The sequence below is a fragment of the Spea bombifrons genome, chromosome 3, assembly GCF_027358695.1.
Source record: "Spea bombifrons isolate aSpeBom1 chromosome 3, aSpeBom1.2.pri, whole genome shotgun sequence".
NCBI classification, from domain to species: Eukaryota; Metazoa; Chordata; class Amphibia; order Anura; family Pelobatidae; genus Spea; species Spea bombifrons.
Genome location: NC_071089.1, coordinates 23,648,280 through 23,792,458, shown reverse-complemented (window position 1 = coordinate 23,792,458; position 144,179 = coordinate 23,648,280). Strand labels below are relative to the sequence as shown.

The 144,179-nt window shown below is 37.6% G+C and overlaps 3 protein-coding genes and 1 long non-coding RNA gene across 4 annotated transcripts; 2 read left to right on the top strand and 2 right to left on the bottom strand.

Moving 5' to 3' along the window:
- Positions 1-32,443: 32,443 nt before the first annotated feature.
- Positions 32,444-33,160, bottom strand: LOC128484660 (uncharacterized). The gene is made up of 2 exons (XR_008351185.1): positions 32,888-33,160; positions 32,444-32,792 (listed from the first exon to the last, which is right to left on the bottom strand). It is a non-coding gene; the product is annotated as an uncharacterized LOC128484660 (long non-coding RNA).
- A 7,627-nt stretch (positions 33,161-40,787) lies between these two features.
- KIZ (kizuna centrosomal protein) lies at positions 40,788-89,937 on the top strand. Its single transcript, XM_053461127.1, has 13 exons — positions 40,788-40,969; positions 41,847-41,903; positions 43,022-43,184; positions 50,187-50,829; positions 51,688-51,973; positions 58,538-58,672; positions 60,145-60,303; positions 62,255-62,387; positions 64,996-65,143; positions 71,085-71,207; positions 74,989-75,085; positions 86,903-86,973; positions 89,677-89,937. Exons 1-13 carry the CDS (start codon positions 40,887-40,889, stop codon positions 89,778-89,780), a joined length of 2,202 nt encoding a protein of 733 aa, XP_053317102.1. The 5' UTR covers positions 40,788-40,886; the 3' UTR covers positions 89,781-89,937.
- Positions 89,938-96,254: 6,317 nt separating this feature from the next.
- On the top strand, positions 96,255-115,961 carry XRN2 (5'-3' exoribonuclease 2). Its single transcript, XM_053461126.1, has 30 exons — positions 96,255-96,391; positions 98,437-98,564; positions 98,654-98,765; positions 99,623-99,734; positions 99,927-99,985; positions 100,076-100,165; positions 100,682-100,754; positions 100,851-100,901; positions 101,241-101,398; positions 101,485-101,559; positions 101,646-101,779; positions 101,975-102,032; positions 102,209-102,316; positions 102,430-102,474; positions 102,709-102,843; positions 103,268-103,356; positions 104,749-104,884; positions 106,021-106,128; positions 106,315-106,404; positions 106,771-106,843; positions 107,851-107,934; positions 108,458-108,555; positions 109,211-109,290; positions 109,742-109,798; positions 110,168-110,236; positions 110,333-110,467; positions 111,068-111,189; positions 113,098-113,176; positions 114,997-115,105; positions 115,843-115,961. The coding sequence occupies exons 1-30, from the start codon at positions 96,317-96,319 to the stop codon at positions 115,903-115,905; spliced, it is 2,805 nt and encodes a 934-aa protein (XP_053317101.1). The 5' UTR covers positions 96,255-96,316; the 3' UTR covers positions 115,906-115,961.
- A 4,104-nt stretch (positions 115,962-120,065) lies between these two features.
- On the bottom strand, positions 120,066-122,763 carry NKX2-4 (NK2 homeobox 4). The gene is made up of 2 exons (XM_053461128.1): positions 122,392-122,763; positions 120,066-122,165 (listed from the first exon to the last, which is right to left on the bottom strand). The coding sequence occupies exons 1-2, from the start codon at positions 122,759-122,761 to the stop codon at positions 121,501-121,503; spliced, it is 1,035 nt and encodes a 344-aa protein (XP_053317103.1). The 5' UTR covers positions 122,762-122,763; the 3' UTR covers positions 120,066-121,500.
- Positions 122,764-144,179: the final 21,416 nt, after the last annotated feature.

Sequence of the window (144,179 nt, the reverse complement as noted above, 5' to 3'; positions counted from 1 at the left end):
AGCCAGATTACTGCACACTGGGTCCTTGAGTATTCTTTTGTATGTGCGTGAGGACCAAAAGGCGGACAAGGACGAGGCATTTGAGCCAGTGTGATTTGCAGTCCTCCATCCTGATGATTTGTGAAGCATTGGTCTCAAGCCCACACTTGTTGACCCAGTGCAACAACTCAGCGCTTCTTGCAGGAGAAATGCACCAGTTAAAGCAGTAATACAAGAGAATTCATCTCATCACCTTCTTAGTGAGTAAACTCTACTGGAAAATTCTCTATGGACCAGAGTGGCTCCAAGCACTCTTGACAAACAACATAAAATAGAAACTAACTTTTTGTGAAAAAAGTCACTAGTAAGCACTACCAGGGACTGAGTAGCATATAACCTGTCATCAACTTGTAAAAGACATCTAATACTCTGTCTAGTGCTTATTAAAGATGAGCACAGAAGGAAACAATTATTTCATTCTTCTTAGTCTATTCACTTAGGTATTTTTTAACCAATACAGTTGTTTTATGCAACAGCAAAGAGACAAGGTTCAAAATGTGGCTAATTTGAACTTGGTAACCTTATCCAAAAGAGAGGAATTCTAAGAGCAGTGGGCAAAATTCAATTAACTGAGATGATAGGAAATAATTTACTCAGCCAATGCATCAGCGAATTTGGTCTTTTATACCTTTCAAAGACGGAAATAACCTATTCCTGTTAGTCTTATCTTATGCCACAGGAGTTTTTACTCAGCGGTAGTTTCACAATCTACCTAATGATGTCTAAATGTTGTTGCCAAGCAATTAGAGGCTTATTGTGTGGCTAACGTCTTAATTTCCTCTTTTAAGAATTCCTCTTCCAAAGGTTATGTACTTTTGGGTAAGATTTTGGCCTGTGTTCTGGCAGAAAGGACAATAGGGCTGTGAGAAGCCATGTACACAAGAAAGAGGCCACATACCGCCTGAGAAAAAAGGGTACAAGTCACAGGGAGAAGTCCGTGATTTATGTACAAATGAAGTAATAGGCATACATATATGTTTTTTATCTTGATAAATTATGTTTTTGTTGTGCCAAGTTACAGAAATGGCAATAGATGATGAATGGAGATAATAATTTATATTCAGGTAGCAGGTGGCAGCATCCCCGTGCCTCATTACTGGGGGCTAATTGTCAAATCGGACAAACTGACTCTTGTCTGATCAATGGACCAGTTGGGAGGGTCATAGACCTCCCTTGTAATCAGCTAATTTACACTTTGGAGGTCCATGACTAGACGGTACAGCCTCTATAGTATTTCCTCCACATCTGTTCTTCTATGGAGGAGCTACAGGGTAGGAAATAACATCCCAGGGCTCAACATAGGGCCACTGATGCAATGAAGAAATGCTGTTTGAGGTGGTTGCTGAGGGCCCTTGTTCAAGCTTTAGGGAGTGCTCCACATAAAACACCACCGCACACAGCCTATAGTGAATAAATCTCAAGATAAGATAATACGACCATGAAGGAAAGTATAGGATAAACTGCATGTAGTGAATTTTTTCCCTTAATGGTGAACATTGTTTGACCTATGTGCTGATGAAATCGACGTCGGGCACTAATAGTTTGATTTTAGCTTCCTTAATGAAAAAGTGGCTTTCACTATTAATCTAGTAGAGATTTTATAGTTACGTTTCTTTTTTTTAGGGATAATGTGAGTACTATGTGGAAACATTTAGCCTTCGAATTTATGGAGACATAAAACATAGACAGGTTGAGATCAGAAACCATAGAATTGGTCAGTGCAGGCACAGGGGGGGAACAATTCACATGAGCACTAAAGCCCATGGGAATTAAGGCTGTCAAGTGTGAGCCCAACATTGGGTCTGAGCCCTAATAAGCCTGAGCATCAAGATACTCTACGTGGTATCTATGTGGTATCTACGTGGTATCTACATGGTAAAATTCTAACTTTTTTGAGGGCCAGTGAGCTTGAGAAAATGGTTAGTTAAACCAAGAGCCCTGATACTGGCAACATTCACCCAGCTATATGAATCTTGTGAACTTAGTCTAACACACTATCTGGAATAAAATATCTAACACCTTCTTTTGTCTATTTAAGAGTTTTTTTTAGTTTTTCTGCTACATTGCATATGTAGGGCATTATTAAAGCCTTTTCTCGTGAATCTGGAGCATCCTTATGAAACAAAATCACTCCTAGAAATAAATCTCCCATTGCTTCCATTTTGAGGTTGACGTATTTACATAGATCAAAGCTGACGTTCAATTGAGATAGCTACAGCTGATGCGCAAATAATCTATATCACTCCATGTAACAGATAATGCTTTTGCCTCGCCTTAAATAAGTTACAATAAAAACCACAGAGATAAGTGTGGACTTGAACAATTTTAGAGAATTATTTAAAAAATACGTAAATATTACAGCAAACAGCTATATTTAGTCTGGAGCGATACGTTTAGGAATCCAAATGTAAAACATGATGATGGTGAAACCTGATTGTTATGTGAAAGGATCAGCCAAGAGGACATGACTCTCTGTTTGTATGGGATCAGTGCCACTGTGCCAAGACCCCCCAGCCAGTAGCCGAGCTTCGATCCATGCGTATGGAAGTCAGCATATATGTGTGTGTATCTATTCATATACATATCTGAATACACATGATTGTGCCTCTATAAGTGGCTACATATGTGAATGTGTATGAGTGTATTGCATTATGTCTGTGTGTGTTTATGTGTATCAATGCAGCAGCATTTTCAGCAATGTCAACATTTTGCCTTGCTTGGCTGTCCTTCTAACTTTGTGCCTTTTTCGGCCCAAATAGACAGCTGTCTCCATAGACAAACATTGGCAGCAGAATGGTTTGTTAAACAGGGCACTGTCGCGGGAAACGAAAAGGTAGTTTGTGAGACTGGTCCGCTGTACGTGTTATTACTGTGAAGCGGAAGCATATAGGAGTAAAACATCCCAGCCACAAAGCGGTATACCACGCACACTCACAGAGTGGGGCTACCAAGTGCTGAAGTACATAAAAATCATCTGTCCTATGTAGCATTGCTCTCTACAAAGTTCTACCATGCCTCTGGGAGCAACATCAGCACAAGCAATGGACAACAGGAGCTTCATGACATGGGTTTCCATGGCAGCTGCACATGAGCCACAAGCTGTTATAGCCACAGAGGAAAAGCCAACTCCATGGCAATTTGTATGGTTCTAGAATAGGATGTTCAACAAGCGCATATAGGCGTGATAGTAAGGCGTCCACATACTTTTGGTCATATAGTGTACTAGAGGGAGCTAGAATAGTCATTCTTCAATAGCTATTTGATTTTATTCCATGTATTAGCAACAAAACCTCTGTACATTTTGGGGTTCGCTGGAACCCCTGCACAAAGATGCAGATCGGAGGTTTACTAGTTCGTCACACAGAAAAAATCTGTCAGGGATTTTGTATGCGAGCTGAGAGGTTCCAAAGTGAGTATTATTTCATGGAACACACTATTGACGACCTTATTTAACATGCTTTTTCCTTTTGCCAGTTCCTGAGTACCAGACAGCAAGCTATCTGTTTCTTTTTTTGTGCCTGTATGCGTATTAATGCCAATAAGTAATTACCTATGCTCATTTTTTTTGGTACTGGAACTGAAGGCCAGACATTTAATGTTTCCATTTTCCTATTAATGCCATTATCTTCCTTCTCATTTTGGAGATTATTCAATAGCACACAATAGCCCATTCTCAATGGACTGCAGTATTTCCTATGCTTTTTGTTATTTTTCTTAGAGTTTTATACACAAATTAAAACATTGAGTATTCAAATGTATCTAATGCTCCTTGAACAGTAGCTGTGATACCGTATGATGTAGTTGGGTAGGATTATTCTTATGAGAATGAGGCCTCATGTTTGGTAAGGTTGTGGACAGATGTTTTGAAAAATGTTTCAAAACATGCATTTTTTAACAGTTGTAGTTTTTGTACAATGTTTTTAGGCAGCTCTGTATTAGTGGTTTTATGAGTTCCAGTTTATATTAACCCACAAAAGAATGGCTTAGTCTTAATCACCCAGTTTGACACTGTGACTGATGAAAGTAAGGAACTCTGATAGTATTTAGCCCTAAAAAAACAAAAACACCCGGGCTAAATCTACCGGCTCTGCCAGACCATGGTTACTATAGAACATTTCATTTTTTGGTATGCATTTTGGCAGAACATTCCGCATTCTTGTTGGGGGTGTTGGGCTTCCTAAATTATTTTATTCCAGTTCTTATATTAAAATACCCTAGTTGACAACATGCCTCTCTCTTCAGCAGACAAAGGATGATTTTTTTTCTACATACTTGTAACCCAATTTCAGATCTGCTCTTGAAGGGAGCTAACAATCAGACTCTGGATTATTTTAAGATTATTGGATTTGGGGGGATTTTAAGATTAGGATTTATTTTAATTCATCCTAGAATGAGCATAAGTGTCCAATTTAAATTGTTTAATTCAGTTTATAGATGTTAGATTTTTCATTAAGATTGGAATGAGAGACAATGGAAATAATAATAATAATAATAATAATAATAATAATAAATACTTAAATTCACATTATACACATTTTATTTTAACAGTTGTTGTTGTTGATTTGAATGTGTTAATATTTGTTCATTTTTTTGAATGTCACTGAGAAAAATGACTATGCACAGGATGTGATAGCAGCCAAATTAAACATTTTTTATCATGTTATCATGTTATTGATATCCAGTGTTTGCCCCTTCCCTTGCAGAGTAACCGGGGCCAGATCCCCCATTGGACAGAATGGGCATATACTCATTCTTTCTTTTTTTGTTCCTCTAAGGGACATTGTGGAATGTCATTCCTTCACTCATTGCTAAATTATTTGCCTTATCACTGAACTGTGCCATGCATTTTACTTAATTTGACATTGACCACTATACAAGGGAAGATTTTGCAATAACATCATACAGTTTTGATTAGATTTAGTAAGTTTGAGTTTTAAGTGTTTCTGTCCAACAGCAACAAAATTGTGATTCTAGTCAGTAGAGTTCCTTTATAAGGCTGGTTTGTGAATCAGTAATTTTAGGGGGTCACAGGTTTAGATGTGATATAAGGAAGTTTTATATTACTAAGATGGTGGTATATTCATGGAACAATCTCCCATCAGAAGTGGTAGAGGCTAATGCAGTTAGGGAATGTAAACATGCATGGGATAGGCATAAAGCGATTCCAAATCTTAGACAAAATCAAAATCTGATTAAGACCTCAGTTTTACATCAGAAAAAATAGGCTGTCGAATTCTATGTTTCTTTTGAAAATGCATTTCAAAAAAATGTAATTGTTACTTGTTAATAATAATAGATTGTGAACATTTTTGGATTAAAAAAACAGACCCACTCAGAGGTCACCTTATAAGGAAATAATTTACAATACTTTAGTTAAAAAAAAATGATAAAAATATTACGTTATAAAATTAGAAATTATATTTTGTATAGCACCATTTTTTCAAGATGTATATTTACTTTTCATAATAGTTATTGTTTATACTGTTTGACGTGTTTAATACAGTATAGTAAACTTCATTGGCAATAACCACAATATCAGATACAATATATGCACATTGTTAAAAATGTATTGAAGCCTAGTACATCCATGTGCATTTTATAATGTGTAAGCCTATTGTATGGTGATATATTTTCTCTTGTATTTACTTCGACCCATCAGCCAGCTGGGGGCATGATCAGACAAAGTAAGAATCATCCTGCCTGGAATTTCTGCGTTTCAGTAGATGAACAGCAGTGATTATGTTGAAGGCAATAGAACAACCAACCACCCCCCTCAAATTCATTTACCTTGAGCCCCAGAGACCATACCTGTGGAAGCAAACATTATATGCACTGCTTTTTCACTAAAGATAGTATAATATAACATATCAATGTCGGTAAGCAGAAAACACATTCATAATCACTTACATTGTGTATTCTGACAATGCAAAATTATTATGGCAGATGATCCAAATGTATACATTTGTGAATTCAATTTAAAGGAGCTGGCATATTATTGAATTTCATTAAAAAAAAAACCCAACCTTATCAATTAATATAATTATATAAATTATGAATATTGTATTAATGAGCAGTACATGTTTTTATGTACTGATAATTTAGGACTGAAGTAGGAGATTTGCAGTGTATGGAGCTATATTGGGTAGCGGCACACCAGGCATTTGCCTGGTATGCCAGATGCCAGTCCGGCCTGAATGTTTGTAATCGTAAGAGCCCTTTGCAATCCATAGTGTTTAAGGGACAGTCATGTTTTTTCCCCCCCACACAGCAACAATGTAGGCCAAAGGGAGGCAGCAGGGAATTACATCTTGAATGATGAAGGAAGCAAAAATGACATCATTGTTCCTTAAATGAGCATTATACAAGCAAATGCTTTGTGTAAAATGTCCTGCATCATAAATCATAATAATTTGTCTATATGAAATTATGATTTCCAAGTGTTTTTATTTGATAGGAAGTAATATGGATATTAATTCTGGAATTATACAGATTTTTATTATATATTCTGTTTTAGCATTACAGAGACTTTGGGGTAATACTCTTAAATAATTGAAAGAAATAGAAATGACATCTTTAAATGGCTGAATATTCAAATGGAGGCAAAGGGGTTAATATTTATGTAAAACCATTGTATTAGACTTTGTCTTTGGTTATTACAAAGATGAAGCTTTCCTGTGCATACATAGATAGCAAACTGTAAAACAAGTTATCGGGCTATCATAACATTAGTATTGAAATGCCTGCCTTCCTTACCCAAATAGACAGCTACAAGCCGTCAGATTCAGATGTCCATTGATTTTAGAGCTTCTTGGGCCAGTCACGAGAGATCAAAGGACCCATTAAATGCCACTAACCAATATGCTGTACATGTCTGTCAGTGTATTTTCTGTGTATGTATGAGATACACATACTAGTATGAGAGACTAGTGGCAGTGGGAATTGTGTATTACACCCTTTTGGGGATGGCGACCCTGGGGCCTGTTGTAGTATACCTGCTTCCCCAGGTCTCCGGGTCAGTTTTTTCTTTCCCTTGGACAGATAAGCAGTGTTTGGCCACACCCACTTCTCGCCCCTCCCACTAAAGGTTGTCTGAGGCTAGCCCTACCTCTTCAGAGACATACTTCCACAGAAGCGAGAGCGCTCTGGGTAGCTTACCCTGGGAAAATCCCAGTTATGTGCGCACATAGTTACATAATACATACATACATGTGTATCGAGTGATGTATTTATATTCAGCACTGCCCTAGGCATACCCCAGGGCAGTGCCACCAGCTGCCCCCTCTGCACCCCTGTCTTTACCGCTGAATGTGGGATACAATGTCATAGCCCTGCCACGGGTTAAAGGAAATTATGGAGGACTGTGCGAACTTGGCTCCTTTTTTGCGGCCTGTTCATTTTATCACAATATGGATACCTGTCACCGTACAACGTATCAATTACAGTAAAAGTGGACCCTTTTTGGCTTTAAACATTCTAAATTATGTATTTAAATGTACTTTTCAAAAGGAGAAACCATTGAAAGCCTTCATCCTTTCCTCAACTTTCATAAAGGTTACTCGTGCTTTTGTCCAGCGTCTGTGGTTTTAATTAGAATATTAAGCATTAAATGCATTTGGAAAGGAGTAATCATTCTCATTCACTAATTCACCAGGAACTATCTCTTATGGAAGGCAGACAATAGTGACAGTTGCAGGAGCCTGCCTGTTACATAATCGCTAATTATATTCCGCACAATTAGTGTGATCTCATCAATGTGAATTGCTAATGGCTGATTTGTGTCATCAGCGTGTTCTGGCTATAAAGAAAGATAACAGTCTGCATAATTTTCCGATCAGATTAACATAAAGTATGGAGTTATTTGCAGGGTATCAGCTATGAAGAGGTTTGATGTATGTAACAGGCACAGAAACTAAACAGTGTCACGTAGGTGTCACTTATTGAGTGCATGCACTCCATTATAAACTTCAAAGCTTCAGGTTTGTACTGAGGAGAGCTGCAGTGTTCTCATGGAACAAAATAAACAATTCATATTATTGAAATCAACCCTTAACATTGCCTATTACCTGCTGATGTATTTTTATTTGTCTTGATACTTTATATATATATACTGTATTTGCTCCATCATAAGACAAGGTTTTTTCCAGAAAATACCCCTCGTCTTATATTTGGGGTCGTCTTATAATCAGACCTCAACTAGACCTCAATCCAGGGGACCTGGATCCTCCTGTTTCTCCCCCCCCCCAACCTAGCACCGGGCAGCGTGTAGAGCTCTACGCGATTCACGTACACAACTTCCGCTGCAGCCGGGAGTAGAACTTTTTTCCTATAGGGTCGTCTTATATTCAGGCTTTTTCTTTTTTTTCATAAATTAATATTCAGATTTTGGGGGGTCGTCTTATAATCAAGCAAATACAGTATACACACTATATGGACAAAAGTATTGGGACACCAGACCATTACACCCACAGGGACTTTTATGACATTGCATTCTAAATACATTAACTAATGTATTTTAATTAATATGTAGTTCGTACCCCCTTTGTAGCTATAACAACTTCCACTCTTCTGGCAAGGCTTTCCACAGGACTTTCAAGGGTTTCTGTGGGAATTTTTGCCCATTCATCCATTTGTGAGGTCAGACACTGATGTTGGATGAGAAAGCCCAGCTCGCAATCTTCATTCCGGTTCATCCCAAAGATGTTCGATGGGGTTGAGGTCAGGGCTCTGTGTGGCCGGTCAAGTTCTTCCACACCAAACTCATCCAACCATGTCTTTATGGACCTTGCTTTGTGCGCTGGGACAGTTATGCTGGAATAGAAAAGGGCCTTCCCCAAACTGTTCCTACAAAGTAGCAGGCATAGCATTGTCCAAAATATCTTGGTGTGTCCCCTTCAGGATACAAAAGAGGGTGTACTTTAATTAAAAATACATTTTCAAAAGTATTGCACTATTACATGTTTTGTAATTACAATTCTATTTTGCGTTATATAATGTTTTCAGGCAGCTGCATATTAGTAATTTTTGTGTCCTCTATTGTCTAGCACAATCTATTAGACAAAGTCTTCTCCTCAGTCCTAAACTCACAGACACCAACATTATAATTTATAACAGAAAGGATGTCAGTGGACAAGCAGGAACTCTTTAGCATTGCCATAAAGAGTTAGCTAACTGTGGGGAAAGGTCACCCAAAATATCACACGATTGACGCCAAAGGGCAGCCTCCAGGTCTGCAGGTAAAGGAAGTTTTTTGGAACAAAATAACTCCCATCTTATTAAATTCTAAACTCATTTGGGCAGGGCCCTCCTCACCAGTTTCTGTCATCTTGTTATGTTATGTTATGTACTAATTGGTATGTCCTGCCTCTCCATTTTACACTGCTGCGGAATCTGATGGCACTATATAATAATAATAATAATAATAATAATAATTATAGTATACAGCACTGTATTTTATGCTCAAACTAAATATTTATTTCCATTGGACTTCCCCTTTATTCAATTAATCACTCCAAAAAAGTATACTGACTTTTATGTATGTTGACACATATATGAACTGCCTATGGGCTCTAAAAGATACAGGGCTATATTGGGGTTTATATAAGTGATACAAATTAATTAATGTCATTAATTAGAAAGACAACAAAGGTTTATGTGGTTAGATTAGTTATCAATAGGTGAATGTCAAGGTGAGGAAGGAGCTTTTGTTTTGCTAACTTTCTGAGGTTGTTCCGACGCTGTACTTATCCTGTAAAACCTAGAAAAACATAGTTTTATAATAATAGTGTTTGATTATCTAGGGGCCAGTCATCTTGCACTGTTGGTAATTACCTGTAATTAACTTTAACTACAAACCACCGGTTATCTTATGACCCTTGGCCATGAACATGTCTATATTATCTGTAGTTTGGTGATGCCATAAATGCTGTAGGCATAAGTTCAGATATCACTGGCTTTGGGGCCAAAGGTTTCCCATCACTCCTACAGATACTTGTGTATGTTTTGATAATAGTCAGAGGTTTGGTACACTTATAGTAAACCTATGAGATCCTGGTCCTCCTCGATTGCTGAAAATCTAGCTAGCTTATGATTTTTGTTTGCTTAATTTTTGCTTTATTTAAAAGATGGGCAGAAAAGTGGTCATCGACCTGGTATAATAAGGACACTGACTTCACCCGCTTGTGAATTACCCATCTGCTGTGAAAGAGGAATGTAGTGTACTATGTTTTGAGTCTTTGATTGAACTATTGATTATTATCATCCACCAGGAGCACAGAACATATCACACAGTATGTACACGCTTACCTGTTAGTGACTCTTAGGAATGGATTGGAGGTCATCCTGCAGGTCCTAAGTGCTGTCACAAGTGTTAGAACATCTTACATATGAGTTAGATGGTAACATTCTACACCCAATTAATGAATTCAATGTAAGTGTTGTCCTCGTTATTAGTAATTGGTCTGTTATAACTGCACTAAAAATCTGATGCTTACCTTTTATCTTATGTGATAATACATGCTTGCTTATCAATGCCATTAAATTCCTTTTAATAACTCCTATCAAACCATGACATTTTTCAATTCACATGGACAAATTCTGTTATAAATCCCTGAAAAATGTAAATAATAATTTTATAAGGAATTTAATCATCACTACTTGTCTATTTGTGATAAAATGTAATTATTTAAAGGATGTATGTATATATATATATATATATATATATATATATATATATATATATATATATATAGTGAGAGAGAGAGGTATAGATATATACAGTATATATTTAGAACTAGGAACATCTAATAAACTGTGCAGAACCCTCAAACCCCCAGGCCTCTAGCAGAGGACCAAAGGTTGAGGAAGACACACACCACCCACAGGGCAGAGAATTGAATTTTGTTTATACATATATTACTGATAGATATTATTTCCTAAAAAGAAATTGTTCAAAACTATTGTATTGTTGGAATAACTTTTTAATGTATGTGATAACATTGTTGCCTGTAAGTGCTTCATTTATTGTTTGCAGAGACATAAATAAAGATAATTTTTCTGTTACTACGTTACTATACTTAGCACTGTAGTTGATGCTCAATATATTTATTTTTCCCTCTAAACCGACTGATTAAGAATCATTGGTGCCTACTTACAGTGTATGCCTCTAACCAAAGGCTTCCCCTCGCTATTACAATTTTTATGGGTCTGACATAGGTGTATCCAGAATATAAACATTCAGAAAAATCTTAATCAGAATTTCAGGGGAATTCACGTTCGCTATTCATATATATACCGGTATATATATATATATATATATAGATATATATATATATATATAACTACATTGTATTGGTCTTTAGAGATTTATCATGTTGAACTTAGGAAATGTTCGATCTTGATACATTTCAACTTTGATTCGTGGAACCAGAGATGGCAACATCAGCAAGAAGTTGACAAATTAACATCAACACATGAAGACTATGTCTTAGAATTTCAATGATGGTGAGCCTTTCTGCAGTCCACACTAGTGTTTACTAAATGTGGTCAACCAATTTCAAGTGTATTATTGCACGGAGAGCCAGGAAAGCCAATGGACAGAAAGGACTGACAACCTCTGGTCTCCAAATTGCTGCAGAATATGATTTCTATTTCCAGGTTGTTTATGGTTGCTTGATGGAGTGACAGAGAGACGGCCGATGCACCTCTTTGGTGCTTAGAAGTTTATGGGTTATACCAAGCAGGTGTTAAGGGATTCTATTTGCATTTTGAGAAAATTTTAGTCAGATTCGTGTAAAAAAATATTATCTTCAACCCATACATTTTGAATTGAATATTTGCATGTGATCTCTGAAACATGAAAGCTTTACTACTGCCAACAAGTAAGAAAAGATAAGAAGAAATAAAAAGTTTATTGCAAATATTAACAGCTCTGCAAACTTTAGGCATTGCGATCCTTATTTTTCAAGCAAAATATTTTCTGTTTTTATAATAATCCCTTTAAATGTGTTAGAGATCATAAACCCGAATAGTCAGTCAATCTATATTTTTATGAATTGGATTGAGAACATAATGGTTCAACAGCAGCATATCATGACAATAGATTTCAGGGTGTCCTGATTGCTTTCCGTCTTATTTTGATGTACAGACTGTGGCAGCTTTCACAGAGCCTGCATGCATAATAATAGGACAGCTTCCTCTATCTTCTTATGAATATTTTGCCGACTTGAATTGTTTTCAGATACATCTTTCAAAAACTGTTATCATTCCTTTTTAGTTGTGGGGGGGGCACGAGTGTGAAGGTTGGTGGGGGAGTGCGGACTAAATATAGAGATCTGGGTTGAAGACAATTTACATAATTGCTGTCTGTGAAAAGCAGAAGCTATTCCTTACATTATCAGCAGAACATTTAAATCTTAATGACTGCCATTGTTGTCTAAAAGACAGTGTTTTTCCTGCTGAGAAACTGCATTAGATTCAAGAAATGGAGCTTATTTCCATTCACTCAGCAGTCTCTCTAGAAATGACATGCAGTGCTTGAAACTGTTTATTTCCAAATTCTGGCCTCCTCCGCATCAGTCATCAGCTTCAATTACCAGTTTTCCGGAGCCAAGCCATCAGGCAGTCTGACACCAGGGTCCAACCTAATTCCCACCTTCTCCAAAGTCAAGAGCATAATGTGTAGATGAAAAGGTGGAAAATAGCCCTGACTTCATTAGCATGCAGAGCTTGGCTGTTCATTTGCTTGCTGCGAATGAAAGTTGTGACACTCAGAGCTATCTGCAATATGAGAAAAGTCCTCTTCAGAGTATATGATGTCCTTACTGGAAAGGAAACAGGTCATCACAAAAGGCAGAAGCTGACCTTGCTCTGTGCTCCACAGGACTAGTTTATTGATTCCAGGAACACCTCATTATATGCTGGATCAACATATTATTGCCATGTTCACAGACTGAATTGTTTACAAGTGTTTGTATCACAAGCTGTAGCCCACCAGATGGGGTATGACTAGACTCATTTGGAAGTGACCTTCCAATTAAATGTTATCCGATATGTTGCTGGATTGCTTGATCTCTGACCAGGTCTCTTGCCCTCACATGAGCTCAGTCCCATTTACTATATCTCCCTAACCTTTCTTTCTGCAAGTATCCATTAACCTGACAGAATGAAAATTGCACCCCCCCCCATCTCTTTTCCCTGCAGAAAATCTGAGCAGTATTGTTTGGTGATTTGCAATGCATGAGACCCATCGGATGTAGTGGGAATTGGTAAGAGGTGAATTAATTATTTTCTTTCTGGTATCCATTTATGATAGCCCCATAAGTGACAATCAGTATGTGTGGAAACAGGGTGCAGGTTCCAATTTCATACCTTGCCTTATATGAAATAGCTCTTTCGCTTCATTGTTTTAATCCGAACATGTGCATGTGTGAATAGAGATAGATAGATAGATAGATAGATAGATAGAAATAGAACATCCACATCAGGCCCGGACTGGCCATCGGGCACACCGGGCATTTGCCCGGTGGGCCGGGCCACGGCAGGGCCGCATTGAAAGGGCCGCTGCAGCTCCAGGCCCCTACCCTACCTACCGGGTCCGCCACTCTAAGGGGCCGGGAAGTCCCCACCAAGGCCGGCCTTACGGGTCTGCGGCCGCACAGGGTATAAATTAAAACATCGGGGTTTTTTTTTGTTACTTTATTTAACATCCTCCATGTTAAATAAAGTTTTTTTTAAACTTTATTTAACATGGAGGATGTTAAATAAAGTTGAAAAAAAAACCCGATGTTTTAATTTAAACCCTGTGCGGCCGCAGACCCCTAAGGCCGGCCCTGGTGGGGGCTTCCCGGCCCCTTAGAGCAGGACCGGCCTTTGGGGTGTGCGACCACACAGGGCGTCACACTCTAGGGGGCGGGGGGCGGTCCGCACCGGGTGCCAACTTGCGGCACCCGGCACCCCTCCAGAGACGGACAGTAATGTCCGCCGCTGGAGGAGCAGGTTCGCAAGGGAGCGGTATCGGAGGTCTTTAACAGACCTCCGGTTCCCTTGAGTGATTTTAAGCCAGGTTCAACCCGGCTTAAAATCACTCAAGGGAGCCGGAGGTCTGTTAAAGACCTCCGATACCGCTCCCTTGTGATCTGCACGGCAACAGCTGCTGTGCGCCGGGATCTGACAACAAACCCCGGCGCACAGCAGCTGTTGCCCTCTGAACCGGAAGAAGACAGAGAAGAACTGAAGAAGAGGAGCGAAGAGGAGGAAAAGGAGCTGTAAGGAGAAGAGAGGAAAGGTAGGAAAATATTCAGTGAGAGTGGATTGGTATATGTGTGGATTGGTGAATGTGTGGATTGGTATATATGTGGGGATTGGTATATATGTGTGAATTGGTATACGTGTGGATTGGCATACGTGTGGATTGGCATACGTGTGAATTGGTATACGTGTGGATTGGTATGTGTGTGGATTGGTATGTGTGTGGATTGGTATGTGTGTGTGGATTGGTATGTGTGTGTGGATTGGTATGTGTGTGTGGATTGGTAAACGTGTGGATTGGTATATATGTGTGGATTGGTGCATGTGTGGATTGGTATATATGTGTGGATTGGTATATATGTGTGGATTGGTATATACGTGTGGATTGGCATACGTGTGGATTGGTATACGTGTGGATTGGTATACGTGTGGATTGGTATACGTGTGGATTGGTATACGTGTGGATTAGTATACGTGTGGATTGGCATACGTGTGGATTGGTATACGTGTGGATTGGTATGTACGTGTGGATTGGTATATATGTGTGGATTGGTATAGGTGTGGATTGGTATACGTGTGGATTGGTGTATATGTGTGGATTAGTGTATGTGTGGATTGGTATATGTGTGGATTGGTAAGTGTGTGAGAGTGATGGGTGTTATGCTGTACCATTTCCAATGTATTTTTCATGATCTAATTATGCTCTAAAAGTACATCATAACTCCCATCACTCTATACTGTTCCATACAGTGGCAGAGCTGGGAGGCAGAGGCCTTGCACCCCCACCGCAGGACTCCTGAAAGGTAAGTGAACTTCAAAGAGGGAGAGGGTAGATAGTTAGGAGGGGGTAGATAGGGAAAAGGGCGTGAGACGGGGGAAAGAGGGTAGCTAGGGAGAAGGGAGTGAGAAGGGGTAGATAGGGGAGAAGGGAGTGAGAAGGGGTAGATGGGGCAGAAGGGAGTGAGAAGGGGTAGATAGGGCAGAAGGGAGTGAGAAGGGGTAGATAGGGCAATCATACTCCTATCATGCCAAGTCTGCGAGTACATCCTGGAATCTGGGTATGCCTGGGCATGATAGGAATGTGATTGCTGTTAACAATCATATATATATACATATAATATTGTTTTTTAATTGTTTTGTCCTATTTTGGTGTGTTACTTACTTTAAATAAAAGTGTTAGATTTTTTTATGGTGTGGGGAGGTCATATTCGGTTTTGGACAGGTAAATGCTGCATTTTCGGTTTCAGTCCAGAATTCGTTTTGGTGCATCCCTACTACTAAGCCAGACAATGAAGTGGTAGGCCTACACCACATCAATGTTTGGCGTAGTATATAGTGATTGGTGTTATGCTGCACTATTGTCAATGTCTGGCTCAATGTATAGTGATAGGGATTACGCTGTACCACTGTCAATGTGTGCCTCAGTATATAGTGATAGGTGTTATGCTGTACCACCGTCATTGTCTGCCTCAGTATATAGTGGTAGGTGTTATGCTGTACCACCGTCAATTTCTGCCTCAGTATATAGTGATAAGTATTATGCTGTACCACCGTCAATGTCTGCCTCAGTATATAATGATAACAGTGAGAAGAGGCAGAGGTGGTAGATAGTGATACAGGGGGATAGATAGTGAGAAAGGGGAGTTTTGTTACAAGTTTTTATTCCTTTCTTTTTTTGGGATGGGAGGGCATCAGAGGAGTAGTCCGCACAGGGCGCCAGAACACCTAAGGCCGGCTCTGCCTTAGAGTGGCGGACCCGGTTGCAGTTGCGGCGGGCTTAAGGGGCTCTGCCTTAATGCGGCCATATTTTAAGGTACTAGCCTGGAGCTGCAGCTCCATCAGCCCCTAAGTCAATCCTGCCCTGCCACAGGCGCGGTCGCAGTTGCTGCTTGCTCTGGCAACAAGGTAAGTAGGGTGAGGGAGGGGGCTGCAGTGAGAAGGGGCAGAGGGGGGTTAGGTAGTGAGAAAGGGGGAGAGGGGATAGATAGAGGCCGTACATATTGATAAGTGGGGAAGGGGGTTACATAGTGAAAAGGGGGAACATAGTGAGAAGGGGCAGATAAGATGATGAGAGGGGGTAGTGTGAATGCGTATGAGAATGAATGAATAAATGTGTGGATGAATTGTGTGAATGCGTATGACAATTAATGAATTCATGTGAGGATGAATTGCTTGAATGATTTGTGAGACTGCATTAATGAATGTGTTAATGATTTGTGTGAATGATTAAATGCAAAGATGGTACATGAAGGGTGGGCTTTAACAATAAATAAATAAATAAATAAATATGGGCTGCTCAGGCTTAAATGCCCGGGCCTATTTTTTGTCCCAGTCCGGGCCTGATCCACATAATAGCATTTCAGGTGGTAATTACAGTTTATATTGGTTAACTGGTAGTCTCATATTTGTTGTAGATTTATGGGATAAAGCACATATTCTACTTCAAGTACCCACAATTAGTGCTATAACATGCCCCCAGCATTTGAAGTGTCCAAAATGGGATATCTTTGTTAGGGTGTGTGGCTGGAGGCCGAAAAGGGTCAGGATTAGTAGTTGGAGGGGCAGAGCTGGCGAAAGGGCCTGGGTGAGGCCTCCTGTCCAAAGAGCCACCCCATACCACTCAACTACAGAGTGTTGTGAGGAAGCCATTTTGGAGATGCAATGGTCATCTATGCTGAGAAATTACAGACCTCCATACATGCAATCAGCCACTTTCATTTTGCCTTCTTTAATTTTTTCTTAAAAAAAAGGAAGCTGTGGTGGGTTGGCTTAGGGGGAAGCACGGCTACTGGCCTACTTAGACCAGCCAATTCTCAGAGCAAGAGGGGGCCACCTAATGCAATGTTATGTAAATTTGCTGTAAAAGCTGGGCTGCTAGTGTAGTATGAGAGCGGCCATGGGCGAAGGCTGTGAACAAGGTAGAGGTGTGAAGGTGTTAGGTGAGTGGTATGATACTGTGAGGTGTGAGGGAGGGATTGAGGCGCGGTACAGTAAGGTGAAGTGTGATAGTATGTGTAATTGAGTGTGTTACAGTTTGTGTGTTTTAGTGTGAGAGTGTGTGTGCTAGTCCACATGTTAGTTACCAGTTGGTGGCAAAGATTACCTGCACCCCCAGGCTTGAAGGTACCAACCATCTCTTGAAGGTAATTCATGAAATAAAAAAAACTATTTTCTTTCAGTGCTAATCTACATTATGTTGGACACCATTGTCTAAATGTCCAAACAAAATAAAATTTTCATGTAACATCTCAATTAAGAGAAAACTAAATGTTGAACGTGTCCACCTTGGTGTAAGATAGAAGAAGGGTGTCAACACCTGCATCAGTAAACTGAGCTGGAGCATTTCTGTGATCTGTAAAGTGATTGTCAGAAGAAGCTAAAGTTTTCAACCAAGCAACAAGAAGAATTAAAATGTTAAGGAAGTTGGGCACTCACTCATTAAGCACTGAACTGGTGCATTCATCCCCCCCCCCATATTTTCCTTTCTCTCTGGGGCAGACCTGTGCTATTAATAGAGTTGAATTTATATCCTTGATCCTATCTATCCTGATAGATATGTTTTCCCACTAATCTAGTTTTCTTATCCTGTAATATTTGTGGGAATAACACATTTTGCATAGTTTTTTTCCAGGTATTACCTTAACTCTACTTGTCTCCTGTTTTTCCACCAACACACTGAGCTGTGGCCCACTGCGATGACACCTGATTCACTCTTTCTTCCGATTACTCAGATTTTATCATTTTGCACAAGGATTGTTCATTATACATAATCTCCCTTGTTTGGAACCAGCCACCCTCCTTCCTTTTGGCTGACTGTGCCCACAGACACAAACCAAGCGCTTCGCCTTCAGACCAGAGGAGTTATAAGCTTAATGGCAAACTAGATAAATAGGTTTGATAGACTGAGAAAACACGAGAGGATGTTTAATTGCCCTATTAAACAGGCCTGGGTACAGTTCTGAGGGACAGCCTTATATATTTGCACAGCCATCCTATTCAAATAGGCGAAATGAGTTCAGACCCCAGAGGCAGGGAAAGGAGAAGGAGGAGGACTTGTCCATGGGCAGTGAAGGAGGTTGAGTAAGTCATCTTGTGGTGACAGATAAATATAATTATGAGATTTTGGGGGGGGATTTGTGCTTTGAATACAAATTAACTCCTTTCCTGCCTTGTTAATAGTTGGTTGATATTAGTTAGCACAGAGTAAAATCACTTATTCTGCATGTTGGGTATTTATTTAGAAATAAACTCATCATGCTGCAGTCTGGCATTGAATATATATATGAATTAGAGAGTGTTATATCCTAATTCAAAGCAAGTACCTGGAAAAAAGTAAACAAATGCACACTCATAAGCTGATCGCTGTGCAGACTACCACCTAAAATTATGGAGGAAGCTCAAATACTACTACTGATAATAATATAGTTATACTGGTAATCACGATTCCTCACAATTTACTTGTTAAGGTGTGTGGGTCATCTTGGCATGTGTACACTATCCCTAAAATACCAAATTCATATTTCATTTATCCATTCACAAAATAATTTTTAGCCTCTTTATACGACATACATACAGGAATACTTGTTTTTCATCCAACCCAATAAAAAAGGAAGAATTTTAAAATTGGCAGTCCATAAGTACTCAACTCACTCATAAAAATTAAAAGTTTGATTAGAACATCCACCATTTTAATCACTATAACATCAGTTGAATATGTAAGTATTAATGTAAGTAAAGGCAATCCACCTTCACTGACACAGGATGGAGCTGTGGGACAGCAGGCCAATATACAGACATAAGTACAATCTACAACATTCATACAATTCACACGAAGTGTCAGGGGCAGGTGCCACTTGTCAGTCTGGATAATATATTTGGTAACTTTCTAGTATTTTCCTCTCGCCACCCCTATCTAGATACCCTATCTCACTAACAGAACTTTGAGATGTCACCCATGAGTAGGAAGCAGTATTGGGTAGGATAATGCTTTTGCAAAGCTGACCATTGTAACATCTTGGTGTTTTAAGTCCGTCTCGTTCTCACTCAACCTTCTAATAGATTGTAAGCTGACAAAAGCAGGATACTCCTCTACATCGGTACCAATAGTTCTCGACCCATGTCAACGTTATTATCAATTTTGTATATTGCTATTTTTAATGTTATAGATAACTTTCAGTGTTCCCTATTGTAATAGTGCTACTGAATGTTCTGGCACTATAAATAAACGTAAAAGAAAATATGTTATACAGAAAATGAGAATAAAGAAATTGTAGGAGGGTACATCAACATCTTGTTCAAAATAGCAGTACAAAGCTCAGAGGAGCAATACTCTTAGAGATAAAAGAAGTTGTGACAATTGTGTACATAAAGGTTCTGTGGCTGGAGAACCTTTAGATACATCTGCAGAATTTGTATTAAAAAAAACAGGGACACCCCACCCCTCATTGAAGTTTCTAGCTAAGTGGATGACAGACACATTGCTTTGAATGCTGAAATGGTCATGAGCTTCATCAATTTAAACAAGATCTCCATACAGTCTGTGACTAGGATCAAGTCTCATCCATGTTCTATCTCTTCTCTTTAAGAGGGAGGTTGAGGGTATTTCCAAATAAAATTAAGGGTACTTTTGTAAGAGTATATTGTGCCAATGTGTTTCTTTCAGGGCAGTTAGTATCGTCAATATTACAATTACAAGATGGAGGTGACATTATGAATAATGATGCAAAATGTATGTAGAATAAAGACAAAGCAAGAAACCACTCCTGGACCTTTCTTTTAATAATGTTCAAGTTTATTGACATTTTTCTTCTTATAATACTTCCTGCAGCAGGATATCGAATTGAATGAAGGATACCATCAACACAAAGCTCTGAGGAAGACCTCCAAGTAGTGTCTCATATCGCATAATTCTTAAATTATGGACCTAGGTGACATCGAGGAATGATATTAAACATTATACCTCTTTGAAAACGTTCCACATTTGTTTGTTTCAAAAGCAACTATCCCATTTTTCAGCCCAGAAGAACTAGGTTCTGTTTTGTATAGAGATCAAAAATACAAAATTATTGGCAATGGTTAGAACTAAGGAAGGACAACTAAGTGACCACTACACAGGACAGAATAAGACACATACGACGTTAGTACTCTAGCGCTGTAATTTCAGCATAGGACATTTATTAGATCTGGCAATTTTGTCACTCTTTGTCACAGATCCCATCTACCTTAACACCAATTTATATAAGTAACCAGATGATGTAGCAAAAAAGCATAAATATATATGTTTTTCTTATATATAAATAAAAGATTTAAGAAAACTACAATACTACCTGAATATTGAAATATACATTATATGTATAAGAATATTGAACTAGCTTTGCACTTTACAGAATACAGTAGCCTGACATTATCTTATTTTGATCTGTATATTTTTTTGTGCAATGACCCTTATTTGACTATAGCAATGTTCTCATTGGCTCTTAACCAAAATAATCCGGATATAGCTAATTCAAATGTGTCATATTTAATGTTTATGATGTATGCATATGTGAGATTCCACTTAAATTCACATTGGAATATTTCAAACAATTTAATTATTTCATATTAAACAACTGGCTGGTAAAGGTACCAATTATCCACAGTATTGGTCTATGTTTTAAGAATTTGTGCCACCAGCCTTTTCTATTCCCTGCAACAATACATGGCCGCAGTGGATGACCAAAACAAGATATAGTCATATAGTTAAATTCGAATAGCATAAAAGCTCTATGTATAATCACTTTTTTTTGTATAAAAAAGATATAAATTATGTTAGAAGATTTTATTTATGATCATTGTAAAATAAGAAATTTGGGAGTCCATGTGTGTCATATATTAATTTGATTCTAATGGAAAGTTTTTAAAGTGGTCTTTTCAGCATAGAAACCAATATAATGTTGGAGCACTCGATTGATTATTATAGACCATTCCATTGTTCCATTCCATTGCGATGGTTCCAAGACTGCTTTTCCATATGTTTCCCAGATTTGCTTTTTATACATAACCCCCAAATTAAGTGTTGTGCACTAGCTCTCCATAATGGGGAGGAAAAATGAAGCAGAATGATTATGGCTAGGTTAGGACATAGTCCCTTCAAGGCTAAGACAAGGGGATAAACTCAAATGCAGGATAATCATAAGATTTGGGGTTAATAAAATGTTAAAAAAACATGCATATTTTATTAAATGTCAGATACAGAAAAGAAAGTTGGAGAATATAAAATACAAGATATATTTATGTCTCTTTATGAAGTCAACATAAATATGTAAAACATTTACTCTTGTATAGTGAGAATGTGAAATTAGAATTTAAAATGAAAGAAATATGTGGTAGTTCTATATTATAGTTTGTATGCAACCTTGGTTTGCCGACGGAAATATGTGAAGTATGCATGGTGATATTCATTTAAACTGAAAAAATATTTAACCCTGTTCTCTGGATCAATATAATGCTATTTAAAAACTCCAGTTACATGAATAATTCCAGTTCACTGTGCCAAAGTAGAGTAGTTTATGAAACATCAATTAAACTCCTTATAAATACTGATACGGTTGTTTTGTTTGTGTCACTAGAAAGTTGAAAGTAGTAGCATAACAATATAGAACTCTTTTTTCAGATCAAGACCATTTGAAAAGAATAACAATATGAAAACACCAGGGCAAAAAATTGTATGACATTCTTCTTACTTTAAGCAAGGAAGCAACTCAAAGGAGTTCGGTAACTAAAATGATACTAAAATTTACTAAAATGATTTTTTTTTCCTTTACCAGAAATGTCTGCCTAAACCCTCGAATATATCCACCTAATGTAATGTAACATATCCATGATGCCTAGATCATTTCAAAAGGTTAAAACGAGAACAATAGCAAATGTTAGGAATTCAACTCAAACGCTTTCTGTGTGTTGGGAAGCTGTCTGTCCATTCAATGTGAAACGTCATCTTCTGCCTGGGGTACCAGCTACCCGTCAGGCAAGGACTCATTCCATTGCATTTTTAGATGGGTCCTTTGGCTGGGCACAATGAGAATGTGTGCTGGTTTAAGCCGCATTATATAACCCAAGCTTGAACTTTATTGGGTCCATCATGCACCAGGGAATTATGAGGTCTGTGCTGTCCATTGATGCAGGGCCGGCCCGACAATGGAGCCGAGTGGGGCAACCGCTCCAGGCGGCACTTTTGAAGGGGCGGCACTTCGCCGCCCCAAGCCCTTTTTTTTTTTTAAAGCGAAAGAGAGAGAAAGGAGCGCCGAGTGGTCAGTACCCACTCGGCGCCCCTCTCTCTCTCCTCTGCGGCGAGTCTCCCTGTTCGGTCTCGGTGCCGGCTTGTAATGCTGAGTGCCGGAAGGGGGGGGCGGCAGGGGTGGCAGGGACGGAGGGAGAGGAAGGGTAGATGGGGGGGGGGCGCGGCATTTTAAAATTCGCCCCAGGCGGCATTTTGCCTTGGGCCGGCCCTGCATTGATGGGACCTAAAAGCGTTTAGGGTGGGTTTAAAAATTCTGATGAAAAGGTGAGAACTATATCAAGTTGGTCCACTTTAAGTTTTCCCAAAGAACATGCTAGTAACACTGACGTGGTAACTTTATCACTGTATGTCTAACTATATCCCCTTTAAACTATGGTAATTATCTTCGAAACAGTTCTATTGATTGGCAGTTAAAGAAGAAACATTTTAGTAAATTAAGTTTGTTATGTTCTATAAGGTATAAAGGCGTCAGCACCTTTTTAAATTGAAATAAAGGGGTATGGATGGATACGCACTGCATGGTACACATAAACACAGGGAAAATGGTTATTATATACACTGTTAACTACAACTGTCTGCTTAGCTCAAGGCAAAAACATGGATCTATGGCTGAACATATTCAAAATATAGTGCTGAATTGCTAAATTATAAAAACTAACTCTTAAATGCCTCTTTATGTTTTCAGCAAATGTTCCTGTATTATAAAATGCAAGGTATGCAAAAGCAGGGTAAGCAGGGACCTCCAAATCTATCATAAACACTTAAGAAGACAAGGACGCCATCAGTTCCATGCACTTGAAATGATTGTGTTAAATATCATTATTTTTATCTAATGCATTTTCCTTTTATCATCACTGCAGTATCTGCATATGTTAATACAAAAGAGTTATATACAAAATTGCGTATTGATATCTCATAGGTTATACCTACATTTTCATATCTTGATAAAGGTCTGCTGTCTTCATGTTTGTAAGAATCATTGATTTGTGGTCCCTTGAGTCAGGACCGTTCATAGGTCGGGGTGAGTGGTACTCAAGCAAAGTACTTCAATTTTCCATTTTGAGTTACCACTTCCAGCTATAAATAAACTTTCTAGTTGTCCCTAGCAATGTATCTATCTTTGGCTGCTTTAGGCCCGACCAGGGGCAGCATCCCCACCTGCCCCCTCTGAAGTTGCCTTCTTCATTGTATTAAAGACACGGCGCTCCGTCTGGCACGGCCTCCATTGTGTATATGGGCTGGTTGAGGAGATCACTGGCGGGCTGGATCACCCAAGTTGACTTAGGCTAGGATATGTCAGGATAGGTTTGTTTTGTCAATTTCTTTCTGATCATGTGACCATTATTTTTTTTTGGGTCTAAACACTAACATTTCAGTGGGCAGTGGGCTCAGCCAGCCTCACCTATCACTGCCCTTAAAGAAAAAAAAAAAATTTTAATGTTCAAGAGAATACAATATTTTCTTTTAATCTTCCATCATTTGCAAGTTTAATAAAAAGAGTAAATAGACATCGAACAATGGAGACGTTATAACAAAATTATAAAGAATATGTTTGGGTCGATTAAACACCATTTAGAGCTTTGTAAATAATGGCAAGTATAGCAAAATATTTCTTTTTTTCAACAATAATTAATTAGTTACCTTTTCACTTATTTTTACAAATGTGTTCGACACAATGACCACAGTTTATTCAGGACTCAACTTACAGCAACTTGCTGAAGGAGGGATAGCAAAATAGCAAATTTAGCTAGAGCTTCTAATGTTAGTATCTACAAGATTACCATGTAGGATTTAGTAAATTTAACCCTTTGTTGCTGTAGAATTATTTAAGAAAATCTTAAACAATTTATCTCGCATTTTGCTTGTCTGGGTAGAATAGCACGTTATAAGTGAATACTTTCACCCATAGGAAACTACAGTAGAAATTCACATTAAGTACTGTATATTAAAACTGCTGCAAAGAACATCGTACAACCACAGAGACCATTTAATTGTCCATTGTGATCTGTCATGAAGTCCTTTTATAAGCATGACTAATAGGGAACAATAGACAAAATACTTAATTACTTATCTGTGTCTTTTTGTTTGCCCTTAATATATATATATATATATATATATATATATATATATATATCTAAGAATACCATTAATAAATATATATATATATATATATATATATATATATATATATATATATATAGTGAATATTCTACGTAGCAAAAGCAGTATCCATATACCCAACCTATTTAAGCAAATATTCATATAGTGAGAGCTTCTTATTAAAAGTCCATTACAAAGCTTTGACAAATGGTTAAATCACTGCTGTTCCGGCAGATCATTCAGAAACTATTTGTATTAGCTGTTTATCAAATTATTAACTGCACAGATGTTGCTGGCTTAAGAGCAGATGATCCTTCTCTCTGCCAGAGACACAGACAAAGGTCTGCAGGAATAATTGGAGATGTGAACAGAATATGAAATTAATTTGCCGCTCTTAATTCCTATGCAAATCCTGACCTCTAATAGAGACTATCAATTACCCCGCATAGAATGAAAAGAAAGGAGACAGTTTCCTTTTTAAGGAACTTAGAAAAGAGAAATATTTACAATAAGCAGTGGGTTTGTAAAGAACCGAACATCATGGAGTTCTAATTGAATCTCTAAATTTGGAATGATGCCTCGAGGGAACCGAAAGAAAAAAAAACTACATTCAGTGAACAAATAGAGAAAGAAATAAAATATTCGGCTTAATTGGTGGCACATCTGTGACTGTCAAGAGGGGGGGGATATCAGTAAATACACTTTGGATTTTTCTGCACACAAAAGGTAAGAGTAAATCATTGGAAAAGAATGGGAATGTTTTAGACGGTGGTGACAGACGAACTGGAAGGCATATGCATGAATAGAAGACTTCTACAGGTTAACGTTATGGTATGTCTCATCTGTGTGTGCTATAATAAAGCCGGTTTATAAGATGACATGGCTAAATAGCCTTAATATTTATGGGTGTGTAATATGTCATGCTATTTTATTATACACAGTTGCTCAAATGTAGATATTATAAAAAAAGGTTATATATAATGGATAATCTATATATATATATATATATATATATATATATATATATATATATATATATATATATATATATATATATATATAAAATAACATATTATCTTGTAAGCTTTTAAACTAAATTTTCATAAGGAAGGTAACCGCTTTGAAAATCAAGTGGTTTGACTTAAATTTGTTCTATTCTTGCCATCTATGGAAGATATTGCTGCTATTACTGATATAAAGGATACCAATGTGTTAAATAAAATCCCATTACTAACAGACAAACTCAGATCTAGTGTTCGCACACTCCGAGTGCCTTGTTTTCTCTATTATGAGGCCGTAGCGTTATAAGCCACAAGAATTATTATTACCTTTAATGCGCTATAATTAGATGAGCTCATAGGAATAAAAAAAAATATATGCGCGGAAACAAATGAGAATTTACCCTATAAGTGCATTGTTGTGTTTTGTGATATGATCTCTTCTATGAATCCTGTCTGTGCCCTGTCTCTTTATTCTTTTATTATATTTTCTAATGAGCAAAAATAAATAGAAAGAATAGCGTGATGGTCGTATTTGTCGACCCCTGAAAGACCTGAGCATTGAAGTGATGTTGTGAGCTCCTGTCCTCACATCCAATATGCTCTGCCTTTCAGCTCCCTGCAGCCCAAACAAAAGCTATACAACGGTATCAATTAATCATGCAGCAGGCAAACAAGCAGATTTATTCCACTACAAATAGCCTCACAGAGAGACGCTGAATGGGTGTGATTAGCATGTGAAAAGAAAAGCAAAACTCCACAGTTCAACAGCTAAAGAGCAATTTGATGGGGCTGGGATGGGGAAATTACTTGATTAGTGTCTGTGCTAGAGATCACAATTAGAGCACCTCAGTCATGAATCCTGACTGGCAAACATAAGGGCCAGCAAAATAAGGCATAGTATTGAAGAGCACGAAACCTGGAATGACAAAATAATGTCAAAGGGAAGCTGGGGGGAGGCTGTGGAGTGAGAGGCTGTTTACATACATAGAGGCGATGTGTAAGAGCCAGCTCTTTGCAGAATGTATGATCTTCCTGTACTAAACTAGCCTCCTTCAGAGGCCCGAACGCTGGGAAGGTGTGGGCAATTCCTGGCCCAGGAAAGTTGGGCTAAAAAGATAGCTAAATATCATATGAATGCCCCCCCTGCCACTCTATAACATCCCCCTCATCTATTTTTTTATCTTACGCTCACACACACGCTCTCACTCACACACTTCCTCTAAGACACACACACTCCCTCTCATTCCCTCTCTCGCACTCGCACACACAATCTTTCCCAAGAGTGTACCTTGGCTTGGCTGCCGCGCTACTACCATGGCATCATATAACTTCCCGCTATGTGACCCTGCTGGGTGCCTGCCTCCTGCCTCCCTTTCCAGTGTTAACGGTTATGTTAGACCGGCCATGCTTGAAGAATATGGGCAGAGCGACTGTCTGTGTGTGAAGAATTTGACTGGGCCAGGGGACAACTGCCCAAGGCCCACCCGTCCTGCGCTAACTAACCATTATAAAGTGTCAACCAGAAAAAAGATTTGAGATGGCCCTGTAAAATATATAATTCCTGTGGCATTATGAGATGTTTTTTTTTGTGAAGAAACACAAGAAAATGCTGAAGGAATAGGAATGTAATGCTAAAAGGAGAGACCGGGCATGTATGAATGAATTAATTTGAGAATGAGATGGAAAAAGAGAAAGCAATAAGACACAATATTAAACTCTATGAAAGTGAATGAGACAGGCATAATGGGAAGTAAAGTCATATTAAATGACTGACTCTCATGAGCAGGCCGGGGCAGCGCTATTATATAAGCAGAATAAGCAGCGTCTTTTTAAAACAGATTTGGATCATAAATATTGTATTCCATAGTTTTTGTATAGTTTTTTTTTATTATCTCTTATGGATTATTAAATCCTGGAGCTGCACCGGTGAGCAAGAGCAGGAAAAGCGTCAGCAGAAGGGCGCCATTTTGTATATATGGGATATTTAGTGAAAATTGTGCCACATAATTTTTATGCTACTTACCCCTGCCCAAATCTAGCTTTATTTGTCTACAGATTCTTACACAGAAAATGGACTCGATTCCACTCGAAAAGGATATTCTGCTGTGGAAGACGCATTTGGATTATGACTTGGGAGTACCTGTGGATCCAGAAAAATCCCTCATACAGCTTTAAAAATGGCTTGTAGCATGGCTAGTTTCCACCATCACTGGGGTGGACTTCAATAACAAACCATACTCGCAGAACCACACAGTATTTTGCTATCTACACTCTTTGGAACACCTGAACAACAATTGGACGCAGTTACACACTTTGACATAAAAATGTGTTGCTCTGGCTTTCAAATCTTGAGCAGGCATAAGGACTGTAAAAGGATACATGGGTGAAAGACCCCTGAGATCCTGAAAGCTTTGTAACTCTGTGTTCTTTTCTACATTGGACCCGATAAAAGGTATCAATTTCAACTAAATACTCCACCATTTGCCACACACTACAGTTACAATAATTCCCCTAGCTTGTAATAGTACGAGGTGATGGGGTGAGACTCGTTTTGTTCTGGTCTGAAGTATTACCATTTTTTTTTCTTTGTGATCCTCTATTTTGAAAATGAATAAACATTATTTTTACAAAAAAGATTGCACTGTTTGACTTAGAAAATCATTTACATTTTACAGTTACCAAGACCAAGGCTCAAATTCTAGATACAGTAAATCTATCTATCTATCTATCTATCTATCTATCTATCTATCCATCTATCTATCTATCTATCTATCTATCTATCTATCTATCTATCTATCATCTATCTATCTATCTATCTATCTATCTATCTATCTATCTATCTATCTATCTATCTGTCTGTCTATCTCAACAGTTGATTTAACTAATACAATGGTAGATGATGACCCTTCACTGCATAGCCAAGTTGAGCTTGTATGTATATATGTGTGTGTATATATATAATATATATATATATATATATATATACACACACACACACATCTAGGAAAACCAACAAGGAAAACAAAAGTAATAATGTAATAAAGTAAAATTTTTTATTTGGCATTCCATTTAAATTCCATTAAAAGTCAGCCATTTCCAGCTACAATAGTCATTTACAATTTTAACAAAGTCTACATTGTATTTCTGATCAATTTAATGTGATTTAAAAGGGAAAAAATTGGCTTCTCTTTCAAAAACAAGGACATTTCTATGCATATTATTCACACATCTGATATGGTGGTCCCTGGTCTTCATTATTCCAGTGACCTTTTCTTCTCTATACATACTGGATTACAACCCCCATTAGGCAGAGGGGCACCAATGGGAGTTCTACTGCAACACAGACTGGAGGTCTTCGGATTAAGCAGTCCTGCCCTAGATGTGTGACACCTAGCCTAACACCAGTAAATAAGTGATCCGGTGAAAAGCTGATGAACTGTCAAACAAGAACATGGCTTTGCTTGATTTCCCATGGCATATGCTTCTTCTCCATTATTCTTGTTCAAGACCAAAAAGGCCCATATGGTGACAGATGTTTAACATCTGATCAGCTAGATATTCTCCAGGGCATTGTTGTGCTAAAACCGACATTGTAGAAAGAGATCCACAGCACCCACATAACACAAGGGGGTAGATCTACATACGAGCAACTAGGGTTTCAACCAATGGGCTATTAGCAAGTTGTATTACAGAATAATTGTGATTTTCAAGCTATTTGCAAAAATAAAAAATAAAGAATGTCAAAGTAAACTCTAATGCTTTAGAACTGTACTCTCATACAACATCTAACAACAGGTGGATAGTTGGTGGGTTTCATTGGTTGTTTTAAAGGTTTAAAATGTATATATTTTATTTTTATATTACAGTTTATAAATGGAACTTGTACCCGATGGTGAAGGACTTAGGAACGACCCTAGCTTAAACAACAGGCTCTTGATAGGCCTGTAGGCCCTTTATGACCCCCATCACTCCTGTGTTCTAATGGCACCTCCTGTCCCCTAATCAAAGTTTAATTTAAAAGGCTAACTTATCATTAGAAAACCCTTCTGCATTTATGTTACAGCTAGAACTTTCCATTAAAACAGCAAAGTGACTCCAACAAATCAACAGTAATATATGTATATATATATATATATATAATATATATATTATAGTGTATATAGGCTCTTTTATTGTCAGTGTGTTGTTACAGTGTGTGAGTAGTAACAGATCACTGCTGATTCCAAATCTCATGAAGGTTGCCTCTTCTTACAGGACCTTGGATAGCTGCTCCCCATAGAAAGACTCCATGCCCCATGGCAAGCAGACACAACCCTCCCAGACCTCCTTGCAATATGCTGAAGGATCTGGATCAGGGCCTTTAACAGCCAACAGCAGGCACGGCAGTGTTTAGGCTGCCTGAGCATGATGAGAGTTTATCCCAGGTTAAATTCTCCTCTATGAGACGATCTTGTCTGTTTTGCAGGCAGGGCCACCCTGTAATCTTCCAAAACCAGACGAGTCATTATTTTTCCCTGATCATTTAAAGGGACAGGGATTATATTAGAATTACAGGTTTTGGTTAAAATATACCACTTCTTTTCACGCGGGGGAAATATCTTGTGAGGATGTTGCTATTATTATTATGGCACCTGCATTGTGTCAGCCTCTGATTTGGTCACAAGTGGCGTCTGCAGCTTTTATCTTATTTTTTTAGATATACACCCGATTCACATCATATTCATGTGAAAAAAAAGAGAAGCAATTTATTCCAATGGGTGGTTTTTAAGAAACTGGCAATTTGAAGCCGTTGGGTGTTATTTAGTGCAATATGAAATGGAATGATCCTATTTCTCAAATAACAGTGTCTGTGAGGAGATGTGAATGGTCTCTAAGGGTAATTGTCTTGTGATGATATTTCCATTAGACGCAATCTTGGGCTCTAATGACATTCACTGGCTGGGCTGAAAATAAAGAAAATCAACACAAAACTCAGCATTTAACAAGTTAATTTGAGTCCCAGGGATCCCGATCGTTGTGGATTCTGAAGTGGGGGAAATTACAAGCCGATTCCTAACAAAAGGCGTAAAGAGAACTTTCAGTTTAACCCTGTGTTGTCATCACTTCAATATTACACGGGAATGATCATTTCTAAAGGCACAGCATCCGAAAAGACGTAGGGTTATTATTAACACAACAGTGTCCCACACATTCTCACCGAAAAACACATTGTGTCTATTGCTAAGATGCTATGTTATGAATCCTGTAAAATTCATAAACAACATAACGTCTCCAAATAACGTATACATTTTTTTTATTCACTTCAACTGAATAATATATAGTGTGTGTATATATACATATATATATGCACTGTATATATATGTATGCATATATATAGTATTAATATATACTGTATATAGTGTATAAATATATATGTGTATATATACATACAAATGCACTATATAGTATATAGCATACTAATATCTATATATCTATATCTATCTATACATATATATATCTATATATATATATATATCTCTATATATATAGATATATATAGATATATATATATAAATAGGAACACTGATGGGATTTGTAATGTGAAGGAAAAATGTTTATTACACAGGAAGCATGATCGACGTTTCATTCATAATTGTGGGGTTTTATCAAAACAATATAATATACATATATATTCATTATATATATATACATCATATACTATATATGACTAATAATAATAAGCACACATTGTAAAAAACAAGAAACCACACACTCAACTATAAGGTTAATTATAATTATGTTAGATTCATGTCCGACACTATATATACACAATATAAAAACCATGATCATTTTTTACATTAAATGAAATATAATATAATAATATAATATATGAACTAATATAAATGATGGATATTGTTAGATGTGCTACCGATAAAGAAACACAGTCAAAAATAAGCTTGCTATAATTCTGTAAAATAGATTGGAATAGAAAATCAGAATATATATATATATATATATATATATATATATATATATATATAAATATATATATAAATATATATATATACACACATATATATATTGTTATATATAAGTTGTATCATAATAATATATATTATATTATAATATGCTACATATAGTATATAATGCTACATATAGTATCTATATATTTCTATATATCTCTATATCATATATATATATATCACATATAATGATAGACATACACATGTAATAAAAAAAAACAAGATAAACTTTCCCTCAATTAAAAAAAGACTAATGATTACAATAAATGATAATAATAATAATAATAATAATAATAATAATAATAATAATAATAATAATATCAGATGTGCTGCCAATAAAGGATTGGACTGTGACTTTAGATTTGTGCTTAAGTAGAATTGTACCTACTACGACTTTATTTGTCCTTTTAAATGCAATATATATGTATTAATCTCCGTGTGTTTGTATGTAGTATGTGTATAAACACATATCTATATAACACAAACATACATGGATGTATATTCACATTTTTTTATCGCTTAACCCTTCCACTGCCAAGGGGCAGAGATTGATGACCACCCCTCCCCCGATCCGAGCCGAAAAGTTTCCGTGTCCTTGTTTAGTTTTCGTAGCCCCTCTGCCGTGTCCTCCAGTCCGTGTGATTCGGTTCCATTGCCCCACTTTAAATGCAGATTAACACACACAGGGCACAATTACGCGCTGCCTTTTAAACTGGGAACAAATGAAGTTTGGGCTTATCTCCTCGCCTTTGACGTTAACAATTGCAGATGTTTATAGATTTGCAGACGAGTAAGTGGCTCATATTAAAATTTAAGGATAGCACAAGTGCAGCAGGGCTGAGTCAATCTGCCATCTCGTATTGCGGAGCAGTCAATCAACTAACATCTTATCTTGCACTTGTCTTCCTTAATATTGGGCTCGGCTTTGCTTTGTGTAAAAGGTTTTTTTTTTTACAGCAAATTATCATCAAAGTTCCTCCTTTGGGGACAAAAAAACCCTATTAATCAGAGATTGTTTTTTTTCAGCTCTTCGGTTCCATGTATTAATTGATGAATTTATATAGGAAATGTGGTTTTGGAATTTTACACTCTTGGCTCAGTTTTCTTTGTTTCTTTCTTCTTCTCAATCTATAATTCATCAGATCCATTAAAGAACACAATTACAGAGCCTAACAGCCAGGGATAGAATGGGGGCTAGTGGCATACACAGACCACAGACCTACCTTGCACATCCAGGATCCAGGAGATGTCCCATGCTGAGCTGCTGTGATGTGACTGGAATAGATGGGATTTTCTTGGAAGGAAAAGAAGGTACTTAAACTTCATGAGGAGGCGAGAGGTTGGTTTTCAAGGCATATCCCCAGTCCTTCTAATTGCTGCATGGATCAGTCTCCCTGTGCTCCTCCACCAGTAGCACATATACATTCACACTGTATGTTTCTAGATTCTGGCTTTCTGCATTGTACATTTTACATAAGCATGTGCATATGTCCACAATGTAGGTCCTATAAACGCATATACACTCATATGGTCAAATGGGTAGAAAGATAACGTGTAGACACAAATACACAAACAATAGTCATATATACATTACACAGAACATACCCAAACCGTATATGCATATTATAAGTATATGTAAAGTCGAAGAAGCAGTGTCTAACACCACACTGAACGCGGAATACGCTATTATTTTTTTATAATTATATATATAAATATAAATATTCTTCATATATCTATATATATATATTTAAAATATATATATATATAAAAATATGATTCATATATATTCTGTATATATATATATATTTATATATATTAAATATATTTATAAAAAATAAAATATTCTGTGTATATATATATATATATATATATATATATATATATATATATATATATATATACCTTGTTGTCTACAGTACCTACAGCACTTTCTCCTTCTTTATGTGTTAGTAGGAGAGATGACCTTAATATGGTAGTGAATATTCTTCTTCTGCGTAATTTTTTTAAGTAAGCTCTCACCTCAGTGTATGTAAGAACAAACGATCCCTGTAATTATATTCGATATATTGACATTTCAAATACAGGAGCCTAATTTTATTGATTAATGAACCATGCCATGAAATTAACTAATGATGCACATGAGTTGGGAATCACTGTATTACTATAAACTCCCTATCACCCATATAACCCGGATTTCTAAATTTAACAAAATCAATATTTAAAATAATATTTTCCAAATGTTTAAATGCAAAATCCCAGATATAATTCAAAATACATTGGTTTGATCTGTAAATGGGATCTCTTTGTTAATGCTTATGAAATCATTCTAAAAAAAAATCACCTATTTTTTTCTATGAATCAATTGTGCATTAGCAAAAAATCATACTCATTGTCAATATTTAATTCGTTTAAAACTCTGAAATAAGTTGTGTAGAATAATTTTGTTTGTTTTATTAACAGATGCCGTTTTTTCACTGTATTAGGAACAATAAAAATATGTACAACAAATTAATTTATGTATTATTATTCAATTTATATTTTTTTATTATATACTTAATTGGAATTAATATATATATATGTATATATATATATATATATATATATAATCAAATGAAAGCCTGTGTTACTATGGCGGAGTGATGCACTTTAAAGTTGGGTTATAACACACTACACGGTAAATTGAGGAATCAACGTTCAAATTAACCCCGTCAATGCGAAGACGCCTGACAAATAATCGATCAGGAACTGGAGCTCCCAACAGACAATCTAACAATTACATGAACATATTCTTCCTGTAAAAGTAACACAAAGCTAATATTTGTCAACTTTTGCAATTGTTAAACAATTTCATTAAACAAAATTGAAATTTTGTTTGTGTGGAATCTATTCTCATAGATGAAATTATGTGCACGTATATATATATATATATATATATATATATATATATATATATATATATATATATATATATATATACACATTTTCTCCTCTTATTTGTGTACATCAAAACACCTACAAATCTCAAAATTACAATTTGTATACCGTGTATGCATATTGTGCAGTGATTAGATACTGCTGGTAATGCAATAATAGCCAATGCAATAGTTACATGCTAAGAGTAGGAGGTCCACAGTCCTTGATCCAAGCATGAAACTTTGTTCACTTCTGAGTTCTGCCAGATCATGTTATAGTCATAAGTACTATGAAAGCAGCAAGTGAGAGCAAGACAGAAAACAAATGGACCAGTTGCTATAAAAAGAAGACCACCAGTAATTCATTTACTAAGATATCTGGAGATAAACCTACCAGACTCCAGGTAGGAACCTTCCACCATATCGGTAATAGCATTGATCCAGATGAAAGCAATAGACACATTAGTAAAACACTCAGATGGATTATGGGGGTTAATACAGTATTTTCCTAATAATGGTTGCATTTTTTTTTCTTTCATTAATCTATGCCCCAGTTCAAAGTGGCTTCTTGTGGTAGTTTTTCTTTCCATTTCCTGATGATCTAGAGACTAGGAAAAAAAGTTTTTTTGGTAAGTAGGAGAAAAAATTAAAAATACACTTATGTCAATATGCATATGTATAGACATGCACACAAGGACCCAAATATGACACTACTTCATTCATTACCCATTGTTACAAGGGCTCACTTATTTGCATGTCTGCTGTTGTAGTCACAGCTTTAGAACACAGCATAGGGTACATCCATTAACCAAGCATCTGTATCACCAGTATTGGCAAATTAAGAAGATACATCACATATAAACACTTAGGAACCCAATCTGAATGAGGATTGTGCCAATAACAATGGAATAATTGATTACAAAAATGGCCTGGGTTCCAAACAAGGAACAATAACCAATGGCATGGGAACTGCTATTCTTCTTGATACTAGGCAAGTAGTCAGTGAACCTGGGCATGCAGTGTAGGGTCATGTTATGTTAGAACAAAAGTGAAATAAATAACCAGCACTTGCACTGAGAGAATCATCTAATCCTTTGAACACCAGAATGAATTTAATAAAATAAAAGTGTTAGCATTCCAATTGACCATGTAACTATTGCAGATATTGGATTTTGGGTTGGAGTGGACACACAATATATATTGACATGTCTTTGTATGCTATTAAATAGATAAAGGGCATGTTCTGGATAAGATGCAGAACAATGTTTCTCAAGTGTGGCCACCGGGTCAGACAGTCTCATTCAATATGCCGCAAGTTACCTTGGATATAAAGTGGTGTTCCTGAATTATCTCAGTCAAGATGGATTATCCATTAGGCACACTAGGTACATGCCTAGCAGACCCTGAGCTGTGGCAACGCTTTGTGCTTTACTGCATAATCTGACCACGTCATTGCCAAAAAAGATGAATAACCACACTGCCAGGGCTACTGGAAGTGGAAGGCAGGTGCTCATCCAGGTCATGTAAAGTGACCCTGTAATACTAAAGTGGCAGATCCTACTGTGAGGGAAGTGGCACCTGACCGATAATAGTAAGGCAGTGAGTGTATTTTAGTTTTGTTGGGAAGTGACTTTAGAAAATATACCTAATGTGTAGAAGTTAGTCTTGTACTTGACTGGGTTGTAATGGAAGCCTCTACAAGGAGTAGATGATGTGCGCAAGAGATCCAACCTCAGTTTTTCAATTCTTTTTTTTGGATATTTTACATTTTTATTTAATTTTCAGTTTACAGTAGACAGTACATACCTGAGGGCACAGAAGATAAAGTCGGGTGTTACATTGAGGGGGTACATTCCAAATACTGAATGTTAAACCACTAGCACATCTCCTACGTAACAAATCCCACAAATGATGTTCCATCTGTATCCCTCATCCAATTTCCCCTGGATGTAAGTACTGACAGAAAAAATGCAATAGAAAAAAAGAGATACATAAGAAAAACAGAAAAAATTTAAGTTTACTTAAAAATAAAGTTAGGTTCTTCTAAATATATTAGTTTATATCTCTAAAGATGTATCATTCTGATTTTGAGCATTGTAAAAAACCTTTTCATATTGACATGCAAGCGTCATAAAACTACACACATTTTGCAATATTGGAGCTGTAGGGTTCTTCCAAATCCTGGCATTTCCTACATTTGCATTCTAAATGTGTAACATGTAGAGGTCAACAAAGAGGCTTCTTGTCTGGGGCCCTATTTGGTTGAGGACTGGCCCTAAAACCAAAGATAAAAAGTTGCAAAGTTTAAAGGCTTGGATGTAGGCATGGTAGAACAAAGTATACCAGAACATACAAAGCATATGCCACAATGATGTGCCCAATATGCCTGATATGTTAAGTGCTAAATATCCACCACATCTGGGCTACTTAGCTACAGTCATTGCATTAAAAAATATGCAAAACTAACAGGTCCTTAAGTAGCCAAGAAATATATCATCAGATCCACAATGAAACTACTCAGATATTCAGTAAATGTTCAGTTACAGATCATTTTGCCAATGGTCCAAACAGTACATTTTGATAATGGCTTTTGCGTTTGAAATCTAAGAGCTGTATTTATCAGATTACTACAAGAATGTATACTCTGCATTTTTTATTTAGAACATTAATGTGCAGTTTTAATAACTTCATCAATTCTCGCGCAACCTTACAACATCAGTGAAGATGTAATAGATCTTGTAAAGGCAGGAAGCGTCTTTGAATCCTAATATATCCAAGTTCTTTTAAATTCAGGCATGGTCGGGATTCAGTTTGTTGTAATAAATGGTGTGTGGAATTCATTGATTAGGCTTAAAACAGTAGGGGGTGAAGCTAGTGTACTGGCATGGTTTACTCAGTACAAACAGCAGGACTTGCCTTGATCTTAAGATATATTCACAGTGTAAAAGGGAATAAAAAGTCTTTTTTTTTTGGCTGTGTATGCTATTTATGACTTTTGTGAAATTGAAATATTTTAAAAGTGTTAATATATATACAGAAATAAAAAAAAATGGTGATTAGCATAATTGGGTTGTGGACAGTCACACAAAGTACACAATATATTGTATACAAACAAGGATCAATTGGACACAGATTTAGACCAATTAAAATGCAAGCCCTAGTGAGCTTCCTATTTTGTAAGCGAAATACATTTATTAGTGTGTCTTATAGTAAAACAATATACCATTGCAATAAAGAAAGGCAAACGCATTTCACAAAAATGGGAAAGGATGGAGAACGGGCTCCTAGGGCTCTGTACGATGATCCATTGGAAACTTAATTTACATTAATGGTGGTGGAAAAGACAGGGTAAGCAATCCAACCCCTTGACTATACCCCCAAATTGCAATAATAGATTCAGTGGGGTGCCCAGACCACGGTTCACTAGAAATGCTTTTTTCAAGAGAAACAAAAGTGAAATAAATTACCAGCACGTGCACTGAGAGAATCATCTAATCCTTCGAACACCAGAATGAATTTAATAAAATAAAATGTTAGCATTGCAATTGACCATGTAAGCATTGCAGATATTGGATTTTGGGTTGGAGTGGACACACAATATCTATTGACATGTCTTTGCATCTTTGACATGTTGTTCCTCTTGATGTGGTTTACAAGTAGATAAGAGTTACTTTTCTGGGCTTCATGCCTGAAATGTATCACTTGCTAGTTAGTTAAACTACATAATAGTGATTGGTTAAACTGCTTTGCAACAAATGTATCAATCATAAGTCAAGTTTCTTTAACTTACATTACATTACATTTATTTATAAAGCGGCGGCAGATTCCGCAGCGCTGTTACAGACAGAAGAACAATTTAGAAACACATACAAAAACACATACAATAACAAACTGGTGCAGAGGAGAAGAGGGCCCTGCTCTTGCGTGGTTACAATCTAGTCGGTGGTTGAGGGGGAAGTGAGACAATAGGAGAGGACAGCTTGGATGGGGATGAGTTGATCTGGTTCCGATGTTGTGTTGAAGTTGTTGATTGTTCAGATGACTTGATTATGATGATGGTTGGGAGTAATGGGAAGAAATGTTGTACGCCTGCCTGAACAGGTGGGTTTTCAGGGAGGTTTTGAGAGTTGCGTATGAGGCAGAAAGTCTGAACGGAACGGGGAAGGGAATTCCACAATAAGGGTGCGGCGCGGGTGAATCCTGCTTTCTGCAGTGGTACTTGGTATTGTAGTTCCCCTCCAGTTTAACTCCAGTGTAACTCTTAACTGCCCAGTTACGAAGAGTCCACTGGGGGTAAGGCCACAGCATATATAAGACAAGAATGAGCCTTCACCGTCCTGTCCCGATAGTAATAAGAAGATCTGTTGCACTGTTATTAATTTGAAGCTCCGCTGGAATGTGGGACTACATCGTCGCATCCTGCTGTTGCCTACTCTTGATGGTGGGCATTGGCTGATGCCGTCAGGAGCTTGCCCTCCGTTGCTTCAGTAACCCCAAGCTAAGTGTATGCTCTTTTGTTATCTTTGTTGTAATAAACTACTTCTGTTCTATAAGAGCGTGGTTTGATGTTAAGATAATTTGGGATCTTAATTAGTTTACTGACATAAGGTATCTTTCCCCATCAATTCACACATCTTGAAACAGCCAATCAGTGGCAAGATATGTAAGGTCATGAAGAAAGTGGACAGCTGCGCCAGGAGGACTGCAACTCAGGTAAGTGCATTCATTTTTGTTTTGTTTAGTAAAGTTACTCACAGAGCATATTAATAGGTATTCCTCTACAGTAAGGGTGTCACTTTAAGAAAAATGTTAGGTCTCTGCATCACTGACTTATTTGCATACATCAAAGGCATAGCCAACGCTAGTGAAAGCTACTTTGGTAGGATTCCTTTACACGTGCTAAATTTCCCCCACTGAAATGAAAGAGGGTGGTGGCAGCCAATCTCATCTCTGTTAGTCAAACATCAGTGCTCAAAATGGACACCAATGTGCAGATAAGATCTGTGTACCTGTAAGGGATGCAAAGAAAATATTTGGTAAGGTAGAAACTTATCCTTTCTCTCTTCTCTTTTCCCTTTCTTTCTTCTTCTTGTTTATTTAATTCCTTCCGTGCACAGAACACTATCCATCAGCCCCATCACACTATGCACAACACAACCCAGTCCCCCATCTACTCTACCCTACCTGTCGGCCCATCTACCTTACTTGCAACCCTACACAACATTTAGGTTAGCCTTTTCCTCCCTGCACACAACACTATAATACAGTTCCCATCCTAACCACTGTACATAACACGATCTGGTAGCCCCTCTCATACCTGCAAGAAACACTGTGGGTTAGCCTCTCCTACCCAAAAACACCAGTGGGCATGCTTTATCCATACTGCACATAACACTGTGCGGCAGCCCCTCCCTCCTCACACATACACACAGCACCATACTATTCAATACGATGGGCAAAACTGCCAAGGCTTTCCAGCGAAAGGGCCTGAGCCAACCAATGTGCAATTCATAATTCAAATAAAGTTTTAATTTATTTTATTATTTGATTTTCATGTAATTGGAGAAAACAGGGAAAATGAATTTGTTACATCTTAATTTGTATTTGTACCATTATATGTATGTGATGTATAATTTGTCCTAAACCAGGAACTTTTCTGGAAGAAAAAAAAAAAAAGAATTACTGTATTTATCTTATAAGGCTGTCACCTAAACACAAGTGCAGCGAAACTAAGAAACGTGTTAAGACATATTTACTACGACTTACGGCGTGATTTTACGATATGATACTAGAGAGAAAAGCATTTCATGTATTTCCAAATAACTATAAATCAGAAAGGCACCCTCACACAGGGGTAAAGACATACACATTCATATACATATGTATACATACAATACTGTTGGAACTGTTGAAAGGTGCAAACGTCGACTGTCTGCCTTTACTACATAAAAACACATTAAAATGAATTGACTACGTATGTTGATGTTTTGTTTAAAAAAAAAAACCGTGAGAATATAAATACTCTTTATATAACATTCCATAAGAAATGAAGTTAACCCCCTACGGGACTGTATTGGACTGATTGTGTAAATAAAGATCACCTCAGCTGTTTCCCCTATTATTCTGTGTTTAATTTGCAGAAGCAGCATTTCCTAATTCGCACGCATGGCACAGGGACTTCCGGCGTCTCTGGTTTCCGTGGGTTACCAGCGACCGTGACTTCGCTTTGCATGATGGGAATGGTTTCCTATAGCTACAGTTTGTTATCCTAGACAGATCATTAGCAGAGGAAACATAGGGAAAATAGCAAATGGCGGAGTACGTAGAAAACCGGCCTCGAGCTACCGATTACGGTCTGCGAATTGAGGAACTGCAACGGAGCCTGAGGGAGTGGTAAGAGACGGAAGCCGCAAAGCATACCGGGAGCACTCAGCTCAAACAGAATGGCAGTGCTCTAAACACAATGATAAGGAACACACAGGGGTGCAGGCTTTATGGGTTTACTGCTAGACCTCTCTTCTACTGGTTGTCAGATCCTGTAAACACTACTGCTGAACTGATATACTAGTGCAGGTCTAATAGAATGCAGCTCTATCTAGGACTAGAATCCCAGTGCTCCTACAATTGTCAATTAACTAGTCCTGGAGTAAAATCAACGAAATCTTGATTGCTAATAAACTAATTAAGAAACTGGTATTGTAAAAGGGTACAGTGCTGACCGTAAATTACACGACAACGTGTATTCTTCAGTCAAAGGTCATACGTTTTATAGAAAAACATGGAAAAAGAATTGCTTATGTTTTAGAGACTTCGGAGGTATCTTTTTTGGTTGGAATGCAAAAAGAAGAGACCTCTGAGATCCTGAAGGCTTATATGATGTTTTGTTACGTTAGAATGTCGCTAATCATCTCTCTGCACCGCAGGCTGCTTGTTCTCAGGTTTTGGAACGTTCTTGATCATATATTTACTAGAACTTTGAGAACAAATGGACCCACCCAGATGTCTTACGCAAACAGATGCTCAATGGTAGTTCATTGTGGATTGATGTGCCCCCTATTGTTGAGCCAGGGCTAGCTAGGCGCTGAACTTGAGTCAATACGGGCACCACAAGTTATACTCTTATCAGTACCAGAGACGTTCCGAACAACCTTGGCGCTCGCAAAAGGTTAATTGTTACCCATGTAATATTTTGTTTCGTATATTCTATATATTATACGATTTGGTTTGGGCAAAAAAATAAAAAACATCTTTACATTTCTTTTTATTCCAGTGAAAAAAAGAGATCAGAATTAGAAAAAAAGTTGTACAGCTCATCCGATGTCAATTTGTAAGTATTCTAAATAAAAGAAACACTGTTGGTCTTTTCATTAATCTGCTGTTTTCCTGTTATGGACTCAAAGAATTAAGAAAAAAAACCAGTTAACTTCTAATTCCAATGGAAAAAAAAATAATAATAAAAAAAAAAAATAAAAAATAATAAAAAAAAAAAAGGTAAAAAAACATCCCATGGATGCTTGCCCCTCATTTTAGTCAGCATACAAGCACGGTTACTAGAGTACTGACTGATGAGCGCTCTAAACCCAGTGATCTGTGATTCCAATAAAATATAGTAGATTTGTATTAATTTATTTCATAATTGTATCTACTATATAAATCCCTTCACGAACAACGTGATAGAATAACAAACTGTCCTAATATCCCTGAATGTGCCGCTACCTTTTCATGCAATGAAGCTGTTGTCTCAAGAGAAAGCTATTGCTTCTGTTGTCGCACTCCGTGGATACTCCAGAAGAGTGTCCAGTGTTAGTAAGTTTAAAGGGACACCCCCAGCTGTCATATTCCCCTTAATGCGTATGATAGCTGAGAGACCCCGTCACGTTTCCACTGTGCTCTCCTTGCAAATGCAAGAATCCCCCCCCCCATACCTTTGCCTGCCTCCCAACTACTTTATGTGTAGGAGATGTGTTTAGGCAATCAAATGCATTGATTGTCTAGGACTTTGGAGCGTCCATTTAAATATATCATTTCTATTCTTGTTTACTTTTCCTGTATCCCAAGCCCTTATTTGTATATGACAGTATACTAAGAATACTTATGTCGCCTATAGTGGTACTTTACTAGCTCCTGGCACAAAGCTGTCTGCCTGCACGTAATTCAATCATTTTAATGTGAAGAATATACAAGGTACAATGGTTATAAGATATAGGATGGAATTTCTGGAATTCGCTTTATGTGTATAATAATTAGGCTAGAATGACGGATATATATTTTCGCTTGAATTAATAAGGTGCAATATGAAAAAAATACTTTCATTAACTTATGATGAAGGACCGGTCCCTTTAAAAACATGATTAGCATTGATTTAAAAATACTGTACAAAATATAAATAGGCATTTGGCTAATTCATATAGATGATAAATAGCGTTTCTGTTTTTTTTTTTTTAGATGTCATCTGAAGTACATGAAGCTGAAGCATTCTTTGGAACAATTATGTGAAAAAGAAACAAAAGCCCGTGTTCGCAACCAGTCATATTTACAGGAATTTGAGCGCCTTGAAACTCACCTGCATGCTCTTATATCAAACACAAGGACGCTTCAACATAAGCAGGTAAGACCTTGAAAGGAACATAAGCTTGATATTTTTGACTTGAAATAAATATGGATTTAAACATATTTTACACCGGGAAATATAAACGCTCTGTGCAATAGCTATTTCCTTTCTGCTTAATAATTTATCACTCGTATGTTTATGTTCACTCGTATTAGTGTGTCTAAACCCGGACACCAGCGTCTAGGGGCAGGCCGGCTCAAATGCCCAAAATTTGTAACTGGCCGCTCATGGAGGCGAGAATGCAGTGTTACGTGACCTTGCAGTGTAATTGTGACTGCTCGCACAGTGTGTGCGAGGAGCTAGTAACAAGGCTCCCTGAAGGTAAAGGTGTAAGGGAAAGGAGGGAGACAATAGAGCAGTGTGGGAGTGAGTATTATGTACTTATGTGTGTGTGTATGTTAGCTTGAATGTGTATGTGGAAGTCTGGGTGTTGGCATGACTGTGTATGTGGAAGTCTGGGTGTTAGCATGATTATGTATGTAGCAGGATGTCTGTTAGCATGAGTGCGTGTGAGCATGTGTGTGCCAGTGTGCCAGTGTGTATGTTAGTTACCAAGGAACCGATAGCGCCACTTTACCTGCTCCCAGTGAAGATGCCAGCTCTCGCCTGTCTCTAACACAGCTTGCGGAAGTCATTGCTGCAGATCTAATGTCTGTTTCCTGTTATATACGCCAATCAAACCAAATATTTTCAAGTTCTTAACTGAGCAGCCAGTCAGTAAGCAGGAGACCCTTTGTATGCTGGGATTCATCAGAAACAGGAGTATAAGTGCAAATAGTTTATTAGGAATGTTATGGAAATACTTTTTTTTATGCAAGCTCAGGCTGTAATTAAAGCTAAAGTGGATAATACCATATAGGAATCTTTTCATTTGTTTGAGAATTGTACCAATTACTTAATCATAGAGTAACATGCGTATCAAATATAGTTTTCGCTGTTATACTTTGTGGCTAGAAGTTCGGGTCCTTTAAAGAAGAAGTCACATGGAAAATGTATAGTCTTCTTGGAGCATGAAAGTGCTGTCTAGACCTGGAGGCTACAATTGTTGTAAGTCATGTGATTGTCCTGCACAGTCACCATACGAAGCTAATTATTTATACCAGCCTTTTCCTCCATAAACCTTTATTAGTCAGGCTGGGTGATTGTGACTGAGCCATTCTATTGTTTACCAAAATGATAATGAGTCTGGGTGGATTGGGCTAAGATTAACAGGGCTAGAACACACACAGATGACTAATATACTGCTGAAAAATATAATATTATTAAAAAACTAGGACTGTTTTAAAGTACAGGTTTGACGAAATTCACATGGTAACGTGAAATCTTTCACCTCCTATGTCGGAAAGCTTGACTGTTTCATTCGGATTTCTTCCCCGTCAAACGTGAAATAATTTAAAGAAGCACACTCGACAAACACTTCTCAGAAGGAGTTTCTGTGAATTCACTGTGTGTTAATTTACTCAGAAACATGCTGGATTGTCTCATTAACGTCCTTTGTCTGAAATGACAGAGTTGTCATGCCAACTTGGACTCAAGTGGAATAAAGACGAGCATGAGTTCTGGGCCAACTTTTCATAAACGTATTGTGCGACGATGCTATATTTTCTTTTTCTCTTTCCAGTTTCTGTTTTTTAAGTAGTTGTTCTTGAATTATAATCTTTACAGATGTTCTCTTTGTATCATCGTATTGTGTTTTTTTTTTTATCTATTGAAAGGAACTTAATTGAAAAGCTGTATACTGTGAAGTATCCACACATAATAGACATGTCTTATAGGTGCGACATAACAATGCTGGCTTACATGTCCTCAAACGGTTAAAGAAACAAATATGCTCATTTTAGACAATTTGCTGAATTTACTGGAAAAAAACAAAAACCTAAATAACCACATTTTTAAAAATATACACATACTTTCACTGCAAGAAACACAGAAGAATTCATCACTCTACTATATATATATATAATAAACAGTGCCCTCCACAAATATTGGCACCCTTGGTAAATATGAGCAAAGAAGGATGTGGAAAATAATCATTATTGTTTAACCTTTTGATCTTTTCTTCAAAAAATGCACAAAAGTACTTTGGATGGATATCAAACAATTACAGACACAACACAGGTTTATCCAAAAAATAAAAATTGTGAAATATATGTGTGGCACGGTCATTGGTGATGTCGGATTGTAGTTTTGGAGACTTTCTGACTAACTTCTGCAGTTCTCCATCTGTGATCCTTGGAGAGTTTTTGGCCACTCAAACCATGCTCTTCACCGTGCGTTGAAACAATATAATTACAGTTACAAATATATATTATTATTGAAACAATATAGACACACACCCTCCTCCATGTTGATTCATTCATGGAAACCAGTTGACTGGAACTTCTTAACTATTCCATGGAAATGGGGATTTTCAATGCATTGCTATTTTCTCATCGCCACTTCCCATTTTGTCACATCACAGCTATATTCCTTGGTCCCAACCCATTGTGCTGAATGGCTAAGAGAATTTGGCCCGTGTGTTAGTAAACATATATGCCCCTGTGAAACAAGAAGCCATGGTTGACAATTTCCTGTGCCTAGTCACCCACTAAAATATCACCGGGAATATACTTCGAATATATTTATTCTCATATGAATTCATAGGGGTGCCAATAATTGTGGCGCACATATATTTAACAATTATTTTTGTTTTGCATAAACCTGTGTTTTTTATTTTGCAATTGTTTGATAATCTTGAAAGCAGGGTATTTTTGTGTTTTTTTTAATTTTTTTTGTGCTCATATTTACCTTTTTTTGCTCTACACATTTTGTGGAGTACACTGATATATATACATATATAAACACTTTAGCCACAAATATTTTGGAATCTAAGTTATATATTAATTCGTATAATGAGTTAATATAATGAACTCATTACAATGTAGGCAATTCAGGTCAATTTCAACAGAGAACATAAGATTTCTTTACCATTATAGAGTACAAATCTCTACCAGTAGATCGCACTAATCTCGAACATTAGGGCAGACTAAATATGAGATGAAAACTGTATTACGCACAGTGAAAACAACAACCTGGGACATATGGGGCTTTGGCCCCAAAATAGTGTCTTTCTTGGAATGTCAAGAGATGGTTCCATCTACCTCTCTGCACAATGTATGCAAAAAAAAAAAAAAAAGTATCTTTGCCAACTCTCTTAGTGATGGTGGCACATCTCTGGGGTTTTTTTTTTTGTTGGGAGAAATTCTTCTCCTAAACTAGACAACTAGGCTATTGCTATTTTTGAAGGACTTTTTGTAACTTAACAGATAATAAAGTATTATTCTCCTGCGTTACCTTCTGTGCCTTGTCATGTAAAATGCACCAAAAATCCGACTAGGAAGCCAGCATTCTAAAAAAACAAAAACAAAACATAAAGTGTAGTTCCATGTTGAGACATTCTATATAGAGGAAAAAAATAAAATACCCAAAATAATACTGCAAGCGGATCCCAATCTGCCTGCTCTCTATACATGTATACCAGGTTAAGAAAAACTTTCCATCTTATAAAGAGTTGACATCACAACGTATTGATGAGTTTCTTTCTGGCTGGGAATGTAGCTATCACAAAATCTCATTTAGATAATTTTGTAGATAACATAGTTGTAGTTAGAGTGTGTAACTGTTTTACTAATCTATAGATCTATGAATAATTCAGTTTATATTTGTTTATTGTCTACATCATATGTATATATTTTTTTTCTTCTCAAAGAAGGGGAGGCAGATTCCATATCTGCAGCCCTGGCTAAAGAATGCTGTAAATGTATTCCGCTATGTATCTGTAGTAATGCAGGCTTCTAATCCCTCCTACTATCTCCATATAAACGATTCGGTTCAAGACCACGGCTTCTTTCTTCGCTTAAAAGCGGCAAAGCCCTTTCAGATGAAATGTCTAAAAAACATTGCGTAATAACTTGGAGCATGCTGGCAAGAGCAGTCACTTGTTAGCGCGTGCGAATCCCCCTCAGCAAGTCAATATTGTAATAAGCAGAGCCGGTAACATCACTCCGTTATTCAGAGGAGCCAACAGCGTGCTTGTCCCTTAGGCTGTAGCATTCATTAAGAACAGCTTACTGGGCTGAAAGCTGGAAACAGATGATAACGGGATATGATTTTCATATTTAATACATCCCTTGGAAGAGTATGTGTGCTGCAGATTGATAGAAGAATCAACTGCTACTTTACTGAAAGACTTTCTAGTTTGCCCTATAGCTACCGATGGAATCATTCAGCCAAGAAATTACCTTTTCCCCCTTTTTACCTGCTTTATGTATCTGCCAAGCAGGCAGCCTGACTGCCAGTTAATGTTATTGTGCAGTTAACTGTTTGGTATTTAAGACTCTTATCAGAAAAGAAACAGAGGCCACACTGTTTTTTTTTTATAGCAAGTGTAAGGTTTTATGTTTTTTTTTTTTCTCCTTTGGTATATTAGCCAGAATAAATTTGAGTTTACGGGAAGTTGTTTTTGTACTTTAACTTCTCGATTTCCCCCCCTGTACTGAATTGAAAAGTTTCGATTTTGAATGCGGGTGGCAAGTCCTCTCGATGGATTTTGTTCTGTGGGTTATCTGGGAAACATTCAGAAGAGAAAGGACCATTTTTGGTAGAGTTTGTAGGGTAATAGTGATTTGTGATCAAAGATTCCAGTTTTTTTTTAATCGGTCATAAGCGGGGTATTTTGGGTCTTCTGTATTGGGCACCATTTTGTTTATACCTGTCTTAACTTTGATTTCTTGCTTCTGTAGGTATTTGTCTCAGCATCATCATAACAAGGACTGGATTTTTTTCCCCATTTAGGGTTACATAAAGAGGCCTTATTACCATAGAAAATGCTTCTGGTTCCATTGTTCGTATTTAGAATCACTTTATATACATAACCTCCGTTGCCGACTATTAAATCATTGTAGCCATTATGGAGTAATTTTTTTTCCGTTTAATTACATTTATCATACCCAGACAAATTTTTGTAGAGGAGACAATTGTTCAGCAATCCTTAAGATGGATCCCAGAGGAGTATAATAAATTTGCCCAAAATGTTTAAATTTGTATAATAAATTTTGCACCCATTGTTTGGCACAAAACACATAGGGCTTTCACCTACTGGGTGTCGAGTCCTCCCTGAGGTTGGCAAAATGAGGTGAATAAAAAATGCACTACCTTGTTTGACATTCATTTTATATATATATATATATATATATATATATATATATATATATATATAATATAATATATAGTTTTATGATACTCAAGTATTATTGGTGGTGAAAGAGCTGAGCAAGTGTGTGATAATATGTGGATCAAGATGAGATGATTCTTGTTTTGGGCTTTACAAAACTGACCCTAGTCAACTTCTGGGCTCCGGCTACCCAGAGCCTTCCCTTGCGGGACGCGGCCAGAACTGCACACGGACGTCGGGGGCGGTCCCGTGATGTCGGTGGGAGTTGTTATGCCGCTACCTCAAAATTGCCCATAGCCTGTTATCTATGGATTGGAGGCATACTGGGATGCTTGGCAGAGAGCACATGTGCTGCTCAAATTAATCTGCAGATGCCTAGTGCCACTAGGTAATTAAAATAAAAGTAATGCATAATCTATACATTAACGGGATCGTTGGCTAGTGGCATAAATAGAGAAAAATAAAAGATCAGTAAACCGATACACTTTTTACATGATATATATTTTTCAAATGTGTTATCTGTTAATTTTAAAATTCACTCACTATTTTAATTGAGTTTGAGCCACATAAAGTTTAACCTTATCTTCAGATGCACCGACTATGTTGTGAAATTCATGCTGTTACTGCATCTTATCTTCTAGACTTCCTTTAAATGCTTACATTTGAAAGCATAGCACTTTTTAATATAGTTGTAACATAATTTGCATTGGCAAGATTTTTCAGTGTGTTCATGCGGTCTCCTGGTGTGAAATCTACAGAAGTCAGAAGAAAGCAGATGTTTGACAGCTACAGATAATGAAGCAGCTTGGATCACTCTTCCAAATATAGCTCCAACATTTCATTATACTTGGGTAGACCCTGATATAAATGCTGCAAATAATTTACCGACACCAAGCTATCTTCACTGTTGCTACATCAGAGGAAGAATGTTGATTGACAATAACGAATCTGTCAAGATATATTTTATTGCACGCTAAGCTTGTATAGCCTAGAATTACATACACTATATGGACAAAAGTATTGGGACACCTAAACTCTAAATACATAGAGATTGATATGAAGTTATTTCCCCCTTTGCGGCTATAACAGCCTCCACTATGCTGGGAAGGCTTTCCACAAGATTTTGGAGGGTTTCTGTGGGAATTGTTCCCCATTCATCCAATAGAGCGTTTGTGAGCTCAAGCACTGATGTTGGATGAGAAGGTCTGGCTCGTAATCTCCAGTTCCAGTTCATGCCAAAAGTCGTTTGATGGGGTTGAGGTCAGGGCCTTGAGGGGCCAGTCAATTTCTTCCACACAAAAGTCATCCAACCAAGTCTTTATGGATCTTGGTTTGTGCATTGGGTGCAGTCATACTGGAATAGAAAAGGTCTTTCCCCAAACTGTTCCTACAAAGTTGGAAACAGTGCTATGATGTGGTCTCTAGAATAGCTTGATATATACCAATAACACACTGTACTATATTCAATATGTTCAGCATGGGCATTTGAATTATTGATCCCAACATCTTGGTGTATTTAGTAAAAAATGTAATGTATTGCATTAGTTCCGTATTAGCCATGTGTCCCATATTCAAGATATATAAGTAGTGCTTTGGTTTTAAAGCAGTGAGAAAACAGGAACAAAAGTAAAATATATGTGGTGCTGGGAAATGATGGCACTATTGAACCATTAGAACATATGTGGGTTTAGAAGGGATCCGTTCTCTAGCATCCTAAAAGCATCTTAACAAAAACATTTTTTAAATATAATTTTACAGTCTTAAAGAGCGACAACCTCTATTTTCAGATGCTGCAAGTTTCACGACAAGCCGAAATTAACACGGGACGAGATATGTCAGAGAGAATGTATCATCCAGCAACAATCTTTATGGGCCGCCAAATGTCAGCCAACTCAAGCATTGAACATTGCCTTACACAGAAGAAATCTCCCCAGCCCACAAAGAGCTTTTCAATTTCTGACCCACATTCAGTAAGACAGGCGGCAATAAACAGCACTGTGACAGACAGCTGTGTAGTACCATCTAATAGTGATATTCAGTGCTTAAATAAGCCTGACAAAATAGATGGGAAGACATCCTTCCAGATTAGTCAAAAAATGCCGGTCACATCCATAGAATCTTCTCAGGATGGAAGAACACACCGTATAGAGATCGACAAGACTGAAAGTGGTAGTAAACATTCACTTGAAAGCAGGCAATCTGCACAACTTAGCTCACTGAGCCTGGAAAGATTAAGTCCAGGGAACAGAGCAGAGGATTTACAGAATGACAACCCACGCAACAAGGTGGAAGAATCATTGATGTATGAAAGCCTGGTTCCTAATGAAGAAAGATTTACACACACGAGTCCCTCTGGATATTCACCTGATGCCTGTGATTACATAAATAAACAACCATCAGATAAACATAGTGCCTGTGAAAATCTGGCCGGTAAGTTTTTGTCCTTTTTTTTTTTTCCCTTTATTTACTTTTTGGGATCCTTTAGAGAACTTTGGGACCTTTTCCCTACAGCCCTACAGACTTTTTATATAGATAGTAGTCAGCAAGCTCACGTTCAAAGTTCTACAAAAATCCCAAAGATATTATTGACTGCGTTAAATACACAGTCCATGTTTTTTTTTAAATTAAAGCAAAGAGATGTTAAGGTGGGAGTGCGGTGGTCTTTAAGAAAGCTGTGCTTTTTGATTACATGTTTTTTTTAGGCGAAGCTGAACTATGGTAATGCTTTGAGGGTGGAGGTAGGCATGTAAGGGCTGTGCTGCCATAATAGGGGCAGGGATAGCCACTGGCAAGCATGGCGCTCCTATGTTCTGAAGAAGGCACTTTAACCAGAGACTCAGACTCAGAGTTCGGAGGTATGAGTTTCAGGGTATGTGACCAACCAGCAGAGAAAAAAGTATGACTGCCTGTCTAAATGACATAAATTGACTCTTGGGAATCAAAGGGTTAAATAGCATCTTACTTGATATTGTATGAAGGTGGCAGGGATTGCTTAGAGCAACTCTGTTACTGCTATGAATGAATCGTGGTTGGATTAGAGCTTCAGACTGACAACTGGCCATCAGCACACTAGGCCATCTCCCCATAGTCAGCTGTAGTGTGTGTGGCCTCTCATATCCTGCCATCGCCTACACTGGCGGCCACTGTACTTAAAGTGCCAGGACAATCTTGTCCCTATCATGACCAGTCTGTCCCTGGATCTTTCTGTTGCAGACTCATTCTGTGAAATCAAATATGAACCAAATGTTTATGTTTATAAACCAATGTTGGATTTCTTTTGTTTTGCAGTTGATAAAGTGCAAGATTATCACTCCATCCAAAATCAAGAAGACCATGAATTTGGTGACCATGGAGACAGCAGCAGTGACCTTACAGTGTCTTTTAGTGATTCTGACATTAGCGATGCTGAGCCCCATGGTTTGAAGGAAAGAAAGCCTCAGCCTACTATAACAACAAACCCTAAACAGGAGGAAGGTGTAATAACAGCCAGTAAAGGAACCCTAGATTTAAATTCTAAATCTGCAACAGGCCAGAATTTGAGTGAAGATTCTTCTGCAGTCTCTACAATCAGTCGGTAAGCTTTTAAACAAATTGCCCCATCACATTCATTTCTTTCGATTTTTGATTGCGCAGGAAACGTGATGCTAATATCTCTACTTCCTGTTTCACAATAACCGCCATCATCCTCAACTTTCTGCATGTAAGAAACATGAATACCACAATAATCAAATACTGTGATATTTAATGAGGATTCAACACTTTTCCCAAATCTTACATTTTATAGTTCCGTACACTAAATAAATCTATATAATAGCATAATATTTGTATTAGAAAACCACATGAGGTGCATGCCTGGTAACTTTCCAGAGATGACTGCCCAGAGCCCACTTATTCTGGTGGTATGGCTATGATTAGTGGACAGGGCGACCCTCAGTTAGAATTTAAAGTATCAGGAAATGGGCAAAAAAACAGGATGATGAAATATATTACCCTGGTGCCCGAACATGGCAAGTTCCCAGGTATCCTAATGTGTATACCATAAGATCAGTCATCTTGTGTGCCTGTTCTCCGGATCTGTATGTTTATTCACCTCCAGTGTATTATTTCTCCTCTTTTATTAAGTTTCTGATTGTGTCAGGCAGCCTTTGTGAGGGTGAGAGGGAGAGAACTTCAGCACAGCAAAATGATTAGATAATGCGAGTCGTGCCACATTGAGACACACATCTTAGCATCCTTGAAGTAAACACTTAAACCGCATGATAAAATAGACATATTTCCATGTAGTGTTTTATTTTACTTTTACAATTTTTCAATGTAGGTAAATTCTTCACGCCTGTAAGATGCCAAGTAGTAGAGTTACCATAGTAACCAATGTACAAATGTAAATCATAATGTTAGGTTTTTAGAAATATCCCAAAGGTTTTAAATGCAGTATTATGAAGAAAGAAAAAAAAGGGCGTAAGGGTACCTTCTAAGCACCTTCTAAGCTGACAGACCACTCGTTGGAGATGTAAACAATATGTATAGATCTACTGGACTATAGCTAACCTACTTCAGACAGCTGGCTCGGTATAAGAGCCCTGCGCGGGACTGCTTTTTTAATCCTGCTCCCGCCCCCCCAGCTGATTTTTTGCCCGCTCCCGCCACATTTGTGGCCAATCCCGCCCGCTCCCGCCACATTTGTGGCCAATCACGCCCACCTCCTTACCTGAACTGCAGAGTTCCCGCGCAGTCCCGCAAGGCTGCCTTCTCGCTGCTCCCTCACAGTGTCTCTTCTCTTGCTCAGCCCAGGAACAAGGTGGAGTCACGGGAAGTGACGTCACATCACGTGACAACGTTTTGTTCCTGGGCGGAGCAAGAAAGGAGACACTGTAAGGGAGCAGCGAGAAGGCAGCCTTGCGGGACCGCACAAGATTACCGGGACCCGCAGGTACAGTGCCTGACCGCCCGCTCTTGCCCGCAGCACCAGCAAGACCGCCCGCGCCCGCAAGTTTCTTCCACCTCCCAATGCAGTCCTCTACTTGGTATACCAATTACCAAGTGCAACCTGTGTTATGTGTTTCAAGGAATGGGAATGGGTATCCGTCCGTTCCCAAATGTAGTAGTTGTCTACACTACAGAAACCAATGTAACTGTGCTTACAGTTTAAGATAACCAACATACAGTATTGTGTACAGATTTGTACTGGTGTGAAAATGCTGTAAAGTATGAATACTTTCAAAAATGTTAATAGTTTATTTATTAATTAACAAAATGCAACCTAAGTGAACAGGAGAAAAATCTAAGTCAAATCACTATTTGGTGTGACCACCCTTTGCCTTCAAAACAGCATTAGTTTTTCTAGGTACACTTGCACCAAGTCAGGGATTTTTGTAGGCATATAGGTGAGTGTATGATTAAACAGATATACCAAATAGGTGCTAATCATCATCAATTTAATATATAGCTTGAAACACAATTATTAACTAAAACAGAAAGAGCAGTGCAGGAGGAGTAGAACTGGGAGAGGAACAGCCGATCTTCTCGTTCCTGAGGTTAAGGTCCAGTGTATACTCGCTCTATATACTCAGGTTGTGTTCAGCAAATGTCAAACTCTATGGGTAAATGCTGACTGGGTTTATTCACTTACAGAACATCAAGTAGATTACAAAGGGTAACCCATGGCAAGTTCCTCCTGCGGGAAAAGCCTTATAATGCAAAGTCATTGTAATGAGGTCATCGGTATTCTGCGTTATAAGGCTTATAGGGTATTTTCTAGTAGTAACACTACATGATCCAAAAAAACTTTTTGCTCAGTTGTACTACATAGAATTATTGGACGTTCAATAGATGATTCTGATGAGTAACACAATAGCAAGCTTGGGAGTTTACCCTACAGTTCAGATCATAACTTGAATTAATCTTGGATGTGTAGTACATGTTAAGATTTATGATAAAACACATGAGGTTCACGTATCCTGCCAGCTGCCATATGTTTTTAATATCGATATAGTAGAAGAATGGTCTTCTGATTTTTTTCCAGAGAAATGTTTTGTCATAAACACTCGTCTCCTGTCGATGGCTACCCAGCTTTACACCCACTGTGGTCTCATTTACTTATCATCCATGAGTTCCTTCCGTCATCCCCTTGCTGCATCTGCTCACCAAACCATTGCACCGTTTTTCTGGTCCATTTAGATAGGGTCCGGTTCATTCGCCATGGCAACAAAGTCTAATATGTTTAATAATCCGCACCTGTCCACCAGTGTCTCATAGAAAACTAGCTGTGTGTGGATCGCGTATGCAGGGAGCAAAGGGGCCTGAATGAATATAGTCATATTAACATAAAAATCACAATGCTTATCTAAGATCTTTAATGCTTGTGAAGAGATTTGATGTCAAGGGCCAGTAGACATATTAATGTTCATTTTAAAATTAAAAAAAAAAAAGAATGAGATTCTATCATCCCTTAATAAAAATCAGAAATAATTGTAGTGTTAGGAATATGTCAGGTCTGACTTATTATTTTATAATAAAAGCACTAGGAAATAATGTAAAATGAAGAATAAAGATTTCAAGGCTCCTAAGCTGTTTTTTTTTTTTTCCTGTGTGTGTGTCTTCGGTAGGGTTGATGACGGCCTTGCACAGATGTATTGTGCAGTACAAAATGTAACAGATATAATTCAGGCTGTAGGCTTAATCAGACTGTTACCAGGAAGCAACCTGTTCAAGAGAAGAGGTTCTTGTTTGGTGACCTTTGATCCCAATCCTGCTGCAGATTGTCATAAATTTTGTTTCTTTTTTTTTCCCCCTGCTAGTGTCCTTTCCTTCCCCTGCGTTTTTTTTTATTATTATCCTCTTTAAGTGGCACCCTGAAAGACCACCCAGTTATAGCCACAATGGTAAATGAGCTATCCAAAAAATAAAGCTTTTTAGTGAAACTAGTTAAGACACCAATGAAAAGCTCAGCCTAGCTGTTATATGGGTTATATATTCTTCAGGGTAGCTTTGTGCACTGAGAGACGTATAAATAGAAACGGGAAACAACCGTCGTTTGCAAACACTGAATTATCGTATTATTCGGCGATGGATGGAGCTGTCCTTTCAAAGGTATGGTGTTTGAGTACACAGGAGAGAAAAATAACATTTACCACTTATAACAATTTCTTACAGATTAAAAAAAAAAAGTCTTCAAAGTCAAGCAGAATTTTGTATGACTGGTGAGATATCTGATTCTTGTCCTGCTTACGTTAAACCCCTACACAAAGCAGGCGGTCTGGAAGTGAAGCCTGAATGCCTATTTACAACGCTGTAAAAAGGATTAACAGATTCCTATTGTCATGATGTTTAAATCTTAATTTGCATTATTAAACAACTGAAGCCTTCACCAAATCCTCATTTGTCCACCAAGTAGATGTGTGTCCCCGCAGGTGGTCCATACATTGGATCTCTTAGGAAATCGAGAACTAGCTAGCTCTGTACTAGTCTTATCAATTGTTTCTGGGTGTCAAGGCCTTTGCTGATGTGTTGATTTGTACCTCAGCAAATTATTATAGTTTTCACCTCTATGTCTGGATGTTTTAGGACTTTAAGATGCTAATTAATATAATAATAACAAAACACATTACGATTGCACAAATATAAGTCAATACATTTATTTTGTAATTATTATTTTTACAGTTCAGCTAAACTGACTGTAATAAATAGATGTACATTTCTATAAAGGGAATCAAATGGTAATGTACCACGAGTCAAGACTAAAAATTGCAGGAAAAAAACAATAACAGATGGTAATATATATATAAAAAAACTCCATCCCTTTAGCCAGAAGATTTTGCTTTGAGGAATGCTTTGGGGCTTAAAGCATACATGCCGGCAACTTGCCTGAATAATATCCTAAAATTTGAATAACCACAAACTCTCATTCTGTGCACTAAGCACTCTTAATACCGTTCAGTCTCATAAGCAAATGCATATCCACTTAACACCTAATTAAATATGCCTAGTGGTATATTGAGCAAATTAAATATAAAATTAACATGTTAAGCAATGCACATGCTAGTAGGTTAGGAGGGACTAAACTATATACATATAATTTTCCAGAATACAAACCCCCCCCATATGTTTGTATCTTCATAAGCATAATCCTATCCAGGGTTCAATTCTGTCAGGGTCAGTATGTTTAATAATAATAATAGTATGAATATAATATTGCACACAAGTATGTTGAGCAAGTAAACCCTAGCATTTGTTTCTGTAAATGTGTAATCTCACAAATACAACACAAACTTTTAAGAAGCATTCTCGGTTTCTATGGAAACAACATAGTGCCTGAAATTAACTGCCCCCCCTCCAAAAAAAAAAATATAAATGATGCTAAATTTTACTTAAAATTAAATAATTCTTTCCAGGAATGGGTTGGGCGTTCAGAAGTACTTTAGAAAGATATTTCTAATGCTGCATTTGGTTACATAAGTGTTACACTCGGTAGAATAAGTGAAAATAGTACCTTGAAATGTATATTACTGCTGCTTAGTGTGTGTGAGAATCCTTAAGAAATAGCTTTGTTGATATTTGTAAGTTTGTAATAAAAAATACAATTACAACTGACTGGAGTCCAATTGTATGTAAACCACATTATGAGATGGGGCCCTCTGCCCAGTTACTACTCTGCCAGTAAGTACATTTTCTAATTAGTTGCATTGTAAGTGGATTGTAGTTTGAAAAAGTATTCTTTTTTCCTATTAGAAATAAGCTGTAAATGACAATTTAGTACTCCATCCCCAATGAATGCAAATTAACCACTAGTTAATGACCGATGACATGCCTCCAAAAATATAAAAATGTTGCTAAACTGCTAAAATTAGCACTGTATCTACCCAAAAATCTTGTCATGGAAATACTCAAAATACTAGCATTTGAAATACCCATAGGGTGTCTATTTAAAAAAATATATGGTTTAATGGAATTAAATTGAGTGGCCGGGTTCAAAGATGTCCCAAATAGGACATGGGAGCAGACTGAACAGATGTCAAAAATTACTACCACAAACTTTGACTGGTGGTAGAATTACTGCATGGAAATAGTTAAACTACTAGCATTTGCAAAACACTGGGGTGTCTACTTTTCAAACATGTATGGTTTGATGGGGTAAATTGAATTGGCAGAGTTTAAAGATGTCCCAAATAGGATTTGAGGGGACACACAGGATGACTAGATAGTAAAATTCAAAATTAAAAAATGCACACCTCCCAAATGTGGCCTTTTAGCCCCAAACAACCCAACAAACCCATGCATGCATGCATGCATGCATGAGTGGTATCTCTGTACACCAGGAGATATTGCTGAACATATACCAGGAGCTATAGATTTATACCTAAACTACAATATGTGTTAAAGAAACACACACAAAATGTCTATCACAAGCTTTGACAAAGGCTGGTGGTAGAATCAGAGTGTGGAAAGGGTTAGAATACCACCATTTGAAATACCCTGGGAGGTCTAGTTTTCAAAAATACATTGTCAGATTAGGTAAATTTAATCGTCTGGGTTCAAAGATGTCCCAAATAGGGTGTGAGGGCAGGATGACCAGGTGGTACAATTCTAAATTGAAAAATGCACACCTCCAAAATGTGGCTTTTTAGCCCCCAAACAATCAGGTAAACCTATGCAAAGGTGATATGACTGTACTCAGGAGATATTGCTGAACAGATGTTGTTTTGAAGTGACAGATACCAGGAGCTTTTAAGTTATACTTAAAGTACAATTTATGTGAAAAAAAAAACACATAACATAAACTACTACCACAAACTTTCACAGAACACTGAATTGTCATTTACTGCATGTGATTTTCACAGTGATAATAGACTTGTGCATTTGGATTCGGACCAATCTTAATTTTAACTTCATTTGCTAATTTTGTTAATTCATATGAATGTCTAAAAACCAGGTGAAACCAACAGAAACACACACACACTTTAACACTCTCTTGCACACTCTAAAATGCTCTCTCTCAATGTCTCCCTACCATCTCTACTCACCACTTCTGTGTCACTGGCTCCACGTCTTCTCTTGCCTCTTCTTCTTCTTCTTTCTTCATCCGCTTCTACCATATTATTTTTTCTTTTGTGGCAAGTAACATGTGATTTTCTATTCTTAGAAATAACTTGTCTGACAGAGGATTCTTTCACTTGCTTCAGTCTATAGAAGTGATGATTGTTCAAATGGAGCCTCATCATGTACATGTATATAACAATACCGACATAAATCAGGCCAAACTGGATCATCTCATAAGGTAAATAATTATTATATATATTTATCAGCAATGAAATATTGTCTTTAATTCCCCCAAACAATAGTTATATGAATGCAAGTACGTAGAAAGAAATGAATAAAACTTGTGTGTACTGAAAGAGTTGCCCTCAAAAAAGTAATCTTACTAAGGTTTTACTATTGCAGCAGTTGCATTGTTTTTATTTAACAAATCAAGTTTTCCTAAAACATATTGGGGAAGGGGTTATTTTGCAGATTGCTCTGGTGATTGCACACCAGATTTTCGATCTCACCCTTAATTTATAAAAATGATATACTTAAAACTTATTTCTACTTTCTGCACTAAATATTAATAGGATATACACTTATTAACGGAAAAACAAAAGTGATAAACTAAAGTGACTTTGGGTCCTGGTGGCCTCTTTGTGGACTTTGAGGCCTGGTGGCTCCATTGCAAGCTTGGGATGGGGCAGGAATGGAGTGTCTTTAGGTACTGGGCCCCAAACTTCTGACGGTGGCCCTGCTGAGTGTGGTCCTACAGTAAATTCAGAAAGAGTCAAGCTAATTATATGTAACTTCAAGAATTTTTAAACCAGGTTTTTAAAAGTCACAAGGAGCTTCATATTTAAATAGACTGTTCCTTAAAAGCTGAAGAAATTTTATGGTAGGATTTTTAGAGTAATTCTGTCTTCATTGTTAATGCATGTGTCATAACACTCCACATCTTTCTTTGTAGAAAAACAGTTATTTCATTTCAGTGCGTTAAATTGAAGTGTTAATCGCAATTCTGATAGAAAACGCATCCATTTGATTTATTGTTTTGGACATTATTTCATCTCCATATACAAAATCAGCATCCAGCACACACTTAATCAAAGCTACAGGTACTTTTTAGAAAGTGTCAAAAACGAAATAACCTATTCACAATTTATTTAAGAAAAAACATACATGCATTTCGTTATTATGAATAAGGCAATTCCCACCTACTGGTACAGACAACTTAATGCAAAGTTGACTCTTGTCCATGCAAACTGCCCCAAAATCTGAGCCACGTGCACCATAGTTCTCAAAATACACATTTGCGTTGATATTGTTGATGGGACATCTCTAACTCAAGCAAGGGCTTTCCACACTCAGGTCAACGTGATTCTTTGAGATAATGACAAGAGCTCGTAAATGTGTGTTTATAGCACATCAAGACTCCAGTATATTTGGTAATTTGAATGTTAGCCTCTCTTTATTTGAAGAACGACTTTGATCGCTGTGACCGAAGTTGTTTGTTTTATCAGATCAGACCGTGCGTCACCTTTCCTTCCATAATACTGATTTCACTCTATTTTTTATAACGTACAATGAATTTATAAACCATTGTTTGTAGTCCCTGCATTGATTTTTCAATTAATTTTTGATAGATTCTACTTTTCTTTGTGTAATAGGAGCTCTTTTCTAACTGCCTCTGTTCATAACATTGTAGTACCCGTGCTTATGTTTTAGCCTTTGTAATCAGCTGAAGACTCTGAATGTAGAAGACCTTGAGGCTTGTTCAGCACTCGTCCTCTATCAGCTCCAGAAGCTGTTGAAGAGCCCACTGACTACATGCACCTCATCTAAGAAAAATCCTAAAGACTGCAAAAGCGATACAGATGAAAAGAGGTATGACAGTCCCGAAGCTGAAGGACATGTCTTAATTACCAATGTTCCGTTTTAACTATAATATACATATCAGGTTGGTGTATGGTTATATACAAGTACGTTATTGTGGGACTTTGTCTATGAAATGCAATGATGTATTTTATATTTTTAGGGAGTACAGAGAAAAAGTAAAAGAAAAAGCTAAGAAAAAAAAAATCAATTCATATAAATGAAAATCACATTACTAAAAAAAAAATATGCAGCGTAAGCATTAACGTTAAACCAGAAATTTGATAATGTCAGTGTTTGCCAGCTATACAGCTCTGTTAGATAATGTCACCATTAATGTTAACAATTTCCGAAGGTAACGCACCAAGACAGCATCTAGTTAATCCCAGCGCTGTGAGTACAAAGCCTGGCTATTAATATTTAAATTAGGTTTATGCGTAAGACCATATTCATGTCTGTAGTCAGAAATGTGACACTTTAGCTAAACCCGGATATTTTATGTTACCATATACTTGCAAATATATGGATATATGCTGTAATTTGAATGAATTGATCGCTACGTCTAACCTCGTATTCTATATTGTATATACACCGAACATTACAAAAAGTCATTTGAGTCATTGAATAAGTCATCATGCTTTTCAACCACAGAACTCATCTGGAGCATCTGAGTTTGTTTTCTGCTGAAATGAAGATGTGCACCATACATGGGAATCACGTTAAAGGCAAATGTGATACAACATCAGTTTAGCTTTCGTATGTTCTCACACTGGGGGGAAAAAAGAGAAAAATAGGTCTGAGAAAAGTTGGCAAAAGTGTTACAGAAAGTGAATGTGTAATATCAGAGGAACTTCCACCTTGATGTCACTAGAAATACCTTTTTAGCTAAAACATTTAGAAATACATCACTTAAAACAATTAGTGACAAACACAGTTCTTAAGGATGGGCAAAATATACCACTAATGCATCTATCACCAAAGAAAACTCGTCATATTCTGGGCTCCAAAACTAAGCATTAAGGCATCTTAATGTGTATCTGAATGTAATCATTTAATAGTCCAGTACTAGGCGACCATGTTTGTTGCCAATACAAGCTCCATGTTAAGAAGACACTGGCAACATCTGGCAATCCAAATGCTCTGGACTGCAAATTCCCCCATACCTTATATATACTTTGTTCACAGCACTATACAGTTAGTGATTAATAAATATATCCATAACATGTAAGAATGGACCATTACAATAAGTGCTGAAAGCCCCGCTGTTAGGAGCTTGCAAGCCATTGCCAAAAGACAGTGATTTAGAAAATTGTGGAACTATAGACCGAGCACAGAGGGATTATTATAAAACTAGGAAAACGTGACATCGGGGAAATCCCATTGTGCAGCACTGCAGAATGTAATGGTGCTATATAAATCAATTAAACATCATTAAGGTCAAATGAACACATAAAGGTTTCAGATCAAAGTGAAATGGTTAAAAGGGTTGCAGTCATGATAGCCCTTAACTGGCATCATCCCTAAACCCAGAAGGGATCTCCAAACTCCTTTTGTCTGGAATTCGATATGACAGAGGATCTTCCCAAATCTTTTTTTAATATAATGAGATCTTCCATCAGTTTAGGAACCCCAAGAAATCTTGCAGGGGGTAAGGATGTTACTGGTTCAGTATGGGGATTGTTTATTCTTACCTACCCGTTCCCATGGCTCATACAGTAATGCCCCCCCCCCTATAAACATTTTAAGAAAAAAAAAATAGTATTAACAAAAATATGACTTCCTAAGGCTTCCTTCATTGTGGCCATACCTAGTAAGAGCGCAGTCAAAACCGTCGATTTTACCTTCTAAATGTAATTTGTGACGCCGGGTGATGGTAAATTAGTAAGTTCCACTGATTTTGGTTAATGTACCATCACAGTAAGGAAAAGCATTCTTATATTGTGTTTATTCTTACATCCTACAGGGCTTTCTCAAAATCATTAGAAGAACGTGTGCTTGATCACATTTCTTTGTTGAAAGAACACCGAATTTTCAATGAAAGAGATCTTCCTAAATGCTTATCAACAATATGGATGTGGAACAATAAACCTCACCAGGTAATTTCAATTATAGCTATATTTCAAACTTGAATGAACACAAAATGTGTTTAGTAACGAGTGTGTGTACGGCGCTGTTCAATTTTTGCCACATTTAAATGCTTCAGATCATCCCTCTAATTTTAATATAAAACAAAGGCAATGCGGATAAACACAACATGGGGCTTTTAAATGATAATTTCATTTATTGAAGATAAAGAATTGGTGGAAAACTATATCACTCTTTAGAAAAAGTAATTGCCCCTAAACCCAATAACTGATTGTGCCACTCGCGGCAATAAAACATTTGCGATAACTGGCAATGAGTGTTGGCCCACTCTTCTTGGCAGAATTGTATTTAATGCAGCCACAACGGAGGGTTTTCTCAATCAGATTCAAGCCATGATTTTGATCTCCAAAACCTTCATTGCGCCATTCAGAGGTAGACGTGCTTGTGTGCTTCGGATCATTGTCCTGCTGCATAACCCAACTGCGCATAAGCTTTAGGTTACAAACCGATGACCGGACATTCTCCTTTTGGATTTTCTGGTAGAGAGCAGAATTCTTGGTTCCATCAATTAAGACAAGTTGCCCAGTTATATATGTGTATCTGTGTGTGTAAATGTTTATTGGCGATATCATAACTGCCTTGCCCCGATTACAGTTTGCCTACATTTGCTAAAAAAAAAATGAGGGATTTTCAGTAAGAATTTCTGATTATTCTGTTGCAGCTTTGTATGTTTGTGAAAAATATATAGACCAATACAGTATGGTGCAGAGGAACGGAGCCGCAACATCCGACTTGCTGCATAGTGATGGACAAAGCATAAATGTTTTTCTAATAAATAAATAAAAGCTTTGTATGGGTCAAAACTCTTATTTTAATCTTAAGAGTCCCAATATTAAGCTACACTGCTTGCAAATGAAATACTGTTACATCAATGAAATGCAGAGTCGGTTATGAAGCTCATTTTTTTTTTTTTTACGTATTTTTATAATTACAATGTTGCAGATGTGTTTTCACGCATATGCAGAGATCAAATCATTCCATGGTTTCACTTTCATTTGTACTTCCCCGATTTACATTGTCCTCTTAATAGCTTATTAGAGTGTTCTTCACTTTGTAATAGAGTAGCCTTGGAGCCTTTTCCTCAGTACGAGAGTGGCCTTGGAATATGGCCTTTGGAGCAGAGCAAATTAACCTTGTATCTGAGCCTTTGTGAGCTATGGAGTCGCTGTGGAATTTGTCTACAAGATGTGAGCATGTATGATCCCTGCCATTCTAGTGAATCCTTGTGTTGCAAGCTTTGTGTAGTGTAAAGCATTTAGCTTAATTACGCTTGGGATAAAATCCTTATCTAACCTTGAATCAAACACAAGTGCTTTGTGTAAAGTGGGTATATATTACCACCATGGAAATACCGTTTTTTTTATTTATTTTTTTTCTTTTACATACACTTCTCCCTTTTTTTCTTATTTGGGCTTACCAGTCCATTTTTTGTGATCTTTTAATTTCAAAATATTTAGCAATTATGGCTTTTTACTGTTGCTTAGCTTTGGCAATAAAATCAAGGATGTTTAACCAAAATATTGACTTGTGAACTGAAATGATCAAACATTGAACGCCAGCTCAGACAGGCAGCTTTTTAATATAAATGAACATTTAAGAACGTTTCATGTTAGGTGAAGTGTGCGCATACTTTGTTTGCTGTCACTGTCAATATACAGTATATACAAGTAGAACTGTATGTATATTTATACTGTATATGTGCACATAGGCATGGAACTTGCCAAATTTTACAAACATTTGGATCCAACGTGGAAAATATAGGATATTTTGGACGCATGGTTGGAAACGGGCATAGTTTGTAGGTAATATGGGGCATAGTTCAGACTAACATAAATCCTCATCTGTTGATGTTCATCTAGAAAAAGACCGACAGCCTATTGAAGTGGTTTCCAATTTTGCTTCAAAGTGGGAAGAGTCCATTCGACTCCAAAACAGAAATCAAATTCCTCCTTGAATTACCTTTCTACTGGCCAGTTCCATTTTTTGAAGATTTCTTTTTTTGAAGATCTGTTAACTGTAAAAAAAAACAACAAAAAATATAAAAACTTCATGGATTTTCTTTGCGCATTCTACAAAGCAGATTTTAAGGTTTTGAGGTCAAACATCTTGCTTCAAAAATAATGGAACTCTTTCCTCCAGGGACGTTATATTTTATATAGTAATATTCTAGTCAACTAATAAAGGTCACAGACTCAAAAGTGTTCTAATTATCTCAATGTCCATTAAAATATGTAAAACAGAGTCGTTAAAATGATATGCAGTGTCTCTAAAAATAACATACTAGTCCTTAATTAACTAAGCCAGTACCTCATACTACTGTATTCTGGAGACTTGGGTGATATAAATTGTAAGAAGGACTTAATTCTAGGAACATTGTTAAACACGATAGTTTAATTGTGAAGCCCCAAAGTATTTTGTGGCCTTCTGCAATATGTAATAAATAAGTCCAAAATGTACCAAAATTGTGTATTGTCAACCAAAAAATCATAGCATCTTATAAAATCATTTTTATGATGACTTTTACTCGACAGCAGCTTCTGTATTCCTTGATTGTTGCAGGCCATGGCAGGTTTTGTAGAAGATGGAAAGGATGTGTCTTCTTCTCAGAGTTGTGTATCATTGGGTACCACGCCCCTGAAGACTCGTCAAGCTGAGCATGATCTTCATGGATCCCTTCGCTACAAAAATGAGAACTCAAGACAGCAAGGTGAGTTTGATAGAAACAAGTCAACACAAAATGATTTGGTCTTCCTTTAACTGGTGCAATCCGAGTAACATTTCTAAAACACTCTGAGTGTTGTATCACGAATGCTGTTTTTTTTTTTATTTAAATTATAAAAAAAATATGTTTTCAAACTTTTTAAATAAAATCCCATATGAAAAAGCACCCCATATGGTTATAGCGACACTACTTTAAAAAGGGAAAAGTACTACAAAAAAAGGTCTGCTTTTCAAACTAAACTTCCCTAGCACTGAAAAGGTTATCATGTCCATAACTAAAGCATAAAGTAATGATTTAAATTAAAAAATTGTACCTTAAAGTTATAATTAAAAGACCATTGATGATGATGATGTTTTTTCTTCTTTTATTGAATGTTTTTGTCTATATTTATGTAAATAAATAAATAAATAAAGAAATTTAATAAAGAAATAATAATAAAAAAGACCATTGATGATTTAGCCCAAGGTGATTAAACTTGCCATATACGACATTTGCCCAAAATGTACCATTAGCTCTTTTGCTGCATGCTATTATTACATATATTCAATTATGTAGCGCCATCATATTCCACATTATATTTCTGAATAGGCTTGCTTTTTCATATTGATATATATTGAAGAAAGCTTTGGCCTTACATATTAGGTAACTGGAAATGAATGAATTTAACGCGCTGAATGAGCTTGTGCCATTTTTACATTGCTGGACACACAAAAGGGTTTGTGAAAATCCATGGATGTGCGTGGTGTAAATAATAGCATGCTATGTGCTTTCAGTAAACGAAATGTTGGCTGAAATAAATGTAATTAACTAGGTGTGGGCATTAGATGTACAATGAGAAGTACTGATTCATTTTCACAAAAATACAGAGCATTTTTTATTCTGTAATTTTAGCCAAATTGAAAAGCTGCATACATCTTTTTTTTTTTATTTTTTTTGCAGTGGTTTAAAATAGTATCAATAATAATCACCACATGATATATTTTAATTATGTCAAGTCTGTGGATAGGAAAAGCAATTATGTTAGCCATATACGCCAAGAATCCATTTTAATAATCAAAGTTTAGTCTGGGATAATGACTGGGTAATACACACTCGCTGGGTTATCTTCCTCAGCATCCATCTCATCAAAATCTAAAGAGCTAGGTAATTAGGATGAAAAACTCTTTATATGATTAAACCGGGCACATTGATTTAGGTCTGTGGAGTGCGAGCTACTTTCGTTCACAGTGGAGAAGGCAACTTTGATTCCGGCTAATTACGTTTGTTGGGTTTTTGTAGATGCCATGCTATTTAGAGAGAGACTGATGGTATGTATGTACATTTTTTTTTATTATTATTATTTTTATCTAGTTAGAGCATAAATAATTTAAGAAGCCTGTTTGGGTCAATCATTTCTACAGCAGCCGAAACAGACCTACAAGAAACATATTTGATAAAGAAAAAAAAAGTTCACAGCACGCTTTTTTCTTTTGAGAATCAGAAAGTAGAAGGCTAGATCAATAAACTTAAGATGACAACAGTATATGGAGAAAAAATAAAAAATATTCAAAGCAAGGGGCTCGACAGAAGGAAGCCAGGCCTGGTCATCAGAACTTTGAAACATTTCATTATTTTATGTTTCGATGTACAGATGTCGCAGGCTCCTGTGAAGATTATAGAAAATGTTATATAGTAAAAAAAAATAATAAAAAAAATTGTGTTCCAGGTAAAAGCAATTCTTGCATTAAAAGCTATATGGTAACACCCACATTGCATAACGGGGGAAATAAAAGTATAACATGGCAGCATGGATTTTCATAAACTTATTTACTGCATTGAGAGCATGAATCCTGTGTTGAAAAAACTGATATAGACTGATATAATGGGCATTACTGTGTGGAAATTATCACACAGTGGAGGCACATGCAAAAAAACATAATATACTAAATACCTTTCCTCTTTTGTCTTAGTGTATTTATTTTTTTATATTTTTAATTTTTACTGTTCCTCATTTGTAAAGCAGCAACACTGTTTAAGAACCGAAACATTGAAGGAACGACTATTTTAAGAACATTATAACATTATGTGGCTTTTTAATAAGCGTTATTAAAAAGCCACATAATGTTATAATGTTCTTAAAATAGTCGTTCCTTCAATGTTTCAGTTCTTGATTCAGGGTAAGCAGCTATTTTCCTTCAGCTCTATGCCTAGGAGGTCATATCACAGTCCACAAAGTTAGATAATTAACACATATTGGTCTTTATGGGAAGACTAGATGGGCTGAATGGTCCTTATCTGCTGTCAAATACTATGTTTCTGTGTTGATTCAGCGACACACCTGAGAACATGACATTTAAAGAAAAGGCAGATCACATGCTAAAACCTATTACAGTAAATAAGGTTAACAATGATCAGCTTTCACCTCGATATACACTTTATATATTGATCCCTTGAGAGCAAATGTCTGCTGCTCCACAGCTTTTAGACAGAGCTCGAGTGCAGTAGTTCGATCACCTCTCATGAACAGCTGTTTGGTCCTTTATGAGACTCGTCAGCATGAGGTTTGTGATGCGGGCTTAATACTTAAGGCTTGGAGGAGCACAAGAAATGTACACAACAAAAGTTATGGTAAGGTAAAGGTGATGGAAATCCCACTCAAGGGATCCATTTATATATATAATATATATATATATATATATATATATATATATATATATATATATATATATATATATATATATATATATATATATATATATATGGATATAGAGGTGAAAGGTGATCATTGTTGACCTACCCAGAATCCCTTGTGGTTGTGGCAGCACCACAAGATATCTGAGAAAAATAACCAGCCTTCTGGCTTGTCTGGTGTTGGTAGATTAGTGTTTAATGCTTCTACTACCCCCTTAATTTTAAGTGGAAGGGTTTTACATTGTGCTGGGGTTGGCAGAGCTGGCTTTGGACAGGGCCTCCACATTTTGGAAAGTTAGAGCTTGGTAAAATATTGTCTTATTTTCATAGGTTTCACACATTTTCATACACTTTTGGAACATTTTTTGTTTAGGTTCCTCTTTATCTGTTTAAAGTTTACAAACAAATAAAATCACATAAATGTACGTTTAAGATTTTCACAGGTTTTTATTATATTTTAAAAAGTAAATCGAAAACATAGGAATATTTGTTAAAACACTAGCCAGCTGATGTCAATAAAAGGGAGCAGAAGGGAGAACAAATTCTCTAATATCTCTTGAACCTATGTAGCCTTGAAAGAAGAATAAAATATATAAATTATTCAAAAATTCAATATGATTTCTGTGTGCAGGAAACAATGAGCAATTTCTAATGGTACAGAGTTATACGTGCAGACTGAGCAGTAAAGCTGCTTTTGCAGCTGTCGCTTTTGCTGACAAGTACAGGACCGCTTCTTGAGATATCTGTATTGGTGGCGGTGAATGGTAAGGTCCTCATCAGTGGTCGCTGGTCAACAGTCCAAGAAATGGTGGTCAGAATTAAGCATTTTTAAAACCTGATTCTGGGGAGGAACTTACAGAGAAAAAGTCAAGCAGGGGAATAGTTTGTATTTTGGGAGAATGGACCAGATTGTAAGACTCTATAAAAATGACGAATGGTATACTAAAGAGTATCAGACAAGTCATTAAAATAATGCAGAAAACTGGAGTATGGCCTGGGGCAGTGGGTGACAACTTCTAATAATTATTGAGAACCTTATCGATCATCATGGCATTTATTATATAGGTTTAAACAAACAGTGTATATAGATAGATATGTATGTGTGTGTCTATATGTATATAATTATTTCAAAATGTTATACATACATAGTTACATAGTACATAAGGTCCCTAAGTCCATCAAGTTCAACCTTTCTACCTAACCTTCCTACTCTTGATCCAAAAGAAGGCAAAAAACCCTAATGAAGCTATTGCATTCTCTATACATCCAATTTCTAACGTGATAGCGATTTGTTGAAAGAGACTGTGTTTCAGTGCTACAGCTCCACACTTACGTATTTGAAGCCAAAGCAAAGCTCAGCATGGAGCGTCAGTCAGCCGCAGGAAACCCACATTGTCAATTAGGTCTTTGAAAACTGATCCTTTCCAGAATCTCTTGAGAATTAAGTTTTTTAATTAACATTTAGTAATTTATATCTTTTTTTTTTATTTTTTATTTTTTTATTTTTTAACCAACTAGATTTTCTTTTTAAATATCTTATATGTGATGGGACATTACAATTGCTTGGTCTATTTTATAATTGAATTTTTTTTAATATATATTTTACACAACCATCAATCATTTGTATTAAGCTACTATTAAATATGAATCAAATATTCTCAAAGGTAATGTGCATTTAAATATGAGATAATGAAATACCTTTAGAGGAATATTACACATGGTGTTACCCAATAGAATAAATAGATGCTAATGTTTGGAATTTACACGTCATCATTTGTTAGTCTTCCTTTTTTTTGCATTTATTACTGTTTTTATTTTCTTACAAAACACAAATGTTTTAAATCAACCTACATATATTGGCCTGTAAACTAATGCCATGGAAGTGGAAGACAATGCACATAATCTACTTTTTAGAATTTTTCACTCAAAAGGGAAATGTTCCGAATACTTAATTTTAGAAATGGTAGTTTGATGTGGTGTAGTATTGTAGCAGATAGTGACAATTAGTGTTAATATAAAGGGCCAATAAACTTTAAAACTTTAAAAATAACTTTGGCTTCTTCAAAAAACATTTTGAGACAACAGATTGTACTTAACTTTTCTTCTCAGAGTTACCAGCATCTTGATTAGAACAACAACTTGTATGAGGTCACACTAAAGGGAGTCCTCACTAAGTACCGAGTTTGATGTACTATGTATGGTAGCTAAATAAATATTGGGTGGTTTTTGGGCCAATTTGTGGATAATTCAATACTGTATATATGCCGCTTGTCTGGAATTCGCAAGATCTGTTTCAGTTTTGTTGATTTCTTTACCTGAGTTACATTCCAGGTAGATGTCTGTACAGTTAACGGATTTTAAGAGATTTTTTGGTTGAGCACGTTGGTGCCCTGGGGGGGGTAGAAATATTAAATAAAATGCACATAAATAATAGAGAATAGTACTCAAGATATATTTGAGAGGATATATATATATATATATATATCTTTCTGTGTGGCTTTATTTAAATGTGCTATCTCACAATGCATGGTAGATAAGGTTGTAGGCAAAAGATCTCCTAACCACACTTGAGGCGAGTGATAGAAACGTCTAACGTTACTGTAGGTCTTTTGGCGTAAGAGGTGGACAAATGCAAAATTGTTTCATTCATACTTGCAGAGAATCTGCCACTTGGTGTCACTGTATTCAAGGTAGCCACAGCATTGTAGACAACTCCGTTTTTAAGCATCTAAACATTCTCTCCTTTGTATTTTAAGTTTAATGATAGTATAGAAGCACTTAATTTGCTTAGTTAAGAAAATAATATGGAGCATGGACTTGGCAAATTAATTTGAATTTGCCCAATTTGAATTTAATTTCTGCGTTTAACCTTTCTATTTCAAATTAATGTACAAATAAAGGACTGTCATTAATCCCAGTTGATTACTCTGCGTTGGTATATCCAGAGCCGGTCTTAGGCGTTGTGGCGCCCTGTGCGGACTACTCCTCTGGCGCCCTCCCTCACTACCCCCCCTCTCTGCCCCTTCAAACTACCCCCCCACTCTGCCCCTTCAAACTACCCCCCCACTCTGCCCCTTCAAACTACCCCCCTCAAACTACCCCCCCTGCCCCTTCAAACTACCCCCTCCTCTGCCCCTTCAAACTACCCCCCCGCCCCTACAAATTCTTCCCTTGTATCTATGGGTGGATTCATATACACCTACTTGTAACAGATGTGCGTCCAGCATTAAATCCAACCTGATGTGTTTACTTACAGTGAACTCAAATTGGACAGATGCTACCGCTCAAGACCTCCAGAACCTACAACAAGACCCTCAACACCAAGAAGAGGAAGATGACGAAGAGGAAATAAGTGATGTCTCAGAGCTTGAAATCCCTGGTAGGTGAACTCAATAACACTTATAAGAGTCGTCTATATTGTGTGTATATACATTTAATTTTAATAAACTCTGACCATTTATTCTACATTTCATTTATGTAAATTTGTTGTGAATTTGCTTAATGTTTATATTCAGAAGTGCTTCTAGTACCAGTAGCGGCCTTGGTCTGTACTGCTTTTGTGCAGTTTGTCAATGGTGTGTGTGCGTGTGTGTATGTATATATATATATATATATATATATATATATATAATACAGTTTGAAATATTACAGTATTCAAAAAATTCTAGAATAATTTACGTGCTTCCCTGGTCCCAGATAAACTGTGGTATTTTATATTAATACTAGTACATGCTGTTAAATTAAACATGCTATAATTTTTTATGGTAGAGCAAATTTCCACATAGACAGTATATTGTCTTTAAAGGGGGTAGCTTTATTAAGCACAGGGAAGAGTAATAAATTCACATAAAATATATAGTATAGAGGAAAATGTATACATTATTTAAATACTGAGGACTGTGTAACACAATCAAAAGGTGTTGGCAGAAAATAATGTAATGGTATAACATGTTTGTAAAGTGTTGACAGAACAAATTGCTACTTTAATTACACAATTGAAAAAAGGTAAAGGTACTCATTTAAATGACATCCATACCGAGGTCCATTTTGCACAGACACCAATGCATTTTACTGCATGCAAATTGGTATCTGCTTTGTTTTGCTATTAGAGTTTGAAAATGAGACTTCTGGCCTATTTCCCTCCTCCCCTGCCTGTCTTTACTGAAAACAGGAAGTGTACCTAGGTGTCCTTCCTGCACGTGTGTTGTAGCTCTTCCATTGAATAAAGGGAGTATGCTGACTGAGCATTGTGATTGGCTGATGCTGAAATCTATTATTATCTATTATTTAGTTGCTGATTGTTGCGGGTAAGGCTAGTCGAGAAGAAGAGCGTAAACTATTCAGGGCAGGAATTTGATGAGATAATACTGGCTCTGCCTTAGATTGCTGCCATTCTCAGTTTTCATAAGAACCTTTAAACTAAATATCTGCAAAACCGTTACGTAGCTTGACAATTATGAAATGAATGGTTTTAGTTATGTTGTAAACTTCTGATGGCAACAACACCCCTTTTTATGTCTAGGGAAATAGACACATCATAAAACTGCATTTTTGTTATCAGAATATTTTAAAAGGCAAAATATATTAACATAACATATATTTTTATGCTCAACTGATTTACATACCATGATTGTTTTGTTCTTCAAGTTTAAAGTAATGTTTTAGGCAGATCAATGGAACTATCTTACCCATTCCTCCACCTCCCAAAGGTTGTTGTTAAAGATGCCACAATCCACCGTTTCACAGAAAGGCTTTGCTTGCTTTTATATCATGACGTGCAGGAAAGTCTACCAGTTGGTCAAGTGCAAGGCAGATGTGATTATTAATTCCCTGCTCTAAGCAGACGCGATTTCTCTCATGCATCAATGCATGCTGGGAGATTAAGGCATAGATTTCCCAAACAGTGTCATTTTACCTCACATGAAAAATACCATGCTACGTTACACAGCGGGGTTAATTTATCGGTGACCAAACGTTCCACTGTGATGTTTCCTTCTTTGAGATGAAAGTTCACCGATACCCCTTGGTCTAAATAAGGCCAAAATCCGCACACATTTAATGATACCGGCAGTGTGTAGATCTGTTTTTGTGTGTGAATATTTCATAGGCTGAAACTAAACAAACTGCTTACCAAGAGCTTTACTTTATTTTTTCTATACGTGTGGAAGCATGGAGTTCCCGGAGAATGCTGCGTTGCCAGTCAGTGTGACACTAATAGCTTAATTTAGTAGCTTTGAAGTGATAGGTCATGAATGCAAGCTTAGATTAATAAGCGGGCCAACTATAGCTGCAGGAGGGTAGCTTTCATGTTTTTTTTTGAAAACTTCAATGCAATCCGTGTGACAAAAAATTGAACAAAACATCAGGATGTTTTCTTTAATTTATTTTTGTTTAGGCCTCATTTGGCAAATATACTTTTTTCTCTAAAGATTTTGAAGACACTAAAGAAATGTAATAGCATGAGATACACAATATTCTTCTGGTATTGGTGGCCACATGGGAGTGACCTAAAATGTCTTCTATGTCTTATCGCCTTTTCCCGCGTTTCATGGTTGTCTATGCAAATATCTGCTAGAACTTAAAGGAGTGCGTTGTAAGGAACTAAATGTGAGAAATCTGCATTACGGTGACCTTCATCAGCTCTGGTTTTATAGAAAGGCTTTTATTTCCGCTGATTTATTCAATTGAAACTGATCCATTGATGAATTGGCCAAGTAACAAATTTCCATGAATATTCTTATAGTACATTAGCAGTGGTGTATTTTGGTTGGTTGCTGCCCAAGTTGCCTAGCGTTGTGTCTTAGAAAGGATCTGTGATGTCGGATAAATACACTAGAGAGGTTTTGTCGGCAAGGCATAGACTGTCATATGTTACTATTCTGCTCACAAGGAAGATCTACAATCTCATCAACTGGTCCATTGAGTATCTGAGCACCAATATTTGGATGTATACCTGAAAATGGTGAAATTTGGACATTCTCTCATAGTTTTGACTGCAGTACCCAAAGGTCCGCATGAAGGAAAAGGAATAACACATGCTTCGTGCCAACGAAACTGCTTAAATATTTTTAAGTCAAAACAATATTAAAATGTTTGTCTACTTCCCCAAAGTAAAATTCGTTATTACGTGTAATTCCTGTTTGCAGGCCATTTTAGGAACTGTATACCAGATGTCTACAAATGAGCCAAATACAATTTGGTTTGGCTTTGTCCCATTAGTGTTTCCTGTAACAAATTGTGTTCCCTGCCCATTCAGTTCAGGCAAGAATTTGGGGGCATTTTTAATTTGGTGCCCGGTGCCCACATTCACTCTGACTCACTCTCTCTAAATGTTTCCTTACCTTCTGTGCCGACCACTTCTGCATCTTTTTGTTCTTCATCTTTTCTCTTTTATCTTTGATCTTCGTCTGCATATCTGCAGACCATAACCTGGTGCGAACTACATCCGAAATGACGGTATTTTCGGTGACGTCCCCTCGCCTGATCCTCACAATTTTGGCGGCAGTTCACCTTATGACAAAATTGCGGAGCTTTTGATGGCGGCCTCCCACCCAATTCGAGGATCGAGTGAGAGGACATTGCTAGAAGCGCCGCCATTTTGGTGGAAGTTCCTGCCAGATTTTGTCCGCAGAGATGCGGGCGAAGATAGAAGATAAACGAAAGAAGATGAAGAACAAGAAGATGCAGAAGGGGTCGGCAGAGAAGATAGAGAATGAATGAGATTGTGAGTGAAAGGTCCTGCGAATTTCAGAAGAAAGTTCTGGCCTCGTTTTCTGGCTTAGTACGAATTGCCGAATTTGGCTCCATACGATCGGAAAGCGCAAGTCTAATGTGTACAGTGCTTTATTTAAGAATTTGGCAATGATATACTGTATTTATGAAAAGGGAATATGGTTCCAAAGGCAGGGAAGTGGTTTTATCACCATAGCAACCAATGGAATAGCAAACCATTTTTTTTTTTTTTAATTTGTTATTATTATGTTTGTAATTTTTAAATAACGGTTGATTTTCCCCCTCAGTTTTGTGGTGATGCAGTTTTAAGGTATCCGTTATAAGCTGCCTGTATCTTTTCTTATGCTGTCATTTACCGTAATTTTATGTCTTTATATTGCAAATCTCGAAGATAACTGTGTGTGAGTAACCTGTCTGTATCTTTATAGGATTAGCTGCTGGTGACACCAATTTCAGGACAAAGACAAATAATAAACCGGGCTCAGATGCTAGTTTATCATCAAGTGAAAAAACGTCTATGTCCAGGTAAGACAGATCTTTTAACACATGTTTGAACTGCTAAATATGTTTAATTTCTATGAATAAAGTTATACTTTCACTAATCTGTGATCAGAAAATCTAAAACAGTTACTACTTGTTGCCTTTTTTTTTTTTAAGACCCAGGTATTGTTTTGCAGCTGTTATTTCTCATTTTAAGACTCAATTGACATCTCAGTGAACCTCAAATTAGCGTGTACAGCTGCTCTCTGTAGGGCTACTTGGCGACCAGACAATGGAAATTGTCAGTCTAAGAGCAGACATAATACAGGAAGAGTATTGAAGAAATAAAAGAGCTTGTTTTTTAATGGTGATTGTCGAAGGGATGAAATTCAGCCTAGGCTCAATACCGATTTACATGCCCAATTCAGAAAAGATGTTAACAGTGTATTTATTCTTAATGTCGACCTGTCAAATCCCCAATCCTAAATAAAATAGTGCGGTATCAAAATAAACCTAGGAACTGTGTTTACAGATTAAAGGCCACCAAATTAGACACTGTAACTAAATGCAGCATTAGAAACATCACTCCCAGTAATGTTGAATGTCAAAATTCTTAACAGAAATAATTATTTAATCATGCTAAATTTGGCTTCATTAATAATTTTTTACCAGGAACTCTTACTTGTCATATGTATAAGAAAAACATATCAAAAGTCTATGTTGTTTTTATACGATTAAACATGTAGAGGAATTGTTAAACGACAGAGCTGCCAAGGTTTATTTGAGTAACATATCAGAGAGTATAATGAATGTCTTGCGTACGTTAAACTATTATAAATATATCTGATTGTGAGGCGCCATCTCATATACATACTGTAGCCCCTCCAAAAAAATAGTCCTCTTTGGTGGAAACTGATTGGTTGTCGCAGCTACACGAGGAGGAGCGATTGGAAGAGAATTAATTAGCAACGCAAGTCTTGCCCCAGTGAACCGAGGGAATTACTCACTCATTTTTAAACCAAATGAAGGTTCCAATTAAAAAATAAAATCTATAAGCTATAAATAACTAGTCTGAATGCTTTTAATGATGCTGAAGATGACAGCTCTGTTTTGCTATATTAAATGCTCTGTTCAATTTGACTATATTTTTTGGCAAAACAATAATGTTTTAATAATAATATGTATTATGTTATGGTAGGGGTGTAATATATCTCAATTGTTCTGAAATTGTTTTAGCAAAACAATGTTAAATTAGTAATGAAATTACTTATTAGCAAACAGCAATGCTGCATCTTTCCAATTAGCCTCCTTTTTTTTGTGAATTGACATTTCTTCCATGCAGAATTTCATTTGTTTCCTAAATGTCCTAAAGTATGTTAGCTCAAGTAGTCATATGAGAGAGCACATTGCAACTAATGGGGAGGGGAAAAAAAAGATCACACCCAGAAATGTATTCTCCGCATAAGGTGTAATCTGGAGCGGGTGCACCCAGTTTAACAACACATTCTGCGAGGCCAGTTCGGCCCTTCTTGTCGCAGAAGCTTTCTGGGGTTGGCCCTTCATAGCTCTGAGTAGACGCCGCTGGGATGTTCCCGGGTGTACATATTATCTAGTTCACTAGTAAAGTAATGTTTAATTAGGTGATGGTCGTTTCTGCGATAAAATGACTGTATTAACTTTTATTTTCTTTCCCATAATTACAGGGAATTTAAATGCAAATGTTCGGTACAATTGTCACATAGCATAGTAAAAAAGAGTGATATCGCTGCCAGCACAGTCGCTAAACCTGCTCTGATGACAGTGTCTTCCATGAATCAGACTAGTTTAAGATGTTTTCATTAGAATATGGTATGAGCATAAAAGCAGGTGCTTAAAAGCAACGCTTTAATATTTCCTCCATTGACGTTGGTCATGTTGGGACAATGAGATATTTCACTATTCAGTATACAGACTGAAGCCTAGCTCTGTATAGTAGTATTTCTAATTAGAATATATATATATATATATATAATCTACCTATTTAATGTCCTTATGTGGTATTTTACATCAGACTTTGACATCATAAGACCTACATGTTGCTCAGTTTGGATCTAGAGTCTCTAGAATCTAAAGCCTTATATACTGTGTCACAATAGTTTTTCCTCCTCATTTTGACAATAAAACATGTAGTCTTATTGTAATTATTCCCACTCTTGCAACAGGCAAAGGACCAATGCGCTCAGTAGATTTGATACCAGTGAGGGGACACATGCTCTCTTGTTCAGTACTACTTGTTAGAGTACTTCTTCGGATGACAGACCTCTCTGTGACAAATAGTATTGCCTTACGTTGTGATGACCACAAATAAGGAACACTACTGTAATTATTACAAATCTTTGCCACTTAATTGATGGACTGTCCAGATGAATGGAGAAAAGCTGCAGCAGTACAATGTACAACTCATAAGCACTCAGCAAGATGCCTGCATCTGTGTGCTGTGGTCATTGCAATCCTTTATTGAATACAGAGATATTTTTATCAGTGTTTCCTAGTAGCAATTATCCCTCAGCACCATTGACTATAGAACTCCCTTTATTGCTGATCCACATAAATCATGCGTGGTCATAAAGAGAGTACACCATTAGCAGGAATCCACTCTCCACATTCAATGGTAAGTATGAGCGGTATCAAAACGAAACCTAGCATCAGACAATGAAAACCATGATACGGAGACATGTAATTGCAGGAAGCATAAAAGACAGTTTTATTGGAGATAATATATTGATCGTGGATTTTTGAGTTGGAAAACATAACTGGTGGCTATTTACCATATATATTGCCATCATTAAATTTCTGGTGTTCTTCTGTTTGCTCAAGATTAAAGAACTCTGTTAAGTGTAATAAATCTAGAATACACATATCGAAGGCTTTCTTTACACGCACTGATGTAAAATATATATATATATATATATTCAGATTTGTTTTATAGAGCTATACAGTAATAATACCAGCAAACTGCTCAGTTGTTGAGTAGTTTCGGAATTTATTTTATTTTTTGTCATTATCACATTTATACAGCATATTCTGTAGCGATGCTACAATGGGGGAGGGGGAAAATGAACAATACCAAGACAATATACAAAATGACCAATAATATGAATGCACATTAAAACATAATAGTGCAGAATGAAAAGAAGCTGCATCAGATCTATTACAACACATTGAGGACATGGGACCTGGGGTGACGACAGCCTGAGTCTTCTTATGACTTAATCTGACCCTGCTTACAATCTTAGGAATTTGAGGGGGGCAGACAGGTACACCAGAACACCTGGGAACTCTCTGGGTTTGATCCGGCGTCTACGGCTGAAGCACTGCTTTCCCCAGAGCTCCGATTTAATTTCTTTGGCCAGGGGCCACTCCCTGCCTACATTTTTGCCTATTCTCCAGCCAGGTTTCACTGGTTTCCACCCAGTTCCTTCCTACTACAAACTCCTATGGACAACTACCCACAGCCCTATGCGTGGTTAGCCCTGCCTTCCATGAAGCCATTCCTGCAGAGCAAGACATCAGCACATACCCAGCAAATATCATTCTAAAAACCTGCTCTTTCATCACACTATATGGCCATATATTGCTTCCTCTGCCATTATGTCAAAGAACCCCAATTTTGGCAAGTTGTACCTTATTTTTTATGGCTATATTGCTTACCAGGGAGCTGAATTAGTGATTATAATTAACTTTTAAAGCACTGCATCTAAGCCATAATTATTGGGAAGCCTTTAATGCTCTTTATATTGTACAACTATAGGAAGGATGGGGTCTTGTGTACTTTTAGTATTCACCAATTCTCCGGTGATTTCATGTATGGTTCTGGCTCAGGAGGTTCCATGCAACCTTGGGCAGAGCAGCCTGGACAGACATTATACATTATGACGCTGGAACGGCACCGACCAATGGCTGTGCTCTTTCTTTATACTTATCCATGTGCACATACAGTAGGATCCTGCCTCACTGTTATTTTCTTGGCTCCTTTTCAGCCACAAATTATTTTTATTGTATACCGCATCATATGTATTTCCCTAAACACTGGGAGCTAGTATAGTACAAAGGTCTTATATTTTTGATCTGTACATTCCAGCTCCGTGTTTAACAGCACAGTGTTTGCCGCCATGCTTTGTAATTCTGCTTATCTTTTGTTACAGAGCTGAATAGCATGGTTTTTATTGCCAGCGCAGTTTTTCCCCCCAAGAACCGATGTATAATAGGCTGTTTTTATTTTAAGTTCAGTAGCGACACATGGTTATGCCTACTTGACATCAGTGTACCGTGGATGAGATTATACAACCAAAATAAGGAAGGTAGCCTGGTGGCACGGAAGACATGGAGCTCAGGTGCTAGCTTGTTTGTGATTGGCACCCTGTGAAGTTTCTTCCAGGCTTTTAAATATTCCACTAAACCGCAGTCACTTCTTGTGCTTTATTGCTTTTACAAGTGGTCTCAAAACCCAGTACTTGAAAATAAACATAACAGCGCAGTGCTGCCGCGGTACTTTTTTTTATTTTATTGATAAAAAAGGTCTTCTGTACTTTGTTTAGTCAGCGAGCTGATGAGTGACATCAAAGAAGACCCGGCAGGACCTAAATTAAAAAAAAAATGGCTTCCTCTGATGTCCTGGAGACAATAATTATGATGCACCAGTTTAGTCCCAACTACAGCTGAGGGATTTCACTTTAAAGCAGGGGATTGGGCGCAAAAAAAAAATGCATTTATAGGCCTTTGTCTGGCACCTCATTATGTGTGGGTCTGATTCATTAAGTAATTGGTTTGCAGTTGTTTACATGAGTATTAAGGCCTCCTATTCAGCAGCCTTTGAGAGATACATTGTGCAAATGTTGCATGTTATGAATGCCGAATGAGGGCCAGGGGGCCAGTCCTATTGGCTAAACACTGCGCTCTGTTGAAAAGCGAGAGAAAGGGATTGGGCACTGCTTTGCATAGCAATGACTTTCCCTTAATAAGCTTTACAGATTAATACACACAAACTATAAAAGATGCAAAGAGATACTCTTAGCCCATTTATACATGCTCATTTCACTATTATGGTACTGGAGACCGAAAGAATTGAGTTCTTTCATACTCGGCTTTTTTTTTCTTCTTCTTCTTCTTCTCTCCAGCGCGCAGTGTCTTTAGAGCATGAAACTTAATAGAATCCAATGTTTATTGTATTATAAATCAAGGGGAATAGGCAAATCTGTAACAGTTTATTATTAAAGATTCATTCAATGTTAATCTTTTTCTACTATTGTATTTCCCCTAGCAAAATCAGTTTGTGGTTGAATGGGGATAAAAAGGCGAATGTGTGAAGCCGCGAGCCTTAATAGGACGCTGCTCTCTAAGTAAAGACCACTTGTTCCCTTTTTGTCCGAGACTACATGCCAGTTCCCTTCTCTTCTAAACGCATTGCCCTGTTCTGCCTTCCAACATTCAAACCCCCGTTTTGTTTTGTTTCCCATAAAACATTTTTGGCAGGCTATTTAAGTCTAGCACTCATACGCTTGCACTTTGCCGGATATTTTAAAAATAAACCTAGGAGAAAATATTCTCTCAGTGGAATAAAATAATATTATTCATGACAGCCTCTTTTTTTAAACAAATGTGGAGGCTCGTAACCATGTAATGTTGAAACTGATGTATTCTTTAATGACCTCTGTGGATTAACGCAGATTCCCCTGGAGGTAGAGACAGCGTGTGTGGCATTTTTTTCTTGCTCTGTAGTAATGGAATGAACCAGAGGAGGTCACTCGAATTCTAAGTATCCAGCTTTTACGATGGTGTTTTGTGGATATCTTATGTTCTTCAGTGAAGTTCCCAATCACGCAATAAACTGTGAAAATAACAGTAAGCTACATGTGCAACTGACACTTTGGTCTATGTTTGCACTTAAAACAAGGAAATCATGTTTTTTCTTATAAAACTACTTGAGTTGTATATTCTTAATTCCTGGTGTATTCTCAGTAAGTAAAAGGCCAATATTTACTATAAATTTGTGAAATGTAGTTAATTGAGTCTCATTCTATATCCGGGAGCATCTCCTCATCACCTAAGCGTATCAAGGATCCGAGCATCCGAGCATTTAATTGCATGATCAGACTCTGTGGCCACTGCTCTGGTCCTGTTGAGGAGATCTGGTATCTCCTTTATACCAGTTCTGATTACACTATGAAGGTCTGTGTCCAACCAGCACAGCCTCCATAGTAACATCCCTCTAAGATGGTGCGGCAGGACATGATAGCACATTCCTGCACTCAGCAAAAAGGATGGTGCATGTAAGTGGCAACTGGGAGAAATACACCACTGCTGGGCAGCAGGTGGCAATAACTAGCTCAGGGCAGAATATATAGTGTGGAGAAGACACGCTGATCAGGCAGCTCTACAATATGAATGACTGGATAGTCTCGTCTGCACCCCTTCTCCTGCACTCCTTTCCTCTTCCTTTGCTGTATTGCCCGCCTTCGACAGGGTCTAAATTTTAACCATGTGAATTGCCTACAGATTAAAGCTACATGATTATCCACTTTCCTCCACTCGTTCAGTAGTTCAACTATTAGAACACTTGTTACTAATACCATCTTCAGCTGTCAATGTGTTGCTCTCTGTCTACATGTTTTCCTATTTCCCTCTCTCTCTTTGTTAGTCTGTCTGCCTGTTTGACTGTCATCCTGTCTGTCTATTTACCTGACACTCTGTGATTGTCAGTGTATGGGTCTGAGCCTTTCTGCGTGTCACTTTCTATCAGTGTGTCGCTGTGTCTTGTCTGTCACTGTGACTTAACACATGCACGTCAATAATTCCCCAGTGAATGGCATGCTGTCCCCTTTGAGTTACTTTTGCAGTTAAATGACTGCACTTTCATAATGAGTAATGTTCTTGTATATTCATAGATTGTGTCTTGGCATTCTATTTTCATAACAAAAGGAAAACAAACATTTGTCTGTTTATTTATATATGTAGGCATGATGTGTTTGTTATGTCTTTACTTATGTGCAGGTCCAATGATCTTTTGATCCTTCTCCATACTAGAGCCCTGATCATATCTGTGTTCCTCATGGTTGCCCCAATGTCTCCTAAATAGAGCACCTGTTGCGTGGTTTTGGTTGCAAAGGAGATCAATGTTTTCCCCAGCTGATCTATTTAGGACTTATGTACTGCTTACGCGGAGTGGCGGGATATGATGTCACAGAAATGACAGCATCAATGGACATAGGCCCTAGGTCTGACCTAATATAAATACGTGTCTGCATTTAGCCATGAACATCATAGATCAATACTCAAACAAATAAGCTGGGCATATCAGAATTCATCACGATCAGTACCCTGTTAACTATTTGCAAATTAGATGTAAAAAAACCATTTACCTTTTACTATGTACTTTGTCAGGTGTCATGCAAACTCACAAGCGTATTTTTTGAGAATTTTTTTATAATAATGAAATGAGAAATATAATACAATTGTAGTACTGTATTATATATCTATTCCATTATGTGTGGTAGGGAATTTTGTTTCCCGGATAAAAAATAGCAAACTACTAACTAAAAATGTACTTACTGCGGAAAAAGATACATGTTTTGAATAACCGTAAGTATCGTAGGCATTCCTTTTTTGTTGTACTGCCCCTTTAAGTGAATGCATGCAACATGGATTATGTTTTATTATTTATTTTACCTGGTGCTGTGGATGGCATTCAATCGCTATAGTCCTGTAATATTCAGACACACAAACAGTAATACTTGTTTGTGGCGTTAATACAACTGTTTGCTTAAGTTGCTTAAGGTGTTCTGCTAAACCATAAAGGGGTCAGTGTTCAGCTTGTTTGTAATTACTGCAACTGACCACTAGATGGCAGCAATATTTTTTCTAATTCAAATGATTTGGTAGTAAATTGTTCTCAGTATTGAGATGTCAAACATCTGTTTCAGCTAACCTCAATACACAAGGGGTCTACTTTACAAAAGAACTCATCCAATTATACAATACTGCTGTTGGTTGATCAGTAGTTCAAATATGCTAGTCTATCGTGTGAATAGGTTTGGGATTGATGTCTATTTGTTAACTGGGAAAATATGTTACAATTAACAATTCTGTAGCTTCTGTACTAAACCTATATGTATTAATCCAGAGGAAGGTAAAATAATTCCAGATCGTTGGAATGCTGGCTGTGTGAATATTCACATGAATAATGCATGATTAAAGGAGCTGTTCTACATACTCTGCGGAAATTACCATTTGTGTAACTAAATATGACTACAGACCTCATTCCTAGTACAACGCCAAACCTTTCCCAGAAATAATTCTTTAATTCTGTGAAATTTTACCATTTGTCATTTTTGCCAGGATACCTAATTGTCTTGTGACACAAACGCATGCACTGATGCCTAGATGTTTTGGTGTGTTTGTGATTAAATATTCAGAGGAAACAATAAAATAAAGGATCTGTTAGCATAGATCCTTTATAAATGTTAGCATACCCTAAAAAGTATATACCGTATTTTCCAGCGTATAAGACGACTTTTTAACCCGTGAAAATCTTCTCAAAAGTCGGGGGTCGCCTTAAACGCCGGGTACTGAAACTTACCGAGCCGGAGAATCACGATTCTCCGCGAAGCCACGTATCTCTAGGGGAGGGGCGAGCGGAGAAGCCGCCTCCCCAGGGCCGGTCTTCAGGGCCGCGCCGAGGTAGGTGCAAGATCGTGATCTCCCCAACCAGCCCTGCTCATCACGGCCCTGAAGAACTCCCTCTAACTATCTCAACATTAGGGAGCTCGAGGTCTGGCACTTCAGACCTCGGCTTCCGTGCTCCCTAATCAGTATGCGCCGGCTATTGATGCCGAGCGCGGGGTTGGCGTCATGTCCCGGCGCTCGGCATCAATTGCCGGCGCGTAGTGATGAGGGAGCAGTAAAGCAGAGGTCTGAAATGACGGACCTCACGCTCCCACAACTGGATGGAAGACAGAAGAAGAGAAAGGTAAGAGATGGAGAGAAAGTGGTGTGAGTGCAGTGTATGTATATATGTGTGTGTAAGGTCAGTGTATGTGTATGTGTATGGACAGGTGTGTGTAAGGGCAGTGTATGTGTATATATGTGTTTGTAAGCTGGTGTGTACGTGTATATGTGTGTAAAGGAAGGGGTGTGTGAGGGCAGTGTATGTCTATACATGTGTGTGTGGACAGACATATGTTAGGGAGAGCTGACCCACCCAATCCAAGCAGGCTTTGTATACAACAAGCAGCCAATCACCGGTAAGGTACGTCGCTTGCCGTGATTGGCTGGTTGTTGTATACTGGGTAGAGGGGTAGTCTTATACGGCAAGTATAGCCCAAACTCTATATTTTAACTGGAAAAGTTGGGGGTCGTCTTATATGCCCAGTCGTCTTATACGCCGGAAAATACGGTAGATACATTTTCTGGGCTGGTGTTATTCCCCCCCCCCCCAGCATTACAATCTATGTATAAAATATATATATACCGTATGTACCATTGCAAAATACCACCATTGCATTTCAAACAAAAATTATAAAAAGAAAAATGCAAATAATAACACTGTACACATATATACAATATGTTTGATCTCTTAAACATTAGCTTGATTAGCAGGCAATGTATGTTATTTGCTCTATTTTTTGTTGCTAACTAGTAGAGATATTTTTTGTTATATGATTGCCCTTTTTTAGCGCTGTAATAATGTGCATGCTGCACACAAAAGATCAAAACGATTTCATCTTATTTGCCAAATTGAAGAGCAATAGACGCACTAGACACAATAGCCGACGTTCGCAGGCAATCTGTATTACAGCAACATATGCATGGGGGTAGATCAAAGGCTGGAGAGGGGCTACATGTCCCCATGTGGATTTAGAGAACGCATAGGAACTCCATAGGAACAACAGAAGTCACCCTTCATCTTAAAGGAAGCTGTCTTTCAAAGCAGGAATGTCTTGTGATTATACTATGTTAATCCCAGCCTTTAATTGTGCGTTTTAACTATTTCTATACTTTATATACTTCCATATTATATAGACTTGGAGCAGTGTTATTATGCTGCTATTTTTTACATTGTGGTATTATGCTACCTTTTTCCTGCAATGGTCAATGTTTTTTGTTTTTGTTTTACATAGTTATATTCACACAGAAAGTAGATCCACAAGTCATTTAACCTGTGTCCTTAGTAAAAGATTATTCTGTTTTTTGTTTTTTTAATTCTTCCATTCGCAATAAGTTTTAGAACTTTATTAATGTAAATAAATATTGGTGTGTACCTAAGGCAATAGTAGCTTCCCCTTTTTAATCAACTGTAAGAAAGAGTTCTATGTTTTTTGGCAGGTTGTGTTATTAAATTTAAGGAATTTATGCATACGTATTGAATAACATATAAGGATAATCAATTATAGACATTAATTGCATATGTGCGTATGCATATACAGTACTGTGCAAAAGTTTTTAGGCAGGTAAAAAATGCTATAAAGTAAGAATGATTGTCAAAATAGTTTTATCATTTAATAAAATGCAAAGTGAGTGAACAGTAGCAAAATCTAAATCAAATCAATATTTTGTGAGACCACCCTTTGCCTTCAAAACAGCATCAGTTCTTCTAGGCAGACTTGCACGTAGGTTGGGCAGGTAGGTTGTTCTAAACATCTTGGAGATCTAACCACAGTTCTTCTGTGGATTTAGGCAGCATCAGTCGTTTCTCTCTTTTCATGTAATCCCAGACAGACTCAATGATGTTGATATCAGGGCTCTGTGGGGGCCTTGCCATCACTTCCAGGACTCCTTCTTTACGCTGAAGATAGTTATTAATGACTTTGGCTATATGATTTGGGTTGTTGTCATACTGCAGTATAAACTTGGGGGCAATCAGATGCCTATCTGGTCGTATTGCATGACAGATAAGTATCTGCCTGTGCTTCTCAGCATTGAGGAGACCATTAAATGTGACCAAATCCAGAACTCCATTTGAAGTAATGCAGCCTCAGTCTCGCAAGGAACCTCCAACATGTTTCACTGTTGGCTGCAAATACTTATTCTTGTACTGCTCTCCAGCCTTTCACTCAGACACTCACCCACACTCTGTCATTCATGCTCCCTCACATTCGCATTCACTCTTCTTGTTCTACTGTCTTTTTATTTTTTTGTTAGTCCCCTGGTCAAAAAGTCTTCTTTCTTCGTCTTCCTCTCAGTGGTCAACAGGGCATCACCTCCTGGTGAACATCTGAGAAATGGCAGAGCTTCTGGGCGTACAATCTCCCCTGATTGGAGGAGCAGGGGAGCGGCTGTGCCAAGATGCTCTGCCCTTTTGCGGAAGCTCACCATGAGGAAGAAGCGGAGCTGAGCTGCAGGGAGTTACAATGGTCCCTGGAGAAGGTGGGAGGACATTCTGAGAGAGCATTAGTGAATGAATAAGAGTGTTAAAGATCATGAGAGAGTGAATGAGGGTAAATGACAACAAATTTTGTTTCCGAATATAAAAAGCCCTCAATTTTTCAATAACAAGGAGACTAGACAGGCTGAAAGTTTCTTAGCTGCTGTCAAAATTCTATGTTTCCATATACATACAATAAACAGGTTGTACACATCTTAACACAAAAATGAGACTTGTCAAAACCTGGGCAATCAATGTAACATGTGTATCTGATGTTTGTTTTTTGGGGGGGTTGTATTCTTGTTGTCAGATTGTGTCTGTTTTATTTTTTTGCTTTTTACCCACATTTTATATTTGGAGATGTTATTGTTCAGTAGTTACATAGAAATATATAATTGTGTCTGTATCCTACGTATGATATATAAACATTAATTTTCTTTCTAAAACTGCTTCCATTTTACCAGCAAAGAAAAAACAAACAAGATACCAGCTAACATAAATTCTCTTCCAATGTCCATCAACAAGAAGTCTAAAGGTAAATTGTTTGGACTATGTAATCATATATTGATTTATGAGACCTGCATTTTAAGCTGGGTTAAGGTCACTGCTGGGTAAATTCTATTTATTAATAGACGCTATAATAACATCCTAAGCAAAGCTCAAGGCTACATTTTTGTTCTGCCATAAATGGATGTGTTCTCGTTCCAAACATGGACTGGGAGGGCTGGTAAAAGCAAGTCGTTCCCTTCCCATACATTTATACACACGCTTACACACTCATGCTAAGACACACACTTTGTGTCTTTAAAACACCAACATAAAATTTTTAAGATATACCTTGAATTCAGCTATGTTTTTCACTGACTGGATATGGGAAAGCGCAGAAAAAAACTGTCAAGAATCCCATGACTTAAAGCAGCAACCCCGAGCTTGAGAGGTTGCACACCTGCCCATATCGCCACTTTGTGGTTGTTGCGACCTTTGTCTACCTAGTACCCCTGTCATTCTGGGATGCTTACTACTTGCCTGAAGCCATTTGTGTAATTAGTGGTCTTTAAATGCCTCATTGTGCCTAGCCTCCAGTGCTGGAGCATTGTATCCTGGCCTTTATTGCGTTCTTCCGACGTCACATAGAACCATAAAATCTGGTAGTCGATCAGACCCATTCAGCCCATCTAGTTTGTAGGACTCAAACCTTAATTAGTTCCTACATACATCAACTCTATGCTGACGGTTGGAAGTGTCTCCAGATTTAAAAACTATTTATGTTTAGCTGGTTTACTTTTACTAAAAATCTGTTTTTAAGGTGTGCATTAACCAACATATTATACTGTAAGAGACACGTGAATACCTATTGAATCTGCTTTCCTGTCAGAGTAACTGATTCCCAGGAGTATCTGCTTTTTGTGGATATGGAAATCTTCCACTTCCTAGATTACCAGTAAACAAACCCAATTAGAACCCCATGTTTTTTCGTTTTCCCCATTTTGGAATCTTTTTTTTTTTTATTCCATGCCTTCCCTCCTTCCCACGATTGATCACACTGACCACACATAATATGGAAAGAATGTTTAATTCCTTGTGGTATATGGATATTGAAGAGAAACCGTGATGAACAATTTGCCATTTTGATACAAGTCTGCGCTATTATGAGCAGATAGACATTAGCAGGCATGCAGCTTAGCGGAAATAGCTACATTTCATTCTTTTCATAAATACATTGGAATGTATAAAATGAACATTTCTGCCACTGTCAATCAAATTATATATAACCCCAGCCATTATTTCTTACCCCATCCTCACTCATCCTTACCTCTTCATCTTTTTGAAGCAATGAGCCTTTGTCAGGACCCGTTGCTCATTCAGAAAAGTGCCTCCACAAGAGTGGCGATGACAGTTTCCAGAAGGCACTTGGATGCTCACCAGCCATGGCCATGCCCTCCCAAAATCCACATGCTGCCGTATTCTGACACTAGTGGGTTATGACACAGTCAATTATTGCAACTGTATTAGAAAGGATACTGATGACTAAGGGTCCCATCTTCACAGTTACACCATTTCTGCCACCCAGTAATTTTACACTGCCTGTTGAAAAAATAAATAAACCCAACATATTAGAAGAGAAAATACTTCCTTATTATACTAACCTGCTGTGATGCCTGCCCATGTCTGAAAATTGGTCTTTCAACCTGTTATATATCCGTTCACACATTTACGTTGTAGAAATGATTTGAAATTGTTTCCTAAACACAACTGCTGCCAAACGCCTGTCATCAGTCTCCAAGGGTAGTAGATTTCACATCACACTGACCTTATTGTAAGGAACGCATTTTGCTTGTTACCGGTTCACTTGCGGTCTCGGTAATCTCAGTGGGGTAATTGTACAGCCTTTTGAGTGACATGATCCCTCCTGTGTCCCTGGCTATTTTCCAATCCTTACAAGTGTAAGACCTTGCAACAACTCTGTCATATTACTTTTTTACAGGTAATTCATTGCTCGCTTGGATTGCTACTGAAAACTTTCTTATAGAGTGTTGCTGTTTGCACACATTTAACAAGATTCAATGCCAGAGACAAAACTTTCACATGTCATTGAAAAGCAATCGTAGGTTTCAATTAAAAGAATACATAATAGTACACAAACATTGTTGCATAATTAGTTTAAAAATAAAACACCAAGTTCATCATATTCCATCCTTCCAAGTACCCATATCTGTTAATCCAGAAGCCAAAAAACCCTGAATGAGACTTTTATACAATATTGCTCCAGAGGCAATCACAGGATTAACATTATGTATGCGTAAATTAAATTGTAATAACCCTAAATTAATGTGTTCACCTTTTTAAAGTACGGTATTATTTGAATCCACCAAAACGAATTCACATTATATTGGATGACACTGCTTAACTACATTGACTGTAAAAAAAAAAAAAAAATCTGAAGCCACCGGCTACTAGGCAAGTAGAAATCTAACTTTTAGAAAAAGCTTAACTTATTGTTATTATTATTATTATTATTATAATAATATGTTTTTTATACCAAAATTATATTATTTTGCATAAATCTCCTGTTTTGCAAAATGTTGTTGGTACATGTGTGTGACATTCATTTTTATCAGCTAGTTTTTCACATTTTATATTGGTTCAAGAGCATTGTTACTTATGCTTGTGCATGCTATTTTAATGTTGGTTATAGTTACATAATATGATCCAAAGTGATTTTATTTTATTTTTTTAGCATTCTGGGGTGAATCTGAAGACAGCAGCTCAGAAATAGAAGCTATCCTGAGACCCAAAAATCAGACTGGAGAGACTGATGATTTTGATGATTTCTTTGACTAGAACATTCGATATAAAGATGTGAACCTGGAAACAAGAACATAATTTACACTTGTAGAAAGTCTAAAGACTGGTTTAGAGATATATTGTGGTTATTTAGGTTTGTTTTTCCTTTTGTCTTGGGATTAAAATTATTATTAAAATTGTATTTACACTCGAATGTTCATGACTTTCATTTCCAGATTGTGTATTACAAGATACCTTCTCAGTGCATCTAGTGAGTGAGACAATTACATAGTTACATATAGTTACATAGGCTGAAAAAAGACATGCGTCCATCAAGTTTAGCCTTTTACATATCTGTTTATTCTTGTTGTTGATCCAAAAGAAGGCAAAAAACCCAGTTGTGGCTCTTTCCAATTTTGCACAAACTAGGGGAAAAGAATTCCTTCTTGACCCCGGAATGGTAGTCAGATCTCTCCATGGATCAAGAAGCTGTTTAAAAATTATATCCCTGAATATTATGTTTTTGCAAGTATTAATCCAATTGTTGTTTAACCCCTTGATGACAATTGCCGGTCCGGGCACGTCACGGAAAAACATGTCGTTTACGACAAATGACGTGCCAGGACCGGCACGTCTTTAAACGGGTGCAGAAAGCGATCTACTTCCGCTTTCTGCACCCAAACGGCATTGCTGTAAGGCCTCGACCTCGAGGCATTCAGCAACGCCACGATCGACACTAGGGGCCATCTCTGGCCCCTCCCCGGGGCGTCAACATCCGCCATATATTGTATGGCGGCGGACGCCCGTTTTAAAAGTGTTTAGGAGGTGATCAACGATCACCTCCTAAACTTAAATGGTGTCGCTCTGGAGGATCAGGAGGCATCCAGCAACACCAAACACCCCAGGATGGACTGTCACCACTCCGGAGAGCGGCGGCCCGGGAAAAAAACAATAAAGATGAAAAAGTTCGCTAGATGGTCTCCAGACCCTCTAGAGAACTCTGGCTCCACTTGCAGGTTGAATACAGGTACTGCATTCAACCATGCAAGTCAATGGAGCCCAGCTTTCTAATCACAGTGTGATTAGTAAAAATAAATTAAAAAATAAAATTTATAATAATTAGAAAAAAACTAGTAAAAAAAACAGTAAAATGTAAAAATAATTTTCCACTGATGTCACTATCAGGGGAACCTTCAAGTTGAAAAAAAATGTTAATTTTTTTTTAAAAAAAGGCAAAAAAAAAAAAAATATATATATATATATATTTTTGTGAGCAAGTTCTAAAATTAGCATATTAGCTTAAAACAATTCTCGCATGGAAAGAGTTAAAATACTATTAAATAATATTAAATGCCCATGGGGTGTCTACTTTTAAAAAAATTATGATTTGACAGGGTAAATTGAATTGGCTGGGTTCAACAATGTCCCAATTAACACGGGGGGAAGGATGGCCACACATCTAATTTCCAATTAGAAAAATGCACAGGTACCAAATGTGGCCTTTTAGTTCCCCCCAAAAATGACAAACCCATGCATGTGGGGTATCACTGCGCTCAGGAGATGTTGTTGAACACATATTGGGGTGTCATGTGACAGCGGCATATACCAGGAGCTGTAAATTCATACATAACATAGGTGTGTGGGGGAAAAATACACACAAAAGAATACTACTGCAAACTTTGAAAAAATTCTGGTGGTAAAATGTGTGCATGCAAAGAGTTAAAATACCAGCATTTAAAATACCCTGGGGTGTCTAGTTTTTAAAAATATATGGTTTTGTTGGGCACACTGAAATGGCCCGGCTCAAAGATGTACCAAATAGGGCATGGGCAGTGGATCCCCAAATGCCAAAGTTCAAAATTGAAAAATGCGCATGCCCCAAATGTGGCCCTTTTGCCCCCAAACAGCCAGGCAAAATCATTCATGTGAGGTATCGCTGTACTCAGGAGATGTTGCTGAACACATATTGGGGTGTTTTGTGATAGTGACAAATACTAGAACCTTTTAATTCATACCTGAAGTAAAATGTGTGTGACAAAACAAATGCAAAAAAAATACTACCATAAAGTTTGACAAAGGCTGATGGTAGAATTAGTGCTTGGAAAGGGTTAAAATACTAGCATTTGGAATACCCTGGGCTGTCTAGTTTTCAAAAATATATGACTTGATGGGCTAAATTGCATTGGCCGGCTTCAAAGATACCCGAAATGGCACATGAGGGGAAGAATTACCAGATTTGGAAAAAATGGCTTTGAAATAGCAAAACGCTACCTGTACTTATTGCCCCATAATGTGTAGAAAAAAGCAAAAAAACATAAAAACATTGGGTATTTCTAAACTCAGGACAAATAGTAGAATCTAGCAGGTTTTTCATTACCTTTTATATATGAGTAAAAGATTTTTCAACTAAAAGTTAGAAACAGTAATTTTTTTCTAAATTTTTCACCATATTTTATACTTTTTTTAATAGTAAATAATATGATACAATCAAAACAATGTCATCTAAAGAAAGCCCTTCTTATCCTGAAAAAAACAATATCTAATGTGTGTGGGTTCGGGAAAGAAGAAAATTACAGCTAAACACGAGCAGCGCAGAAACCTTGTCACGAAGGTGTTAAATGTCTGTACAGAGTCTGATAAAACTACCTCTGCAGGCAGATAATTCCACATCCTTATTGTCCTTACTGTTAAAAAACCTTTCCTTTGCCTTAGACTAAATCTCCTTTCTTCCGGTCTAAACGTGTGACCACGTGTCCTATACATAGTCCTGTTTATGAATGGATTTCCACACAATGGTTTGTATTGGCCCCGAATATATTTGTATAATGCTGTCATATTCGGCACTGTTTTTCTAAACTAAACAGATTTAAATTAATTAACCTTTATTCACAACTAAAGTGTTCCATTTCTTTTATTAATTTTGTAGCCCGCCTCTGCACCTTTTCCAGTGCTATAATATCCTTCTTTAGAATAGGTGCCCAAAATTGCACAGCATATTCAAGGTGCGGCCTTATCATTGATTTATAAAGAGGCAAAATTGTATTTTTATCCTGCGAATTGATGTCTCTTTTTATACACGACAATACCTTACTGCCCTTAGCAACTGCTGACTGACATTGCACATTGTTTCCTAGTTTGTTGTCGTTTAGGGTTTACGTTGCTTCTGCATTCCTTACCCCATAAGTACATTTATCTACATTAAATTCCATCTGCCATTTGTGTGTCCAGTCTCCCAGTCTATCTCAATCCCTCAGCAGCACTGTAATATCCTGCTCGCACTGTATTACTTTACAGAGATTAGTGTCATCTGCAAAAACAGAAACATGACTTTCAATGCCTCCTGCCAGGTCATTTATAAATATGTTGAATAAAATTGGTCCCAGAACAGAACCCTGAGGGACACCACTTACCACTTTTGTCCAGCTTGAAGATTTACCATTTATAACAACTCTCTGTTCTCTATCTCTAAGCCAATGTTCTACCCAAGAACAAGAATTTGCATCTAGGCCAATTTCTTTCAGTTTGAATACTAACCTTTTGTGTGGAACCGTGTCAAACGCCTTGGCAAAATCCAAGTAGATTACATCCACTGCAACACCCTGATCTACACTTCTACTTACTTCTTTGTGGAATGCAATTAAATTATGCTGATTTCTGCTAATAACACTATCTATCTACTCTCTTAATTATAGAGTCCCCTACCACCACAACCTTTCTAGCCTTTCTTACACTCTCAACCCCGCTTGTACTAGAGGGGCTGTTCCCTCGGCTGTAAGAAGGGCAAATCTGTAAGGCTGCACAAGGTCAGGGCTAGCTAAACCTTTCCTCTTCCCTCCCTCTCTGCTACCAAGTGTAACTGTCACCCAGCTATGTGTCTGTTCCCCACTCATCTCACTCCACTACCTGCCCCTATTACGCTGTGCTCAGTGAGCAGTAGACTACTTTCAAGATTGTCAATCTGTCCTGAAGCAGTAAACCAGCCTCAGACCATCACACTACCACAGCAGTGTTTGAATGTTGGTACAATGTTCATATTGTGGAATGCCGTGTTAGCTTTACACAAGATGTAACGGAAACCATGTCTTCCAAAAAGTTCCAGTTTTGACTCATCAGTCCACAGAACAGTATCCCAAAAATCTTGGGGGTAATCAAGATGTTTTTTGGGAAATGTGAGACGAGCCTTTTTATTCTTTTTGGTCGGCAGTAGTTTTCACCTTGCAGTTCTCTCATGGATCTGATTTTTGCACAGTGTCTTTCTTATTGTGGAACCTTAACACTGACTGTAATTTAAGGCAAGTGAGGCCTGTGGTTCTTTATATGCTAGTCTGGGTTCTTTTGTGACCTAAATGAGTGTCAATTTTGATAGGTTCATCTCTGTTCCAAGTTTTCTCAATTTGTAGATAATGTATCTGACTGGTTCTCTGGAGTCTGAAAGCCTTGAAAATGAGAGATGTCAATGACCTTGTTTCTCATCTGTTCTTGAATTACTTTAGATGGTGGCATCATGTGCTGCCGTTTGAGACCTTTTAGCCTACTTCACTTTAAAAGACAGGTTCTTTTTAATTGATGTTTACATTCAGCAGAGCTAGCAGTAATCATGCCTGCGTGTGTCTAGTGAAATTAAACCAAATTATCAATTACTTGGTCAATCAAATAATTGGTTGATTTTTAAATAAAGCGGGAATTCTTTTTTCTCATAGTGTCATGGATATGGTTGGATAGCTTCTTTCCTTCTATACATATAATTATACAACTTCCCTCTTTTACTTTGTTTATATATCTATATGTCTCTATTGCATCTCTCCTCTGTCGTATTTCCTCAAAGCTATACATATTAAGTCTTAGTATTAGTTATACGGTGGCACCCTGTTTAATAGCTCAGGGTTTTACCAATGATTTATGTAGATTAGGGTCTGGTATAAAGAGAGCTAAACCAAGCCACCTTTTTAATTGTTATGGGTCAGGTGTGTATGGTACAATTCTGAACGCTGTTTGTTTTTGTTTTTTGCTTTGAAACTTTATGAATGAAAATTACCATGATGGTATATTACATTCACACCCATAGTACAGGGGAAAATACAGTGGCGTGACATAGTCCAGTCGGAAACAGTCAGTGGAGGTTAAGTTAAAGATTCCTTGTTGAAAGATTTTTTGTAATGGTTTGTTGTATCTCTCAGACTATGAACTACAGCGTGCAAGAACAAAAAATGTGACAAATTGATATGAAAATCAAGATGTTCGGTCGGGGGCTTAAAGATGGCTGGACACCTCCAAAGATGAAGATCTTTGAACTCTCCATGGCATAATTACATGATAGAACTCTATTCTATGTATCTTGAAGAAGAATCCGAAAAGATACTATGATCATCATCACATCCGTTCTGTACATTTAAACATTAGGCTGGTCTATCATTAGTATTATAATTCGTAAGTTTTGGGTTGCACCAGTAGGGTTGCCAAGATCTACAATAAGGTATTACCATACACCAGGGGCGTCCAACCTGCGGCCCTCCAGCTGCTGCAGGACTACATCTCCCATAATGCTCTTTCAGCTAAGGGGCTGGCTGAGGAGGATGGGAGATGTAGTCCTGCAGCAGCTGGAGGGCCGCAGGTTGGACGCCCCTGCCATACACCATCAACAAGAGTTTATCAGCCCAATCGTTGCCATGAGGCTCTTGACCATCGCTCTTCACCTGCTTCTTCCTGAAGTTTACTACTGTGTTGAGGCGAGTGACAGATTTTTACAAGACTCCTATTGTGATTTTGTGACCTAAAGCATTTAGAAGGATAGTGTACTGTCTTTACACAATTTCTAAAGACATTTCATGTTATATCTATACACATCGTTGTGACTATTAGGGTTCTAGAACAGTGTGATATACTAATAGCCAGTAAAAGTCCTAGAAAACAGACATTCTGTAACAAGAAAGGCAAAGATATAAGTTTGGGTCACAAGAAGGACTGTATTTCCTAAAGGACAGTTGAGAGGCATGGCTGCTGTAGATCTCCATCCGGTTATGATACCTATGCAAGGGATATTCAGACCTGGGAACTCTCCAGGTTTTGGCCAGAGACTCAGGGAGAATTGCCGCTTCTCCGGGTCGCCACCACAAAACTCCCATTTCTCAGTTAAGCAACTGTGCGGCCCTGGACATCAGTGGGACCATCAGGGGGGTATCCGACTAAGTGGTTAACGTATAAAAAGTGGTTCTGGTAAAACTGGACCATCCAATTGATTATATATGGCGCAACGGCAGCTCTTCAAGCTTTGCACCGTTTTTCTTATACATGACCCCTGTATGGTACTGTGTATTAGATAACTTCTGATCAGCTTTAATCATAAAGACATACGGCAACATACTTCAACAGTGATATAATCTCTTAAAATATTTGGATAAGTAACATTTTGTTTCTCTATTCCAAAGGTACAAGGACACTTGACGGGCATTTGCCATGACTAAAGATGGCCGCCTGTGGATTACCCGCATTCTTCCGTGTATGGTAAAGTCCGTGATGCTTTGCTGTTTCCTTTTCCTTGCTGCGTAGCGTGTAAACGCCGCGGCCTTTTCCGTTTCTTCCTAACTGACTGTAACATGGGAGTCCCGGCGTTTTTCCGATGGCTGAGCCGCAAATATCCCTCCATTGTTGTGCATTCCGTAGAGGAGAAGGTAGGTGGTTTCACGGAGAAGTTACCGGGTGAATGATACGTGGAGCCAACGGGGCTGCTGTAGGGACAATGTGGCCTGTGCGCCTCCATGTTACAGAGGGATTTAAAATAGGCATTAGCGTTATATACAAAGCATGTATATCTAGTATATATGTTATCCTGACGGTGAATGCGCCAATTCTGCTTATGCTGCCCGTGATATCCCCCGTGAAAGGACAACTGAAGCTCCCCATTTTTTAAACCCGTTCTTGCCCAGGCTCTGGTTCCCGTTATTGGGCTGGTTTTTGGAGTAAGTCTCCAGTTTGTTTTGTACCAAGTTCCTGACGCTTAGGGATGGGGTTTTAGCGGTTTATTCCCTAAAGGTGCAGGCGTCGTGGTTTCATCTCCCTCGCTTCATCATTCGTTATGGAGGGCCAACAGTATCAAGTTTCCCAAGCTAGGAGGTCTGGACAGGCCCTGTATTATGTATAATTTAACGGGTAAGGAGACTTTGGAGGCAGTTAATTGATTTAACTACACATTATACAGGGCCAGCCAATGTCTTCCTGCAGCAGAAGCCCACGGGGATGAGACCTTTGTAATGTAAAGTCAAGAAGGGAAAACTCTCGTAAAGAAACCTCTTCAGTAACCACGTATTACGTGAATACAAATTGTGCTCGTTATTCAGAGATATAGCATTAATGTCAAATATCTTCATTGTAATGTGTGGGCAGCATGTATAATGAATGAGGGAACTGTCCCCTTACAGTATCTGTGATTTGGTGTTGCTGTAGCATATCTGTTAACTCCTTAATGACAAAGCCCGTACATGTACCGGCTCAAAATGCATTGTCTTCAATGGGTTTATTGACCGCCCATTGTCCTTAAGGTTAACTGCAGTCCGTTTTTGGAGTTGGTAATTCCCATCTACATTTTCCTGTAACCGGCTTGATCGGAGCAATCACTGCCTTCCGATTAGCTCTAAATATAAACATACGTACATCTTTTCAAGTGACTCTGGTAGTTCGTTCTTTCCTTTTAACTATTTCTATTTTCTAAAAATGCAGGCTAGATTCTCTTCCAGCTGTCAGAAGAGTCTGCTTTCGTTACTCGGACGTAGCGATCTAAGCAGCGATTGCTGTGCTTTTTGGTTTAAAATGCAGTTCTATTAAAACCTCTCTGACTCTGGTTGCTGTGTTGTGCGGTTGGCCGCTCTGAACTTGGTGGACCTTGTTGAGGTTCTTATAGGTTTTTTTAAAGCAGCACTATATATTTTTGGTGTGTGTATATATGTATATATATATATATATATATATATATATATATATATATATATATAATATTACAGTGCTGCGACATTGCTAGTTTAAATACAAATATCTAAAATTGCTTGCTGCAGCCATTGGGCTCGAATTGATAGTGGAGGAAAATTTTAATAACTAATGGTAACCGCCACCAATAAAGTTATTGCTGGTATTAAATCCAAATACATTTTCAAAGTTAGTCATGTTTTGGTATTTTTTTTTGTTAATCTTTTGTGTAAGATTAGACAAACACCCTGGACTCCTTTATAATACTGCCTTGTGGTAAACGCTAGAATGGCTCAGTCGTAATCACCGAGCCTGACTAATGAAAGTCTGTCTGGGATGATTTTATGGTACAAGCAAGACTTCATTAGCATCAGCCTAAAGAATCTACTCGGTGTGGTGGTTGAGCAGGGAAAGTATAGCCTCCAGGTCTACATATAAAGGACCTTTTATTGGACTCAACTGAAATAAAACTTTTTGCGGCTATACTATGTATTTCTTGACGCATTTCACCCAAAGTCTCTGTGTATAAGTTCAGTTTAGCTCGGGCTCCATCACTCTGCTGTGATTAATTTCACCCTTTACACACTCGCCTTTGGTGTGTGAATACAAGGAACAGTTCCATTACACTTTATTTACAAACTAAACAGTTAAAAGCCTTTGAAATCTGACACATTCTGAAAATTTTGTCTACTTTGGTGTGTAAAGCTGCATTAAGGTATTTAAGCAAAATTTAATATCTGGCTTACTTTGTTCCCAGCCAAAAGAATGCAACGGAATCAAGATACCAGTAGACACCAGCAAGCCGAACCCAAATGAAGTCGAGTTTGATAACCTTTATTTGGATATGAATGGTATTATTCATCCATGCACTCACCCCGAGGACAAGTAATTGACTTTTTTCTTTTTAAATTACCTATTATAACGTCTTTTGAATATAATACTTTGAATAAAACAATTTTTATTTAACTTTCCAGACCAGCACCCAAAAATGAGGATGAAATGATGGTTGCGATTTTTGAGTACATCGACAGACTTTTCAACATTGTGAGGCCAAGGAGATTACTTTATATGGCCATAGATGGTGTGGTAAGTATGAAACGGCATAACATCCTTGGACTTTCTTGGACTGACCTTAGACCTAATCTTGGGAAGGCATGATGCAGTCTTGATAAAACAATGTTAATGGGTAGAGACGGGCAGACCTGATGAACCAGGTTACCCTTAACAATAAATTAGAAACATAGCATTCTACAGCAGGAGATTCTACCCATTGTCTTGATGTAAAGACTCAGACCTCGGTCCTTGTTCTTGTCTTAGATTGAGGTTAGCTTTATGTCTATCTCACGCATGTTTGTATTTCCCCACTTGTATCAGCCTCTACCACATCAGCATGGACGCTGTTCCATTTATCTGCCACCCTCTCAGTAAAGTAAAACTTCCTTCCATTACATCTAAACGTCTGACCTCTTGTTCCAACGTATCCCTTTCTAATAAACTCTAAGCATGTATCGGAAGGATGCTTCCTGATTTCGGTAGATTTAACTTAAATAACGAAGTGCCAAAACTGACTTGCATGCAAAATTGACTACAACATGCATTAGAAATAAAATAAATTTTGGAGCCAATTTTCTTTTTTTTAAAAAAAACCAAACTTTATACATACTGCTTAGAAGTGGAGTGCTAGTGTATAGAATCCTAAGTATATTTATGAAGCACATTAAATAAGAGCTTGAAGATGTTGTTCCACCTACTGTTAAATTTGATTTAACACAATGCTGTCTTAAAAACATTACTAGTACTGCTGGATTCCTAAACCCTTCCTACAAATAAATTTGCAAGCATTTTTGTCAAATTCTATAAATATATACCTTTTTAAAAACACATCTGTATGTCCAACACTTACATCATTCACTATTTTCTAATGTTGACTTTCTTTCTTTCAGGCTCCACGTGCGAAAATGAATCAACAGCGTTCTAGAAGATTTAGGGCTTCTAAGGAGGGTGTGGAATTGACAGAAGAGAAAGCCAAAATACGTGAAGAAGTATTGTCCAAAGGTATTACTGCTTGACAACTTGTTTTAAAGGCTTCTTGTTAGGCATTCTATTTTAGGATTGTTCCAAATGATTTATTTATTCTTAGTATATTCATTAAAACCTTTGCCACTGATGTGAGGTTGTTCTGTGGAGCATATCTTGGCTGTGCTTGCATTGTATGGATACTGCCTCTTAACCTGCTGTGTTTTGCAGGTGGTTATCTCCCTTCTGAAGAAGTGAAGGAAAGATTCGACAGTAACTGTATTACTCCTGTAAGTACCAGCGCCATTCTAAGTATGCACAGCTTATAATCACGTGACTTTGATTGTAATGTTTTTTTTTTTCTTTTTACTGTTGTATAGGGCACAGAGTTTATGGACAACTTGGCAAAATGTCTTCGCTACTACATCGCTGATCGCTTAAATAATGATCCCGGCTGGAAAAATCTTACTGTAAGACTCTTTACCTGCTTTGCCTGCATTTTCAGCATTAAGAGTTGTTACCGGATTCATATTTTAAATTTAAGATTATTCACAGAAAGTTTATCAGTTTATTAAAATGTTTTGGAGACTTTTCTTCCTGTTGAGTAAAACCAGAACTGAACAGCTCCAGATCTAGGAGCCAGCAATTTTTTAAGTTGGTAAACCGCAATAACATACCCACATATACTTATTTACACATACTCAGTTAGGCAAGGATTTGAGTCCTGCTCTCTCCCCACATGTAAGATTAAACCACTGCTTCTGTGTTGCGCTTTGCATATCAAGGATTTCAGTACGTGGGCATGCCTTGCCTGCATCGCTAATAATGAAGTTGACAGTAGTGGAAATCCTTATGTAAATTCACTGACTCGGACTGCCTAGAGCAAGTTTTGAAAGTATTCTGCAGCTTGCATGATTCCATGCTTTGCTTGTTATGCAGCAGTGCAACTTGGGATTGTTGTGTTACTGGCTTTATTTGTTTTGTAGGTCATTTTGTCAGATGCCAGTGCTCCTGGTGAAGGTGAACATAAAATCATGGATTACATCAGACGGCAAAGAGGTTTGTGTTTGTTTAATACTGAATGTCCTTGGGCATTTTCAAACATGACCTATAGTTTTTATATGTTTTTTTTTTTTTTTTTTTTTATCCAAACAGCTCAGCCTCACCATGACCCAAACACCCATCACTGTTTATGTGGTGCTGATGGTAAGCAATGCATGTAATCTTGTTTGTTAATAGTGTTGTGCAGTTTTTGTAAATAGGTGGTGGAGGATTAAGCAAGGAGTTGTGAGTGTATAGTGTCTGTGAGCGCTCAAAGAATTGGACCTTCTTATCAAAGACAATATAGATTTTTTTAATTGGATAAAGTAGCCAAGTAGAGTATTGTCAAAATATGAAGTAATTCTGAATAACTTTATATACATCCTGTATCCGGAAAAAGAATACAATTGTGCTGTTTTTTTCTTTGCCACTTAAACGTTATTTGATGTGCTGTAAAATTAAATTCTTCATTTGAAGTGTTTAAAATCTGATTTTTGTTTCCAGCTGATCTTATTATGCTTGGATTGGCTACTCATGAGCCTTATTTTACAATCATCAGAGAAGAGTTTAAACCGAACCAACCAAGACCTTGTGCTTTGTGTGGTCAGGTTGGACATGAAATCAAGGAATGTCAGGGGCTACCCAGAGAGAAGAAAGGGGAGGTAATCCATACACCAGAGCAAACCATATAATGTCTTCATTTAATGGATATATATCCTTAACTAATATTCCCCCTCTAAATCAACAGCACGATGAATTTGCAGATCGTCCACCGGGCAGTGAACAGGAATTTATTTTCATTCGCCTTAATGTATTGCGTGAGGTATTTACAAATCTTTACATTTTATAGACCTTTTTGATCATTCTGTATGGCTGCCAGGCATGGATTTTAACCTGATTTTATTTCAGTATCTGGAGAAAGAGCTGGCCATGCCAAACTTACCTTTTCCTTGTGACTTTGAAAGAAGTGTTGACGATTGGGTCTTCATGTGTTTCTTTGTGGGGAATGATTTTCTACCTCACCTGCCATCTCTTGAAATCAGGTATGTCTCGAAATGGGTAGGCTGTGCTTTGCTGTTTAGATTTTTTCCTACAACTTCCATCGCAATCACCCTGTGATTTACCGTCATATGTTGTAAACCATCCATGCAGCCAAACTTGATTAAGTACATCTTATACAAAAGATATAAAACATACGTGATGGATGTCCATTTTTATGTTTTTTTCTTTTGTTGTAGGGAGGGAGCCATAGATCGACTTGTTAACATTTACAAAAATGTTGTGCATAAGACTGGGGTAAGTGTCTTCCTTTTTTTTTTTTTATTTTTTTTTGTGTGAACAGTGAGTGAATTTAAACAAGCATGTGGGTATCCTGGATCTAAGATGAGACCAAGGTCTGGGCGGGCTGAAGGGGTTTTTATATGCCGTGTAATGCTATGTTTGAAATCTTTAATTCATTGTTTATATTCCAGGGCTATCTTACAGAAAGTGGGTTTGTGAATCTGGAAAGAGTGCAGATGATCATGCTGGCAGTTGGTGAAGTTGAAGATGGCATTTTCAAAAAGAGAAAGGAAGATGACGTATGACAATCTATGAATTTCCTCACTACCTCTGTCGTCCTACCGTTCTTTTAAATGTGCTATTTCACTGTCCGTTATTTCCACAATTGCTATATTAGATTTTCTATTTTTAGGAGAGCTTTAAAAGAAGAAACAAGGAGAAAAGAAAAAGAATGAAGGTACATTGTTTAACTCTTAACCAAAAAATAAAAATGTATATCTTCCATTTGAGAAAATAACTAGTTATTTTAGCTGTAACTTATGGTTTCGCTGGTAAGCTGACTTTTATGTACCATACTAGTTTTGTTTATATAGGTTTTCCCTTGTTACTGATTTGTTTTGAAATACATAGTGGGATTTTTTTTTTTTTTTTGCTGCTGTATGTTGATTCAAATGCACATTTATTTTTATAGAGAGAACAAGCAGCACCTGCTTTCCTTCCATCTGGACAGTTTGCACCCCAGGCACTCGGTCGGGGCAACAGTTCTGCCCCAAATGCGATTAACAACCCAAGGCAAGCGGCCTATGAAATGAGAATGCAGAATTCAGTAAGTACTACTTTTTACTCTGTGGGCTATGATGTAAAACTGGTGGCGAGCAATCCAGTGCTAATAATCAGCTTTCCCAGCCCTTTGACAACTAGCTGCATGGAATAATATCCTTTTTTAAAGTGACTTTTGACGCTTCAATATGTGGACATTTTTTCATTTCATGGAAAAGCATAGTGCTAACGTCATTTTGTTTTACTGGTTTGAGGGTGGGGGAGAACAAATTATTTAATAGATGAGTCTGCAACGTAGTCTGCACTGCAACATCCAACATATTGATGTCAAGGTCTTTGCAATCGTTTTTTTTCCCCTCTCCTTTTCTTGCCTACGATATGTCCTTCCCGAATTTGATTAGTCTTGTGTTCTTATAAAACTCTACCTGCACGTTTTCCTTATTCTTGATCTCCACTTTCCTGTCTTTCAGAATTTCAACCACACAGACTCAAATGCTTCAGGAACAAAACGGAAAGCTGATGACAGCGACAGTGAGCCTGAGCCAGAAGATAATATCAGGTGAATCCATTTTTTTCCTCAGCACTTTGTTAGCAAATTGCTGAATTAGATTGAGTCTAATGAATGCCATTTAGCGTATGGTGGCAGTGCCTTTCGGATAATTTCCTGTGATCTTTTTATCCACCAGTAATTAATGTGGAGAGTTACAATGTTCAGTATATTCCAGCGAGATGAGTATGCTAGAACTGCTAAATCCCAGCATGGCGATTAGTATGCGTGCTGGCTTTTCTTTCTCCAAGCCACTTTTCCCTTTGAGACCGAGTGATACATTGGCGAGACGCTCTGCGGTTTTGATTTGATTATGTGATCTGAATGCCAGTGTATTGCTGATGAATATTTAACCCTTAAACTCGGCTTTGATTGGGCCATCTCTTTAGCATTCTGATTGTAAGACTGATCTGTAGGCTGTAAAATCATACTTCAAAGATATAATTCTGCAGGTGTCCCATTAACACCTAATACATGGCGTAATTGGGCGTTTTAGCTATATTTGCAGAAAACATGCATAGTCATTTGCTTTTTCATAGAAACCAAAAGTAAAACAAAAACACCAATTCATTAGGGCAATACATCCCGCATTGTGCTAAATAACCTCGGTATGTTTAGAAGCAGCTTTGTAGTCTGGTGACAACTATATGCAAAATAAATGCAGTGCAATTAAGCAGTCTTGTATAGAACACATAAACCCCGGTGTGAAGGAATTGACAAATCCAGTCTTCTAGTTCTCCTAGTTTAGCAGTGTCAGGATAGCATTGAATAATTTTTCCTTTCACAATTCCTTCCACTAGCATGTTATATGCATGGTTTTTCTAGGTATAGGCCATGGTTGATCGGATGGTTGCTAGATATTTGGCTTCTCAGATGGATCCCCTTTTTCTTAAGATATGAGAAAAGAAGGGTTAAACAATGCGGCTTCAAATTGTTGCATGTATCCCCCAGCAGAATTTATTTTAATAAATCACTTGCCAAGTGACTCGTCTATCACTCATTCAATGTGTGTTTGAAACGTTTGCAATAGTTATACAGGCCCAAGACAGACTTTTCCTCCAAGGAAAGGTTTTACTAACTTACCTTGAGGAATAAGGCATTCTGCGCAGTCTGATGTAAAGGTTTAAATAGGATCATTCGGCTTTATCCAAAGCATGTGATTGAGCAGAATAAGTGCTGCTACGAAGGACGTTTTGGAGCAGCAAAAGAATCTGTGTGAGAACTCCAGTAACCTGATACTGAATCATCTAAGTATCCATTGCAGATCTCTGTAATTACATGTATAGCCTTGGTATCATTAGTACCATTTTTTAACTTGTATTCGTTAAATAATACTTTTTTGTGTGCAACATTCTAAAAGACGATTGTCTTCACATAATGAAACTCGTATTTTTCTTCTTGTAGGTTATGGGAAGATGGCTGGAAACAACGCTATTATAAGAATAAGTTTGATGTTGATGCCTCAGATGAGAAATTTCGCCGGAAAGTTGTACAGTCGTATGTTGAAGGACTTTGCTGGGTGCTGAGATATTATTACCAGGTACGCAGAATTTATTGCTAATGTACTCCTGCCGCTGGCCTCTTAACATTCCACGGCACCTGGGCCACACTTCCGGATCTCTTGTGTTTAACTTCTCCGAAAAGGCGGGCAAGTAATTAGTTTGTAAACCTGGTTTTGTTAGTGCCGCATTAACGTCCCAGACTATGTGCTTCAAGGAGTTATTTGCTGCGTGTGAGGGGAATGTAAAAGCATAAGTGCAAAGAATTGAAATGACTTAATGAATAAGTGTTGGCAAGCTGTCAAAGGAACCGCCAGCGTTTGCCCCACAATATTGTGATGTGATGTGAAGTGCACTGTAATTGAAGTGATCTGTGTTGGATGATTACTTTTGATAATTGAGATGTCAAACCAATGCGATATTGCTTACATGTGTATGGAGATTACACCAGTTCAGACTAATAATTGATTTTCTACTTGGAGAGAATAACTTGTTTAGAAATTTCTGCTGGGTAGAATCCAAAGTTGAATAGTTAAGTAACAATTGGTCCGGTGCTGATTATGTCCACGGACACCAAAAGACATTAGTTTTTCTAAATGTTGTATTTAAGTGTGTTGCTTATTATATGTAACATATGATGTAGATCTGGTATTCATGACACTGTAAATGTATCATTATTTAATCAGAAGAAAAGTAGTGGATAAATATTTTGACGGTTTAAATGGGTTTGTAGAGCCAAGTGCGTTTAATAACTGCGTCTTTCTCTACATATTTGTATTTGCTTTTTGCTAATTGTTTTGGAAGACCCAAACTCATATACAAATTGAAGATTGGCAGTTGTAGTCATAAACCTTAAATCTCCGGTATTAACTGCGTTGCAGGTTAAATATTTTGCCCATAGAATAATTTATTTCGCCGTCCCTGCCTTAGCTATATGAAAGCTGCCTAATTTATAGTAATGCTCGAGGACTATTAATGTCTGTCAGACTGGTTGTGGAAGCTCTTTTGAGCAGGGCCTCCTTACCCGTTGCGTTTGTAAGTCAAATTGTTATATACTACCTGTGTACCTATTGTACAGCGCTGCAGAATATGATGGCACGATATGCATTATGGTTTCTTGTGTATGAAAAAGCCAGAGGTTGACAAAATAACATAGCTTGGTGTTTTATATTCACAGGGATGTGCTTCGTGGAAGTGGTTCTTCCCGTTCCATTATGCTCCTTTTGCATCAGATTTTGAGAACATCACAGAGCTTTTTACAGAATTTGAATTGAACACAAAACCAGTAAGTAAGCCGCACTGCTGCTCTATCCTGCGGATATTTTAACTCCAATATAACCCGGTATGTTGTCAGCTCAGTCTACATAATGTGCTATTGTAATTGCTCCTGTGTAGATTTGTCTCTTTATTTTTACTTGTTTTTGTGTCAAGAAAATCAAAAGTAATTCATTTCTTTATTTTCATCTCGCAGTTTAAACCACTTGAACAACTCATGAGTGTATTTCCAGCCGCTAGTGGGAACTTTCTGCCAACTACATGGAGGAAGCTTATGAGTGACCCGGTAACCACCTTTTTGCCCTGTGATGTGTGACTAATGTACATTTTGAGTGAAGAATTGCCGTTATGCGTCCTACCCATTCAGTTCATAATTAATGGAGTACATATTTATAGGATGTCAATCGTTCTGGTGAAAATGTATCTTACACATTCTGCTGCTCTCAAAATCAATACATTTTCTGTTCCTTATATAGCCCATCAGGATCTTCTCACTCCAGCGAGTTGGAGACCACTGGTTACTAATATCTTCTATAGTTACCACTGTATCAAAATTAAAGCTGCTGATGTTAATGTGGAGATTGTAGTTGATAGAGCAGTGTTACCTCAAAAAGCAATTTATAATTTTTATTCTCCCCTCATCTTAATATAGGACTCGAGTATAATCGACTTTTACCCGGATGATTTTGCTATTGATTTAAATGGAAAGAAATATGCTTGGCAAGGTAATCTTTATTCTTTTTTTTTTTTTTATGCCTGCTGCCTGTCTTTTAGCTGATAATGGGTGCGAAATAGATGTCTCTCAGATGAAAAGTATATTGTCATACCAAGTCCAGCTGCATGTTGGCACTTGAGCTCTGTGTTTATCTGCTTTTCACATACCCTTTCTTTGTGTTCTACTCTCGGACTTGCAAAGTCTTGGTTTCCCTCTGTTTGTCTTTGAGACATAACTTTTTCTATTTATTCAGTCACTCTATGGGGTTTGTTCACTAAATTGGGTGTTGGCAGGGGAGCTGTGGTTCCAACTCCTTGACTTCACTACTCATTATGAAGTCCCTTCCCCACTGTGTTTTTTGCTGCAGGAAGCGTTTGTCCGCCTTGTACAATGTATAATTCAATCAGTGAGACTTCTTGACAGCCCCTCTCCAATTTAATTATGCAGCACACAAAGCAAGCGCTGCCTTTCCTGCAGGATAAATCTGTCCGGGATGGCCCTTCCTAAAGCGTAGTATAGTTGGTGAGTGGAAGCCGCTCTCCTGCAAACATCCGCTTTATTGAATTAATCTTTCTCTCGCTCACCTATTCAACACTTACATAGTTTGTAATTGGTATAAATGTGTGTTAAATCTATTTTCATGCAGTTTATACTGAGTTGCCCCAATACCTTCACCAATGTAGCTACACCAAGGTTGCATGATCTCTGTCCTAAGTTTTAGTATCCTCCAGTAGGACACAGAAAAATCAGTGTCTTCAATTCAAATTGTCTAGAGACACCCTGAAATTGCACGTAATCGTGTAAATGACTGGCCACTGATCTAGTTTTATACGATGTATTTGGTCTCTCCCACAAAGAGTAGAAATAAAGTGCCTTAATGGGTAGTCTTTAAAAGCAGTGGCATTCTAGATACTTTCAGCTGAGACTTTGGGAATTTATCCTGCTTTGATGACGCTCCGTTATTGTACTGCAAATATTCCCTTCTCTGTTTAATTGATTGCTTCCTGTCTCCTCCAGGTGTTGCTCTCTTGCCATTTGTTGATGAGCGTCGTCTGAGAGCCGCTTTGGAAGAGGTTTACCCTGACCTCACTCCTGATGAAAGTAAAATTATGATATTCGTCTGTGTAATCACTAAGGTTTTTAGCATTAGCGTACTTGGCGTTCGTGCTCCGCTAGGCTGCAAATGAACAAGATCTAATGGATGGCTGCTATTGATTGCCTTTAAACAAATCCGTAACCTTTTGCTTCATAGATGATTTAATTGCAGCAAATTGAATGATCCTTGATGCAAAAATGGAGCCTTGGCAAGCGCAAAGTGAAATACAACAACCTTGTGTTAAAACTTGTTAATTAAATTCTCATTTGCTGCTTTCTTGTGTGACTTAAATATGATCGGTTCTCATAGAAAAGCCTTCTTACCGGTATCTGTTAAAACGGCAACCGCAAACAATTATAAGTTGTGAGGATTTTAGCGGTGTAATTAAGTTTGTAAATTGGTTTATGAAAGCAGAAATCACACACCGTAATAAATTAGGGAGGATTTGGATTATGCATTAATGAACTTGATGGCAGCAAAGAAATTCCTCTACATGATTTTTAACTCTTCTGTTTTCTGTCTTACTAGTAAGAAGAAATAGCCTTGGAGGTGATCATTTGTTTGTTGGGAAACACCACCCTTTAAATGACTTTATACATGAATTGTACAAGACAAACTCTATTGAGGTAAGCCATGGACCTGACTTTCTCCAAGCTTGAAGCACCTACATCAGGCTTCTTAACATCTCATTGTTTGAACTATCCTACCATGAGCGATATGCAATGGTGGATGAGTAAACATGTACTGTACGGCATCACTGCCAAGAAAGAGCTCCTATTAAAATGTGTGGAGACTACCTGGCATTGTTGCGCAAGCTAGTGCTGGGGGAAGAGTCTAAGGCAGGGCTGTCCAACTTGTGGCCCTCAGCTGCTGTAGGACTACATCTCCCATAATGCTCTTCCAGCTAAGGGGCCGGCTGAGGATTGTGGGAGATGTAGTCCTGCTGCAGCTGGGGGGCCTCAGGTTGGGCACCCCTGGTCTAAGGCATGGAGAGGCTTCTGCTCCCCTTGATCCAATACTGGGAAACACATTATCCTCTTGGGTGATCTGCTGGTTGTATCTCGATGCTACGCGGTTAGGGGTGGTGTCCTGGGACAGTCGTCATGTACATGGTGCATTGAACCTGGATGTTTCAGAAGACATTGTCTGAGTTCTCTTATCGGCTGTAATGCTAACAGATATTTGTATGTTTTATATACAATAGGAAATTGTCCTTCTGTAAATACTTATATAATGTTGCTTTTAAAGCAGCTGTGTAACATTTGATTAATTTATTAACAGCCAACTGACATACCCCCTGAATTGTGCCATGGTATTCAAGGAAAACTTGAAATTCATGAAGGAGCAATTTTACCCCATAAGTAAGTATAAACCTGCTTGCCGATGTAATTTTTAATCACCTTTACCTTGAGCACTCTGGTTTTTGTGAATTGTTCACCTTGGTAGTGTTTAGCGATATCATCCTTAAAAAGTCTTACTTGCATAATGCTCTTTGGTGATACGTGATTAAAAGCCTTGGTTAAAGAGATGTGGTAAGTAAAGGGCTTAAGTAAGATAAGTAAGGAAGTGCTGCAGACTGATTTTTGTTGTATCGGTCATGTTAGATGATTAGTAGGCAAAGAATAACCCTATAAAATACCTGGCTAATGCCTTACACTGTGGCAGTGAGCCAACAGATTTCATTCTGTTAATTGTTTCACAAGGACAACTCAAACACTTTAGAACAATGAGACTCCTATAAAACGTATTGTGCAAAAGAAGAGCATTCTGGAGTACCTCTGACTTCCATTTTTCTTGTTTTGTTTCCTTTAGGATTGTGGAATCACCAGTTCCTATGTTACGAGATTTGGCTCAGAATTATTCAATTGGGTGGGTATTTTGGCTGTGTGTGTGTGATTTCTTTTTAAATACATTTAGTTGCTTTTAATGTATAAAATCCTAGGTGTACATGTCAGTATTTTTATTCCTCTCAGCAGCGCCTAGGTCTATTAGGTTTTCAAAATAACTTGTGTTTGTATGTCGGTATGTAAATGCCTCCACAATGCAAATGCTGAGGCTCGATGTCAACATCTAGGGATGGGACTTAATTAGATATGCATGTATGTTGTAGGGACTCTTTGTATGGCTGACAAGAGTCTGATTGTACAAGTTGCTTAGCCTAATGTTGTAAAGCATGATGGGCAAGGGTGCAACCATTTTTATATGCATTTTATTAATGTTTATTTCTTTTGTCTTCAGCATAAAGTTTAAAGATCCAGAGTACGAAGAGGGTTATGTTTTTAAAGCGGTGGTTTTACAAGGTGCAAAGTAAGTGTTTATTTCTATCCAGTAATGTTGAAGATTGAAGTACGGATTGCTGAGCCATAAAGAAACTGCTACAGCTTTACTATTCTTAAAATGTAGGAAGCCCCCTATAACCTTAAAACCAGGAGACTGGGAGAGGACAAACAACAACGGAAGACCATGGAGACCACAGATTGGCTTCAATCACAATAGAAAGCAGGGTCACCTAGATCAATCTGCGTTCCGAACTTTGGGGTAAGTGAGGCATCTACAACTATTTCATGAATTCGTACCTGAAATACACTTCACTAAGACACAAAAGCTGAAGGGCCACAACTTGTCAAACAGGATTTACTGTCAAACTTGGATTTGTTTTGGGGATTTCAGGATCTGCTGGAGATCGCAGCACATCTGTAGTTTTATAGAACGGTGTTTGCTTATGCACATCAAGGGAATCCATGTCCTGTGTCCATAGAAACCAAGCTTGCTTCCAATGCCGAAAGCAACACGAAAACTTATTTGCCTCTCTAAGATAAAATACTTTATGAGCAGCTGTATTCTCCTTACTTATTTGAAGCAGACAATGAATATTGGGGGCGTTGATGTGTTTATTAGATGTTTTGAAGGCTCTGAGAACTGGAATCTCAGACTCTTCTGAGCAAGCTGTTGAAATGGTAGAAATGAATAATTTTGTGTTGTATTTAGCTAATAAAGAAATACAGCTGTTTGTACTATGCAAATCTAAGGGTTAAAAGCCAACGCTGGACTGCATTAGTATAGTGGTAACAATTGTTTGGTTAAAAATGTGCTTCGTGCTAAAATAAGCTTTAATAACTTTACCCCCTCTATTACCAGGCATACATTACCACAAACCAGAGGTCATGCAAGGGGTGGGCATTATGGCAACATCCCCCCTCCAGGATCATACAATCCTATAAATACATACAGAATGCCCTCTAGACAACCTCAGCTACAAAGTAAGTTTTTTACTTTTTAATGTCTTTTCATTGACTTCCTTCTCTTTGTAACTTCTACTACTTTGTCTTGAATAAAAGCAGCGGCTTCTTGTTCTTGAGATGAGTGATGGTTAGATGACTAAGATCCGTGGACGCAAATCCAAGTTTTAATTTAGACTTTGTGTAGAGTAGCTAATCGTTCTATGGATTGGTCTTAATTGTATAGATATAGATGCTCTGGCCAAGACTGGCTTGTGTGTCAGTCTTGTTCTCTAGAGGCGTAGACTACAGATTTTCCATGCTACCATGACAGGGACTTATGTGAGGCTGTTTAGTGGGTTTCACACCTGGCATCTCACTCGTACATATCGGTGTGGGGAAAGCTGTGTGCGCTAACTTGTTGCAAATTAATTTACTGCTGTGGCTTCCTTATGGGTCTTATTGTTACTCAACCTTTCCCAGGGGGACCAACAGCAAATGTAGTTCTTGCCATTCACTTTCCAAAGGTTGCTCAATCTCCCTGCGCTCCATCTTTTTTTTTTTTTGACAATTTTCAGGGATACCAAAGCTCCAAGGTGAAATTTTTTTAAAGTTGGTTATCAAAGCTGCTGAAACCCCGGTGCGTTATTCAGACGTATGTTGAGAAATACACAAAATTAAAGGCTTTAGCGGAGAAAGTGTTAAGAACTGGTGATTGCGCAAGATCTGGGTCATTGCTTATTGCCCTCCGGTAGCACTAGAATGCTTTGAGCAGTTTTCCTGTATATAAAACCATGTTAATGGAAATTGCATTGCTCTGGCAGCTGTCCAGAATGACAACTAGGCTGGAGAATAGCTGAGCGTTGAAGGGCAGGCACAGAGAAATGGGTTTTGTGTATTTACGTGAACGCCGTCTAGTACATGCACAAAGTAAAATGACTATGGAGAAGGGCAGTGCGGTCAATCAAATGGCCACCTTTTTCAAGGAGCTGTTGTGGGTGTTCCGTTCTGCTTTTCCTTGATTTGACATTGATGTGCCAATTTTCAGCTGATGAGTAATTGGCTATATGCTGATAACTTGAAGGAGTCAAGTGCAGTCTGCCAGCACCGCTCTCTTTAAATGGCACATTTGGTTCGTGCAAACCCGAGTATCTGATTTATGACTTTCTCTTATTGCGGTCTGTAAACTTGTCAGTTAGCTGAATCAGAAAGTGATTTTGATTAGTGCAATCAGTAAACACGAGGTCTTGTGTTTGATTGCCTAGCTGATTAGGTAAATAGGCACTTAAGTAGCTGTTCGAGCATTTAGTTTATAGTCTAATGCTTTTTCCGCCAATAAAATCAAAGATTTTTTTTTCTTTTACGACCAGTATTTTATATATATATATATATAAAATACTGGTCGTAAAAGAAAAAAAAATCTTTTTTTTTCTTGAGTACCATTTTGCCTCATCAGATATATTCATTCATTTACTGTGTTTGGGCATGAGATTATGATTCAACACTATCATGTCTTATTGAAACTTACTGTAGAATCGATATGGTTAATTGTCTACTCCTGGATGACTTTTTATGCCATAATACATGTAGGGGTGTGTATGTATGTATATAATAAAATCTGAGAAACATGCATGGGAGTCAGGGCAGCGAGTGGGTGATCATTCAGTACTCGCTTTATATAACTTAACAGTGGCTGTATCTGAAAATATCATATATTGTACAATGTTGGTTTCCTTATACATAACTGCGGGTTTCAGCCATGTTTGTTTAATATGTCTTCATTCAGTTCATCTACTGGCAGATGGGCTTGTCAAAATAAAGGCAAGCAAAATGAGGTTACACCTGCTCTGTTTTATTTGTTCGCTTGCATAGGTACTAATGTATTTGGTAGAACTTCATAGATGGGAATATGGTCTTGTGTCTTTAATTTAATGGTTTTTTTTTTATTAGACTTTTTAACTCCTGTTGATGCAAGGATGCAAAATTCCTGGGGAAACCGCCCGCCTGTATTTAACCAGCCACCACAAAGGTACGATAAAGTTTGACTGAAATACACTGTTTTTAATCAGCTTAGATAACGATGTGAAAGTCTTTACTTTTTTAAGTAATATGTTGCTAAAAAGATACCCGGCTGTTCTCGGGTACCTTTAAAAATAAATAGCATTGTGTGTTGCGAGGGTTTCTGCGTGGCTTAAACCTGTGCATCCCAGGGAAGGGTGACGCATTGATCAGCCATGAATCGCACACCCTTCTGGCACTCATACTGTTAATGAGGCATAAGTAATTGTGTTCAAATTTATCAGCTCTGTGCTGGAACTGTTCCGCTAACTCGGAGCCGCCATTGATTCTTGCTACAGGCCTCTTGAAGTCCTAATCAGCTTCTTTGGTACAACTTTTTCAAGCCTGACAAGCCTATTGTAGAGCAGTGTCACTGTAGGTCAGTAGTTATTAGTTGCCAATGAAAACAGTTTCTTTAACTACTTAAGACTGGACTGAATTAAAAGCAGAAGGGACTTGGCAGAAGATTATGGAATCCTCAGACAAATAAGTAGCAGGCAATGGAAAGAATGTGACATGGTTTGGTAATGAGGGATGTCCCTACATATGTTCACTTCCAAAACACAGAAGCTTCAAGTCCCTTATTTAGCCACATAAAATAATGTTGCAGTATTTGAAGGATTTTGTTTTGCTTGTGCTTCACACTTTGATTTGATTGTTAGGTTTAGAATCTTAGAAAACAGGAGAGTATTTTTGTGTATACATGCGTTCATATGTATATATGAATACTAACCTACTACACCTCTATATCACAGCAAACACCAACATCATTGACTTGCTAGTGTGTGTGTATATCTATCATGTATTATATATATTATAGTTGTATATTTCCTAACTTGCAGGAGATTTTTTCTTTGTATATATTAAATGTCAATAGCTTTTAGTGGTATTTCCGGGTTCTAAATTACACCGGTTTTAAAATGTTCCATCTAGAAGAATGGCTCTGTTTAGAGAGACTGTTTCATTCTTACCCTGGGGGGCATTAATTTGCTCTTAATGATCACATTGCTTGACCAGTTAACGCATTACATTTTTAACTTGGGTAGAAATTCAAGGTGGCCAATCGCATATGTGCATTTTTTTTTTTTATTTTGGCGGATGTAATTTTAGGAAGCCATGGAGCCTGTGGTTGTATGTCCCCCTATGTGTATACTCTTTCAATTGATACATTGACACAATTAAGACATTTGTTGCTGATAGTAATATTGGGTACCAATTTAGGTCATAATAGCCGTTGAATTTGTGTTCCCATATAAACTGTATACCAAATGTCAGTCTCCGCCAATTAGGGCTGATGTTGCTAGGTCACCACGGTCAATTGAAAACCACATCAATAGAACTTGAAGAGGTTCCTTCTAGATCAGACCTTCTGACATATTGTGGGGAATAATGGATGGGAAAAAGCAGACAAGACCCCTACCCTAGATTCAAAATTCTTTGCTGTAAGAATTCATTTGCAATCTGCAATTAACTTGGAAGAAAAGGTAGCCTAAAGGGCCAGGACTGGAACATAAAGCAATTCTCCTGAGTTGCATATGTTTACCCTTTGGATAATGTACTTTGTCTTTAAAACATAGTGTGTGTTTCCTTCTGCGCTGAATGTCAGACCTAGCGTTTTGTTCAGTGGCAATTGAAACTCTACAGACTGAGGTTTTTACTTAATCCACGGAAGCATTTCAAACAAACTCCAATTACAATAGGGACCCTGGTAGATTGTGTGGTGCAGTAGCGAATGCCAAGCTTCCATTCAGGTGATCACCGCCTTATTCCTCTCCTTGTTCTGCCCAGCAGAAGTTATGGACAAATGCAGGCCCCAAACCCTGCTTTCCCAAATCAACAGATGGGACCTGGAGGACCAAGTAATTATTACCAGAGACATGGCGGAGACCGAAATAGACAGGTAATTTCTATTTTTTTTTTATTGTATCGTTTTGGGTAGGCATCCACACAGATGTTTGCGTTATTAGATTGTAAGCTCTCGAGCAGCGCCCTCAAAAGTGCCTCCTTCCTGCCAGGAACTTCTGGATGGCAAGCTAATGTGCAGGGTTCTCATCTCCTGGTGTTTATGCATATATTAATGTATATTATGTGTGTTTACTGCCCCATTTAAATTGTATAGAGCTGCGTAATTTGTTGGCGGTTAATAAAAGATAAATAAATGTAAAACATAGCGTGCTAACGAAACGTTTGCATTGGTTCACAGGTACAGAAATGCCCCAAAGCGGCCAAATTACTGAATTATTTTATTCATCACAATTATAAAATTGGCTGCAGTGTTTTGAAGATTTGTAAATATGGAATAATATAAAAAAATATATGTATATTTATAAAGTAACTGTGCATATACATATATACTACTTGTATACAATTTATATTTGCGGTTTAAAATCGCGTGCAGATAAATGCACCTGCTTCTTCGACTCTCTGCTGTGACCCGCAAACTACATTAAGATGTTGTACAAATCACTAATTCTTTCAGGCTATTGGTGCAGGTTGTTTGGGGAAATACTTGAAATGTTTAGTTTTGGGTGTCCGCTTTTGTTAAAATGGCATTGGTACGTTTCGGCTCCGGTGAAGGGAGTGATTTCCTTTGTGTCTGCCTAATCCAGTAAACAAACTCTCAATTTTGTTTTTCAGGGATACAGCCAAGGAAGGAATTTTCATTTACCACCACCTTCTGGAAGATACAATTGGAAATAATTGCATTCTTTTCAAAATCAACTTTTTTTTTTTTGTTTTTTAAACCTTTTTTTTAATCAAGGAAAAGGAAAGCATTTGCAGGAGAGTTTTGTAATAGAGGGATTTTTTTAAAGGAAACAAGAAAATTCTGCTCTCCCATGTAAATGTATATGTTTGTGTTTTTGGTGGATTCTTACTGCTTACTTCCCTCTGTAAAATCATATTTTGATGTGTAATTTAGCTCATTTTTTAAACATTGGTAATTATTATAATCCTATCTTGGCGCAAACCACTCAGAAGGTATTGTGTATTATATGTTTTGACTGTCAAGATACTTTTCATGTGCTATTTCACTTGTATTTTACAGCGCTAATGATATATATTTACTGTTTTTTTAAGAACGTATTTTTCTTTATCTTGTTTTTATAAGACCCGGCCATCAAACGTTTTCTGTTTCTGATTTTAATTCGAATTTCTAAATTAAGAGTACTATTAGACATTGCAGATCGTAAATGTAAAGGGGGATGTATTTTTTTTTCTTCTTGTACCACCATAAAAATAAAATATTTCTGTGGTATAGGAGAAACTTGTTTCCATGTCTGATTTACTCTGATACCAAGAATTAAGTAGTTGGCGATTCTAAGCCACTGAAAACATCTCAATGATCCACAGGGCCCCACACACATTGATAAAGGTTTGTCATTTTTTTTTTTTTTTTTTTAGCATTTTGTGCTATGTCAAACTTTGTATAACTGTTGTGAGTTTTGTGAATCCTTAATCTTCTTGCACGCCTTTTTACCATTTTCAATTCTGCACAAAACACGGGCAACCCTTGATTCATGTATACAGTCTAAGGGCTTTGCTCAATCACATTTTAGTTTAAAATAATTTTTGTTTTTTTGGATATGCAAGTACAATTTTTGTACACCAAAACATTCACTTTTCATGTTTTTAAAGCGACCCCAATAGTCTGTATATACCTGGCATATATTTTTCATAGAGTGTATCCAGGAATCCCACGACAGCATCTCTTGAAATGAACTATATCTGAAGAGTTATGTCTAAGAATACATTGGCAGGCATGTCACAGCAAACATGTTTATAATCTGCGTCTACTTGCCTTCATCTTAAAGGGTCAACTTTAAGGATTTAAACCCTGACCTGTGCAGCCACAATGGAGTTGATTTTGATCAGGTAGTATAGGGGGTAATAGTTCTCATTATGGCCGTTGTATTTACAGGTCTTTGTAAAACGGGAGCATATCCCCTGCTCTGTAAGGAAACATCCTGTGATTTTAAATCATGGTCACTGGATTTCATCTGCCTTGAGAAGCTAATCTGCGCTAGGGTACCAAGGAACGATGATTGGTACATAGCCTAGGAAAGGACACTTCCCCAAAAAATAGATATAAAATATACTTATTCACAGCTTGTTTGTGCCATCTCATTTGTTTTTACCTTCTCTAAAATACATTCAACTGGTTTACAATCCCATGTATAATATTTTTTAATGTACTTGAAGATGGGGTGCAGGGCATACATAAGTACAAAATGATAGAACAGTTTTCTATAAATTAAGATGAAAAATCTTTAAGCTTTTAAAATAAATGCATGTTTTGCTGTTTATTGTAATTAAGACTGACTCATGATACACTTCACGATTTCTGCCATACACTGACCGCTATTAAAGCTGCAGAAACATATCAATCCAGGCAATATGCCCTGGGTTTCCAGTTAGTGGACAGTTGGACTTGGGCCTGTCCTACCCCCTGGAAAATACCCAGCTGCCGGTATTTTTATTCAGGTACTTAATGCCCTGTTTTCCTTCAGATATTAAAGATTTATACATTTCTGAAGGGTTAATGTACAGTAACTGAATGGTCAGGAATACTTTGCTCTTCACATATTTTAAATGATCTTATGTTTTTATATTTAAGGTTTAAGATTGGACTACAGCCGTTTTCCATCTACCTAGTCTTCATTTGCATTTAAACTCATTTAAAATATTAAATCCAATAAACTGGTGTGTGACTTGTGCAATTTGAATTATTTTTATAGCAGCATCCTATTTTTCACATATTCTAATTTTATAAATATTTAAAGTAGTGCTTGATAGAGGACCTTACAAACTCCATTCAACAGACAACAAATACTAAAGGTGAAGAGTGCTCTGTTCTTTAATATCCTAGAATTTTATCTATGATGGGGATACCACAGGAACACAATTAAACCTTGGTCCAGAGGGAAAACGGGTTACAAGAAATCTGCATGGGCTTCTCTCATTTAAAGATTAGACAGGGTACCGAATCAGAATGTGATGATTTGATCAAATGTTAGAGATTTAGCTCTAAATCCATATATATAATATATATATATAAAATGTGTGATGGGAGACAGTTGGTGATCTATATATATATATATATAACTACAACACATTAATCCAGAACCCGGTTGTATTTAATAAATAGGTGTTTATAGATAAGACTTAAAAGCTTATACTCGGATCATCTTTTACACATTTCACCGTAGGAGATATCGGCTTTTATTGCATACATGTCGTCATTATATCCACAAGCAAATATTGGAATTAAGGATCTTTTCATACAAAAGCAGAAGAAAATCTGATAACCACCAACTTCCAAGCTTCACAATTTGGATTTGGGAAATGTAATATTTCGTCCCCCCGTATAATTCTGGATGTATGTCTTCAAAAGAGTTTTAGATACATCCCTTGTTATAAAAGATATTTAGCTTACACCATCACATAAATTTCATTTACATTTATCCTTTAATATGCTTTAATGAAATGGGAAATACGGATTTTCTCCTAAAATTCCGTTTGCGTTAATTGTATCTCAATCAAGGGTTCAATTTGTGTTTCATATCATACCAATGCTTACATATTTGTTACGGGTGGAATAAATGCCGTGTAGGCTTGCAACGTACATCAACGTTTACCATTAGCAGATATGTGTTATTTACTAAAATAATGATTCACTTGAATAACTATTTACTAGAATAATCCGTAGATATATAGATATAGATATATAGATATATATAATTTCAGAATAATATGTACAGAAATTACAGAATTTGGAATTTGCCTTTACAAACTTGTCTTTGTAAAACTGTCGTTAAGCAAATAACATACCTATAATTAGATAAATTTAATGTGTATCGGCTGTTACAAGAATCAAAAAGTTTTTTTGGAATTGCATTCATTGATAAAATTGACTAATTCAGAGAGCTTTGTGTATAAACAGCTCCTAATCGCACACGAATCAGAAAATTAAATCTTAAAGGGAAGATTTACTAAACCGAGAATCTATTTGGTGTTCTAAGCGGACTCATTAAAAAAAAAATCAGAATGTTGCTTCTAGAAATGTAGATGGATATTTGGAACATGCAAAAGTTTAAGAAATGATCCCAAAAAACCCGGAACCTTACTTACCAAAACCAAGCTGGCAAAATTCTCAATTCTCAGCCCCCTTTATTAAATTCCCCATCATTTTGTTGTGACAGCAGAAACCCCCAAGTTTTATTCCAGATCTGTATACTGCATAAGTATTATCTGACTGGGTTGGTGATCTGCGTACTCAGGTATGCTAGTGGATGTTTTTAGGCACAGTTATAGAAGCCATTAAAACAAATTGGAACGAAAAGGGTACCTGTGCTCTACACCCCCATCCATTCCTTTTGTATTCCTGGCTTCTTGGTTGAATTCACAAGTAAACAAGTAACAATGTAGCTTCCCCAGTTGTCTGGACATTTTAATATCTCCAGACCTAAGTTTTAGTGGTGGGGCCTCTGAGATGCTGCTGAACTCTAAGGATGGCTTTGTCCTCCTTGGGCCAAGTACTTTTTTATTCTGGCTAGTTCTCTATAGGGACACTTATCCCCCTCTTGAGTTAATGAGTTTCACCTAAGTCAGCACATTCGTATGCTTATTACAGATTTCATCTGCAAAGCTTATAGAAATGTTTCTTCTGAAAAGCAACAAAGATCCCCTATTTCAATGCATCCCATACAGCTTTCAGTGTCACACAGGAATGGTCCTCCGTGTGTTACTGGTATAGATTAACCCTTCATCTATTAAACAGCGGGCACTCATGTGTCTAGCATATGGTTAATATGAATCATAACGAATCATATTAAATAAAACCACGTTTCAGATCAAGGGAATCATTTGCAATAACTTTATTTTTTTCTTTTTACAATATGGAAGGGAAACATAAAATTAAGACGTTAGGACACACAAACTTCAAAAAAAGAATCTGATGAATGTATACACAATTTCCTTATGTCTTGACAAAAAATGGATTTCAACTTAGAAATATAATACTGTTCTAATGGGGGAATTACTGGGTCTCCTTTAGATTCTAAGGCGTGTTTTGAAGAACTCGATAATATTCTATCTAAAATTATTTATTTTTTTAAATTAGAGTTCATTAGGCATCTGATATTTATTTATGCATCAATTTAACTCTCTGACTGCCGGGGCGGGGGTAAATAATACCATGCTGTCCATCCCAGGCATACAAAGTGTTAATATCCTTTTTAGCGATGTTGATAAACTTACATATTTCTAGGAAATATAAACCATTTTTATAACAATACAAGTTTAAATAGTTTAACACGATAAAAAATAAGTTACTTAGAGCAATTCTAAAAACCGTCAATATCAAAACATCTTCAGGTTTTGTACAAATGGTAGATACGTAGCATGTATATCGTTATTTTATTAAATGATATGTATTTTGTAGTGGATTGACTCGAAATGAGTGTTTAAGCTTACTTTATAGGTTACGTATATTTTATAAAATGAGCTAGAATCTATGTTCTTAAGATTAAATTATTTTTTGAGAATCAACTGGTATAAAATCACTCCAGAAATAAGGAGTATTTTTCTCTATGAAAACTCAATATTCTGTTACATTGTAAGTTATATTTTCCTATATTTATTGTGATTTATTTAGGTGCTATTGTGTTGCGTGATCATGATCTCAATAATAGGTAAGCAAGGGTCCACCTTATGGTCCAAGCCACAAATTAATTGGCATTAACGTTTTCCTAAAACATTTCAATTATATCTTAACTTAGCAACAACCTGCTTCTAACAAAATAAAAAAAAATCCACTTCTATAAAAATACAACAAAAAATGAGACATATCCCTAACAGAGCAATAAATGGCATATTTGCAAATTATTAAATGTCCGACACGTTTTGAAAACAGTCTAAATAAGTCTGATAGTTTTGAAACTGATCTACATCAGTTACATTCAAGTTATTTCTTGTTAAATATTTACACATTGAAAAAGAAAAAAATAGAAAGTTTTTTCTTCAGTTTCTTGCTTAAAAATTAGTTTTTCACCCCCTGGTCCTCCTGTGCTTTATGTTGCCATATCTGCAGTTGACAGTGAACCTGAGAAATTATTTGGAAATGTCCAGTAGTTCCAAATTAATTTCTTTTAGCTGCCCCAAAAGCCCTCTTGTCGTGATATTGCAGTCCTAGCAAACAAGTCTTGTAGTAGTATATTTTCCCCCCAGCACACAAAAAAATCACATATTCTGTTGCTCTTCACCTATTCATAAAACCACAGTGGTGGTGGGTATCCATTACCACGTTCGGCCGTAGAGCATACTAGCACTCACCATTCCATTGCTGTAATCTACACTTGAACTGTCCATTTGAGCCATGTTGGCTACCTGACTGTGAAGCGACTGGGGACTTGGAGATAATTCTTCTAGTTCTGGAGCTTGATTAATGGAGTTAACCTGTTGATTCTGGTGCTGATGGACAACGTTAGTAGAAGAAGACAATACGCCGTTAGAGTTGTTCTGTTGTTGGGAAACTTGCTGGCTTGGGGTTGATGAGTTGGAACTGTTTTGACACGGCTTGCCATCTTTCACCAACACTGGCACAGCTACTCTGCGTGGGGATTGCTGCTGGCATAGATTACTTTCTTGCTGAAGTTGTTGAGTAACTTTATCCTTTGCCTGTCTTTTCATTTTGTACCTGTGGTTCTGAAACCATATCTTTACTTGGGTAGGTGTAAGATGGATCATACTAGCCAAGTGTTCTCTTTCTGGGGCAGAGAGATACTTCTGTTGTTTGAACCTCCTTTCTAATTCATAAACTTGAGCTTGAGAAAAAAGGACTCTTCTCTTTCTTCTTGGGGCTGCATGAAGGGGGGCCATGGACTTTGCAGCTTCAGCAATACCTTGCAAAGTACCCATGCCTGCCATGTTCATGCCAGTAGATGGTCCCATAAATCTAGAAACTGACATACACGCAATTAGCTTGTTGACACTTAAAATTCTTCATCCAACATTTAATTAACCTAACTTGACCATTCATTGACCATAAACATTCCATATTCCAAGCGTTCATAAAATTCTCATGGATGGATGGCTTTATCAAATAGTTTCTCAGAAGGTTGAAACTTAGAGAACAATTAATAATAACAAAAACAACCGAATGATTTATAGAATATTCAAGTTACTTACTTGTTGAATACCTTGGGTCAGGGTTGGTTCCATACCATCCTGTAGCAGCCGCATTGTTCCTCATGGTTTCTTGATAAGAAGGGATGTCTGCCATATTACCAATGCTACCATTACAGTATCCTCCTACTGCACCATGGGAAAACTGGGAGACACTGTGTGGCATATGATATGTGGTGGTCACTGTGGCATTGTGGGCCATGGTGTGCTGCTGCATACCTGTCTGAGAGACATGGGTCTGTCTGTAGGCTCCCAAAGGGTTGCTGAGGTTTCCAGCGTTGTCCATGCCACCAAATTTCTTATAGGTTTCTTCAATGGGACTCAGTATGTCAGTCACTGAAAAGGGTGTAGTATGCTTTGGGCTCAACGACATGGTTCAGCAACCAAGCAGGTAAAAAACTGATGATCTGATCAGTCTGTTGTAGTGTCAGTTCTTTCTCCTTGTGGATGACTACGTAAGAGAGTGCTTGGAGGACGCCTGAGATCCGATTGATCGCCTTGGAGAAGTAGGCGAGCCCTAAACTCTCTTATCTCGGGTTTAATTTAGCCTGTCACCAGGTTTACAACATACACCAAGGTGGGAGGGGAAGGGAGAAGAAGGCGGGGTAACATCAGACAAGCAAACAATAGTCATTCACACATTGGGGAGATAATTGAGTAAGGATGCAGTTAGATTCCAAATGGCATTCCATAATGTATCCAATCCATCAAGCCCTGGATGAAGATCTGTGTCTGAGGTCGGGGTTAAAATGTAAGCCTCTCTGCCAACCTCAGCACCTTTCGGATCCAGCATATAATGCTTTACAAAGGTTGAGTTACTTGGACTTCCCACCTGTAACCAAGATGTAACCAAGAGGAGAGAAAGCCCTCTATGAAGGACCAGAGAATTCATGATCACTCACTGTTTTTTCGATAAAATATTATTAATTTAGGGCCACTCTAAATTGTTAATTCTCACTTTAAAGGGTTGTCTATTAACTGTAACTTGCCACGTATGAAGCCAAGAAGAGAAGAATATTATTCACTGCAAATTGTAAGTATTTGAATTGTTTTCTTGGCTGAATTTTATTCTCCTGCTATTATCGTGCAGGATTTAATCTCATTGTTACAAAATTGAACGATACTTTTTATTAGTTGTTTTTTTAAAATACAAAATAGCACATTATAACACACAAGGATTTATGATCACACTTTAAGAATGTATCTTCTGATTTGTTTTTATTATACCCTTTTGTTTCTGTTGTAATATTGCCTACAAGCAACAAGTGATTTTCTGTGTCAAATAGAACACCATTCTGTGAGTTTTTTGGACTCCGTATTTTTTTGTGGATACTCAATCCATCTCCAAAGGCATCACTCAGCAAAAGTGCGTTTTGATTGACAGAAAGATTACCCCCAGTCTCTCAACCCATAGGGCACATTCCTGAGACATCTTGAAATGGAGAATGGAATGGAAATCCTCACCTTATTCCTTGTTTGGAGAAATCAAGCACAGTTAATGCCTTGGGTTTATGTGCCATAGGGACAAACCGCATTAAAGAGCTGTGTATCACATATAGCTGTGCCAATTAAAATTCCAGCACCTTTGCTTGACATTCATGAAAAAGACTTTATAGGATTCCCCCTGCAGTCACAGCTAAGAAGAACTCAAAGGGTTACACACGCGATCGCCATTCTCAACCAATTATTTAACAATAATTAATAATCAGCAAAAATGAGAACAAGCTCAACAGGTGATCATTTTCCGATTTGTCGGCCATGAGTTCATTTTCATGCTCTTTCTCGTTGGGTTTCGTTTAAAGTTTTCTTTTGTTTTCTGTTTTATACAGCCTACGTTTCTCTGTTTAGTGCTTTTTATTGAAAATAACGGAAAAATTGGATTTCTAATACAACACGTTTCCTTGATGAATAAATACAGCGATGCATATCGGAGAAACAAAGACAGCGTCCGGTAAGTCCACTTTTAAATATTAGGCATTTCTTTATATATATATATATATATATATATATATATACACATATATATATATATATATATATATATATAGATAGATAGATAGATAGATATAGATACTTATAAATAATAAATATATATATTTATAGATAAATATACATAATAAATATATATGTTTTATATATATATATTATATAATATAATATATATATATTTTTTGGCATATAAACGGGGATCAGATGTTATATCCTTCTAGTTTATGTTTGTATATATATATATATATATATATATATATATAATTTTTATTATATATATATATATATATATATATATATATATATATATATACATATACATATACATATTACATCTGTATGGGGCAGCGACTTTGAGATATTCTGGACTTTTTCTATGCTGATTTTATAACTCTTGAAGAAGAGATTCTAGGTTTTTGGAAGATATTGTGAAATGAATAAAGGGATCTGTGATTGTGCAGGCAAGGACTTCTCTGGGTATCTGTAAAAGGGTACGGGAGAACAACCCCACCGAGTGCTGTCAGGAGAACTCCACTCCTTCACAAGTTAACCCTAACCGGTAAAGAAACGGTTAATGGCTCTTTAGTCTTCTTGAGAGGTAAGCGATATATACCGGTACTAATATTTCTTAAACAGTTCGCTATATATATTATATGAGATTAGATTATATTATATTACCAATGTCTTATTTGTCGCCACTGCTTGCCAAAACATTTCAGTGTTTCTTACTAAATATAGTATTTTTCTGTCAATTCGAAAATATTTAACTACTATAAAACACACCAACATATAAATAAGAGCCACCCAGAAGAAAAGGGTATTGTATTATTGTGTAATGCACACCATTATATTAAAATGTTAACATATTGTTCTTTCTTTCAGTTTGATGGTCCAAGAGCTTAGACTCTTTTTTGGTTCTTTCTGAGGTTTTAATGAGCTAGCCATTGGTGAAGCTAATAAAAATAAGGTTTGTTTGATTTTTGCTTGTAATTAGAATTATCAATATTTGATTTTGTTTAACTTTTATATTTAATTGCGTTGCATTGTTTTGAACATATAATCATTAATACATCTTATTTTCCATTAAAATTAATGGATTATTTGATACCCTGGAGTACTCTTGCCTCTTAATATAAAAGGGTCAATATCGATCTAGAAAGTTCCAGCTTTTTGTGATGAAGAAATTGAATGGCAAGGAGAAAGCATGCTTCAGAAACATTGTATGATTGAAGCCTCCAAAATACACCATTTCCATCAAAAACTACTGTATTTGTTTGTGTTTATACAAACTGATCTAAATATATAGATCTCTGAGCTCCAAACTGATAGAAGCAGGAATGTTGTACAGATAACAGGCATCTGAGTCCTTTTCCAGATTTTTTCAGTAATATAACACATTTCTAAAATTGATGTTATTATATTTAATACTAATATGTTACAGCTATCCAACTTTGAAAAGTGATTCAATGTGTTAATTTAATATTGTTTATTGACCTTTAATAAAGTCTTAATTGTGTATTTTCTTCAAATACAGAATGTGGTCGTAGGGGTTGGTAAAATTAATATAGACTTCAAAGGGTTGGTAGAAATAGCTTCTAATCTGTGGGTAACCTGACTGAGGCCAAGGATAGCCAATATAGTGCAGATATTAATATAATGAGCTGAATATGTTATTATCATTCATGTAATAAATACATACACATGCATTTATGTTTTAATAAAACATTCTTTGATTTGTAAGTGAATTGTATTTATTAATGGGTATTCATGATGTTAATGTTTGTGTACATATTTTTGTTAAGGGGTATTAAGTCAAGAAAATTGAAAATTCTACATACTATATACTGTCACACTATGGATATGGCCTTATCTACTAAGGGGAAAGTTACCATAATGTATAGTTAATAATATAAGGAACCTTTTTTTAAAAAAAAAAAACACACCAAATTATTTGAAATAAACATAAATTCACCAGATTTTATTGATATTTAAAATAGAACATACTGGAATACAATGGCAAGTTATTTCTGCAAAAGGCAAGTCTTATATTTGAAAAGTAAGATCAATATTAAAAAGCAGATTAGTCTGTGGCATTAGACAGGTACATCTTCTATTTGAAAGAAATTGGCTTGAGATTTTACTATTCCTTTAAAATCTTTTTTTTTTTTACTTGGTTCCGGGAAATAGATTCATGTTGGGTGCTTATTGTTCTCCACAAGGCACATCATAATTGGGTTAATCAAAACAAAGGGCAGAGCCCCAATTAAACATCTCCCTGTAGATACCTGAATGGAAGAACAGTCTAATTACTAAACAGATTATTTATATAGTTAAATGGACATTGGGTAACCATAGAAACATTAAACGGTGTATTTTTAGTTTAAAAATGCATTTTTTTCTCTCCTGACAAGAGCCAGGCTGCCTTTGCCTTACCAATTAATGATAGGTAGCCCTTGATCAACACAGAACTGAAACATACAGTCATCCTATTTCCAAACTAACCTTTATACGCACTCTGTACATACACATATCCTTTATTTTAATCATTGTATTTCTATATAATGCAAATTAGTAAACATGACTGCTAAAGAGCTGGTACAATTTTGTTATACAATAATAAGTAGAAATATTGAGGTGGACATCAAAGTGTTGGTTGGTTTATTCATCCTTTATCTTTGAACATTAAAGTTTTTTTTAATCAGGGCTCTCCCCATTCTCTCTCTCTTTCTCTCTCTCTCTCTCTCTCTCTCTCTCTCTGTCTCTCTCTCTCTCTCTCTCTCTCTCTCTCTCTCATGAGCTGGGAAACTTAGGGCTCCCCCATATTTCGTTGAGCCTTTTGCTCAAAATGATTTTACCACCCCTAACAGAGGAAAATACTTCTCTCACCAGTTAGTGATAGTTATTCCTCAGCTGAGAATATGCAAAGGAAAACTCTCTTCTGCAATCAGACTAAACACAAACCAAAACACTGCCTTTTTTACCACTACACGAACACATTAAGCCCACCAAAAAGGGACATGGTATAATACAAATACATCAACCTACTAAATGTCCCAACAATAATACCCATATGTGCCAGCTGATATCAAGATCAGTGCCAGTCCTAGTACCAGAAGGCCCAGGCCATCTTAACCAGGGGGCACCCTCTGCCCGAGGAGCAGGGCCGGTTGGGAAGACCACAAATCTCCCTCTAATCACCCCAAAATGAATGTAACATGAGGTCTGTTCCTTCAGACCTCTGCTTCAGTCCTCCCTAGCACAGTGTGCCGTCGATTGATGCCGAGCGCCAGGATATGACATCATATCCAAGACCTCAACACTGAAGCCGTGATCTGAAGGAATGAAAGAGAAAATGAGGAGGAGAGTTAAAGATAAATGAGAGATAAGGAGAAAAAAGAGAAATAAAGAAAAAAATGAGCCAGTAGGTTTGGGGTAGAATAAGTGTGTATAGTATGTGTCAGTGTACTATGTGTGTCAGCATATGGTGTTTGTGTGAGGGCAGCGCTACAATGAGTGTATGTGTGTTTGTACAATGCTTTACTGGGTGGAGTGTTAGAATGAGTGTGTGTGTTTTTGGGGTGTGTCAGTGTACAGTATTAAACTGTGTTGGGTTTTGGTGTATGATGTTAGAGTGAGTATGTGTTAGTGTACAGTGTATAGTGTCTGACTTTGTTGGGTGTCCGTATACGGTGTTAGGTTGAGTGTGTGTGCGTGCGGGGGTGTCCTGGGTGAAGTGTCTATGAACTGTGTTTTTAGTGTATTGTTTGTGTGAGAGTGTATGAACCTGAAAGGTGGTGCACAGAGTGACATGCAGGGAGAAGAGAAGAACTGTAGAGAGTAGGGGCAGAGGAATTGTTTCCTGTGCCTGGGTGATGATGCACTTTATGTACCTGGCTCAGATGACCCACATAAGGAATAATTTCTCTGTAGCTTACTCTGTTTAGCTTCTTCCCTGCTCGATCTTGCTAGGATTTAAAAATATTGCTATCTCTGTAAAAAGAATGGGGGAGGGGCAATTTTCTTTCCTGGGGGGGCCACTTTGTCTAGGGTCGACCCTGAGCAAGACACTACCAAACTATAATGTGCCGCAGACAGGTGATACAAACTAGTAATGACATATGTTTCCTCTTGTGGAAATTTGTGATGTAAGTGCAAAGAAGGCCCAACCTGAAAGTATTTTAATGTACCCCAAAACCATACAAGTTAAGTGTCCATAATAAATTCCTACTCTGCATGAAACACAGTAGTCCAGGTATCTCCAACACCTGATCTCTGTCTATTTCTGAGTTGTTTTAAGGCCGCCAGTAAACTTCCTATCTTAAGGATGGGGGGTAAATGTATCTGTTTTAGCACAAAAGACCCTCAGAAATACATCAAAAATAATATCATTTGATTTAATTAAACTTTGGTAGTAGATGTAGAAATTGTTCATTAGTCTCAAACAATTCTCATTAAATGATGGATTGGAGAACCTGGCAGTAGGCCCATCCAGGCTAACAGAAGAAAAAATCTTTAAGTTGCTCTTTACGTTGATTCTACGTGGTCCTCATGATGACAAAAAAGTTTTTTTAATATATAATTAATGTGAACCAGAAAAGTGGATCTTTGGTTTTTTTAGGTTTTTCATTTTGGCCAGTTAAATAGTATCTAGAATAAGAAAGTGGACCTTGAGGTTCAACATTCAAATTTCAGAACCACTGATTGCACAACATTGTTTTAGCTAAAAAAATAAAACTCACGATTATTGTCATATATACAATATAAGGTTTGTGAAGATTTTAGTGCACCTCCGAGCAGACAATATAACCAAATAACGTCAGCTTAGTCCATATGAGTAAAAAAGTAAATGCTTTATTTCATCCTCATAAAACCAGCAACACTTTCTTCACTCATATATGCAAGTCACCTTTACTGCTTATGGGTGAAGAATAATGTATTTGTTTTTGCCCTGCTGGATGCTCTGTATATACTGTATACTGTACAAGATAATACACTTGAGGGTTGCACTTTTTTTCCACCAATTGAAAAAAATGAAAATGAAAAATAAAACAAACGTCCACTACTTTCCATCTGTCAGAAGAAGAAGTATTTCTTACTTGTTTATAACCAAGAACTAACTTGACAGGTACTTAGAAAGATAGCTACCAAATCACACATATGCTTCTCCAAGTTGACAGCTAGTACTTTAGGAATATGTCAGATGGATATGAGCAAATTATTTATTCTAGTGATATTTTGTTGGAGTTTAGCCTTTATCCCTGGTATGAATGTTATTTAATTATAGTGATTACGTGAGCGGCAGTTGTATGGATGAAAATGCCTTGTTGATGTCAGAGGTCAGAGGAGAATGGACAGACTGGTCCGAGATGACAGAAAGTCAACCATAACTCAAATAACCACTCGTTGCAACCAAGGTATGCAGAATACCATCTCTGAATACACAACACGTCGAACCTTGAAGCAGATGGGCTACAGAAGCAGAAGGAAACTGTGGCTACAATTCGCACAGGCTCACCAAAATTGAACAATGAAAACTTGAATAATGTTGATTGGTCTGATGAGTCCCGATTCCAGCTGTGACATTCAGATGGCAGGGTCAGACTTTGGCCTAAACAACATGAAAGAATGTATCAACGGTTCAGGCTGGTGGTGTAATGGTGTGGGGGACATTTTCTTGGCATACTTTTGGCCCCTTAGTACCAATTAAGCATTGTTTAAACGCAACAGCCTACCTGAGTATTGTTGCTGACCATGTCCATCCCTTTATGACCACAGTGTACCCAACTTCTGATGGCTACTTCCAGCAGGATAATGCACCATGTCACAAAGCTCACATCATCTGAAACTGGTTTCTTGAACATGACAATGAGTTCACTGAACTCCAATGGCCTCCACAGTCACCAGATCTCAATCCAATAGAGCACCTTTGGGATGTGGTGGAACGGGAGGTTCTCATCATGCATGTACAGCCGACAAATCTGCAGCAGCTGCGTGATGCCATCATGTGCATATGGACTAAAATCTCTGAGGAATGTCTTCAGCATCTTGTAGAAAGTATGCCATGTAGAATGAAGGTAGTTCTGAAGGCAAAAGGGGGTCCAACCCAGTACTTGCAAGGTGTACCTAATAAAGTGGCCAAATAAATAAGGCCCCAGGTTGGCCACTGCTTAATGGGCTGGTTGAGGAGATCAGAGAAATCATACATAGTCAGCCCAGTTACAACATAGTGGTCTCCATCTTGATCATTACCCAGAACCTTGCATCCTCTGAGGGAGAACACTGAGATATAATGTCATATACTGAGACTCCGCAGAGCCATTACACATTGATAAAGGGGTACACTCCCCAAAATGTTTGAGGCCTTGTCACTTCTCCTCTTGATTTACTTAATTAAATGTAGTGTCACTGTACTGCACATTTGTTCTTTATCCATGTGCACTTGGCTCATCTCTTTTGTTACATGTAATATTTTCTTCACTGAGAGGGGATGGCGGTGACCACTGGAGGTTTATCTCTTAATAATTGGGTAATTGGGAACATTTAGAGGTACTAATCTCACAGATCCAGCATATGGTGCCCTTATTGTGGATTATGGAATGTTTTGAGCCTTATTACATGTTTGTGTAAGGTGATGATCATAGGTCTGGCATCTTTAAACACTTGATTAAGGTATGAGAAGACTCAGAACAGATAAGTAAACCTGATTGCAGAACGTAATGTGGCACATAAGATTCAAAATATTCTTGCACCAACAATAAAGGTGGTTGGTGTTCTATGCGGCTACCAATGATATAAGGATGACCAAAGGCAAGTTTCCTATAATCCGAACTTTTAATTGCATTTCAACTGTCACTGCCCAGGGCATTAGTGAAGAAAAAAACATATTCCAGAGATTAAAATGCTGATTTTGACAAGGGCCAGCCCTGTTTTAACACGATGTACAAGTGTAATATGTGGTTGAGGGTTTCTAGGGGTGGGGTGGGGTTTGGGTGATGGGGGGCACATGCTACAGTATTACATTGAAGGGGGTCAGAGAGATTGTCAGTGCATTTAAATGGCCAGACTGGGCCTGGATTATTTGTACAGGATAATTCACACTTATTATAGGGTGTTTATTGTTTTAGTACACAATTTACAAATTAATAAATTAAAATGAGCACATATTGTTCTCTTATTTCATGGGAAAAAACACCACCACACGTGACAAAGGTTAAATCATAAAATAATTTAATTGAGAGACATATCAACAAGGCATTGTAGAACACAAAATGCATGTGATATTAGGGTATTTGTAAGATGCCAGATATCTCATATCTATTTTCACTTTGTATTGATCTAAAGAGGATTACTAAAATATTTCTTGTGATAAAGGGCTTTTGTTCTGAATGAGGGTTGTCCCCTAGCAACAGTTCAAGAATGAATGGTGTGCACCTCACAATACCTTTCAAATAAATCTATTTTCTCCTTTTCAAAATGTCAACTAAGACTCTTTGAAAACGCATGTAACAATCTGGAAATGGATGTTGGAGAAAGAGATCGAACAGCATATTATTTTCTGGTCTTTACAGGTCAAGTATGACACAGAACGTATTATGGTGCATATTGTAATAGTGAACTTATTTATGAACACCTTGAGCCTTGTATATTACGCTCAGTCATAATCCTGACAATTATCTTATATAGTTCGGTTTCTGTGCGCGATTATCTATCAATGTCCCTGATATTAAACAATGATGCTTTGAGACGCTTCAACCCTCAAGTTGGCGTAGACAAAATTATGCATCTTCGGTGAAATCTTTTTTTTTATGCGAAATGATGCATCTTCGGCTAATTTTTTTTTACTTTTTTTCACACACTGTTCATCAGCATTCCTAAGCACTGGCTACATCGTGGAAATGTCAATGTATAACGTATGGATAGGTACCCTATACATTCAACGTGGGCAAGCCAAACAAAATGTGTCCCATGAAAATCATGTTTGCAGAAGACATTTACTAGGAAAGAAGCTGATGGTACTTGAGATGCATTTAGCTCTCTGTGAGAATAAGGACCCTATCTTAGGTTTCAATGAATAAAAGTAGAAATGACAAAATGCCTTTTGTAAACTGCGTCTTTGATAAATTCTAAAAGGTTATGGTCATTGGAACAAATTTGCGTGAAACATAAACAGAACTGTAAGGCAGAAAAAAAGTGCATTTTTACTAGTAGAAGAGAGAATGGAGCCGAATGAAGCAGGAACATACATGTAAACTATAGAGAAAGTCAGTACTTTTTTACAATGTATTGCAAGACATGGCAAAATATTTATTATTTATTATTATTTATTATTATTTCATACCAAAAAACAAAAACTGTCTGCGCTTCTTACCCTAATAAAGTTGGCAACAAATATTTAAACATAATATAAATGAGAGGTTTTGGTTATATGAATTGGCCAAAGCATAATTAAGCTCACCCGCCACGTCAAGGCACACTCTCAATAGGGTGAGAACCTACTCTCACCTCCTACATAGTGGGCACACAAAGCAGTTTATACTGCTACCAAAACCTTATTAATGTGTTGGGGGAGGTGCAATTAAACCTCCTCCCTATTAACCCCTGGACAGCAAGCTGCAACCAGACTGATGAGGAGCCAACAACCTCAAATATGTGCAAACAGGGAAAAGAAAAAATGTCGGTGCGCTAAGAGTAGGGAGGGAAAGAGAGGGACCCAGCAGTTCTTGTGAAAAGAAAGTGCAGCAATGAGTAAAAAATGTAGTTGTTGCTATTTGGATTGCGCCACTATTTTTTTTGTATTCAAATTGTATCAGAATTGCTCTTTCAACATAAATAATTTGGATTAATTAAAGGGAAACTCCACCAATCATATGCACTTAATGCATGTGACAGCTAAGTGTTCTTTTTAAGTTTTCATGGTGTCTCCCTTACTAAATCATGGGTGTATTCTGCAGACCCCACGTGTGCATGCGCCGAAAGCAATCCCAAGCAGCCAATCACTGGTGTGAAATGTTGAACCATGGGCAAATAATTTAATTTGTTTACCAAGTCTAATGAATACATATTAAAGTACTTAAATATGCATTATTTGTTAAAAAGGCTTCCTTGAGCGTTCATTTTAGTTGTTCTTGATCCAATCTAGGACACATACATGCCCTAAATTCACAGCATTTTGTGCTGTTGGCATTGATCCTGAAGATGCGTTGCCATGGAGTTGAGTGAAGAGACTTGGGGCAATTGTAAGAATCCATCTAAACTGCACATTTCTGTACCACTCATAAGACCGATCCTATCTTTACTAAAAGGCTATTGGTACAAAAGCTTTTGGGTAAAAATCAGTGCTTCTGTCCAGAGCATCCATGGTTGCTTACATCATGCATGTCATGATGTCACAACATCTGTGGAAGTAAATAAAGACATTGGGTGTGATATTATTTCAACAAGCAGATATTTAAAATGTCCATACTAGTTCCACAAGGAATGTCACCTTTGAGCCAGGTTTAATACCTTGTGAAGTGAAGTATGTGGGCACTTACATCATCAGGCGGCAGCTGGCCTTAAAGTCTGGCCTGGTTGCAGCTAGAAAGTGAAAGTAACTAAGTTCTACATGATTTTTTCACTTTCCCTAATTTTCCAATTTAGTACACTAATAATGTTTACTGACTAAATAATAAACATGCATTAGATGTCAATGATGAGAGCAACCATCTTCACTTCTTGTTCTCTGAATTTCTATTACTGTTGATGATGCTCATCCTTAACCTGTAAAGTGCTAGAAGAAAAGCGTTTTTGCGAGTTTGCAGAGTCACGGAGTATTTTTGTGTTTTTTGTTTACTGAAATGTTTCACTTTTCATAATTTTTTTTTAAACATAACAGTCTGTAGAAATTACAATTACCGAATGCCTATATTTATTTCCAGACATTAACCTTTTTGTGTGTTATATTTCTATTTATTTCTATTTGTATTTTATATGTGTGTTTTCTACAGATAGCATTGACTGATATTCTGTTTTTAGTGCTTCTTATTTTACGGATAAGCAAGAATGAATGCCTCTTCTGTGTGGATCTTACAAAGCTTTGTGAAACTGACTGTTAATTATCCTCATTCCAATGTGTGCCAAAGTATGTATTCACTAAGTCAAATACATTGCCGGGTTTCTTAGATGAAAACATGTTCCTCTGGAATCTTATCAATGAAGGACCATCCATTGCTCTCCATCAGAAGAGTCACATGACTCTCCACTCCATATAGTATCTGATAGGGATGCGATCATGGCATACCAAGTATACTTCAAAAGAGAAAAAAAACATTTGAGGCAAGGGGATTGTAAAAGCTGATAAAGATGTTGTTAACAGTGAGTATTCAAGTGGAACTTAAGCTAACTGCTGGAATAGTTTCAACAGCTCTGACCACAATTAAGGACTAATTGAAAGAAGTGCTGCAATCTTCCAAGACTTGGGTAAAGAATAAAGAATTGTAGAGGGCTAAAAGCAAATGTGGTGCAACAAGAGCACAATGTTATAGATGATAGATAGATAGATAGATAGATAGATAGATAGATAGATAGATAGATAGATGATAGATAGATGATAGATAGATAGATAGATAGATAGATAGATGATAGATAGATAGATAGATAGATAGATAGATAGATAGATAGATAGATAGATAGATAGATGATAGATAGATAGATGATAGATAGATAGATGATAGATAGATAGATAGATAGATAGATAGATAGATAGATAGATAGATAGATAGATAGATAGATAGATAGATAGATAAATAGTCCCTTCATGTTCATGCAAATGAACCTTGCTTATTTTTGTCATGCTGGCAGGTTGGCAGTGCATGCTTGTAAGGATTACCACAGCACTATTGGACATGTCTTAGAACAAAATGCAAACAACTGATACCAATGCACACACTCATAGACAAATGAGCTTGTTAGATATCCCATTCCAAAACCATGAGCATTAATATGGAGTTGGCAGCGTCTTTGTGACTATAAAAACCTCCACTCGTTTGGGAAGGCTTTCCACAAAATGTTAGAGTTTGTCTGTGGGAATGTTTGCCCATTCATCCAGTAGAGCATTGGTAAGGCCAGGCACTGATGTTGGACGAGAAGGCCCTGGTGTTCAATGGAGTTGATGTGAAAGCTCTGTGCAGACCAGTTGAGTTCCTCCACACCAAACTCGTCAAACCATCTCTTAATCGACTTTGCTTTGTACAGAGCTGTACAGTCATGCTGGAAAGTACTTTCCCTAAACTGGAAGCATTCAGTTGTCTAAAATGTCTTAGTATTCTGTAGCATGTACAGAGCATTTAAGGACAAACAGGGGACAAGTAGTGGAGCGAAGAAGATGGAGAAGAAGAGACACAGGGAAGGTAGGGACACCTTGACAAAGAGCATGACTGAGTGCAAGTTAAAAAAACCCCAACAAAATACAAAATTCTGAGCTCTCTGCTTCGTTCTGGTTCCTTTATGTCATGCTACGTAGCCCCATTCTGGTGAATTTATGTTGCACAGGGCTGAATCTCAAATGTATTCTGATCCATTATGATAATGTACCACCTGGCTGATTAACCCCCCGCCCCCCCAGAGTGGAAAATGATGCCCACCTTTCCTGGTTGAATTTGAAAAACAACAAAAAGCTGGCTACAAATTTGTAAAACACCATCCCAAAGATGACAAAATACATATATTGGGTAAGTCTTTTAGAGATAAAGTATATATTACAAAGATGGTACTCTCTAAAATGTACTCTACATATGTTGGAGATGTAATCGGCATCTGCAAACCTTTCTGCATATTTGGTGGGACTGTACTAATATCAAAATGATGTGGGAAATGATGCTTTTAACTATAATTAATAAATCTCCGTTAGTAGCTGTGTTACATCTAGGGTGGCCAAAGATGAGTAAAACAGACCATTATCTTATGAACTAAAGTTAAAATTTCACTTGCAAGGTGATGGAGAAATCAAGAAACCCTTCTGTGATAATAAAGACGCAGATCACCTACCAACTAGATATGAAGACACAAATATTTTGGCCAATGATGGGTGTCCCACCCGTATTTCTCTTAATTCCCCAATCCATCAGGAGTGTCTATATTTGTTGCCATTGTCCCAATGGCAACAAATATAGACACTCCTGATGGATTGGGGAATTAAGAGAAATACGGGTTTTACTTAAATAGAGTATCATACTCACTAAAATACTCACTCTCCTGTAATAGGGACTCTTATGTGTTTGTATTATTTGTTTGTATTTTATTATGCATACAAACATAGATAATTAATATTCACATTGTGTTTTATGGTATATGTGTGCTATACTGTTGCTTTAAGAAAGGACAGCCTACACTACAATATGTTTTAACAAAAAGTTGGCTACAAAAACCAGCAGATTTATGTGAAGGGAGCGCCAATATTGAATATTTTGTTTGACAGTGTGTGCTACTTACACTGGGATTATGTGTTTGGGATGCCAAAGGCCATGCCAATAAAGGGTGAGGTAGGAAACAAAATAAATCTCTGGATAAGACACTGGTGCTCATGCAGGCCTCTGTAAGTTAGTCTCATCATTATACCATATGGCATGTTTGTAATGGCATGACTCAAATAATTCGTACAACTATGAACTTCACATTATCGAAAATTGTACATAAAAAGAAAATCTTTTGATTGCCTTCAAACAACGACAGCTGTGCAAAGTCAGACCAAATGACAATTTACAGATCTCCTTTGTGTGCTGATTTTTATCCAGCTGCACCTAATCTGAAGAGCTAAAAGATTTTTTTTGTAAAAAAAATGGCATATATCTATTAAAAAAAAAAAGTTCAAAAGATAATGCTTTTTTTGCCATTTGTGAACCCCTTCGTGAAATGTTCACATTGGAAAAAGATATTTTAAATTAGATTACCAACAAACTTGCGTTAACTACTATTTATTTTTATATTTTATTTATTTACTATAGATATAAAAATACGGTAATATTTATTAAAAGCACGAAGAGTTGATAATGTATAAATATCCAACTCAAGTTGCATTTATTTAATATAAAAAGGGTTTATTATAAAACGTGCATTGTGAATTATGAATTATACAAAAAAACTATGTACTGATATACATATATTTTACATCCAAATTGTTCTCTGTATTTTGTTTATTTGACAGCTTTGTTCTGATTACACATTCCTATCACATTTAACTGCCCTACACAGCTGCAATGGTGATTTCAGCACTAAGTACACTATTCAACATTATTAAATAGACTTGTCCAATAATTAGTCAGTGATACAAAATAATAAGTGGGTAAATCCATCAACAGCCCCCTCTTTTAGCAGAATTTCACATAGAAACATAAAAACTTGCATTCAGATGGCGTACATAATATTTGGGTGCAGATGGGATTGTGCACTTTATGATTTCAAAATACATATAAACATGCACATGAGTCCATCTATCATTAATTTATTGATGAATCACAATAACAAAAATTGGTTGGTCTGGTAAATAACACAAATTACATTTCAACCATAGTAATTGTGAGAAAGTAAGGATAATTTGACCCTCCCAATCATGTCTACCTACTAATATTTATTTTACATTTTGCAAACATGACAATAGGAAAATGAATGTTATTTAAAAAAAAACGAGGCGGTATTTAGGAAAACCTGCCTACAATAGAAAATCAAAATCATTAAATGCCATGGCACACAATCCATGTTGAGACTAGTGGGCTATATATTAACACCTTTTTGTTGAGTTTTACTGCATTTGTTTTCGGGCAAAGAGCTTTGTTTTCAGGCTGTTCAGTTCAGATGGAATTTGTGGGCTTTTTTGATTCGGAACGACATTTGAGGAGGTGTCTGATGCCTTCTGGACCCACATTCCACCTACATCAGCACCATCTCAAGGTTTAAGAAGAGAGCTGGACTCAATTTTGCACCGCACAACTGCTTTTTGGTCCTAATAGCTTAGAGGGTCAGTACTAGGAGGTAGTGAGAGTTCCTCAAGATATGCTTTGGCCATTTCAGAGGAGCTAGTTTGATTTTGGACAACTTGGGTGGTACCCACCAAAGTAACAAGGGCCGACGTCCAAATGCCTGATGCTGCTGCTTTGCATGGGATTGAGAATTGGACATGTCACTGCTGCTGGGAATTTCCATTTCCAACTTCTGCATCTCTCCTTCGCTTAGCATTTTGTGCTGCATCTCACTCAACCTATGGACAAGCATGTCCACCCAAGTTTTTACATTTTTAAGGGCCAACTTGCTCTTAACCTTTGGGTCACAGAGGGTGGCCATCATGTACCTTGGGGTGTCCATGATGGCTTGCATGCGACCTTTCAGCTCCTCCATCAGCCTACAGCTTCTCAACCGCTACATGTAAACTGTCACATGGAAAGACCGATTTGTTTTTTCCAGAAATTAATTCATGTTTTGTTGAGGTATGCAAGTAAGGCGACAACATGGCCAAAAATGGTAGTGCTCTGGCTTAACTTCTCGTGACATTCCTGAATGGTTTTAGGACCGTCACTACCTGCCCCATTAATGCCCGTTCCCCTCTACGCGATGGGCTGGATGCTCCAATGTTCTGCTAAGAGGACATGGAGTGAAGAGCCCACTGCTGCTCTAGGATTTGCTATATTATGGCCAGAGTGGAGTGCCAGTGGCTGACTATGTCCTGAGGTAGGCGGTAATAAGGTAGACCTGCCTCCCCTGACTTTGCCGCCCCAAGAGAGAGGGCGCCGAGTGGTTTTCGCTTACCAAGTTGTCAGCACCCGCTTGGCGCCCCTCTCTCTCCTCTGCGAGCACTCTAGCTCGGTCTCGGCGCCGGCTTGTAATGCTGAGCGCTGGAAGATTACGTCATTTCTGGTGCTCAGCATTCCAAGCCGGCACCGAGACCGAGCAAGGAGACTTGCCGCAGGACTGCTGAAAAGTAAGTACAAAGGGGGGGATAGGGTAAATAATAGGGAGGGAGGGAGAGTAAGGGCAGATAATAGGGTGGGAGAGTAAGGGTAGATAATAGGGTGGGAGAGTAAGGGTAGATAATAGGGTGGGAGAGGAAGGGTAGATAATAGGGTGGGAGAGGAAGGGTAGATAATAGGGAGGGAGGGAGAGGAAGGGTAGATAATGGGGGGGGCTGCATTTTAAACTTCGCCCCAGGCGGCATTATGTCTTTGGCCGGCCCTGTGCGGAAACCCAGTAGAATGCCCAGTTTTGCCACCAAAATGTATCAGTAAATATTATATAATAAGGTATAAGCATAATACATGTGTTGTCCACAAATTAGAGGTTTGGCTGGCTTGGTAGCATAAATGAGCCTTAATCAACTAACCTGTTCTCAGGAACAGTATGTATTTCATTTTGCCTTATTTAATGTTTAAAGAGAAAAAAAGAAAAGAAAAAATAAAACAAAAGGGGAAAAGATGTCTGCTGCAATTCCTGCATAGGTGTATAGAACTATTATACACTAGAGTACTCTTACTACACCAGAACAATAAACTATTAACTTGCAGTATGGCAGGTAAGCAATTAGCATCAATCTCAGCCTCTGCTAAGCTGTCACTGTCCCAAACTCCAACTCTTTTCAGTGTGTAACTCCTACTGACAAGTTAAAATGGAATCAACACATTTAGATATCTGATGCTTGTTCAATCCCCTTGTAAATGCTGATTGGCCAGAGTGAAAAAGGTAAGGGAAAATTCCCACGTTTTATGGGACCCATCAGGCACAGCCATAATCACCCATGAGACCACCCCCTTTTTTTATTTTGACTGCTTCTACCTATCAGTCATCGATATGTACCCTCTTACACACAGTCCCTCCCACTTTACTTCATCAATCAGCGTCAAAACGGCTTGTAATGTTGCCAAAACAGCTTGTAATGGTGGCTATACTTGGCAACAAATGGACAAATCTTACCGTAAATTCACCACTTTTACAATTTGTTTTCAACAGTTTCATGTAGGAGTCACATTGTTATCGGAAGTTCGTCCAAACGCATGAAACAGGACGAAAAAGACAAGTTCATACAAATCCAAATACAGAAATCTAGTAGCATCAATAAATACTGATCATGCAATATTTTACAACTCAATGACAACTGAGCCAACAACATTTTTGAGCAGATGTGTCTATAGCACATAGTGCCAGTAGAACTGTATAAAAGAGCTAGGCCCAGTAGCTTCCAGAGACCAAGAGGGGCAGCTACCCCTGGCCAGGGCCAGCCCTACAATGGAGCCGAGTGGGGCAATTGCCCCAGGCGGTACTTTTGAAGGGGCGGCACTTTGCCGCCCCAAGCGTGGTTTTTTTGAAGCGTAGGAGAGAGAGGGGCGCCGAGTGGTTTTTGCTTACCCGCTCGGCGCCCCTCTCTCTCCTCTGTGGGCCCTCTAGCTCGGTCTCGGTGCCGGCTTGTAATTCTGAGCGCCGGAAGTGACGCCAATTTCCGGCGCTCAGAATTACAAGCCGGCACCGTGGCAGAGCAGGGACACTCGCAGCAGGACTTAAGGGTAAGTACAAAGGGGGGTAGATAATGACGTCGGAGAAATTTAAAATGCCGCCCCCCAACCCGGCATCGGCGGGGGGGGGGCGTCATTTTAAACTTCGCCCCAGGCAGCATTAAGTCTTGGGCCGGCCCTGCCCCTGGCACTGTAATGCTAGGGGCGCACCTGAACCAGCCCAGTGGCATACCTCCCAACATTTCAAAGAGAGAGAGACACTTTTTTTTTTTAATCTTGTGGAACTCACCGATACAAGCAATTGCACTTTACAATGTCGCACTTGCATCGCCACTTAAAACATGCTTCGTTTTTGTCAGCACAGTCTTGCATATTAAAGATAACCAACACATTGAATTGAATTCCCATGAGGCTCAGCAACAGTAAAGGTGCAGATGCTAGCTGTGAACTAAAATTCCCATGATTCTCAGCCAGCCAGGTGTCCACCATAATGCTGGCTGAGCATCATTGGAAGAGTAGTCCACAGCACAACACTGCCTTTACACACACCTGCCCATAAAAACCCATGTACACATACACTGCCTTTACACACACATATACACTGCCCTTACACACACCTGCCTATAAACAGACATATACACATACACTGCTCTGACACACACACATACTCCTACACTGCCCTTACACACACATATACATGTACACTGCCCTTACACACACACATACATGTACACTGCCCTTACACACACACACATACATGTACACTGCCCTTACACACACATATACATGTACACTGCCCTTACACACACACATACATGTACACTGCCCTTACACACACACACATATACATGTACACTGACCTTAAACACACACATATACACATACACTGCCTTTACACATCAGCACATAAGAAATACCTATACTGCTCTTGCACACAACGGTCCATACACACACACAAGCTTACAAACACATACATACAAACATATACACTGCCATTACACCCCTTTATCCCAATCTCTTACCTCTTCCACCATCCTTCTGCCTCCATCCTGTATTGTGTATCCTGTGGTGGGAGCGGGAAGTCTGTCACTTCAGACTACGTGTTACTGCTTCTTCATCACTATGCGCCGGCTATTGCGGCAGAGCGCAGGGCTGCGCTCTGCAGCAATAGCCGGCATTATTTGCGAGCACGTAGTGATTAGGGAGCTCCCTAATGTTGAGTCGACTAGAGGGAGATTGCGATCTCCCAGCTAGTCTGCAGGCTGCAGCTGCTGATCAGGTGGCTGTGCGCCCCCTCCCCCCCAAAGCGGGACAGAGGAAGGGATAGGCGGGACAGAGACTCAAAATCGGGACTGTCCCGCCTAAATCGGGACAGTTGGGGGGAAATGCGGCGGCAAAACTCCTGCATATCAATGTGTTTCTCTAATAGGATGTGATGCCAACACTTGTCAGACACCAACCTACTCAGCCTGGACCATGCTGTGATTATACCCTCAAGCATTATCAGCAACCACTAATGGCCGCCCTTCACTCTCTGGAGCACCCAGACCTCATTATTGCTAGCAGCTGTGCCTGGTTTCCTGGATTAGCCTGCCTATATTAACCTGCCCTTCAGTCAGAGCCTTGGCATTAACGTTTGAGGACTGCTTTGCTCTGACCCTGTACCTGACCCTGTATTGTTCCTGCCTTCAGCCCTTCCAGTGGGCTTCCTGTGGTCAACCCTGCCAGTGGGTTTCTTGCTGTCAGCCCTGCCAGTGGGCTTCCTGCCATGCAACCTGCCATTGGGCTTCTAGCCAAAGAGACTTATTACCTGTATTTACTTGTCCTGCCAGTTTCCTCAATATAGACTATTTCCTAGTATTCTGCCTCTGGTGTCTTCCTATGCGCCTGTCTGTATCATCCCTCAGTTATGAGGCATCATGAGGTACAGACAGACCCCCAAGTATCCCCTGCTACTGGGCTCCTACCCGACCTGCTTGCCCGGTTCCTGACAACACTGTCCCACTAAAGGGTCAGTATTAGTCCGAGGTGTCACAAGCAGCAACCTGGGCTGCCTGAATCAGGGGCAGGCAAATCATTCTGTTTCTGGTCCTGCTAATACTTCCTGTCCATATCCATATACTTCTTGCTGATTGTCAGAACTTTCTTAGCAATATCCTCCCAACTCTGTCCCTCTCCTTCTTGTCTAGCAAGCACATGCTTCCGTGGAGGACTCTGTATGTTACACTGTTTTTTCACATGTGAAAACCCTGGATAGCCAATCTCACTGCGGACCTGGTACTAGAGTAAATAAAGGTTTACATGAAAATGGAAATGATAAATGAGATGGTGGACCTTCAAGTTATTGAACTCTCAGAATGGACAGAACCACCCAATTTTGTGTTGAAAATTTAAAGACAGCACTGTGATAGATGCTTAGCCTATGCCTTGCTGGCAGATGACCTGAGATCGACTGAGATCGTGTCAGCTCTAGATCTCAGCACAGGGTACCGTAAGATACTCCTTACTATTCCAGTTAAGGTCATGCTGTTTGGAATTGAGAATGCCCAGGCATGTTCCAGTGGCTAGTAGACTGACTGGTCAAGGAAGAAAAATAATTTCTTTGCGTCTGCCTCAAAAACTTAGCCATCTATAGCCACACATGGGAGGAACACCTCCTCCATGTAGATCTTAAGGAGTGTCCAGTGTGCCAGTATGATTATCCGACCAAACGTCAAATTGGGATGGCCAAAGTACAGTACCTAGAGTAGGGAGTGGGGGACGAGCTCAAGTTGTTGTTATCCTGGAGTGGTCGGGACCTAAGACTAAGAAGCAACTACCTGCATTCTTAGAGACAATTGATTAGTGTAGGAAGTTTGTTTCAAACTATAAGTACATTGCCAAACATTGTGGACTGGGAGCAGTTCTAAACCAAGTTGATTACCATGGGCAGGAACATTCGATAGCCTACCCGAGTCAGGAGATCCTGGACTGGAAGGTACTAGCTCTAGTATGGGCTCTCAAGAAGTTTCAGTGATACATCTACAGTCATACAGTCATCACTAACCACAACCCCCTGGTTTGGCCAACCAGAGTGTCTGGGGATAATGGTAGGCTTTTGTGGTGGTGGCTGGAATTGCAGCCATACAATTTTACTGTAGAATATTGGCCTGGTAAGGACAACAGAAATAAAGATGGACTGTTGATTGCTTCCTTCAACAGCGCCTTCCCCCGACTGTAAATCTATTGGCTGTTTTGACAAAATATCTCCATCCCACTCCAAAATACTATGTCATTCTGATTGATTATTTTTCTGTGTTGTTTGTTCTATCTGATTGGTTGCAATGCCCTGGG

Coding starts and splice junctions, on each gene's coding strand:
- KIZ (XM_053461127.1), top strand. CDS start 40,887: ATGGCGGAGTACGTAGAAAACCGGCCTCGAGCTACCGATTACGGTCTG. Junction 43,185..50,186: donor GGACGCTTCAACATAAGCAG/GTAAGACCTTGA, acceptor CTCTATTTTCAG/ATGCTGCAAGTTTCACGACA. Junction 58,673..60,144: donor AAACTGGATCATCTCATAAG/GTAAATAATTAT, acceptor CTTATGTTTTAG/CCTTTGTAATCAGCTGAAGA.
- XRN2 (XM_053461126.1), top strand. CDS start 96,317: ATGGGAGTCCCGGCGTTTTTCCGATGGCTGAGCCGCAAATATCCCTCC. Junction 98,565..98,653: donor TGCACTCACCCCGAGGACAA/GTAATTGACTTT, acceptor TTAACTTTCCAG/ACCAGCACCCAAAAATGAGG. Junction 109,799..110,167: donor GCTCAGAATTATTCAATTGG/GTGGGTATTTTG, acceptor TTTTGTCTTCAG/CATAAAGTTTAAAGATCCAG.
- NKX2-4 (XM_053461128.1), bottom strand. CDS start 122,761: ATGTCGTTGAGCCCAAAGCATACTACACCCTTTTCAGTGACTGACATA. Junction 122,166..122,391: donor TGACCCAAGGTATTCAACAA/GTAAGTAACTTG, acceptor CGTGTATGTCAG/TTTCTAGATTTATGGGACCA.